This window comes from Lithobates pipiens, unplaced genomic scaffold, assembly GCF_037356315.1.
Source record: "Lithobates pipiens isolate NorthernLeopardFrog02 unplaced genomic scaffold, aLitPip1_a1.2 Scaffold_23, whole genome shotgun sequence".
Lineage (NCBI taxonomy): Eukaryota > Metazoa > Chordata > Amphibia > Anura > Ranidae > Lithobates > Lithobates pipiens.
Window position 1 is genome coordinate 173,492,346 of NW_027507785.1, and position 112,500 is coordinate 173,604,845.

General features: G+C 43.2%; 2 protein-coding genes across 3 annotated transcripts; one reads left to right on the plus strand and one right to left on the minus strand.

The window, feature by feature from the left end:
• The first annotated feature begins 20,911 nt into the window (after positions 1-20,911).
• Positions 20,912-61,707, plus strand: HSD17B7 (hydroxysteroid 17-beta dehydrogenase 7). The gene is made up of 9 exons (XM_077452623.1): positions 20,912-21,070; positions 33,074-33,277; positions 37,484-37,576; positions 42,695-42,809; positions 44,612-44,806; positions 51,580-51,684; positions 57,508-57,564; positions 60,778-60,876; positions 61,507-61,707. The coding sequence occupies exons 1-9, from the start codon at positions 21,036-21,038 to the stop codon at positions 61,600-61,602; spliced, it is 999 nt and encodes a 332-aa protein (XP_077308749.1). The 5' UTR covers positions 20,912-21,035; the 3' UTR covers positions 61,603-61,707.
• Positions 61,708-65,548: 3,841 nt separating this feature from the next.
• CCDC190 (coiled-coil domain containing 190) lies at positions 65,549-84,452 on the minus strand. Of its 2 annotated transcripts, none has more exons than XM_077452626.1 (4): positions 84,320-84,452; positions 75,233-75,434; positions 71,090-71,159; positions 65,549-68,933 (listed from the first exon to the last, which is right to left on the minus strand). In XM_077452626.1, exons 2-4 carry the CDS (start codon positions 75,420-75,422, stop codon positions 68,333-68,335), a joined length of 861 nt encoding a protein of 286 aa, XP_077308752.1. In that variant the 5' UTR covers positions 75,423-75,434; positions 84,320-84,452; the 3' UTR covers positions 65,549-68,332. The 2 variants fall into 2 exon arrangements, with proteins under 2 accessions (XP_077308752.1, XP_077308750.1); XM_077452624.1 differs by having other exon boundaries at positions 84,070-84,392.
• Between the last annotated feature and the right edge of the window lie 28,048 nt (positions 84,453-112,500).

A 112,500-nucleotide genomic window follows, 5' to 3' on the forward strand; every position in this document is an offset into this window, starting at 1 on the left:
CATGTGGCTTTGAGGGCAACATTAAAGATACACAAATATTTTAACTGCAGGCTTGTGACATGTCTTAAAAATGTATGTGATGTTACAGAACAGGATACCAAAGACTGTAAGCTCACATGAGCAGGGCCCTCCTAACCCTCTTGCCTTGTTTTGTAATGTAGCTGTACTCTATGCCTTCATATTGTAAAGCGCTGCACAAACTATAGGCGCTATATAAGTCCTGTATAATTTTAATAATCATAATGATATAGCTCATCACTGAAATTCACAGAGTGTAGTACAAGGTCCCTACCTACACAGAATTCTTAGCTCTCCCTAATAGTTCAACCACACGCTGACGATATGGGTGTTGTGAGTCCACCCGTAATAATAAGGGTGCTGGGTTATCCATTCCTATAAATTATTGACACCTTTGGTTTAGCTGACCAGGTGCAAAGGCTAAGCAGTACAATGTGGACTGTTTTCAATTCCTGGCGCAAGCTTGCAAACATAATGGTCAATAAATCTGGATTCATCCCAAAGCCGAATGCCAGGGATCTGCTTGGAACCCAAGAGTGAGGCAAACCCAAACCTTGCCCTTAAATACAAGCCACCAGTTTTTGCTGCAGGCATATAGAATGCATTTTACTATATTAAGAGAAAACCACCTCCTCTTGCATGCAGCTATGCAGGAAACTACAAGGAGGAAAATGTAAACATCACTATGACCATAATGTTCTAACATTTTAAACTGCAAAATAAGGACACAGACATTGTTTAACCCAAACTAAAGCCGCGTACACACGGGCGGACTGTCTGGCCAACTAAGTCCGTCAGACAATCCGACAGACAGTCCGTCCTACTTTTGAATGAACGGACTTGACCACACACGATGAACAGACAGTCCATTGAAAGCTTGCACGATGACGTGTACAGCACGTACGACGGGACTAGAAATACGACGTCCAATACACTGCAATGCAACCTTCGGCCGTGTAAATCCTTTCTGAGCATGCGCCATACTTAGTCCGTCCAACTTGCCTACTCACGAGCGGACTGTCCGCTGAAACCAAAGTTGGACGGACAATATTACGGAAATTCCGAAAGACTTCGTCCGCCAGACTGTCCGCTGAAAAAGTCCGCTGAATCCCACACACGAGCGGACTGTCCGCTGAAATGTGTTTCAGCGGACTTAGTTGGCCAGACAGTCCGCCCGTGTGTACGCGGCTTAACAGTGTATGTGTCAGCTAAGTCTCAAAAACATTAACCATACATTTAGTCAAAAACAATTAGTTTCCTCAACTCATAAAAATATACGCTAACTCAATAGATGAAACCTGCAACATAAATCTCACAAGCATACACAAACATATAAACAAACCAAAAAGTAATGCATATATTTTCCTAATGCACAAGTTGTTTCTGTTGTTGTAATATTTGGGATATGTAGATAGTGTGGAGGTGCAGTACTAAGGAACTGCCATACAGTTTAGTGATAGGACATTCTAACACATTTCATATCCATGTGCGAGGTCGATTTTGTGATGTTGCGTTGCTTTAAAAGCCATTAATGCACTTCAAGTAGAACTTGATCTCCCATCAAAACAAAATATGTGCTGTAGGACCTAAATATACTGTACTTGTATCTGCCTTTTATCGGTTGATCCTATAAGTCAGGTATATGCAATTAGTGGGCCTCCAGCTATTGCAAAACTACAAGTCCCATCATGCCTCTGGGTGTCATGCTTGTGGCTGTCAGTCTTGCTAAGCCTCATGGGACTTGTAGTTCTGCAACAGCTGGAGGTCCACTAATTGCATATCCTTGCTATAAGTGAATTCTTCCTAATGCAGATTTTTGTGATGGCGTGGCAAAAATGCTTCATGTAGGCTATAGTCTCCTTGCACTACAATAGGATGAAAAAATGTCGCATGGGGGGTTGACTGTCAGCATTGTCACTGCTGGTTGACTGAATAAGGATATTGCCACACCTAGTCCGGCCCATTGCTTTCTTAATTGACAGTACTACCTTTGTTACTGAAACCCTCTCACTGTGAGCTGCAGTGTCTGGGAGGGGTAGTATGTGAGAAGAAATTAAGGATCATTTGACTTAGGGATGATAAAGAAAGTTGTGTTTGCTGTAGGAGGCTTCATCATATAATGACCAGATTTGTTATACAGTATGTTTAGAATATCATATAGAGATGTTTAGTTGTGCTTTCAGTCGAAGAATAAAAGTACAGGATTTATGTATCAATATCTGTTCCCTTTTGTTATTTTTGCTTTTTGGACATTCATTTCCAATCAGCATCATTATTGTTAGGTAATTAATGTTCATTGTTTCTTGACATAAGGAAGACAGTGATAAGCTCACCAGCTTAGTGCAATATCAGGACTGAAGCACAGCAGGTGGTGCACAACAGAACCTTTTCTCCAAAGGCAAATATTACAAGTAAAAAATGTTAGCATCCAAACTTGATCCAATCTTTAAACTTTTATTCCATCATATCAGATAAAAAGGACATGATGTTAGCCATATTTGGGCCAGCCCCAGTCTTAGTTTTTACAGTCATGTCTTTGAACTGACTTCTTTTTATGAGTCCATTGTCATTCTACATTTTCTAAGGAATACAGCAAATTGGTTCAAATTGTATAATGAAACCTTCCTATTTTACATGGAAATCAGCAGTAATATATGATTTAACAGAGGAGCTGCAGTTTCTCAAGCAGTGGAGCTCCCACAGAAGGATTGCTGCTTTCTACAAAGTCATTTGGCAAGTAAAAAAAGTTTCCACTACCTGTTTTCAATGAAAACAGTTTATGCTGCCCACCCAATTGATAAATTAACCGGGGCAGGGTTTGCACTGATGGACATTTTGCAAGAATGAAACATGTACACCAAGTCTGAAGAACACAAGAGAGCAGAAGCCTCTATTCTGTATTCCTGATGAGAACTTAGGCCCTATTGACACCTGAGCGTTTAGTAGCTTGAAGCCTGAAGAATCAATTCTTCTCTTGGTTCACATCTCCACTTCAAAAGGCCTGAAGCCAGAAGCTCCAAAACGCCTGAAGCTCATACAAGTTCTGGAACTTTTTTTTAGGCAGATTTGGGTGTTTTTGGGTGTTTTTGACCTGTACAAAATTGCGGCAAAATGGCGACAACGCGTGTCAAAATCGCGGCAAAAAAAACGCTGAACAATTTGTAGCAAAATCGCGTGACTTTCTGCCTGAAAACGCTATGCTCAAATGTGAATGGGGCCTTAGGGCTCTTTCACACGTGGCAGATCAGTAATTATCTGCCCCGTGGACATCCGCTTCGACGGAGCGATCCACCCTGAGCTAGAAGATGACAGGTCCATTTCTGCACACTGCGCAGGGACGGACCTGTCAGAGCGCCGCTCTCCCCTATGACGACAGACTGTTGTCAACTGATCCGATCCGATGACGGATCCGATGACGGATGGAAAAGTAGGTTTTTCCTCCATCACACTTTTTTCGGAGCAGGTCGGATGTCAGCGGACCTGAACGGATCGGCTGTGTGAAAAGGTCTTAGTGTCAATGCCCTGCCAGTGACATAGTTTTATATTTCTTCCCTTTTAAAAGTTTTTTTTTAAAGTTTGGTATTTCAAATATATATAGTTAGACAACACTTCAACTCCAAGGTTACTTTTGTAGTACCTGGTACTGGTTTTTAGATACATTTTCATTTTTAAATAAAATGTAAAAGTAAGAATTGCCATAGTGTATGTTTATATTTTAAGATACTAAGGAAGATGTGTATAGTGGAATCTGTAAGGGTAACTGTATGCTGAGAAAAGAAGAGCATAATTGGTATCAGATAGACAAAAACTGATTGCAAACAATACCTAAAGCACCTCTTGTCCTCCACAATCTCACAGCATTACTACACAACCTGTGTGCATTGTTCATGGGCTCTAGCACTAGTAATCCAGAAGTGATGGCCTGTATTTGAACAGAGATTTGAACAGAGATTTTGTTATACCTGCTGATCATGTACAAAATTCTGAGTTTTCCTGTGCACATGCTGTGTTATCACAAGCAGTCCTTTGAGTCCTGTTTTGGACTACATTACAATTGCTAGTTATGCTTTAGAGATGAGAAGAGTGGGAGGGATTCAGTAGTTTCACAAAAGACAACTGGGCAGTGCTGGCACCAACCCCTTATAAATTTATATAAATTTATATTTATATACATTTCTATAAAAAGCATGTGTTGTCAGTTCACAACAGGAAATAATTTTCTGTATAGGCAGGGTATTTAAAAGGATAAAACATGGATAATTGTGCATGTATTGCAGAGATGTACTGCATATACGGTTTTTGTTTGCATCACAATATTGCTGTTGCAGAGAGAGCAAGCGACCCATTGCTATTGCTATAAACCATGTAAAATATTCTAAATACATTGGAAACTAAAAAATGTAAAAGTATGTTTGCATGTTTAGCAGAAGAAAAATAGACTACAATTTATTTTTAATTTAGTTGCCATTATAATTTCTGTGTATATTACCGCCGAGCTAGCCATACACTTTGAAATCTGTTTACTCACAAATGATCAGATCCTTGCACAATGCTTCATTCACCAACATGCATATTCACTGTTTCATGCATTGTGGGAAGTCTCCCTTATTATGGGTTGCACTGGAATATTTCTATTTATGGCCTTACAGAAGAACAGAAGATGGGTTTAAAAAATACCTTTCTAGTTGCTATGGCAGTACTGTTCTTACGAAATGGTTGTTCTTAAATCATACTTGGACTAATTATTGTGCAATCCACCATATCATTTAACGATAGCTATCCATGTATAGAACCCTTTTGTCATTATTCTCTATTTTGTATTTTGTTACTTTGTATTGTAAATAAAATAAAATATGAGTCAACTGGAAAATATACAATGCACATTAATAAAAGCTAACTGAAAACCCAGTATTGTTTACTGAGTTACTAGAAATAGTTACTAGAAATAATACCATTATTTTTCAGCACTGCCTTAACCCTCTTGGGCATAGAGTTCACCAGAGCTTCACAGGTTGCCACTGGAGTCCTCTTCCACTCCTCCATGATGACATCACAGAGTTGGCCAGTCCATTACCTTTACCCTCAGCTTCTTTAGCTAGCCAGTGGTCATCTTGGAGGTGTGTTTGGGGTCGTTATCATGTTGGAATACTGCCCTGCGGCCCAGTCTCCAAAGGCATTCATGGTTCCCTCAATGAACTGTAGCTCTGCAGTGCTGGCAGCACTCATGCAGCCCCAGACCATGACACTCCTACCACCATGCTTGACTGTAGCCAAGACACACTTGTCTTTGTACTCCTCATATGGTTGCCACCACAAATGCTTGGCACTATCTGAACCAAATAAGTTTATCTTGGTCTCATCAGACCACATGACATGGTTCCAGTAATATATGTCCTTAGTCTGCTCTTCTTCAGCAAACTTTTGCGGCCTTTCTTGTGCATCATCTTTAAAAGAGGCTTCCTTCTGGGCCGACTGCCATGCAGGCCAATTTGATGCAGTGTGCGACGTATGGTGTGAGCACTGACAGGCTGACCCCCCACCCCTTCAACCTCTGCAGCAATGCTGGCAGCACTCATACGTCTATGTCCTGTTAAACAGCTGTTTGGTCTTGGCTACCATGCTGCAGCTCAGTTTCAGGGTCTTTACAGTCTTCTTATAGCCTAGGCCATCTTTATGTAGAGCAATAAACCTTTTTTCAGATCCTCAGAGAGTTATTTGTCATGAGGTGCCATGTTGAACTTCCAGTGACCAGTATGAGAGAGGGAGAGCGATAACAGTAAATTTAACACACCTGCTCCCCATTCACACCTGACACTTTGTAACACTAATGAATCACATGACACCCGGGAGAAAAAATGGTCAATTGGACCCAATTTGGACATTTTCGTTTAGGAGTGTACTCACCTTTGTTGCCAGCGGTTTAGACATGGCTGTGTGTTGAGATATTTTGAAGGGGACAGCAAATTTAGACTGTTATTCAAGCTGTACGCTCACTACTTTACATTTTAGCAACGTGTCATTTCTTCAGCGTAGTCACATGAAAATATACAATAAAATATTTACAAAAATGTATCTTTGTGAGATAATGTATATCTTTTGTATGATACTGAATATATATATATATATATATATATATATATATATATATATATATATATATATATATATATATATATATATATATACAGTACAGACCAAAAGTTTGGACACACCTTCTCATTCAAAGAGTTTTCTTTATTTTCATGACTATGAAAATTGTACATTCACACTGAAGGCATCAAAACTACGAATTAACACATGTGGAATTATATACTGAACAAAAAAGTGTGAAACAACTGAAAATATGTCTTATATTCTAGGTTCTTCAAAGTAGCCACCTTTTGCTTTGATTACTGCTCCGCACACTCTTGGCATTCTGTTGATGAGCTTCAAGAGGTAGTCACCTGAAATGGCTTTCCAACAGTCTTGAAGGAGTTCCCAGAGATGCTTAGCACTTGTTGGCCCTTTTGCCTTCACTCTGTTGTCCAGCTCACCCCAAACCATCTCGATTGGGTTCAGGTCTGGTGACTGTGGACCCCACTCTCCTTCTTGGTCAAATAGCCCTTACACAGCTTGGAGGTGTGTTTGGGGTCATTGTCCTGTTGAAAAATAAATGATGGTCCAACTAAACGCAAACCGGATGGAATAGCATGCCGCTGCAAGATGCTGTGGTAGCCATGCTGGTTCAATATGCCTTAAATTTTGAATAAATCCCCAACAGTGTCACCAGCAAAGCACCCCCACACCATCACACCTCCTCCTCCATGCTTCACGGTGGGAACCAGGCATGTAGAGTCCATCCGTTCACCTCTTCTGCGTTGCACAAAGACACGGTGGTTGGAACCAAAGATCTCAAACTTGGACTCATCAGACCAAAGCACAGATTTCCACTGGTCTAATGTCCATTCCTTGTGTTCTTTAGCCCAAACAAGTCTCTTCTGCTTGTTGCCTGCCCTCAGCAGTGGTTTCCTAGCAGCTATTTTACCATGAAGGCCTGAATCACACAGTCTCCTCTTAAGAGTTGTTCTAGAGATGTGTCTGCTGCTAGAACTCTGTGTGACCTGTTCTCTAATCTGAGCTGCTGTTAACCTGCGATTTCTGAGGCTGGTGACTCGGATGAACTTATCGTCCGCAGCAGAGGTGACTGTTGGTCTTCCTTTCCTGGGGCGGTCCTCATATGAGCCAGTTTCTTTGTAGCACTTGATGGTTTTTGCCACTGCACTTGGGGACACTCTCAAAGTTTTCCCAATTGTTCGGACTGACTGGCCTTCATTTCTTAAAGTAATGATGGCCACTCGTTTTTCTTTACTTAGCTGCTTTTTTCTTGCCATAATACAAATTCTAACAGTCTATTCGGTAGCACTATCAACTGTGTACTGTATCCACCTCCTGCACAACACAACTGATGGTCTCAACCCCATTTATAAGGCTTGAAATCCCACTTACTAAACCTGACAGGGCATACCTGTGAAGTGAAAACCATTTCAGGTGACTACCTCTTGAAGCACAGCAACAGAATACCAAGAGTGTGCGGAGCAGTAATCAAAGTAAAGGGTGGCTACTTTGAAGAACTTAGAATATAAGACATATTTTCAGTTGTTTCACACTTTTTTGCTCAGTATATATTCCACATGTGTTAATTCATAGTTTTGATGCCTTCAGTGTGAATCTACAATTTTCATAGTCATGAAAATAAAGAAAACTCTTTGAATGAGAAGGTGTGTCCAAACTTTTGGTCTGTACTGTATATATATATATATATATATATATATATATATATATATTAATATATTACACTGCCTGCACTGTATATATTTTCTACACTGACTGCAATGTATATATATATATATATATATATATATATATTTTTTTTTTTTTTTTTTTACAGGACAGTGGCTGGGTCCTGGAAGGATGCTATGTTTCCCCTCTGTTTGGACTGTGGTCCCTTTATGGGAACAAAAAGGGTTAACTCACCTGTCAGAGGAAGTGGGTTTAAAACAAGACAGGAAGTTGTAGATGGGTGTGGAGGAGTGTAGTGGAGATTGTGGATGGTGCATGGTGTTTTTGTTTGCAGCCCCAAAAGTGAATAGTAGTGTCCTGCCTGGAAGCCTCCTGGCAGAGGAAACTACCTGAAACAGAAACCGAGGACTGTTTGACTGTGATAGCAATTCTGGACTTTGCAAGTTGGTGAGACTGAAATCTCTTTCTTCTGTTGTGGCTGCTGTAAAGCTATTTAAGTTCAATAAACCTCCTTTTGAGTGAAAAGCCTATGTCCTGCGATCTAGCTGGTTCCCCGAACTTTACAAGTGGTGGATAATGCGGGCAGGACAAAGTAACAGGCATTTTTCCTGCTATTTTTTTGCATTGGACTTAAAGGTGTTGTAAAGGTAAACATTTTTTCACCTTAATGCATTCTATGCATTAAGGTGAAAAAACATCTGACAGTGCCGGCCTCCCCAGCCCCTCCATTTTACTTACCTGACCCCTCGAAAGTCCTGTGCTCGCCTCCGACATCCTCTTCACCACTCAGCCTGGCCTCTGATTGGCTAGAGTGCATGGATTGAAAGCAGTGCAGCCACTGGCTCGCGCTGCAGTCAAACACATCCAATGATGTGGTGAACCGAGGGGCAGGGCCAAGTGATACAGTAAGCGGCTATAGCCGCTGGCTGTATCACGGGAGCGCACCCACAAGTACTTCTCACCATGCGAGGGAGCTCGCATGAACGTGAGAAGTACTTACGGGGGGAAGCCGAGACAGCCGCCGAGGGACCCCAGGATTAAAACAAGCTGCACAATGGAGGTAAGTATAAAATGTTTGTTATTTTAAAAAAAATCCCTTTACAACCACTTTAAACTGACATTTAAAGGGACAGTACAGTGGATTTATGTCCTGGGTTAAAGCCACACAAATGCTGAAAGCTGAAACAACGGAGGAGCTAATTAAACAGCTGTCCTTGGCTAATATGCAGTGCAGACTCGCCATGAGGAATCTAATCAGCACTTAGCAACCCAGCTGGAGGTACAACAAATGCACCACAAAGAGGCGCTGGCTCTGCAGTAAGAAAATACTCGCCTGTTTGTGGGCAGCCCTGCAAGCGACCCAGCAAGGAGCTATGTAGGCTCAGATGACTGCCTTAAAAGAAGCAGTGCAGCGGCCTTCGCAGGGCCATGAACAAGCGGCCGTTACCCCTGGCAACCAGGTGACCGTAAGGGCAAGCCATTTTCTGCAGAAGTTGTCCCTGAGTGACGATGAATCTGCATTTCTGCCTACATTTGAGATGATGGCAGAGAGAGAAGGGTGGCCCCAGGACCAGTGGGGCGGCCTAATGGCTCCTTTGGTCACTGGAGATCCTCAAAAAATATAAGTGGGTCAGTTCCACATACATCCAGATATGATTCCATGAGCACATACATGAAAGAATATATATATATATATATATAGGGTAACTTACAGCATCCATTTCAAATGATTACGCCGGGCTCACGTCCTGAACCTTCAGAGACTGAGCCCGGACTAAATAATGCCAGTGATTGAGGTAGGGCGGGTCTGGAGAATGGTCCCATGTGACGGAACAATCAGTGAAAAGAGAGGAGGGGCGGTACCAAGAGTCACGGCGCGAAGCAAAGATCAAGCCAGCCGTCGTTATAGTAACGCGCACAGCGTCAATAGATCAGGCGCACAGGCCCGCCATAGTTGTGGTGATACGTACGGCGTGGCACGCAAGCCTGCCATCGTCATGGAGATATGGAGATATGCCATCGTCATGGACATATGCGCGTGGGAACGAAACAAAAATGGGTGTGAAATGAAAATAAAAATAAAATTAAAATAAAATAAAATAAAATGATAAATGTGAAAAAAAAAAGGGTAAAAGAGGAATTTTTACTCATTTAGAGGCTCCCATTCACTCCCTCCTGAAGAAAAGCCCTCCAAAAATGGTCTAAATGATAGAGTGCCATTCAGGCCGGGAGGGAAGGTGGCCTTCAAACAAAAAATCCAACACTGTTCACGCTGGAGCAGCGTACGATTAGGGTCATCACCCGCATTTCGAAATGGACACGGTCCAGAATAACAAAGGAGACTTTGGGACATACTCCAGCGTGAACAGCGGTAACATGTCTCCCCAAAGGGAGGGTGGGAGTGCATGATTGTAGAGAAATCAAATGGCGATAACCCCTCTTCCAAAACTCCTGGATAGTTTTCCCTACATAAAAGCAGTTACAACTACATGGAAGGAGGTAAACAACACCTGCCATTTTACAATTGGCATAATGGCAAGGTCTATAACGCTCACCATTGGGAAGTATCAAGTTAGTGGTGGTGTTTAGGGATGGCCAAACGGTTCACCCGGTGGTCGGTTCGTGGCGAATTTCGGCTGTTCGCGGTCCGCCCGATCGGTGGACTATTGCTGCTGTTCAACACATCCATCATGGGGTACAGGACAGCCAATTGAGACATTACAGCACATGGACACTTGGACATTCCCCCTAACTTATAAATAGACCCGATCCGGCGGCCATTTTACATTCTTTCTACTGTCACTATAGGGAGAGGTTGCTGTGTGGAGCAGGGAGAGACTGCAGTGACCCAAATCGCTAGCTATTAGGTCCACAAAAGTCCTTTTAAGGACTGGTATGGTGTAGGTGTAGTTCAGGATTTGGGTTTGAGGCACTGCTATTCAAGTAATTGTTGCAGCAGATTGTCTTTTGTCAGTGCAGATAGGGACAGACAGGATGCTGTGTGCTGCAGAGAGGGACAGTCAGTTTAATCATTAGCTTTTACTATTAGGTACACAAAGGTCCTTTTCAGGACTGGTATGGTAATAGGGTTGTACATGTATAATATTCTTTCTTCTAAATATAGAAAGAATATTATACTTGACTGCTGCCCTTCTGCTGCAGTAGTCCTTTATGAGTATAGGGACTGAGGTACAGTCTGCTAATCACAACCTACTAGTTCCACAAAGGTCCTTATAAGGACTGGTAAGTTATAGTGTACTACAGTATATAGGGTTGAGAGAGGTACAGTCTGCTAATCACAACCTACTAGTTCCACAAAGGTCCTTCTAAGGACTGGTAAGGTATAGCGTACTACAGTATATAGGGTTGAGTGAGGTACAGTCTGCTAATCCTTAAGGACTGGTATAGGTCTACAATATATAGGGTTGAGGTGCACTACTGCTGACTGCTGCCCTATTCTGCAGCAGTCCTTTATCAGTATAGGGACTGAGGTACAGTCTGCTAATCACAACATACTAGTTCCACAAGGGTCCTTATAAGGACTGGTAAGGTATAGTGTACTACAGTATATAGGGTTGAGTGAGGTACAGTCTGCTAATCACAACCTACTAGTTCCACAAAGGTCCTTCTAAGGACTGGTAAGGTATAGCGTACTACAGTATATAGGGTTGAGTGAGGTACAGTCTGCTAATCCTTAAGGACTGGTATAGGTCTACAATATATAGGGTTGAGGTGCACTACTGATGACTGCTGCCCTATTCTGCAGCAGTCCTTTATCAGTATAAGGACTGAGGTACAGTCTGCTAATCACAACCTACTAGTTCCACAAAGGTCCTTAAGGACTGGTATAGGTGTACTATTTGGTGTGCAGTATAAAGTTGTGTAATACACGTATAAAATACTTGCACATATAGAAAGCATAGTATAGTGCGTTTCCACTGTGCAGCATTGTGACTGCTGAGCGGTTCTGCAGCGATACTACAAAGAGTGGCAAATGCAATCCAAAAGTATTGTAACTGGTGTGATAGACCAGTGGCCCCCAAAAACAACAGATTGAAGCGGGGTGTTATATACCTTCTTCCACATACATACTGCACTTCTGTAGAGAGTTTTGTCACAGGGTCATTTAAAAAATGACAGGCAGAGGAAGAGGCAGGCCCTTCCGCGGGGGTGGTAGGGGTAGGGCAGGAGCAACAGGCTTTAGCCAAAGTGGGAAATTGCAGAAGGTGCATACGATTACGTCAAAGGAAGCACCAGAATTGGTTGAGTGGCTCACTCAGCCTTACTCTTCTGCACCCTCCTCATCCTCTCGATCTGCACCCTCTTCTTCACTCTCTGCTATGCGCACCCCCAAAGACACTACCACCAACACCACCACCACCACCACATACCTTCCGCTTGAGTCACAGGAATTATTTTCCGATCCATATCAAGACATTTCTGATGCGCAGCCACTCTTGGCATTGGATCAGGAAGAGGAGGTAGCAACAACCGCCACTCAGCAGTCTGACGACAGTACCCAGATCAGCCCAAGGAGGAGGTTGGTCCCCGTTGTTGCTGCCTACTCCGAGATCTCTATTTATAGCAGTGGGGAAGGTGACGTCGATGATGACGTGTCTAGTGATGTCACGTGGGTGCCCACAAGAGAGGAAGAGGAGGGGAGTTCAGAAGGAGATAAGGACCAGCAGATAGGGAGGAGAAGCAGGAATAACTTACATTGCACAGAAGGGACAAAGCAGACTGCTAATGTATCAGGAGCGAGTCATCGACCATGTACGGTCACATCTTGCGCTCCCAGGACGCCGGCACATGGCTTCGCAGTGTGGGCTTTTTTTAACGTGTCCGCTGCTGACAATAGTGTTGCCATCTGCAATCTTTGCAGTCAACGCATTAGTCGCGGTAAACCCAACACTCACCTAGGGACGACCGCCTTAAGAAAGCACATGAGCAGCCATCACCGAGCCCAGTGGAAGCAACGGAACACACAAAGCCACACTGCAGGCTCTCAGCGTCCAGCCTCGTCTTCTACTTCTCTTTCGCCTCTCTCCTCACAATTGTCCTCCACTCCACCTTCCATCACGCCAAGCTTGCGTTTTTCTGCAAAAAGGCAGTCTTCCGTGGGCCTAATGTTCGAGCGTAAAAAAATGATGACGCCGGATAACCCTCTTGCTCAACGGTTGACGGCTGGCTTGTCAGAACTGATAGCCCGCCAACTACTGCCATATAAACTGGTGGACTCGGAGTCCTTTCGAAAATTTGTGGAACACCACAATGGAAGGTCCCAGGAAGGAAGTATTTCTCACATAAGGGCATCCCAGAGCTATATGGCCATATTCAGTGGCAAGTGAATGTATCTCTGGCACACAGTGTCTGTGTCAAGATACATCTGACCACAGACACGTGGTCTAGCAAACACGGGCAGGGAAGGTATATCACTTTTACTACCCACTGGGTGAACCTTCTGACGGCCGTCAAGCATGTAACCCGTGGCACCCGTGTAGATTTGGTTTTACCGCCACGGATTGCATGCAGGCCTGGCTCTTCTTCTCCTCCTCCTCCTACTCCATCCTCCTCGGCTGACTCCTCCTTTTCCACTGCTAGCGTCTCTTCCGCTGCGCCGCCCAAGCTCCCCAGAACCTATTCGACGTGCCTGGAAGCCAAGAGTCACACTGGCCCGGCACTCCTTTCAGCTTTGCGTTCACAGGCAGATCAGTGGCTAACACCGCTCAATTTTACAGTTGGTAAAGTGGTGTCAATCTGCTTAGCGCATTGAAACAGGGCAAAATTACGCACGTGCCATGCATGCCACATGTCTTAAACTTGGTCGTGCAGCGATTCGTTGTCAAATACCCTGGGGTCCAGAACATCTTGCGGCAGGCAAGGAAAATCTCGGCCCATTTCAGAAGATCTTACACGACCATGGCTCGCCTTGCTGACTTTCAGCGGCGACACAATCTGCCGGTCAGACGTCTTATTTGTGATTGCCCGACGCGATGGAACTCAACCTTCTATATGCTTTATAGGCTGCTCCAGCAGAAACGTGCAGTTAATGTCTACCTGTATGAACTCTGCGGCAGAACAGGTTCTGGGGAGCTGGGGTTTTTTTCACCGCGCCAGTGGCTGCTCATGCGCGACGCATGCAGACTTCTGCGGCCATTTGAGGAGATCACCAAACTGGTCAGTCGCAGCCATGGCGCCATCAGTGACATGGTGCCTTATGGAGCGTGCATTGCGTTGTGTCATTGATCAAGCTGTGGAGGAGCAGGAGTGGGAAGATGAGGAAGTCGCAATGCTGGATGAATTCCCAGGGGGGGCTACTCTATCTGAGACAAGTGAACAACAGGAGTCTGAAGAGGAGTCAGAGGAGGATGGTGCCGGGGCGGAGGAGGAGGAGCAAGAAGAGCATGCTTTAAACCTTTCTGGGATCCCTGTTGTTGTGTGTGGATGGGGAGAGGAGAATGAAGAGGACGACATTATCCTGGATGATGAGCAGGAGCCAGGCCACCACACCGCTTCCAGTTTAGTGCAAATGGGGCCTTCATGCTCCAGTGTTTTAATAGGGACCCCCGTATAAAAAGAATAAGGGTCAAGGACCAGTACTGGGTGGCAACGTACTTAGAACCCCAGTACAAACACAAAATGGCGGAAATGTTGCCGCCGTCACAGAGGGCTAGCAGAATGGAGCACTTCCAGGCCTTGCTTCGAGAAATGCTGCATTCTGCTTTTGCGTGCGCTGGCAGAGGAGCAATTCCCACTCCCAGAGAAGGAGATGCGGGTACTAATCCAACAGCGCCTGCAAGAAGAGGTGACCCATCGACAGGTGTCATCTGGATCCAGCATCAGGGAACACCTAGACTGTCAGGTGTCCGACTACATCGGGTTAACGGCCGATGTGGACGCTCTGAGGAGTGATGAACCCCTGGACTACTGGGTGGGCAGGCTTGACCTCTGGCCAGAGCTTGCCCAATTTGCAATCGAACTGTTGGCTTGCCCCTCATCCAGTGTCCTGTCCGAAAGGACGTTCAGCGCAGCAGGGGGGATCGTGACCGATATGCGTACTCGCCTAGCTCACGACAGTGTTAACTACCTCACATTTCTAAAAATGAATGAGGCATGGATCTCGGAGGAATTCAACACATGTGACCAGTAGACCATGTATATGTCTATAAACGATTTTTTTAATCGAGCACACAGACCTTCTTTCTTCATTTGGCTCACTTCCTTGTACAAAAAAAGCACACCGTACTATATGCCCGTACCCTCCTGTTTGAAGAGATTGAGCGGTTTCTTATTATGAGGGGCTGCTTATTATGAGGGGCTCCCACCATCCCTGTGCTGACTTCCTCCTGGGGCTGTACCTCTGCTGTGCATATTATGAGGGGCTCCCACCATCCCTGTGCTATACTCATTATGAGGGGCTCCCACCATCCCGGTGCTATGCTCATTATGAGGGGCTCCCACCATCCCTGTGCTGTGCTGACTTCCTCCTGGGTCTGTACCTCTGCTGTGCATATTATCAGGGGCTCCCACCATCCCTGTGCTATGCTCATTATGAGGGGCTCCCACCATCCCTGTGCTATGCTCATTAGGAGGGGCTCCCATCATCCCTGTGCTGTGCTGACTTCCTCCTGGGGCTGTACCTCTGCTGTGCATATTATGAGGGGCTCCCACCATCCCTGCGCTATGCTCATTATGAGGGGCTCCCACCATCCCTGTGCTATGCTGACTTCCTCCTGGGGCTGCTTATTATGAGGGGCTCCCACCATCCCTGTGCTATGCTCATTATGAGGGGCTCCCACCATCCCTGTGCTATGCTCATTATGAGGGGATCCCACCATCCCTGTCCCTGTGCTGTGCTGACTTCCTCCTGGGTCTGTACCTCTGCTGTGCATATTATGAGGGGCTCCCACCATCCCTGTGCTATGCTCATTATGAGGGGCTCCCACCATCCCTGTGCTATGATGACTTCCTCCTGTGGCTGCTTATTATGAGGGGCTCCCACCATCCCTGTGCTATGCTGACTTCCTCCTGGTGCTGCTTACGGTGCAGGTGTCAGTGCTGTATATCACGGTGCTGGTGTCAGTGCTTTATGTCACGCTGCTGATGTCAGTGCTCTCTATCACGGTGCTGGTGTCAGATCACTCTATCACGGTGCAGGTGCCAGTGCTGTATATCACGGTGCTGGTGTCAGTGCTTTATGTCACGCTGCTGATGTCAGTGCTCTCTATCAGGGTGCTGGTGTCAGATCACTCTATCACGGTGCAGGTGTCAGTGCTGTATATCACGGTGCTGGTGTCAGTGCTTTATGTCACGCTGCTGATGTCAGTGCTCTCTATCACGGTGCTGGTGTCAGATCACTCTATAACGGTGCAGGTGTCAGTGCTGTATATCACGGTGCTGGTGTCAGTGCTTTATGTCACGCTGCTGATGTCAGTGCTCTCTATCACGGTGTTGGTGTCAGATCACTCTATCACGGTGCAGGTGTCAGTGCTCTATATCACGGTGCTGGTGATCATCCCCTGCACCCTCTTCTTAGCCTACCCTGACCTTCCCTCTCCTCCATTGCCTTCTTGCGCTATGTGAGTTCTGAATTGTCAGAATTTCACATATAAAAAAAGAATGCTTGTAGTTGTCGATCCCAGATTCACCTCATACATGTGTTATGTCATTGGCCATGTGGTGGGACTATGTGTGCACAGCTAGTAATTATTTTGTGGCTGTAAATTTGACCTGTAGGTTTGTAAAGTTCGCCTCCCATTGAAGTCAATGGGGCCCGCCGCGAACGTTGCGGTTCGCGAACTATCGGCCGCGTTCGCGTTTCGCGAAACGTCCCGTCTGAAGTTTGTCCATCACTAGTGGTGTTCATAAAGCGGCAATAGCCGCAACCACCACATGTAAACGTGCCAAAGCGTCTACATTGGTCTTTATGATTCTCACCCTTGAATTCACTGGATATTAACTGATCACGTAAAGATCTGGCTTTCCTAAAGGTAAACGAAGGAGTTTTAGAAACAGATGGACCAATAATGGGGTCCATCGTCAGGACATGCCAGAACTTACGCACTATGACCTGAACTTTATGCGACTGGTTAGAGTAGGTTGTAACGATAGGAATTGGATTCACCTTCCTACTTTTCGAGGAAGGATTATACAGTAAGTCCTTTCTACTTCTACCGCAAGCTCTTCTAAAGGCCTTCTTAAGGCAGGTGTTTGAGTAACCACGCTCGAAGAGCCGTATTCTCAAAGAATCTGCCTCCTTCTTGAAGACGTGATCATCTGAGCAGTTCCTTCTAATTCTAAGATAATTCAAACAGATGGGTTGGTAGAACATTTTAATAAGACCCTTAAGTCTATGCTCAAGAGAGTGGTACAAAGGGATGGGAAAGATTGGGACTGCCTGTTACCAGCTCTCCTGTTTGCTATCCGGGAAGTGCCCCAAGCCTCCACTGGGTTTTTGCCCTTTGAATTGGTATATGGGCGGAGACTTCGCAGACTACTGGACTTTGTTAAAGAGGAATGGGAAAGTGAACCTATTCAGCATAAGAGTGTTCTTGAATATGTCTCCCAAATGCAGGAGAGGATCCGAACTGGGATGCCACTAGTTAAAGTGGAAGTAAACCAATCAATTTAAACAGTTAAAAAAAAAGGCATGCCGGGAATGCTAACTGCACATTGGCTGTGCTCTCAGCCAAACTATCAAACCATCCAATGGCTGGTGTCATAACGAATCACATGTGCAGCACCATAGCAATTGAAGATTAAACAGAGGCAAAGATGGCAGCTTCCTTGGCTGAAAACGATAGGGGAGTTTACTTCCACTTTAAGGAACATTTGCAAAAAGCCCAGGAGGCTCAACGTGTCCAATCACACCCGGTCACATGTAAACCCGCCTCCCACTGACAGAGTGTGAGGAGAGGAGAGCCGAACAGCGGCATCTCCTCACGGGGGACATCTAGGGATGTAATCAGGGCACTGATCATCAGGCATGCGCCATAGACAGCAGTGCCTGTCTTTTGCAAATATCTCCTAAACTGTGTAGGTCATGGGTCTTCAAACTACGGCCCTCCAGTTGTTCAGGAACTACAATTCTCATCATGCCTAGTCATGTCTGTGAATGTCAGCATTTTACAATGCCTCATGGGATGTGTAGTTCCACAACAGCTGGAGAGCCGTAGTTTGAAGATTCCTGGTGTAGGTTTAGGAGATATTTCTTGCACCTACAGGTAAGCCTTAATCTAGGCTTACCTGTAAGTAAAAGTGGTCTGTAATGCCCGTACACACGAGCGGACTTTTCAACATCCAAAGTCCGAAGGACCGAGTCCGTCAGACTATCCGATCGTGTGTGGGCTGCAACGGACTTTTGATTCGCCAAAGTCTGACGGACTTTAGAAATGAAGCATGCTTCAAATTTTCCCGAAGGAACTCCGCCGGACCCGGTCCCCTTCGAAAACTCCGCTCGTGTGTATGCTACTCCCACGGACTAAAACCGACGCTAGGGCAGCTATTGGCTACTGGCTATGAACTTCCTTATTCGAGTCAGGTCGTACGTCATCACGTTCGAATCCGTCGGAGTTTAGTGTGATCGTGTGTGGCCAAGTCCGTTCGGCCGAAAAGTCTGTCAGAACTCCGTCGGAACTCCGGCGGAACTCCTTTGGAAGTCTGTCGGACATAAGTCCTCTCGTGTGTACGGGGCATTAGGGCTTACAACCACTTTAAGGACCCATTTAGAGCATCTTTATGAGGTAAAACATGTTGCATTGCACTTTACTGCAACACACATCAAATGCAATTCATTCTAAATAGGATCTCAACACACCTGCCTATGGAAATGTGCTGCGCTACAATGCAGAAATGCGTGTTTATAGTGATTGTAAAGTCTAGTTTTTAAAAAATAACAAATATGTCATATTTACCTCCTCTGTTGGTTTTGAACAGAGCAGCCCGGTTCCTCCTCTTCTCAGGTCCCTCTTCACTGATCCTTGCCCCTCCCTCCTGTCGAGTGCCCCCACATTTAAATTTTTTCATTTGAACATAAAATCACGCAAAAACCTGTGAAAAAACACACAAATGCAAAAAGTTTCAATTAATTTCTATGGGAATAAAAATGCACAAATCTGCCTTATTTGAGCTGCAAAAAAAAAGCCCAGAACTTTTATGAGCTTCAGGCGTTTGTCTTCGGGTGACTTGGAGTGGAAATGTGAAATGTCTCCATGGAGAATAATTGATATGTTTCTACTCCTGCATTTCAGAGCTACAAGCTACAAAACGCTGAGGTATAAATGGGTCCTCAAAAAAGTTCAGGAGTTACTTTTGGGTGACATGCGTGTTTTCAAAATTTGCAGTGCAATATATTGCAGAACTGCGCCATGATTTTAGGTGCATTCAAATGAATGGCATCCCAAATGTGTGTTCTGTGATTTGTCATTCACACCTGGGTGCCTTGAAATTGCGGGCAGAATCGCAGCCAATCGGCCCACAATTCAAAACGCAGAGGTGTGAAAGCAGTCTGGAAATTGCCCGAAACGCGAAGCTCAAGTGTGAGACTCCATTCACACCTAGGCGATTTGAATCGCTTGTGATGCCATTATTTCTCTCCCACTGAGCTAGCTCCGAGAGAAGGTAACCTTAAAGCACCCAACCAGACTGTGGTTCCATGCTTGCCAGAAGAGACAGTGCCCCCTATGGCCAGGCTGAACACCCTATAGTCCAGTCAGACTGATGCTGAGGTCCAAATTTGGAATAATTATACCCAAACCAAACTGCAGTTTAGGTGTAACATTAACTTTCAAAAAAACATAGCGCGCGCTCTTCAGGAGCCGGCGCTACATAAACATAGCATGAAAATGTACATGGACACCTAGGAAACCATTGAGCTGCTTCTACAGGCAGAACACAAAACTCCTGTAGAAGTAACGTTTTTTAAAATGGTTGTAAACCCTTACAAACCACTTTGACCTACAGGTAAGCCTAGATTAAGGCTTACCTTTAGGTCCAATAAATATCTCCTATACCTACACGGTTTAGGAGATATTTACAAAAAGACAAGCACCGCTGTCTATGATGCATGCACCGTAGACAGCGGCATGCAGGTGCACTGAGCATGCCACTGCTAGCGGCGATGTGCCGTTAGTGTCGGCTCCCATGTGCATGCGTGACATCATCGCTGCTCCGGCGCTGTGAGTGGCCAGAGCAGCGATACCTGGAAGAAGATGGGTGCTCCGTGAAAGAGGGGACAGCGGTGACATCTCTGACCCCTGTGTCAGGTAAGTGACACATAATGGGCTACTATGCGATGCTTAGTAGTCCATTATGCTTTACCATTGCAGGGAGACAAAGAGGAAGTAAAACCATCAGGTTTACTTCCTCGTTAAGCCCAGTGTACATGAAGCATCAGTTGAAAAACGCCTGATAAAAGCTGCAAAAACGTGCAATTCTGCTCCAAACAAAGCCTGAAAAACACTAGAGAAAACGATTGAAAACACGACGCTCAGGTGTGAATGTATTCTACACCCGACAGTTCAGTATATGACTCCTTCCATAAGGAATCGAATGCTTCTCCTGCTCCAGACTATTCTACAGCAGGTGTCTTCAAACTACAGCCCCCAGTAGTTCAGGAACTACAATTCCCATCATGCCTAGTCATGTCTGTGATGGTCAGAGTTTTACAATGCCTCATGGGATTTGTAGTTCCGCAACAGCTAGAGAGCCGCAGTTTGAAGATTCCTGTTCTATAGCCTCCTGCAGACTGCGGTGAGTTCCCTTGTGCAGGGTTTGCTGTAAGTCCCCTCACACAGAGCTCTGCCCCTTGTGGAGGAGAGGGTATTACAGCATATAACTAGCCGCCTTCCATAGTTCACCTTACGACATACAACACAAACCACGCCCACATTTTCTGCGACTACAAATAAGGCAGTAGGCAACTGTAAAGCCACAGCTCTCCCGCCTTCACCCACAGAATCCTCCCACATCCGATTACCATACTAAACCACGCCCATCGTGCGATTCTCTCCTCATAAACGCGCTGGCGTGCAGCACCGGTCACGCCCACTGAAGCAGAGGCTTTCGCGATCTCATTCATCGTAAAGGAAGAGCCTCTTGTGAAATGGGAGGGACCCAGCCAGGGATTGGATGAGGCGCTTCTCGTACGGGTGATCCCGCCCATAGTCCCTCCCTTAGTCACAAAGGTGGGCTTACAAGTCATATTTGTATGTGACAGTGGGGAACGTGTTGTCACCGCGATGAGGAAGGTTGTTGTAGTCACCGGAGCCAACAGGTACGTGCTGCATGCAGATGGGAGCGGTGGGTGTTCTTTGTGATGTCACGATAGAAGCGATGGAGTTGATTAATATCACATTACAAGGGGATCAGTGGGCTGTTCTTATAGAAGACCCCTGACTGTGTGACTCGGGCTGGACTTTGCTGTGCCTATCAGATGGAGCTGTCATCACAGGACACAGTCTCCTTCCCATCCACCATCGTGTATGTAGTGAGGGCTCAGCCTGGCACACATTGACTAGTCTAGTAGGTCCTCATAGTCCAGAGTTCTGGCAGATCTAAGGATGATTGTACAGAGGTTGTATGGTCAGATTGGGATGTGTGTGATGAGCCTATACAGGAGAGTATAGTGTATGTTTACACATTAGTGGATTATTGCAATATTTACTTCAGCTCCACAAGATTTTGCCCCCTTCATGACCAGGCTATTTTTTGCTATTCAGCACTGTGCCACTTTAATCACTTGCTGACCACACTATAGCCAAATGACAGGTACAGCGCGGTCATCCAGTCACACAGCACCCTCCTGCGATCGCGGTCGGTGCGCTCTGTGAACGCTGTGTCCTTATGACATGGCTGATCACAGATTGAGGTAAAGAGCCAATCACAGTGGTCCTTTTCTATGTGATCAGCAGTGCTCAATGACAGGTGATCACAATGTAAACACAAGCTGGTTATCAGCATTCCTTTCTTCACCCTGACAGTGTGAGAAGAAGAGAGCTGATAACCGGCTGTTGTAAAAGGGACACCTACACTAATAATCAGGGCACTGAGCATAAGTGTCCTGATTATCAGTGCAGTCCCAACAGTGCCCATCAATACTGCCAATCAGTGCCCACCAATGTGGCCAATCAGTGCCCACCAGGGCTGCCAATCAGTACCCACCAATGTGGCCAATCAGTGCCCACCCGTGCTGCCAATCAGTGCCCACCAATGTGGCCAGTCAGTGCCTGCCAGTGATGCCAATCAGTGCCCACCAGTGCTGACAATCAGTGCCTACCAGTGATGCCAATTAGTGCCTGCCAGTGATGTCAATCAGTGCCCACCAGTGCTGCCAATCAGTGCCCACCAATGCTGCCAATCAGTGCTGCCAATCGGTGCCTTCTCATTAGTGTCACCTATCAGTGCTGCCTACCAGTGCCCATCAGTGCCGCCTCATCAGTGTCCATCAGTGCTGCCTCATCAGTGCCCATCAGTGAAGGAGAAAAATTACCCGTTTACAAAATGTTATAACAAACTATGAAAAACTATTTTTTTTTTTTTTTTTTTTTACATTTTTGGTCTATTTTCATTTATTTAGCAAAAAAATAAAAAACCCAGTGGTGATTAATCACCACCAAAAGAAAGTACTATTGGTGTGAAATAAATGGTAGCAATTTCATATGGGTACAGCGTTGCATGAAAGCGCAATTGTCATTCAAAATGTGACAACGCTGAAAGCTGAAAATTGGCTTGGCCAGGAAGGGGGTAAACGTGCCCAGCAGGCAAGTGGTTAACTGGCAATTGCACATTCATGCAGTGACTGCTCCAGTTGCACCAGAGCTTAGTAAATGAGGTAAAGCTTCACGTTACAAAGAATACCCAATCACATGCAAGGAAAAAAAAGCAGCATTTTTGCTTGCACATGATTGGATGGTGGAAGTCAGCAGATCTCCCCCTCATTTACTAAGCTCTGGAGCAACTTCCCTTGCAGAGTGCACAGTCGCTGTGCCTTTAGTAAATCCACCCCATTACATGTAGTAAAATCTATTTTTTCTTGTAATTTCCTCAGATTTTCAGAGACTTTTTTGTGTATAAACAATCATATACATCATTTGCTGCAAAACACCTCCCAATCACTCCAAACATAACACAGTGTACATGCATTTGGCAATGGTCCAATCACTTGTTAGAACATCTGCCATATGTAGTGGGGATACTTTACTTTTTCACAATTATTTTTAGAGATATCCTCCCACTGACACGTTCCCACTGATATTATTCATCTTTTTAGCTATCTATAAGGGGGGTAATTCATCCCAGTGACCACAAGTGTAGGGAGCATTCTTCCCACTGACCATCATTTTTAGCAGGGGTTTCTGAGACTGGAAAGTTATTTCAAGGGTTCCTCTGTGTTGAAAAGGGTTGAGAAAGGCTGCTTGAAAGTGTAGCTAAAGGCAAAACGTTATTTTTCCTGTTGGATAAAGTAATAGAGGGTTAGAACCCCATCAGGTTTTTTTTTTTTCCATCTGTGTCTCATTGGGGAGATTTACTTTCATTTCCTGTCCCATAGCCAAAACAGGAAGTGAGAGGAAATCCCTGCAAATTAAGAGAATCTCTTGGAGTCCCCCAGGTTACCAGAACTAGTGTCCCCATTGGAAAATGTCCTCTCTATTACTGTTCTGGGGACAGCCCAACATTTGGGATTTTCTTTTTTTCTTTCACTTTCAATGAGAATGGTAAACAGGACTAATAGAGAGGGGGAATTTAACGGGGACACAGACAGCAAAAAAAAAAAAAAAAAAAAAAAAATGAATGGGTGTTTTAATACCTCTCCAACCAATCCATAATTTAAAAAAAAGTTTTTCAGTTAGTTATACTTGTAAATACAAAATATCTTTATAAATGTCAAATACTGAAAGAAAATAGTGTAAATAATCACACACATATATATAAATATCCTTCTTCCACCAATAGAAAAAGACAACGTTGTAAAAGAACAGTATTTATTTATGTGTTTTTTTTATTTTTTAATAAAGATATTTTGTATTTACATTAACCGCTTCCCGACCGTTTCACGGTGATATACTGCAGCAGAAGGGCACGTTCAGGCAGATTAACATACCTGTACCTTGCGCTTTAAGGCCGGGTTCACACCGCTGCGATGCGGGAACGCCGCGAATCCGCAGCGTTTTCCCGCATCGCATTACTCCCGCCGGCAGTTCACACTGCCCTATGCGGACGGCTGGGAGTGTCAATGGTATGTTAATGACACCCCCAGATCCGTCCGCATATCGCAGTGCGATCTGCCGACTCGCACAGGAATCGGATCGCATGGTGTGAACCCCCATGCGATCCGATTCTGTTGCGGACCAAAAAAAGGGTCCCGTGCGAGTTTGCTGCGGGAGCGATGCGAATTCAGCCATGCTATCTGTATGGCTGAACTCGCATCGCTACGGAGATCGGATGTGATTTGCAGTGCGAATCACATCCGGATCTCCCCCCGCAGCAGTGTGAACCCAGCCTAAGTGGCGGATTGCAGGTGCGTGCCCACCCCCCGGGAACTCCATGAACATGATCGCGGCTCCCACGATCGTCTCACGGAAAGGAAGACAGGGAAAATACTGATGTAAACAAGCATTGCCCCGTTCTGCCTCATGACACTGACACTGATCGCAGTGTCGTGTCACGCACAGCCCCTCCCCCCACAGTTAGGACACACTTAACCCCTACAGCGCCCCCTAGTGGTTAACCCATTCACTGCCAGTCACATTTACACAGTAATCAATGCATTTTTAATTGCACTGATCGTTGTATAAATGTGAATGGTCCCAAAATCGCGCCAAAAGTGTCCAATGTGTCCATCATAATGTCGCAGTCCTGATAAAAATCACTGATCGCCGCCATTACTAGTAAAAAAAAATAATAATAATAATGAAAAATGCCATAAAACTATCCCCTATTTTGTAAACGCTATAACTTTTGTACAAAACAATCAATTAAGGCTTATTGTGATTTTATTTTTATTTTTTTACCAAAAATATGTAGAAGAATACATATCAGCCTAAACTGAGGAAAAAAAATGTTTTTTATATATTTTTTGGGGATATTTATTATCGCAAAAAGTAAAAAATAATGCGTTTTTTTTTTCAAAATTGTCGCTCTATTTTTGTTTATAGCGCAAAAAATAAATGCAGAGGTGATCAAATACCACTAAAAGAAAGCTCTATTTATAGGGAATAAAGGACATTAATTTTGTTTGGGAGCCACGTCACACGACCGTGCAATTGTCAGTTTTATGGCAATGCAGTGCCGAATCGCAAAAAGTGCTCTGGTCTTTGGCCAGCCAAATGGTCCAGGGCTTAAGTGGTTAACTGTTTTCCTGTGTGATTCACATGAAATCAGGTTGCAGTGTGGTTTCTGCCCATTCATTTGAATGAGGACACCAAAAGATCTGCATGTGCTACTTTAAAGAAATGCACAACAACCTGATTACATGGTGCTACTGTCCCGCTGACCTGGAGTCCTGCAATTGCCTGTTCTGACACATTGGATAGCCACCTTACCGGTCTGGGGATTTGAAATGGCACCGACCAATTAGAATGCCTCCTATACGCACCTTTACGAGGTACATTTAGGAGACTAACCAGAGGGGATTTCTAATCCCCAGACCAGTAAAGGAGCTATCTGATGTGTCAGAGTAGGTTATCCCCGGACTCCAGGTGAGCGGAGCCAGGGGGGATGGGGAGGGGGTCCAGTGTAAGTTCACATTACAGATTTTTCTGTAAAGGTGAACTTACCCTTTAAGTTAACACTGACATCCGCTGCAGGTCGCATAGTTGCATAGTTACATAGTAGGTGAGGTTGGAAAAAGACACAAGTCCTTCAAGTCCAACCCATGTGTGTGATTATATGTCACTATTACATTGTATAGCCCTGTATGTTGTGTCATTCAGGTGCTTATCTAATAGTTTCTTGAAACTATCAATGCCCCCCCGCTGAGACCACCGACTGTGGAAGGGAATTCCACATCCTTGCCGCTCTTACAGTAAAGAGCCCTCTACGTAGTTTAAGGTTAAACCTCTTTTCTTCTAATTTTAATGAGTGGCCACAAGTCTTGTTAAACTCCTTTCTGCCAAAAAGTTTTATCCCTATTGTGGGGTTACCAGTATGGTATTTGTATATTGAAATCATATCCCATTCTCAAGTGTCTCAAGCCAGAGAGAATAAGTTCAGTGCTCACAACCTTTCCTCATAACTAATATCCTCCAGACCCTTTATTAGCTATGTTGCCCTTCTTTGTACTCCATTTCCAGTACATCCTTCCTGAGGACTGGTGCCCAGAACTGGACAGCATACTCCAGGTGCGGCCGGACCAGAGTCTTGTAAGCAGGAGAATTATCATTTTATCTTTGGAATTGATCCCCTTTTTAATGCATGCCAATATTCTGTTTGCTTTATTAGCAGCAGCTTGGCATTGCCAGGTCCTTTTCCATCCTAGATTCCCCCAGAGGTTCTCACCCCAGTGTATAGAATACATTCATATTTTTGCCACCAAATGCATTATTTTACATTTTTTCTACATTGAACCTCATTTGCCATGTAGCCACCCCATTAATTTGTTCAGATCTTTTTGAAAGGTTTCCACATCCTGCGGAGAAGTTATTGCCCTGCTTAGCTTAGTATCATCCGCAAATACAGAGATTGAACTGTTTACCCCATCCTCCAGGTCGTTTATGAACAAATTAAATAGGATTGGCCCCAGCACAGAACCCTGGGGGACCCCACTACCCACCCCTGACCATTCCGAGTACTCCCCATTTATCACCATCCTCTGAACATGCCCTTGTAGCCAGTTTTCAATCCATATACTCCCCCTATGGTCCATGCCAATGGACCTTATTTTGTACAGTAAACGTTTATAGGGAACTTTTGCAAAGTCCAAATACACCACGTCTATGGGCCTTCCTTTATCTAGATGGCAACTCACCTCATAGAAGGTTAATAGATAGGTTTGGCAAGAACAATTCTTCATGAATCCACGCTGATTACTGCTGATGATACCATTCTCATTACTAAAATCTTGTATATGGTCCCTTATCATCCCCTCCAAGAGTTTACATACTATTGATATTAGGCTAACTGGTCTGTAATTCCCAGGGATGTATTTTGGGCCTTTTTTAAATATTGGTGCTACATTGGCTTTTCTCCAATCAGCTGGTACCATTCCAGTCAGTAGACTGTCAGTAAAAATTAGGAAAAATGGTCTGGCAATTACTTGACTGAGTTCCTTAAGTACCTTCAAATGCAAGCCATCTGGTCCCGGTGATTTAGTAATGTTAAGTTTCCTAAGTTTAACTGTAATTCTGTCCTCTTTTAACCATGGAGGTGCTTCCTGTGATATGTCATGGGGATAAACACTGCAGTTTTGGTTACTGAAGCCCCCTGATTCCCTCGTGAAGACTGAGGAGATGAATAAATTCAATACCTTCACCATCACCCCATCCTTTTTTAACCAGATGTCCTTCCTCATTCTTTATGGGGCAATATGGTCTGTCCTCCCTTTTTTACTGTTTACATACTTAAAGAATTTCTTGGGATTTTTTTTTTGCTCTCCTCCGCTATGTGTCTTTCATGTTCTATCTTAGCCATCCTTATTGCACCCTTACATTTCTTGTTGCATTCTTTATTTTTTGAAGGCCTTTTCTGCTTTTATATGCATTTTTACTTTGGATTTAAGTCATCCAGGATTTTTGTTCGCTTTTTTAAATTTATTACCCAATGGTATGCATTGGCTAATGCTCTTATTTAATATGCTCTTAAAGCAAACCCATCTCTCCTCCGTGTTCTTTGTTCCTAAGATTTTATCCCAATTTATGCCTTCTAGCAAGGCTTGTAGTTTAGGAAAGTTGGCTATTTTGAAATTCAGTGTCTTTGTATTCCCCTTATGTTTCCTATTTGTGTGATTTATACTGAAGCCAATTGACCTGTCATCGCCGTTACCTAAATTGCCCCGTATTTCCACATCCGTAATCAGGTCTGTATTGTTGGTAATCAGTAGATCCAGTAACGCTTTATTTCTAGTTGGTGCGTCTACCATCTGACCCATAAAATTGTCCTGCAAGACATTTAGAAACTGGCGAGCCTTAGATGAATGAGCGGTTCCCTCTGCCCAGTCTATGTCTGGATAGGTAAAATCCTCCGTTATAATAACACTTCCCATCCTTGTTGCTAATTCAAATTATGGAATGATAGGAGATCCGTCTCCCGTTCCTCCCTCAGGTTAGGGGGCCTATAGCATACTCCCAGTATTATTTTCCCCTTAGCTTCATCCCTTTGGAGCGCTACCCATAAGGATTCCACCTCCTCCCTAGCTTCCTTAGTGATCTCATCTCTCACATTCACTTGTACATTATTATTGCTATATAGGCATACCCCACCCCTTTTGTTACCCTCTCTATCCTTGCGATAAAGGGTATACCCTTGAATGTTTGCCAGCCAATCATGAGAGCTGTTGAACCAGATCTCTGAAATTCCCACAAAATCCAAATCCTCCTCGTACAACATTATCTCTAGTTCACCCATCTTGTCCACCAGGCTCTTGGCATTGGTGAACATGCCACGTAGTTTAGACCGGTCGCATATTATCCTCTTATTGAGTGTGCTGAGATTGCAACTAGGACTTGCTACTATACTTACCTTGGGTTTATGTGCTGTGGTCAACCTACCACTAATGCCCCCAATACTTCCCTTTGGAATATGGTCTGCGCTGACTATCTCTACCTCTGGACCCTCCCCCTCATCACCTTGTTTAAAAACCCCTCTAACTTTTTGGCTTTAACTATCTTCATTCCCAGCTGATCTGCACCCTCCTGATTTAGGTGCAGTCCGTCCCTTCTATAGTATCAGTTATCGACTGAGAATTTGGCCCAGTCCTCCTATAACCCAAACCCCTCCGTACTACACCAGCTTTCTGCCACTTATTTAATTCCCTAATCTCCCTCTGCCTTTCTGGTGTGGCTCAATTTACCGGTAGTATTCCTGAGAATACTACCTTGGAGGTCCTTTTCCTCAATTTAAGAGGAAGTAAACCCTAATAGGTTTACTTCCTCTTTGTTTCCCTTCGACTCAATGGGTCCCTTCGACTCGATGGGTCTTCAACTGGGGCATATCTCAGTTGAAGACTCATCGAGTCGAAATGCTTCGGGCCTGTGTATCTTGTGCCTTCCACATTGCTGTTCTTATGTTTCTAGTGATCACATTTTATCGTCGCATCTGTTGTTCATACAAGATGTGAATAAATTTTAAAATATTTTTTTGACCTGCACTATCGGAGTGTTTTTCGTTTTCCTTTTTGTATTTTTTCTTTACTCATTTGGATTCTTGCTGAGCCATCCCACTGTGATTGAAATTCGGATTGATGGTGCTTCGATGTAAGCTCATTGCATCACTAGGTCAATTACAAGGTCTTTTTCTAGCTTCATTGCTTGGATCCGGTCTGGTTCGGTCCCCTTAAGCGCAGAAGGTTAAGCGCTGTAAGCTCGCATGACACACCACCGTAGGGTTGATGTGTCCAACAAATCTGGTAAGAGTCTGATCTCTTCATTTGAATATCATCTGTGAAGCTTTTAGATCCATCTAGATCTTGTGGATGTCATATAAGCAACCTCAGATATTTATTCTCCTTTGGACTTTACGATTTGATCACTTATTGGACATTGCTATATTGTTTCAACATTATTGTTTTAATACTATCTTTTTACAGGACAATGTGACATTGTTTCAATCACTATTTCTTAATATTTATGTGTCTATGTATGCACATTTAAAGATTGTAGGTGTTCACTCACTAGGGGTGATATTTTGTTACCCCTCTTAATTTTTCTGTAATTATCACTCTTTGGTTTTACACTATCACAGAGTGCACAGATTTTAGCACTACACTATTTTTTGGTATTTTGTTTGGACTTTGTTTTGAGTGTTAGCAGCTGTTGTATTGTTTAGGTTTAGAGCAGTTTTCCCCCACTTTTTATCATTTTTGCTGCTGGCTCTTGATCTCTCAATGCAGTTTTGTGGTCTTCACAGGAAAGAGTTAAAGGGGTTGTAAAGGCATTAAGATAAAAAGCCTTCTGTGTGCAGCAGCCCCCCTGATACTTACCTGAGGTCCCTCTCTGTCCAGTGATGTCCACAAGTGTGTCAGCCATCCAGATTCTCCTTCCTGATTGGTTGTGACACAGCAGCGGCGCCATTGTCTCCCACTGCTGTCAGTCAAAGTCAGCTAGCCAATCAGAGGAGCGAGGGATGGGGTCAGGGCAGGGCTTCATTTCTGAATGGACACAGGGAGCTGTGTCTCAGCTTGGGTGCCCCACAGCAAGCTGCTTGCTGTGGGGGCATTCGACAGGAGGGAGGGGCCAAGAGAGCCGAAGAGGGACCCGAGAAGAGGAGGGTCTGGGCTGCTCTGTGCAAATCCACTGCAACAGAGCAGTAAGTATGACATGTTTGTTATTTTTATAGGGGAAAAAAATGATTTTACAATCACTTCAACAGTGGACAGTGCAATCTGGAGCCAGTCTCTTAGCTTGGAGAAGCTAAGTGTAGGGAGGCACAACTCTAGTCCCTGCATGCAAGGGTGGCTCCACAGGATGCTACAAGAGAAAAGAGCACCCCTGATACATGGAACCTGGGGCAGTGGTCATGGTACCAGCTTATACAGGGATATAGGGAAGGAATAAATCTAAAGAAGCTGCATACTCTGTAAGTGAATAAATCAACTGCTAAAAATGCTTAAACAAACTAAGGAATTAATATCACTTTAAACAATGGCCCTAAAATAATTTTTCCACCTGGGAGGATGCCTGATATGTGATGTGATATAGGGGTTTATGTACATATGTGTATACATTGGGCAGGGTTCCAGAGGGGAGCACTGGTGGGACCATGCTAGAACAGGGGTTGACAAATTTGCTTGGAATCTAGGAGCCAGCTAAAAAAGTTAGGAGCCAGATCCGTGACGGCGATCTGGACCTGTCCCTGGCCTGACATGGAAACGAGTGAGGGGAAGATAGCGCCCAGCCCCCCACCTGTCTCCAAGTCATTGCCCATAGCTCTTAGAGGGACATTTTATTTATTTTATTTTTTTTCAAATGACAAATTTTTTTTAAATTGCATTTTAGTGTAAATATGAGATGTGAGGTCTCTCTGACCCCGGATCTCATATATAAGAGGACCTGTCATGCTTTTTTTTCTATTACAAGGGATTTTTACATTTCTTGTAATAGGCATAAAAGTGACACACATTTTTTTTTTAAAAAGAACAGTGAAAAAAATAAAAGTTAAAATAAGAAAAAATAAATAATAATTTTAAACGCGCCCTGTCCCGCCAAGCTTGCGTGCAGAAGCGAACGCATATGAAAGCAGTGTTCAAACCACACATGTGAGGTATCGCTGCGATCGGAAGAGTGAGAGCAATAATTCTAGCCCATGACCTCCTCTGTAACTTAAAACGTTCAACCTGTAGAATTTTTTAAATGACGCCTATGGAGATTTTAAAGGGTAAAAGTTTGTCGCCATTCCATGAGCGGGCGAAATTTTGAAGCGTGACATGTTGGGTATCGATTTACTCAGCGTAACATTATCTTTCACAATATAAAAAAAAAGTTGGGCTAACTTTACTGTTGTCTTATTTTTTTATTAAATAAATTATTAATCCCCAAAAAAGCGCGCTTGTAAGTCCGCTGTGCAAATACGGTGTGACAGACAGTATTAGAACGACCACCATTTTATTCTCTAGGGTGTTAGAATAAAAAATATATATCATGTTTAGGAGTTCTAAGTAAAGGCAAGGAGATGAGCTTCCCCTGCCTACCAGCCTCATTAGCATTGCTGGTTGTCATTCCAACGGCCACCACAAGAGGGCGCCAGATTCCAGAAGGAACCATAGGATCGCAGAAGGCCTCAAAGCCGGGGGCTTAATTACCGGCCGCCGGCGCCGCGGCCCGAAGCGATCACGCCGGGGGGGTCGACGGTGACAGGATACCCCCGGCTTTGCTGCCCCAGGCACCAGGTCGCTAAATCTAGTCGCAAATGCGACCTGGCGCCCGGGTTTTATCGAGCCCTGTGCTAGAAGACACTATAAAACTGCAACAGGAAATATTAGTGTCGCCTTTCTTGCTACTCGTTGCAATGAGGGTGTTAAAACAACAGTGATTGAACAGAATTATAAATATTTGATGGGTTAAACAGTATTTTAATTGCCTGTGTAGACATTTGCTTGGAATTTTGTTTTTATGGCTAATTCACAATTTTTTTTTGCATTTTCTTATAAGCCTAGAGATAAACAATAAATCAGGTGTTTGTATTTCCTAAACTGTATGTAAACTCTAACAATATATTTTTCTTACTTGCTCCCTTTTGGTCTGCTTATTATATAAATGAATGTTCTTGATCATATCTGTTTGAAGAGTACAAAAAATGTCCATTCAGCCTGAAATTTTGTGAGCTGATACCAGTCCAGAGGTAGAGAGCACAGGATATTATCAGTTAGCATTGTTTCTTCCTACTTCTTTGGACTACAAAATACCTCCCTCTTTTGTGGAGAAGAGACAAAGGTAATATGTAGTCCTAACACGTTTCCATTCCTAAGGTGACAACTTTGCTCAGTATGGATGTCACCTTAGAATAAGAAGTATGTTAAAACTGAAGTATAGTTATAAAAAAAATAAACAAATATACTCATCTAGGTGGATGCAGTACCGATCCCAGCTACAGCTGTATCCTGTCGCCTGTAAGACCGAGAACTGTGCGATCAAGGAACGCTGATCGCTCAGTTCTCAGTCTTTAGTGAGGAGAAAGCCAGGGACTCTCTGCTCTGACCCTCCAGTGCTCACTGGCGCACCAAGCTGAGGGGGGCAGGGCTAGCTGCCTTAGTCTCCTAGTGGCTCATTGCATGGCTGAGACAGCTGCCGGTCCAGGCATATGGGTGGATCCCAAATGTAAAGTCAGGATCTTTCCTCAGCCTGGATCAGCTGAGTGACATCAGCTGACTGTAGGCTTTAGCTTGCTGTCGGCTGAAAACGGGTCACAGGAGCGCAGATCGAACTGCACCATAGAAGAAGTATAGCCACAAGAGCTTTGGCCATACTTCTCCCCTAATGGCAGGATTTTCAGGTTAAAATGAAGGAAAAAAATTGTGAAATTAAAAAATGAATGCAGCCATCACATCTAAGGACCGGTAAGTTGCAATACTATACATTTTTGTTCTTGGATTTAGATACACTTTAACTGTTCCATTGTTCTTTTGCAGTGGTATTGGTTTGGCTCTTTGTGAGAGGCTCCTCTCTCAAGATGATCAGATTCGCTTATGCTTGGCGTGCAGAAATATGCAGAGGGCTGAGGCGGCACGTTCCGCACTGCTGTCATCCCATCCATCAGCTGATGTAAGCATCCTGCAAGTTGATGTAGGCAAACTTAAGTCTGTGGTACAAGGAGCAAAAACACTGAGAGAAAGGCAAGTAACTTTATTATGAATGTGTTTTGTGTTTGGTAAAAAAAACAACAACTGTGTGCATAATCGTTAAAGCGGGTCTCCCTGAGAAAAAAAAAAAAGAAAAGTCAGTAGCTACCAATCCTGTAGCTGCTAACTTTTAATAGTAGGACACTTACCTGTCCAGGGATCCAGCAACGTCTTCAACAGGGCTAGTTCTTCACTAGCCTTCGGGTGCCCAACACTGACATCTTAACTGTGGGCAGTCAGCTGTGCTGCCTATGTACTTTGTGAATTGTCCCACAGTCCTCTGAGACCTGTGACATGTCCCAGAAGAATGTGGGGAGGGGGAGAGGTGAACCTCTGTTCGGATCACCTAGGTGATTTGAGCAGAAGTGGGAGCGGGTACCTGTCAAAATTAGTTACATGCTTAACCCACTGCCTCCCACCACCGAAAAAAAATTACCTGCCAAATGGTAGAGGAGGGGAGGAGGACCTAAATTGGAACTTCTTTTGGGTGAAGCTCCTTTTTAAAGTGTATGTTAACCCACTATTGTATAAGCATGCCACCCCCTCTGTTATATAGCTCTATGTATCCCTATGGTTGTGCTGTATAAAAAAGATGCCGATTATACCTTATATCAGAATGTCTTGTGACTCCTCGGCTCTCTCCTCTGCCCAGCTGACAGCTATAGCTGGTGGGGCCGAGCACTGCCGCTGGGGAGGAGAGAGAGCCAAGGAGTCACGTGAGCGTTGGGAGACGCTCTGATATAAGGTATAATCTGCATAATTTTTTATACAACACAGGGACACATAGCTTTTTATAACAGAGGGGATGGCATGCTTATACTATAGATATGATAGCAGCAGGAGTAGAGTATTGTGGAGTGGATGGAGCTGATAGGCAGGGAGGGGGGAGGAGGTCACAGGAGAGTAGAGAGTAGAGCTGTGGATGATGGAGGTACATAAGCTGACCACAGTGTCAGGACTCAGCAGCCATGATATACCGTGGCCAGTTTACAGAGGGGAGGACATTGCTAGGCAGGATCAGCCAGGGAATTTCAGGTGATACAGGGGGCCAAATTACACCACACAAGCACGGTGCTGTACAACATGTTTTAAGGGCAGGATCCAACCTGACTTGCACTCCACTATTAGTGGCTGTCGCTGATCCTTTAAAATTGTAAGCATATGGCTGTATGAAATGGTTGTGTGATAAACGCAAGATGAAGGTTCTTTTGTAATGACATTTTAATCTCTGTTTACTGTTTAAGGGGATAGATATTACTCGGGAGAGCTATTTTCATACTTGTCAGTAGATTAGTAATTATTTTCTGTTAATCTGTTGATCCAGGCACCCATGCTAGTCAGCATGACCAGGTTCAGGGTCTCCACTTCAGTGAAAGAGTATGCTGTACTTGGTACAAAATATGCTGGCAGTCTTTTACCCCATACACTGTACAACTTTTGTTGTCTGATTTCCTTTAGATTTACCAAAACCATGTAGTGCAAGGGCCTGCCTGATTGCATACAAATTGAAACGCTTAAGGTTTGACCTCATATTATATGGTTTTGGTAAATCTGAAGGGAAAAATTTACAGAAAATTGTATAGTTTGTATCCAGCTTTACAATCACACAATGGAGCAGCAGCATACTGAGCACTGCAGGGCAAACAACAGAGTTACTAACTGTTGACCCCCCACACATGTTTATGATAAAATCAAGTGACATCCCTTGTAACCTCCAGATATGAAGCTTATAGTGGTTGTTATGCCACTACTATAAAAACCTCCCATCTCCTCTGTTACATAACAATATGTGTCCCTGTGCCTGTGTTATATAAAAAATATGCTGATCTGTTCCTATATCAGAGCATCTCCCGGTGCCCACGTGGCTCCTCTGTTCTCTCCTTTGCCTGGCTGACAGGGCAGGGCCAAGCACTCCCGATGACATCAGCCGGGGTGGAGGGGAAGAGAGAGAGCCAAAGAGTCACATGAGTGCCAGGAGCCACTTTTATATAGGTAAGGTTTGGTATATTTTTTACATAACAGGCACAGAAACACATATTGTTATATTACAGAGGGGGGGATTTTATAGTAGTTATGAGAGCAGCAGTAGGGAAGGGGGCGGGCACTCACACGAGCAGACGGGCAGGGAGGGGGTAGAGAACGGAGGAGAGGACAGAGCAGGACAGAGTAGGGCTGTGGAAGATGGCGGTATTGTAGACTGACCACAGTGTCAAGGCTCAGCAGCCATGATAAACCGTGGTCAGTTTACAGGGGAGGGTATAGCCAGGCAGGATCAGCCTTTTTTTTTTTTAGGTGATAGCACTGTGCTGTATAACATGCTTTAAGGGAACAGGACCATTTTTTTTCATTTTTTTTTTTTATGTTAACAATCACTTTAACAAAGGAGAGAAAGATTTTGAAGACCGAGACAGCCAGATAAACAGCATTTTCAGAAAGAGGTCAGCAGTGGTGGCTGACAGATTTCTTTCAATACAGGTTTACTTTTTTTTGTGTACTTCTCTGTCCCATCCTTCTTTTTGTCTGTTGGAGACATGTCTCTGCCATGGAATTACAGAGTACAGGGGGCCCCCTACTTACAAACATCCGACTTACAAGCAACTCCTGCTTACAAACAGAGGTAGATAACAGGAAGTAAGAGGAAATCTACCTCTAGTAAGTGAAATTCTCTCCTGTAAGAGTTAATATGGGAAAAGGTGTCTCCACTGATGCTTTATCACCAATCCTTCTTTGCCTAACAGCCCAAAATTTTCAAAATCCAATTCTCATTGGGACAGAAAGTGAGGTGAAATCTTCTGTACAGGGGCACAGACTGCTAAACAAATGTTACAGGGGTGATAACCCTTCCCTATGTTATCCGAAAAGCTTAAAAATAGATTTTTTGGCTGGAGCTACACTTAAAAAATGTACCTGTTCCGACTTACAAACAGATTCAACTTAAGAACAAACCTACAGTCCCTATCTTGTTTGTAACCCGGGGACCCCCTGTACTGGAAACAGGAGTGCATGCATCAATACTTAGATTAGTTGAATCAGAATAATGAAATGATGGGAGTACATCACAGCTGTTCCTGGATTATCCCAGTTATTTCATCGCAGGTCCAAACGTGTACAGGGTTAGCCCTTTATCAGATGCTAAATATATTGCACAACTTTACACAGGTTTATTTGAGCATCTGGTGTACTACCACTAACTATTAATATCACAAGATACCCGATTATATTGTTAGATGGTACCTGCAGCACTTTATTCTTCCTCCATGCCCAGCAATTAGAGTTCCCTTTTTGAATTTGTAAAAAAGGGCTAACCCACCTGAAGAGGCAGGGTGCACAGAAGCAGTTAAAAGTCCCCATAAATATCCTCCTTGCACCATAATGGGGGTAGGTGCACGGAAGTGTCATGGGGACAAAGTAGCTGGTAGATGGAACCTCAATATGCGACCAGACCAGACGTTCCACGAACTTGGTAGTATGTAAATGCAGTTGATTCTTCGAGCACTATAGCTATTCAAAAAAGAAAAAATCTGAATCACCAGCCCCCTAGGGAGGTAAGTATCCTTGATCTTCATTTGCAGGATGTCTTTTAAAATGATTTTGTTATTATTTACCTGCATTTTGCTTTTATCAAGAAGAAAAAAAAAAGACTTATAAATTATTGCTACAGGAAATAGAAGAAGAAAGGTGGAACAAATCTGCAGTCCCCAACTGGACCCCAAGAATTACTGTTGAATTTCAGACACCAATCTCATACTGTTAGTATTAAAGTAAAGTTGCTGGCCCTCGTCTCTCTCAAATCAGTTATAAGAGGATTATGGTGGCATGTTAAGCTACGTTTTTTTTTAGAGGGAAGTGAACGTTATTTTCTTTATGTATATGATCGCACATAAAACTTGTGAATAGCGCTATTCATCATTTTAAAAAAAAGTACATTTCCTAGAGTCTTAAAAAAAAATCCGTCTTGCATCAGCTTACTTGCAGACAGGAAAAGCCATAGGTGAGAACTGTACCGCTGATAGAAATGGGACAGAACTATCCTTGTGCTTTAGGAGCAGTAAAACACACCTAAACCACATAGTAGTGATGGACTCTTACACAGGGTTATCACATACAAATGAGCGATCTCTACAAAACTCATTTTAACATTATGTCAGTGCTTGTATATTTCATTTTGAGTTTACAAAGTTGTGTTTGTTTTTTTGTCAGATATCAACATATAGACTACTTATATCTCAATGCTGGAATAATGCCTAATCCACGGATAAGTCTCGAAGCTTTCATCAAAGGTCTCTTCTCTAGGTAAAGTAATAGTATGCTTATGTCCAAATCGAAAGGTCATAAAGAAATGCATGAAAAATGTATACAGGCATACCCCACTTTTAAGTACACAATGGGGTTTATTTACTAAAGCTGAGAAGTGCAAAATCAGGCTCACTTCTGAAAGAAACCAATGAGCTTCCAGATTTTATAACCAAAGCTTAATTGAACGAGCTGGGGTTAGAAGCTCATTGGTTTCTATGCAGAAGTGAGCCTGATTTTGCACTTTCCAGCTTTAGTAAATAATATCCATTGTGTACTTAAAAGTGAGGTATGCCTGTAATAAGGTAAGGGTATTTTCACGTGACTGTAGCCTCATTGCTTTTCTGTATTCTGTTCCTGCAGCCCCTGCTGCATTTACCTGCTTTTTAATGCAGCTTTCAGTTTTACAGGTATACCCCATTTTTAAGTACGCAATGGGCTTTATTTACTAAAGCTAGAAGGTGCAAAATCAGGCTCATTTCTAAAATAGAAACCAATGAGCTTCCAGGTTTTATTACCAAAGTTTAATTGAACAAGCTGGGGTTAGAAGCTCATTGGTTTCTATGCAGAAGTGAACCTAATTTTGCACTTTCCAGCTTTAGTAAATAAACCCCATTGTGTACTTAAAAGTGGGCTATGCCTCTACTTCTCTATATACACATTAAATAATAAACACAATGCTACCAAATACTGAATATGTGCATTCTTCAACCTTGAAAAAATAGGTGCGATTACTGTTTTGAATCGCATGCAGTTTTCAGCACTGCTCCTGTGTGAACCCAGGCTGAAGTCACTATGACAAATCTGGGTTCTCACAGGAGCTGCGGGGGAAAACGCATGTGATTTGGACAGGAATCACACCGCATTCCTATTTATATCGCATGAGATTCTTTGCAGTGCGATTTGATCCCATTCCCCCAAAGCCAATTCCCCCCTTTTTGGGCCCAAAGGTATCAGTTGTAGGTATTGGAGCATTTGCACAAGTGCAAGTATTTGTGCAAATGCTTAGTATCCGCACCAGTATCAGTGCAACCCTAATTTACAGGATAAGTATACTTTCCCTTTCTCTATCAGATTTTCTCTGCAAATAATTTGGGTCAAGGTTCCTTTCCACCCTCTGTTATCCTCCTAAACTAGAACATGCAAACCCTCTTATGCCGCATACACACGTAGCCGTCTATCTGACAGACTTAGTCTGGCGGACTTCCCGCCAGACTGTCCGTCGGACTTTCCGAACGGGCTACTTGCCCACACACGGCACTTTTTCAGCGGACTAATACGGCGGACTAAGTCCGCCGTACTATCCGCCCTACTTTTGAAATGAACGGACTCGCCCACGCACGCGGAGGAAAGTCCGCTCATTTCGAGTGCGTCTCCAGGTAGGCGGGGCCCGCGAAGGAGACGTCGCTGGCCCCGCCGCCTGGTATGGACTTAAAGGGGAACCCCAACGCCGAAAAAAATCGGCGTGGGGGTCCCCCCAGGTCCACATCAGACCCTTGTCCGAGCACGCTACCCGGCCGGCCAAGAAAGGGGGGGGCGAACGAGCGCCCCCCCCCCCCTCCTGAGCCGTACCAGGCCGTGTGCCCTCAACATGGGGGGTGCCTTGGGGAAGGGGGGGCCGCGCGGCCCCCCCACCTCAAAGCACCTTGTCCCCATGTTGATGAGGACAAGGGCCTCTTCCCGACAACCCTGGCCGTTGGTTGTCGGGGTCTGCGGGCGAGGGGCTTATCGGAATAATAAGGGGGCCCCCGGATACCGGCCCCCCACCCTATGTGAATGAGTATGGGGTACAATGTACCCCTACCCATTCATCTGTAAAATAAAGTACAAAAAAAACAACAACACACAAGATAAAATAGTTTATTGCACAGCTCCGGGGGTCTTCCATCTTCGGGGGTCTTCTCGCCGGAATCCTCCGCTATCTTCTTCTAGCTCTTTTGCTAGCGGAGGAGCCCGGCTTTCTTCCTCGCCGCCGGCCTCTTCTTCCGACTTCGGGGGTCTTGTCCCCCTCTTCGATTCTTCTGCCGGGCCACCGCGCCTTCTTCTAGCTCTTTTACACGCGGTGGCCCGGTCTTCTGTTGCCGCTGTCGCCGCCGCTTTCTGTCCTTCTGTTCTTCTGTTCTCTTCTTCTTCTTCTTCAGATGTTGCCTCGCCGAGTCCTCCGCTCACAATGACAGGGACAAGGCACGCGGCGACTTATATAGGGACATCGCCGGATGATGTCCCCGCCTATTATGATGTCACAGTCCAAGAGGATGCTGGGACTGTGACATCATAATAGGCGGGGACATCATCCGGCGATGTCCCTATATAAGTCGCCGCGTGCCCTGTCCCCGTCATTGTGAGCAGAGGACTCGGCGAGGCAACATCTGAAGAAGAAGAGAATAGAAGGACAGAAAGCGGCAGCGGCGACAGAAGACCGGGCCACCGCCTGTAAAAGAGCTAGAAGAAGGCGCGGTGGCCCGGCAGAAGAACCGAAGAGGGGGACAAGACCCCCGAAGTCGGAAGAAGAGGCCGGCGGCGAGGAAGAAAGCCGGGCTCCTCCGCTAGCAAAAGCGCTAGAAGAAGATAGCAGAGGAGTCCAGCGAGAAGACCCCCGAAGACGGAAGACCCCCGGAGCTGTGCAATAAACTATTTTATCTTGTGTGTTGTGTTTTTTTTTTGTACTTTATTTTTCAGGTGAATGGGTAGGGGTACATTGTAGGGTGGGGTGCCGGTATCCGGGGGCCCCCTTATTAAAGGGGGCTCCCGGATTCCGATAAGCCCCTCGCCCGTAGACCCCGACAACCAACGACAAGGGTTGTCGGGAAGAGGCCCTTGTCCTCATCAACATGGGGACAAGGTGCTTTGGGGTGGGGGGCCGCGCGGCCCCCCCTTCCCCAAGGCACCCCCCATGTTGAGGGCACGCGGCCTGGTAACGCTCAGGAGGGGGGAGGGGCGCTCGCTCGTCCCCCCCTTTCCTGGCCGGCCGGGTAGCGTGCTTGGACAAGGGTCTGATGTGGACCTGGGGGAACCCCCACGCCGATTTTTTTCGGCGTTGGGGTTCCCCCTTTAAGTCCATACCAGGCGGCGGGGCCAGCGACGTCTCCTTCGCGGGCCCCGCCTACCTCTAGACCAGCTCGAAATGAGCGGACTTTTCTCCGGGCGGGAAAAGTCCGCTCATTTCAAAAGTACGGCGGACTAGCACACACACGGCCGGATTGTCCGCGGAAATGCGAGTCCGGCGGGAAGATTGGAGTGCAAAACTACTTTCTAAGTCCGCCGTACTTTCGGGTCAAAAAAGTATGCCGGAGGCTACACACGGGGGGATTGTCCAGCGGACTTGAGTTTGCCGGACTTTTCCACCCGCTTGTTTGATCGTGTGTACGCGGCATTAGTGGAATCAGCAAGCAGCCATAGTTTATAGTGATTTTAACTTCATTATGCACTTACACATTTGTACTACATCCACCTTTTCCCAACAATTGTTTTGGGCGTGTTAGCCCCTTCTGTGACAGCGCATGCAGTGCCAAAGAATTTCTAGATATGACACAAGATCAGTAGCTCTGGAAGTATAACCAGTGGCATATCAACGCTGTACACACATTTCCAACAATTTAGATCCCCGACAGCAAACCATCTCCATTCACACACATCCCCAGCAGATTAGCAGCAGCTTAGCTCCCTGCTGTACAAACGTCACCAGTTTCTCAGCCTCCCTGCCTCAGTTGAAGCTGGCCAGTGTTAATAAACATTGATATATAGTCGGGAGAGCAGTCTAAAGACAGTTGAAAATGTTAAATTACCGTAAATGTAGTTGCAAAGTTAACCACTTATAGACCAGAAGATTTGCCCCCTTAATGACCAGGCCATTTTTTGCGATACAGCACTGAGCTGCTTTAACTGACAATTGTGCAGTCATGCCATGCTGTACTCAAACAAAATTGACGTCCTTTTTTTTCCACAAATGGAGCGACAATATTTAAATTTTTTTTGCTATAATACATTTTTTTTTAAATGTAAAAAAAACAACTGTATTTATCAGTTTAGGCCGATATATATTCTTCTACATACTTTTGTTAAAAAAAAAATTGTAACTGTGTCTATTAAAAGTGTCTATTAAAATCGTAATAAGTGTCTATTGATTGGTTTGTGAAAAAGTTATAGTGTCTACAAAATAGGGGATAAATTTCTGCCATTTTGATTAGTCTTTATTTTTTTACTAGTAATGCCAGCGATCAGCGATTTTTAGCGGGATTGCGACATTGTGGCAGACAGATCGGACACTTTTGACACTTTTTTTGGGACCATTGACATTTATACAGAGATCAGTGCTATAAAAATGCACCGATTACTGTATAAATGTCACTGGCAGGGAAGGGGTTAACACTAGGGGGCGATCAAGCGGTTAAATGTGTTCCCTCGTTCTAACTGTGGGGGGGATGGGACTCACTGGAGGAGACTTATAGCTGTTCCTAATTACTAGGAACAGACAATCTGTCTTTCCTCTCCTGTCAGAATGTGGATTTGTGTGTTTACACACACACATCCCTGTTCTGGCTCTCGTGCCCACGATCGCAGGTGGCCAACGGTCATCGCAACTGCCAGCCACGTGCCAATTATCTCCCTTAAAGGTGCCAACATACACCTACGGCGATTCGTGGGATACGGCAGCTGGTCGGCAAGTGGTTAAAGAGAAGTACCCTGTAAGTAGATTTAACTGAATTTTTGGTAAAGTACACTTGTTCTTTTTTTTTTTTTCTTTTTTTGGGCTCTGTATTAAAAAAATAAACCATGGCCTCACCTTCCTTTTTTTTAGGGAGGCCCAGTTCTATAGAAGAAGCACCTCCGCGTGCTTGATCGCTTTATTTTTAGAGTGCCTTAGTGTCCCTCAAAATGGAAATATCAGCTACAATATTTGTGGTTTATATTTGGTCCACCCCCCACCATGTCAGTAGGCAAGTCGAAGATTTGGTGGAAACTGCTCTGTGGACCCCGTATAAGAATCATTTTTTCAACCAGAGTGTAGAGTAAGTTTTATGTTAGCCATTCTTATTTATCATTTGTTGCTTAGTATGTCAATTGGGTCATATAAGGCGGATTTCTGTGGCCTTTTAACAGTATATGTTTTTGTTGCAGGAATGTCATCAGTATGTTTGCAACAGGAGAAGGTCTTCTGACCCAGGAGGACAGGGTGACAGAGGATGGTTTACAGGAAGTTTTCGAGACCAATGTGTTTGGGCATTTTATACTGGTAACAGACTGTTTTTTTGGGCAATTAAAACACAGTCAGCCACTTAACAATTATTTTTCTGTGCTTTGTAGATGCAGATTCACTTTGCAAAATAAGTTTATTTTTCCATATCACCTAAAGAAGTAACATTCATTAGCAAAAATTTACTAAACTGGTGCACACAGAATCTGTTGCAACTGAGCATAGTAACCAATCAGCTGCTAGGTTTAATTGTCGATGCTTAAAGTGATTCTAAAGCCTTACGGTTTTTCACCTTAAATCTATATATTAAGGTAAAAAACCTGCAGAATCCCCCCAGCCCCCCTTATTCTTGCCTGAGCCCAATCCGATCCAGGCATGTGCACAAGAGCAGTGGCTCTTGCTGCTGTCTCCCTCCTACCTGGGCAGATTGATAAGCTCCCGCTGCTGTCCATCAAATGCTGTGCCGATCGTGCAGAGGGCTCCTGCCAAGTCGCCCACTGTGTGTCAATAGACACAGAAAGAGTGGCTAGGGAGCGAGCCCACATGGGTGCCCCCATATGGGAGCACTTGCCAAACATGAGGAGCCTGGAGCCCCAGCAGGGGACCCCAGAAGAAGAGGATTGGGGCTGCTGCTCTGTGCACAACCATTGCACAAAGCAGGTAAGTATAACATGTTTGCTATTTAAGTTTTTTTTTTTTTTAAATAAAGGTTTAACGTCACTTTAATTGAACAAGCTGGAGTTAGAAGCTGATGGGTTACTATACAAAATAATTTATTGATATGTAATTTTGATATCCAAATGTAGTGTTGTTCCAAGTAGTAAAAGGTTAAAGGATGTTTATTCACTTGACCCGAAAGAAAGGATTTATAAACTTGGACTATTCATGTTCTAAATATGTTTTAATAATGTATGTCCTATTTACACTTTTTCATTTTGGTGCATTGCATTAAAGTGGTTGTAGTCCTAAATCCTGTTCGTTTAAAGCAGGATATACAGCATAGTGCTTGTGCAGTGTCATTTGTCCCTCTCTATGCTGTAAAAAAATACCTGGCTGATTCCGCCTGTTCCTGTGTCCTCCGTGTGCTGACCATAGTAATCATGACTGTTGATCCATGATACCTTGGCCACTTTGCATGCCTCTATCATCCTGCAGTCTCTCCCCCTCCCTCCCTGCCTGTCAGCTCGGTAGTCTGTGTGTGAACCATGTCCTTTCGCCCCTCCTGCCACTATTCCGTTGTGGCTGCAAAATTACAAATCCTAAGAACCTCCTCTGTTGCAGCAAGATATACTGTGCAGTGCCTGTCTTTTAAAAAGTATGCTGCTAAATACCTTATTTCAGAGAGCCGCTGTGTGCTCACACGACCTCCTGCCAACTCTCCTCTTCTCTTCCTGGCTGACATTAGAAGAGAAACTCAGCCCTTCACGCTGTAGCCCTCAGATCAGGAAGTAGAGCGCAGGGAGGTCACGTGACCGCACAGCAACACTGTAAAATAAGGTATTTTGCTGCATAATTTTTAAAATACACATACACTGCACAGTATATCTTGCTGTAACAGGATTTCAGGATTTGTGATTAGTGACTTTACAACCACTTTAACTTACCAGAACAGACAATAATGGACATGTAGGATTTTTTTACATTTATTTTTTTATGTCGCAGCACACCACAACACACAATAAATAGTGCACTACAGTGTGTTTTGGTGCACTACAATTCGTGTGCATCAGGGGTAAGTTAGGTTAGTGCGCTGGGGTGCTGTTCAAAATTACTGCCAATGCACCAAATCTGGTAAGTGTAAATGTAAATAAATATTGTAATAATTTATATGTCTGTTTTAGATTAAAGAACTTGAGTCTCTGCTATGTCACACAGACCATCCTTCCCAGCTTATCTGGACTTCGTCTAGCAATGCAAGAAAATCTGCCTTCTCCTTCAGTGACTATCAGCACAGCCTAGGGAAAGAATCCTACAGCTCTTCAAAATATGCTACTGATTTATTGAGTGTTGCTTTAAATAAAAACTACAACCAAAAGGTAGGTCATTTAAATCTAGCATTCCTCAAGCATCTTCTACAGGGTAAAAAGGTGGAAAAGTATATACATGCATGCAAGTTTGCTAGGATTATCGCTATATGTGCATTGTTATTTATAGTTGTTCTTTTATTACAAGAGACATGTGAAAGACCTGTTTATAACCGTTAATAATTGATGTGCGCTATGAAATTGAAATTGTTATGACCGGTTTAGAATGATTTGGATCGGAGATACCCCATAATGTGAGTATCAGTCGCTGGGATTTTTTGTTTACAAGAGAGCCTGTCACATTTAATTATTCAGGGCTCTTGAACCTTGGTGCTTATATATCCCAAAAGGCCACCGAGCCGCAATACAAGGCCAAAATCAACAACATTTTGGCTTACATTAAAGTGGATGTAAACCCTCACATACACCCAGTGAAGTGAACAGCCTCAGATGATACATAGGGATGAAACAAATCCCCCTGCATAGGTTTTACATGGATATCTGCTGTCTTCAGCTTTCTAGACGCTTTAGAAAATGCTGATTGTGTTACAAATATTTCGTCCTTGTGCAGCAGTGGGAGGGTAGTCTTGACATACACTGTCTGAGAGCTGATTGGAGGAAAGGCACGACCCCCCCCCCCCCTCCACATAGGCAGAGGAACAAATAAACTTGAAGAGCTATGCTGTGAATAGACAACCTCTCTGCTTATCCATCTCTAAGCCCCCCCCCCTCCCAACACAAATATCCAGCTACTTTTATCTCCTGTGTCAGAGAACTTGTCAGAAGTTATCATGCTGATAACAGAGGAATGGAGCAGCAGAAAGGTAGCGCTTTAGAGAGAGATAAGCAATCACTACAGATATATGTGCCCAGGTCAGATTTCATGACTGGAGTTTACAAACACTTACAAACACTTCCATCTTTACTGCTTCTCTGACACACACCACAAAGGAAATGCTATGGGGGCTGTTTAAATTGGGTCTGCAATGATTGTTTAGTCTCCAGTGTCTACATAATCATTAAATAGGCAGCTATTTATACATTTGTTGGATGAAAGTCACACACATTCATGCAAGCTGCACAAATTGTGTTGACCATAATTTCTGTAGTAGGTTAAAGTAACACTAAACTCTGGTTTAAAAAATTTGATTCCAGTATGTATTCCTAAAGTGTCAATAACTGACAATTGCGCGGTTGTGAGACGCTGTACCCAAACAAAATTTGTCCTTTTATTTCCCACAAATATAGCTTTCTTTTGGTGGTATTTGGTCATCTCTGTGATTTTTTTTCTTTTTTGTGTGTGCTATAAGCGACAATTTTGAAAAAAACACAATATTTTGTGCTTTTTGCTTTTTGCTGTACTATCGAGATGACAGATCGCGGTTCCCAGCTCGTAGGAACTCAAAATCTCCCTCTTTTACAGAACTGGGATGTGTGTGTTTACACACAAACGTCCCTGTTCTGCCTCTTGTGCCCCTGATCACTTGTGCCTGGCAGTCATCGCAACCGCCGATCGGGCGCGCACGCACATGCTATCCTACTTAAAGGGACCGATGTATAGCTACAACAGTTCATGGGATCATGCTGACCTGCCACTGTATAATGACGGCGGCTGGTTGGCTAGTGGTTAAAAGCTTGTAATATACCTGTGTGCAGAAGCTTTTCATCATCCTTCAGTTTGTTTCTCGCAAATACCTGGTTGATCCTGCAGCTTTAATCCATTCTCTCCCTGCCAGTGGCAACTCTATTGCAGCCGTTCTTCTGGCTCCTCCATTGTCACACTTAGTGCGCATGCTCCATCTGTGTCTCATTTCTCCTATTGAAGCTGCCCTGCCTACTCTTTCCATAACTTGTGGAGTGGTTCCAAATGTTTGTCTAGCATTAGCTCCCTCCCTCTCCTATCTCTCACCTGCTCCTCACAAGCTTCTGTAATGTAATGTATGACAGCTAGCAGAGGAGAGGAATCCTCCATGCATTATCTCTGATGGATCTGCAGTGTAATTGACATGAACAATCATGTGGGGTGGCATCAATGATGATTGATGGAGGATTCCTCCCCTCTGCTAGCTGCCACTCATTACTCACATTTATTATTGTTATGCCGCAGCTCCCACAGCGGCCCCAGCTGTTATTTTATTATACAAACACAGAAGCAGTTTGATCCATAGAATCAGTTTTTGTGTATACACACATATTCATACATAAGTGACCGCAACAGTGCCAATCAGCCCACTGCGGCCACAGGAGGAGAAAGCCAACTTCCTGCAGTGACATCTGCCACCTGCATCACAGGACTTGTGCGTCCTCCGTCCACTGATCTCTAAGTAAGATGCAGAGCAAGTATCTGTGTCATAAGACCACAAGATAAAGCATCAGAAAAAAGGTATTCACACTAAATATTGAAACGTAATATATAGATACTATTGATTTTAGTGTCACCTTCCCAGCTGGAAAATTTTGCATAGTGTTAATGGGAAGCAGAAAAACACAATAAGAAAGGATTTTAAAAATGAAAAATAGATTACATTACATTAAGTAGTGAATGTGTGTGGACTATTGTATGACAATAAGGATATCATTTATTTTCACTTTAATCTCCATAATTGATCTCCATCTAAAGGCCAAAATGCAGTATGTTTTCTCACCGAGGTATTTCAGAACACTATACCACATTTTGGCCACTATATGGAGTGGGCAATCATAGGCATTAATATATTAGACCCCTTTCACACTGAGGCAGTTTTCAGGCGTTTTAGTGCTAGAAAAAGCACCTGTAAAGCCCTGAAAACTGCCTCCCATTCATTACAATGAGTGCTTTCACACCCGAGCGGTGTGCTTGTGGGATGTTCAGAAAAGTCCTGCAAGCAGTATCTTTGGGGCGATTTGGAATAACTGTATACAGCGCTCCAAAATGCCCATGCCCATTGCAATGAATGGGCAGCGCTTCCAAAGTGCCTGAAAAGCACTTCGGAAGTGCAGCAACACAGGAGTTTTTAACTCCTTTTTTGCTAGCGGCCGAAAAGCGGCTAAAACGAGCAGCGCTTTACCACTAACGGCCACCGCTTTTTTGTGGTGGTATTTGATCACCTCTGCAGTTTTATTTTTTGTGTTATAAACAAAAAAAGACAATTTTGGAAAAAAATATATATATTTTTTACTTAATGCTATAAAACAAACCCAATAAAAAAATTAAAAAAAAATCTAATTTATTCATCAATTTTGGCCAATATGTGTGCTGCTACATGTTTTTTGTAAAAAAAAAATCCCAATAGGCATATATTAATTGGTTTGCACAGAAGTTGTAATGTCTACAAACTACTGGATATATTTATAGATTTTTTTTATTATTGTTTTTACTAGTAATGACGGCAATCAGTGATTTTTAGCAGGACTGCGCCATTGACATTTTTTGAGGACCAGGGATACCAATACAGTGATCAGTGCTAGCAAAAATGCACTATCACTGTACTAATGACACTGGCAGGGAAGGGACTGACTTCAAGGGCGATCAAAGGGTTAAGTGTGCTCCTAGGGAGTGCTTTCTAACTGTGGGAAATGCTTTCACGGGGGGAAGACAGAGATCCGTGTTCCTGCTTAGCAGAAATGCAAGATCTCCATCTTCTCCTCTCACAGAACAGCGGTCCGCCTTGTTTACATAGGCAGATCGCCGTTCTGGCTCTCCTGAAAATTATCGCAAGGTGTCGGCGAACAGCGGGTCCGCTGGTAACCGCTGATTGGCTCCAGCTGTGTCCAATCACAGCAGGAGTGGGGCGGCGGCGGCACGCACGCACCCCAGACCCAGTGCACGAAATCACATACAGGTACGTGATTTCGCCCAGGGGTGCCGCCCTGCCGCTATATATTTGCATGGTGCGGTCCAGAAGGGGTTACAGTTTTTAGAAAAGGCCTTGCTGTATTTCTTAGAAAGCTTTATCACTTTCTGGTATGTAGATTTGGGACAGAGACACCAGTAAGGCACAGGAATGAGTTTACCATCTGACCGCATTAGCATACACATCCTGCACTGACCTCAGTAACACACACACACCCTTCACCCATAAACTAGGTTTGCACAGCATCCCCAAAAACTCTCCCGGTGTGCATTTGCCTGACTTGTCAATTTAGACTGCCACAGCTGCTATATTTGCTATGTCCATATTCTAAACTCTCTGGGGCCACATACAGCCAGTGGGTTGGCCACCGCTAATATAGTGCAAGGGCCTGCCTGATTGGAAAGATAGGTGTGTCCTCCTATCCATGTATATAATCAGGTGATATACAGAGATGAAACAAATCCTCCTACATAAGTTGTACCTGTGTATCTGCAGTCTTCACTCCTGTACATCCATTCAAAGTGCTGACATTGCACTCTGTAATGGAGCGGAGAGCCGACATTACACTCTGCAGAGCTCAGTGAGGAGAGGTCTGAGTGCTGATTGGATGGAAGGGACACACCCCCTCCACACAGCTCACAGGAACAGAGCTGAGGCTGTCAATCTACTGGAGCTCCCTCCCCGTCACCATTTTGTGTCAGGAAAAATTGTGAGAAGTGATTCATACCAATAGCAGCCAAAGACATACATACAAAGATAAAGCCAAGGACATACATGACACTTATGCACACGACTGGACTTTCCGGCAGAAAAGGTCAGACGGAATCATTTCATCGGATATTCCGATCGTGTGTGGGCTTCATCTGACTTTTTTTTCAAAAATTCTGACGGACCTAAAAATAGAACATGTTTAAAATCTTTCCGACAGAATCAATTCCTATGGGAAAAACCTTTCGTCTGTATGCTGTTCCGACGGACCAAAAACTACGCAAGTGAAGCTATTGGCTACTGGCTATTGAACTTCCTTTTTCTAGTCCCGCCATACGTCATCGCATTCTAAACGAACACATTCTAAACAAACAGACTTTGGTGTGATCGTGTGTAAACAAGTCCGTTTCAGCGGAACTCCGTTGGAAAGACCGTCAGAGTTTATTCTGACAGAAAAAACGGTCGTGTGTACTCGGCATTAGTACTCTTAATTGAGACAAGTACATGCTATAGAAGGATATGTTTTTCTCATATTTCTTGTGTAAGGTTTATAACCACTTTAAGGTAAAAAAATGTTCCAGTGTTTATATCACCCCTCTGTATACTTACCTAAGCCTGATCTCAATCCGCTACTGCGAATGTGTATGAAACAAATGTTTTTATAACTGGCCCCCTATGTAATGATTACATAGACATCGAAAACTGAATAATCATTGTAGGCTCTGAAAAAAGCCGTACCCAGACCCACACTGTAGGAACGGCCTGTAATATTGCTTCGTGCACTGGATCCTTCATTGGAACTCACCTTGATACTTGGAGCAAGCATTTAGTCAGCCACAGGATGCTATACAGGTCTAGGGCCAGTTCATCGCTATGGAACCCAGTCCCTGAAGACCCCTCAGGGGTTTTCCCACCATGATAGGCGAAGCCTGGATTTTTTATACAGTCTATTGTCATGGATAGGTATGAAAGGATCTCCCTGTAAATCTGACTGTTACTGTAGGCTATGTTATGAATGTAATCACTTTGTAGTGTAAACTTTTCAAATTTGGTGCAAAAACTTAACTACTCAGAGCCTTGGGTGGATGGCCAAATGTTACAACACACCTCTGGTCACACAGCTTATTGCCATTTCTGCCTAGAGCAGTTACAGTGTAATAATGTGGCCTATTACTGGGAGCAGTAGATCCCTGTCATGTTGCTAGGCAGAGCAGGAAAATGCCTTGTTTACATCTCCCCGTTCTGACTCTCTGTGCCACGAACACAGGCCACCGGCAGGTATAGAGCCAGCGGGATCCACGTGGTGGGTGTGCGTGCACTCGATAGCCACTGATAACGAACTGACATACGGATACGTCGTTTTGCGCACCCGTGCCACTTTGCTGATGTATATCGGCGTGAGTCGGTCGGCAAGTGGTTAATATAAGGACACTTACCTGTCCAGGGATCCCATGATGTGAGCACCCCAAGCTGATTCGTCCACTGGCCTTGTGTGCAGGCACTGGCATTGCAAGTAAGCGAAAGCGGCAGTAAAGCCTTCAGGCTTCACAGCCGGTTTCCTACTGCACATGTGCCTGTCACGCTGCACTTTCTGAATGGTCCTGCTGTCTTCCGGGACACCATAGGACCCAGAAGGCAGCGGGGGGAAGGAGCAGGGACCAGACATGACGTAGATTGCCCTGCGGTGATCTTACCAGGAAGCGGGAGCGGGTACCTGTCAAAACCAGGGGGAAGGGTGTGAACAAGTGGAGCTTTCCCTTTTGAGTGGAGCCCTGCTTTAATTGCTCCCTCTTTGCTCTGTTAAATACACCATTAAAGTTGTTTTGTTATATCTGTTCAATAAGTTGAAAAAAATACCTGTTGATCATGTTAGAAATTCAGAGCTGTCCTGTACAAATTTCCTGTTATCTCAAGAAGCCTAATTTGCCTTTCCAGTTCATGTCTTGGGACTAAAGAATAATTAGAAATTGTGTGTTGCATAGAATAAGATAGGGGAAGCATGAAGTAGTTTAGCAGAGGCCCAGGAGGCAGGGCTGACACCACAAATATGCTGTGTGCTGTCTGCCCAAAATAGGAATTATGAGTTGAGTTCATTTCTGGTAAATCAACAGGTAGTTTTCTGTATTTGCAGGATCTTTAAATGGATAAAATATAGGTAAATATTTTTTGTTCTGACATAAACTCTAATAATATATATATATTTTTTTTCCTTTTGCACCTGTTGCATGATAATCTTCCCTGCAGGGCATTTATTCTAGTGTGGTGTGTCCTGGACTTGTTATGACAAATCTTACATATGGGATCTTGCCTTCATTCTTCTGGACTTTAATCATGCCTATTATGTGGCTGGTGAGTAAAATAAACATACACGTTTATACTGTACATTTTATTGTGTTCCTTGGAAACAAACTAACAATACACACGCTCCTTACATCGTTTTAAAGGTGCAGTATTCCTGTATGATCTATGTATTCGGCACGTTGAACTGCGTAATAAAAGCTCTCTGGGATTAAGTGTGCAGATACCTGGAGGGACACTTTCAAGATGCCAAAAGAATTGCTTTAATCTGTGTAATGGCGATGATGATTGTGAGGTTGAAGTTTTGGTGGAACTGATTTGTTTTTTGTGTGCCTTAGGCTGCATTTGCACTGGCATTTAGTGATGCTGTAAGTGAATCCACTGATTCCTGTAGCTAGGATTGAAAGCTGCAAACAGATATCTGCGGTTTCCAAGCCTGTACAGTGCAACGGCAGGCTGTTGGGGGCCCCAGCTATCCATGACTGCACAACCGGTGAATACCTGCAGTGATCATTTTGTGTGTCAATCCCAGCCACAGAAGAATCCGTACATTCTTGTCACTGGGATTTGCAGCATGGCTAAATGTCTGTGCGAACGTTAGATATTTAACAAATAAAAGGTGCAATGCTCAGATACCTCAATATGACAATGTGTGGTCCTTAATAGACCAGAGGCAAACGTCAAGGAAGGAATAGGTGAGTCTGTCATTGCTGCCACCAAGGAGATATCCACTCACATGGAAAGAAGTAAAGTTGAGTTTGGCTGCATCCCTGGGCTGAGGAGTTGGGACTACAGGTCACCAGTGAGTCCACTTCTAATTTGAAAGATGCAGCACGTCATAAAACATAGAGAAGGTGAGGTGGGATCACAGAAAGTTCACTTTTCAGGGTGTAGATTCCAGGGAGGATAAGGGCAGTGAAGGGAGCATTGTACATTGTAATCATATCCCCTATTAAGTGCCTTTTCTCCAGAGTGAATAACTACAATCTATGTAATCAATCCTCATAGCCGAGTTCCTCCATCCTCCTTACTAATTTTGTTGCCCTTCGTTAAACTCTTTCTAATTCAACAACCTATTCCCTGAGGATTTGTGACCAAAACTGAACTGCATATTGAAGATGAGGCCGAAACCAGTGTTTTGTAGGAGTAGATTTACAGGATCTGTTGAATGTTTGCCCTTTTTAATGCATGACAGTATTTCGTTAGCTGTGGCTTGGCATCGCATGCTATTGACAAGTTACTCCCCAGGTCCTTTTCTATCACTGATACTTCTGGGGCAAGGATATGCAATTAGCGGACCTCCAGCTGTTGCACAACTACAAGTCCCATGAGGGATAGCAAGACTCTGACAGCCACAAGCATGACACCCAGAGGCAGAGGCATGATGAGACTTGTAGTTTTGCAACAGTTGGAGGTCCGCTAATTGCATATCCCTGTTCTAGGGGAACCTCTCCTATTGTGTATTTTGCATGTGTTTTTTGGCACCCATTAGCATAACTTTACATTTATTAATAATGAACCTCATCTGTCATGTAGCTGCACAACCTCCTATTTTGTCAAGGTCTTCTTGTAATGATGCTATATCCTGTGTCAAAGTTATTTCTCTGCATAGTTTGATATCATCAGTAAACACTGAAATCAAGCTCTTATTTTCAACCTCTGATGGATTCTTGCAGCATGTTCCGGTCCTGATCATCTCTTGTATCATGTCTGCAGTCTCTGGCCATCTCCTGTATTTTGTCCTCAGTCTGGCCATCTCTTGTATTTTATCTACAGTTTTTGAACATCTCTTGTATCACTTCCATAGTCTCTGACCATCTCTTGTATTGTGTCTGTTATCTCTGACAATGTTTACAGATTTGTATGTGTGGTTCTTTAGTGATGTTTATTGCTGGACTTGAGGCCATCCATATTGGGAAAGTTGACCACCACTGTTCTAAATCATTAATAGACCAACTGAACAACATTGTCCCCAAGACAGAACCCTGCGGGATACCACTCACAACTTTAGTCCATTTAAAGAATTTGTCATTCGTGAGACCTATTTGTGTAACCGGTTAACAATCTATGTACATACAATTTCATCAACTCCAACAAACCTTATTTTATAGAGTAAATGTTTATGAGATACAGTATCAAATGCTTTTGCAAAATCTAGATAAACTATATCCACTGGACTTCCACCATCCAATTTCTTACTTCCTCATAGAACGAAAAATTCATAAATCTGTTCTGGTCATCTTTTTAAATACCTTTTATCACTGACAAATTTCTTTATAGAGTACCTTACATACTATTGATGTTAGGGTTATTGGTCTGTGGATTCCTGATATACAACGCAATCCTTTTTTGAAAACTGGTACAATATTGGCTCTACGTCAATCAGTTGGTACTATTCCAGTCAGTAAGGTGTCATTAAAAATTACTGCTTGGCTATACCTGAGCTAAGTTCCTTAAAGTGGTAGTAAAGTCCTGAAATCTAAAATCCGCTGACAGGATTTGTTTAACAGAAGAGACCCTGAAGGTCTCTTCTGTCATAAATGTCCCCCCTGCATGTCAGCAGGTAATGTGATCTGAGCCACACATGCGTGGCTCGGACCACATTTTCTGCCCACTCTCTGTGCCATGGTAATGTGACTACCGCATGCATGCGCGTGAGTGATGTCACCTGCAGCCCGGCCATTCAAGGGGGTGAAGATAGGGAACCCCCGAAGGAAGACTGGGAAAAGATGGAAGCCGCCATAGGCCAGCGAGAGCTATGACAGTGCAGCGCTGGAGGGTTCTGTCTGCTAGGTAAGTCTGTCATAATGTACTGGTATGCAGTCCATACTAACACATTATCACCTAAACCTGCATGGGGGACAATTTTTTAAAATACTGAACAAGACTTTACTACTGCTATGTCTCTGATGATTTGTTCACATTAAAGTGGGTGTCAACCCACTCTCATCCTTTCTAAACTACTGCCATAGTGGTTATCTATAAGGATATATATGCCTCCTGCATGAATCCTTAAATGTCAAATGTCTCCCCCCTGTCTGTTATGAGACCCAAAAAACTGCAGATTCTGTGGGTGGGTCTGTTGTCCAGAGCTCGGTCGGTGGAGTCAGTAGACTCCCTGCCCACCTCTACACTCCCGTTGTCAACATGAATTTTCTCCTGTGTCTTTCTTACACTGAACTTCTGCTATGATCACTAACATCCAGTCAAAACCACATGACTTTAGCATGCCCAATCATGCTGAGGTGTGAAGCAGTCAATCCTGGGAGAGCTGGAGAAGAAAGGAGGAGGGGATGAGAATTACACATAATCCCTCTCTAAGACTTGTGCATGAGATATGTAAATCACCTGTCACAGTGGGGGGCTGACTGGTATTTCTCTGTCTGTTTTTATCTCACTGAAAAAAGCTAAGATTGCTCAGAGATTAGCTCTTAGTGGCAAGACTGGGCACAGATGATACGAAGTCCTATACTGTACAAGTTACAAGCCGAAATAAATAAATAAAATTTGGGTTTACATCCACATTAAGTTTCTCTAGTCTCGTTTGTACCTGGATTTCAGTCAACCACTGCAGTATCTGCACTGAAACATCAAACCCATATTTTTCTTCTGTAAAAACTGAAGAGAAAAAATTATTATTATTATTTTACAGGATTTATATATCACCAACATTTTGCTCTGCACTTCACAATATAAAAGAAATACAATACAGTAAAAAAAATACAATACATCTGCCTTTCCCTGTTTTGTGACCAGCTTCTCCTGTTCATCTGTTTATGGGGCTTATCTGTTCTTTCATAGCCTTTCTATTTATAGATTTGAAAAATGATTTTTACTTGTTGTAGCAATATTTTTTTGTACTCTATTTAAAGCCACCCTGATTGCTCCCTTGCAATTTTTTTTGTTGTATTCCTTGAAAATCTGGAGTGCCGAGGGTGTCCCTTCTACGAAGGATAAGTTCACATTTTGTAACATGTTACATGTTATACCCATATACAGGGTGTACCATGTAACATGTTACAAATGCACCAACTCCCGCTTGCTGTCACAACTAAAAAAAAATGTGGCCGTGTCATTCATTCACAGTGCTTTGTGAATCTGAGAACCTTTGCGGCGGTCAGTTTGTAGTTCTCAACTACCAGGGCACTCTTGAGTGCTCTAGGTCAATGTTTCTCAACTCCAGTCCTCATGTACCCCCAGCAGGTCATGTTTTCAGGCTTCCCATTATTTTGTACAGGTGATTTGATCAGTTTCACTGCCTTAGTAATTACCACAGCCGTTTTATCTGAGAGAAATCCTAAAAAGATTGCCTGTTGGGGGTACTTGAGGACTGGAGTTGAGAAACGCTGCTCTAGATATTTCATTGAGTCTTCCTGTCAGAGTGTAACTGCCTGCTCATATAAGGTACGAGCAAACAGCTTACACACACTGTCTGCAAGAACCCTGCATGGCACCCGCGATATTCTAATAGCGAGTTTAATGCTTTGTGGCCTCATAGTAAAAATAATAATAAATGGACTTTTTTTTTTACCTGCAAAAAGATGTGTATTTTTGATTTTTTTTTTACAAAGGTGAACTTATCCTTCAAAGGCCTGTTTCTTCATATATTTTTTTTTACACTAGTATTTAGCCAAATAGTTTTTATTTTGTTATTTTATGCTTGTTACCCAATGGAATACAATGACTAATGCACTTGTTTAATTCATCTTAAAGCACTTGAACTTGCCTTGTGTCCTCCTTTTTGCAAATATTTGGTCCCACTGAGCGTTGTCCAGTAAGGTTCACCGCTTATTGAAGTTTTCTTTTTTGAAATTGTAATTTCCTTTCATATCAACATGCTATTCTTTCCTGTAGTTTATGGCAAATGTTATTACACCATGATCACCATTACGCAAGTTTTCTTTAACTTGCACATTTGTTATAAGGGCTGTGTTGTTTGAAATGATTAAATCCAACAGTGCATTTTTCCACATTGGGGCTTCCACCCTCTGTTCCATGAAATTGTCCTGCAATATGTTTAAGAAATGACAAGCCTTTGTTGACAGTGCAGTTCTGTTTGGCCAATCAAGTTGCAATAGTCTAGGCAAGAGATAACGAGGAAGTGAATTAGTAGATTGGTGGTGTCATTGGTTAAGAAGGGGCATATTTTGGAAATGTTACGGAGGTAAAATGGCAAGATTAGAAAAGTGATTGTATTTGAGGCTGAAAGAAGAATTCAAAATTGAGGATTACACCGTGTACCCTTAAATGAGTGAGGGGGATACAGTTGTGCCATTGATCTTGATAGAAAAGTCTGAGGAGGGGGAACCAGGGAAGAAAATATTATGAGATCAGTTTTGGGAAGTCTTGTGAGATCCATACTGATATGTCAGTTAGTAAAATAATGATGCACATGATGATGACTGAAGGGTTGAGCTGAGGAGCAGGGAGATAGATTTTGGTGTCATCAGCATAGAGATGGTATTGGAGGCATTGGGAGGTTATTAACTGACCAAGGGAGGAGGTGTAAAGAATAGAGGGTGTCTGAGGACATACCAATCAAGTTTTTCCAGAGACCCTTTCCTTGCTAATCCATATATTTCCACCTGGTGACATACTTAGACCCCTGTTTATTTACTTATTGGAAATAGATTTAAATTAGTATTGTCTGTATATTAGGGCTAAGGGCTGTTGACTCTTTCTGCATTGTATAGAACTACTATTAGCCTCTGTAATTATGCACGGTAGTTGAGTAATTGCAATAGTAACAGAACCCATCATAGCCTAGACTCATTCAGGATAATTGTTTCTATTATAGCAAAACATCATGAGTGTGTAGGAATCGAACTGAAAGCATTGTATCATCTAATAGAACTGTATTTTTTATTTATGCAGATCCGCGTGTTTACAAATTCGTTCACTATTTCACCATATAATGGAGCAGAGGCTCTGGTAAGTAAAACAAGGATATAAATACTATGGGGGTTATTTACAAAAGGCAAATCCACTTTGCACTGGAAGTGCACTTGGAAATTCAGTGCTGTAAATCTGAGTGCAAAGTGGATTTGCCTTTCGTAAATAACCTATCTTTCGTCTGCTCTAATGGTAAAACAAATGACATAAAATCTGCAACAGAATTCCCTATATGTACAAATATGCTTGTTTATGTATATATATCCTCCCGCTGTAAATAATTTGTATATTAACCCTTTTACTTCCAGACCCTATGCTCCTCTTTTATACTCAGCTGGCAAGACCATTTTTTGCAATTTTTCCAATTTTTTTACCACTTTACATGGTAATGAGAACACAAGATAACATACAAGGTTTAGGGGGTTATTTACGAAAGGCAAATCCACTTTGCACTTCAAGTGCACTTGGAAGTTCAGTCGCTGTAAATCTGAGGGGTAGATCTGAAATGAAGGCAAGCTCTGCTTTTTTTTTATCATCCAATCATGTGCAAGCTAAAATGCCACAGCCACAGGTCCTGATTTGCCAGGCATTTGGGGCAGCACACCTTTCAAATTAGGACCTGGATGCTGTACTTTAGGGTGGAGCCACAGATGCTCCGAAGAGTGAACAGAAAGCACTGTAAGTTCATAAGCTTATAGCAGAAGATGGAATTCAACCAATGTAAGGTTTACTGACCTGACCAGCTGGAAGCTGTTCTGTGCCATCCTATACCTTTCATTGGTGACAGCGAAAGGGTTCAGCAATAATTATGTACTCCTAGTTGAGCAAATATTTATTTAATTTTGTATTCTTATACATTATTAGAAAATAAAGAGGCTAATGACATTGTCATTGGGAACTGAGTTAGGATCTTCATAGACAACAAAGTTTCCAGCTTTCTTCTCAGTGTGTAATATCAGTTATTATAATATTTATCATATTAGTTATTACAGAGGGATGACTGGCAAGGTTTAACAATTAACCCCCCTGACGGTATTCCCGAGTCTGACTCGGGGTGGATTTTTTATACCAAGAGCAGTATCCCCGAGTCAGACTCGGGACTGCATCGCTGGATCCAGGAGGAGGTTTACTTACCTTCTCCCTCGGATCCAGCGTTGTCTCCCCGCTGTACGAGCGAGCCGTGTCTCGCTCGATGCATTACATCGCCGATCTCCGTGCCCTGCGAGCGTTGCGACGCACGGGGACGGAGATCGGCGCCAAATTCAAAAAGTGAAACAAACAGTAAACATACAGTATAATGTAATCTTACAGATTACATTGCTGTATGTAAATATTTCACATCCCCGTTGTCCCTAGTGGTCTGCCCAGTGTCCTGCATGCAGTTTTATATAATAAAAACTGTTCTTTATGCCTGGAAACTGGAGATTGCCCATAGCAACCAAAACTGTCACTGTACATCAAAAATGATTTTAGACCAGCTAGAAAACAGCGATAATAAATTAGAATCACTCGCAGAATTGAGCGATAGCGATTTGTGGGGAGATCCGTCATCAAATACTGAAAAGTAATGACAGTGACAATTCTGCAACTGAGCAAATTTCAGTGTTTTTGATTTGATTACATTATTGAATAATTTTTATTATTGTTATATTATTATTTGGTACAATTATTTATAATTATTTATTATATTATAATTTATGATTTAATTTTTCAAACTTTATCATACCCGGGATGTCTGCTAGACTCTGGTTTGGACAGATTTAAGAGAGTTATTCCTAAGAATTGCAGGACTACAATATAAAACGCCAAATTTTCATGCAAAATAATGGTACCGCTTTTAGCACCTAAAATCCGAAATAATCGTACCGCCAGGGAGGTTAAGGGAACCTGTGGCTGCTTCTGAATGCATTTCATGCATGATTGTGCAGACACCTCTAAACAATTCAATTTACAAATGCACTGATTGACATTTGTTTATAGAAATGTTCTCTACATTGGCCATTCCCAAAATCCCCCCCCCCCCCAAAAAAACAATTCCAAACTAGCTGTTTAAAGAATGAGCACCCTTTGCTAGTTTAAGGTTAATTCCAACTTTTACAGTATGTGTTATGTTATACCCATATTTAGGGTGTAACATGCAAATGGTGCCATTTCGCAACCCTTACCACCCCCCCCAATTACCTGAATTGTGGGGTGCTATCTTGCAGGAAACCCAAGGGAAGAGACATTCTGTGTAATTTTGAGACTACAAGTCCCATTTTCCACTGGAACAGAGGGACTAGTAAATCTCAATGGACCAAAAGTGTGGTGACATCACCTCATTTGTCGTCCATTGACACTTTCTCCAGCTCCACAACTGAAAGTGCAGGTGAAATATTCTGCAAGAGCCTGTGCATTGCACGTGTGTTCCATTGATCGGGGTTACAGTGTTTTGCAGGCTCAAACACAGAAAAATTTACCAATGCAAGTTTTTCCTTTTTTTCAATGTGAGTGCATTTATTAAAACGTAAGTTTAGTTTCAAATAAAAAGCATAATAGACATTAATATCAGTTTAACGTGTCCTTTATTCTACTGTGTCCTGGTTTAGTTGAAATCTTCCCCCACTTATAAGCCCCCACAATAATCTTTCAGTGCTGCAGGGGTTAATGAGGGAGCTGTATCAAGTCTACCTGACTATGCCCCCCCTTTCCACCCACCTCATTTATTCATCAAAGCTGTGTTATAGCTTCTGTGGATGAAAAACAAATGGATCTGCCTGTCCTCCATTCATATTCCTTTCACTCTGGCTAGTTCAGGGATACCCAATATGTGTTCCACAATCAATGTTTACATATGTAAACGTGTCCTACATTTGCATATGTGTTGGATGGGAGGATTTTCCATTTTTTTTTTTTTAATTACTTATATTTTAGATGCATTCATTTTTAGACCCCTAATTCCTTCCTAAATTTAGCTCAAGCAAATTGTGGGAGAGAGAATCCCTGATCTGCTCTTACCCTACCACAGTCATTGTAATCTGACAGCTCTAAACTTGAAGATGTCCTTAGCTGTGAACTTTTTGGTTCACATTTTGCAGAGGAGAACAAGGAACGGAAGCTCCGAAGATGTTTTTGGATGTCTTGTACTCCCAAACACCCACCTGTGGTGGTGGGGTCCACCTTTACTGCCTCATAAAAATGATCACTTCTACAAGAATGTGAATTTTGCCATGTTCCCTGTTCAATAGTATTGTTTTGTATATATTTTTTCAGTTGTGGTTATTCAACCAAAGACCAGAATCTCTCAACTCCCTGGAGAAATATCACAGCTGCACATCTGGATTAGGCAACAGTTATGTTAAACCTTTTAAGGTTAGTATTTTACATTTCTCTAAGGAAAGTTAAATCCTTATTTACCGTAGAAAATGGAAATCTATATTTCAGGTGAAAAAAGGCTTGTATTTATAATAATTGAATATTCAATTAAAGGATAAGTTCCCCTTTGAAACATTTTACTTGTATTTAGGATGTAACATATAAAATGTAACATGTTCCATTACCTGCAGCCGTCACCATCCCTCCCCCTGTGACAGTGGGTGGTGTATCCTCTCTCCGCACACCGCTGTCAGTTTACAGATTCGGAGTGCCTGTGCAGGGCTCTGTGGAAACTACATGCGGCCTCCACTTGTCCCTTCATCAAAAATGTAAATTGTCATACACATTTAAGATACAGACCCAACTAGAATTGCACTGCCACAGTTGTGTTCAGTGTTTGTGGGCTTACTAAGATATGGGTACTTTGGCTGTAGTGTTTATAAGCAAGCACCAAGCCATAGAAAGTAATGGTATACTCGGTTGCCTTCAGGAACCTGTTTAATTCAGCACTTTAAATGTTTTAAATTGCAGGACAAAAAGATTTCTTAAAAAAGAGTGTGTAAATGTCAGAATGAATGACAGCACTCCTTTCCATATTCTAACAGCTGCATTTCTTTTCTAACTCAGATGGATCTTGATGAGGAAAGCAGTGACTTGTTTTACAAGAAGCTTGTAGAGTTGGAAAAGGACGTTCGAAACAAAGTTATACTGGAAAATCGGTAAAAAGTAAAAACGATCAAGAATCCCCATACATTAAATTTGTATTTTATGCTTGATTCACTATCTAATCATGTCCAAAATCTTGTAAAATAAATGATATTCTTAAAACATGGGCCTCTCACTATTACTCCTAACTCTTCTATTAAAAAGTAACTTGTATTTTTTGGGATTTTACTTCGTAATAATGTGACAATCAGCAAAGTGTTATTTTTACAGTGATCTGGCTTATTTGTATAATAGCAGAATGTCCATTGGCTGATTGCTCTCAAAGGAGAGATCACTCATCCCAGACCCCTAGAGACTTTCCGTGCTGTTACCAAGCTTGACTGGTCAAACCTAAGGAGCCCTACTAAGTAATAGTCCATAACATGGGGGCCTCTTTAGAAATGGTGAAGCCAATCCTGACAGAATATCTCAGGATCCCCAAAAAACAGGAATTAGTGTGAAAAAAGCAGACTGAGATGTGAATCAGACACTTGTAAAAACTCCCAAAAGGGAACATGAAAACTTAGAAATATAAGCAATGCTATTGTCGATTTGATTTTTTTTAATGGTGCAGACTCCTGTAATGCTGATCTTGGCCTCACTCTCCTTTTGAGTTGGAAAAACAGAAAGATTGGCATTGGAACTCCAGGGTTATTCCACTGGTATAGGGATTTGTGGTGGTATTTGGACAGGGTGTCTGAATTATGGGCTAGCAGCTTCCCCATGCCAAAGGATAGCCACAGTTTTCTTGGCTTGTGCCTGAATGGATCTGAGATTAGAGCCCCACATCAAGAATCAATTATCCAGGTACTTATTCCAATATGAATTTGGATAAAATATTCTGAATTCGTAATGGAAGAAATATTTGCTTGGACCAGAAGTTGTAGGTGTGGCACTTTAATCTCAAATAACTACCCATTTGATTCTCCGATCTGAAATAAGTATGCAGGAGGTCCACGTTTTCAAAATGTTCTGGCTGATAATGGCCCTCACCTAGTGGTACATGCAAGATAAAAATGATATGGAGAGTAGGGTACGCTTCTCCCTCCTTAGCCCATGCATACAGGCAACTGGAGAGCAGGTTATAATAATGTGTGTCTGACCATGAGGGTTCTATACGTTATACTACTAATTAGCCTAAAATAAACATTCATTACACATCTACAAAATCAAACTAGTAAAATGCATCAATTATATTATGACAGTTTGGTATTAAACTCTTTTCAAACTTATTAGACATAATAAAAAATAAACTTTAAATGCAAGCATATTGCAAACAATCAGTAAAGGCAAAAGGTGACCTCGCAAGGAAAATAAAAAACTGCATTTTAGCTTGCACATGATTGGATGATAAAATCAGCAGAGCTTCCCCTCATTTCAGATCTCTCCCTCAGATTTACAGTGCAGTTGTAGTGCAAAGTGGATTTGACTTTTTTAAATAACCCCCATAGCGTTAGTGAAAGAAGCACAATGAAAAAGGCACGGGTTTATGAGAAAACTAAGACTATATCTAAAGTAAAGCAAAAAAATTGTCCTCAGAATAACAAAAGGGCAAATTAAAAATATTATTACCAGTTAAACAAAAGCCTAGGAAATTGAAAAGCTATGGGAATTGGATTAGCCAAGGTGAAATAGACACACCAGTCTTCCAAAAATGTAAACAAACTAAAGGCTGAATTCAGACCCAGGATTACCATGTGTAGAAGCAGGTAATCCTCTACCAGATCTAAGTGATTTATTAAACATGTACGCTGAATCTTACATTGATCTCTAGAATAAACACAAATATAGTACAGTCGATGGAAATTATGATATCACTCCAAGAATCCAGCAGAACTATAGTAAAGATAAAGAAACGTTATTGGAAGTATAAAAATGCATGTAGCTGAGAACTAGCTAAAAGCACTAAGATGAGCTCATGGAGCAGTTGGTGAAATACTACATATTCTCTTTAAATGTTTTAGGATAAATTTTTACCTGAAATGTATTATTAAACAAAATTTAACTATATACATTTTCTATTTCAATAATTTTTTTATTTTCAACAAATAGAAAGGAATACAATACCATAGTACATTCCAATAGTTAAAATTGTACAAAAAACTAGGAAAGAAGTAAGTACAAACTGCTCAGTAACATACAATATGCAGTGTTTATGGGGAGCAAATTAAGTTCCAGGTATTGTACATAAAAGCGCCCCATCTGGAGCCGATCAAATGAGAGAGAACAAAGAGAATTGTGGGGAAAAGTATCAACATAACCAAGTTCTGGGGTAATACTCAGGGTTATGTCCGCTCATGATGCTGATAATGAGTCCACCTTTCATCCTGCAGACAATCTACCACTATTCAACTGGTATGTGTATTTGTAGATAAGAGGTTCCAAACCTTTTCAAACATTGATTGCTCATCTTGGAGCATATTAATTGTTTTCTCCGTAAGCATAATCCAATTTTTTATGTTTCAGCAAGGAAAAGTTGATTACAAGGCTGTTCTAGGGCATAGCAATCTTGGCTGCTAAAAATTATCAAGGCTGCTAAAAAATATAATTGATTAGAGTCACGATCAGGAGTCAGGCGTGAAGACCAGTTGCTAAAGCAGTAGAGGAAATACCACTGACTAGCAGGATAGGTTTACAAGCAGTCACCCTGGTGAATGAGGCAAGTTCACCTGAGGTGCGGAGTCTAAGTATTAACCGGTGTTCATCAGAGCTCCTGATGGTGGAGATGGATTTTGCTGCGTGTTAGCGCTAGGTCGCAATCCTTAGGATCGCCCCACCAGGAGGCGAACAAGCTGGGGTCCAGTAGCAGGTAGGGATCAAACAGAAGTGTAATCAGTAAACAAGCCAAAAGGTCAGTAACAAATAATTGCAGGTTGGGATCTGGCAGAAGCATAGTCCAGGAACAATCCAAGGGTCGATAACGAGTTGTGGCAAAATATGGATGGCAACAGGGGAGACAGGAGTGGTTCAAGACCGGATCATTAAAGGAATTGTCCAGGGAGCTGTCCAACATTCCGGCTGGGTTCACACCTATGCGAATTGGATGCAGGTTTCCCCGCACCCAATTTGCATAGCAGGAGATTGTGACCGACTCTCTATGGAGACAACCAATTAGTATTTAAGTTTTCTTAAGGTTATTTTCAAGTGGCTCATTTAGAAGGGCAACCTGAGCATTCTTTGTAATGTTTACCATGGTAACTGGATTTATCAGGTAATGAACTCCAGAATCACTTAACCTTAGGGCAGGGAACACCAAACTACGGCCCTCCAGCTGTTACCAAACTATATGCCCCATGAGGCATTGCAAAACTCTGACATTCACAGACATGACAAGGCATGGTGGGAATTGTAGTTCCTGAACAACTGGAGGGCTGTAGTTTGAAGACGCCTGCCTTAGGGCATGTCCACCACCACACATGAAAAACTGTTCCCACTTAACCACATCTCCGGGAGCACAGAGAAAAGGATCCAGAGTACGTTTTTCAGTAAAGACAGTAATGCCCTGTACACACGACTGGTTTTCCCATCGGAATAAACTCTGAAGGTTTTTCCGACGGAATTCCGCTGAAACTGTCTTGCGTACACACGATCACACCAAAGTCCAATGAGACATACACCTGATCAGAATATACTATGAAAAGCTTCCGTCTGACTTTTTCTGTCGGACATTCCGCTCGTGTTTACGGGGCATTACTCTGCGAACATGTACGATCATGAATATATTTTATATGTGGTCTCAACTAAGGCAAAAACGATATAAATTTGAATTATCCACTTCAGCTCTGGAAGGTTTTTTTGCTATTTAGCACTGCTCTAATTTAACAGGTAATTGTGTGGTCATGCAATGCTATACCCAAATTCAATTTATATAATTTTTTCACACAAAGAGAGTTGTCTTTTGGTGGTATTTGATCACCACTGAGTTTTTTTATATTTTATTATATAAATGAAAATAGACAAAAAATTATGGAAAAAAAATATATATTTTTTACTTTCTGCTATACAACATATCCAATAAAAAATAAATCAAATTATTTCATAAATTTAGGCCAAAATGTATTCTGCTACGTTTTTATAAAAACAAAACAAAAAAACGATACGTGTATATTAATTGGTTTGCATGCAAGTTATAGTGTCTACAAACTATGTTTTTTTTTTTTATACTACTAATCGGGGACTGCGATTGGCAAGTGCAGTGGGCAATCTGACACTGAGTGGGGACTGACTGACTGCCACTGACATTAGCATTGATAACTGCATTAGTGTCACTGATAATACTGACACTGGCTGGGAAGGGGTTAACATCTAGGGTAATCAAGGGAATAAATGTTTGCCTAACAATGTGTGTATTATGTGATGATTTTTACTAAAGCGGATTGTTCCCTCTATACAGAGCCCTGTGTTGTTTGTCAACTCTGGGCTGTGATTGGACACAGCCGATCAGCAGGTCCCAGCCATGAATCATTGGCTGGGACCTGTTGACAGACTCCCTCTGTATACAATCACAGCAGGTGTCAGACAGGTACATGAATCTTTTGGAGCTTAGCATTGAAGTTGGAGTGTCCATATTACTCACTCCTTACTAATGTGCTCCCTCTGGCCACTGCGTCCTTCACACTGATAGGTGCGTGGGCAAGGAATTTTGTAGGGTGGTGGGGGCCTTATGAGGAAATGAGACACTAGTTCCCCATTAGGTTCACCTTGCTGTTGGGCGGCACAGTGGTGTAGAGGTTAGCACTCTCACCTAGCAGTAAAGCAGGTCGCTGGTTCAAATCCCAACCATGACACTATCTGCCTGTAGTTTGCATGTTCTCCCTGTGCCTACGTGGGTTTCCTCCCACACTCCAAAGACATGCTGGTAGGTTAATTGTCCCTAGTGTATGAATGTAGGTTGAGGACCTTGGATTGTGGGCTCCTTGAGGGTAGGGACTAATGTGAGTGTGTGATGTATGTGTAAATTGATGGAGCTATATGGGTACCTTAAATACATCATAATACAATAGATGAGCATCTTAATAAGAAGCAGTGTATAGGGATAATTGTAGACATGCACACTTGAATAAAGACACCAGTTGGACTGGTGTCTTTATTCAACCTTACTAACTATGTAGCTTATGGCAGTGCTAGGATCCATAGGCTGTATTTAGTCTAATAGCATCTTTCTAATTCACCCACTGTTAATCAAAAGTAAAATGAAACTGATGCAGGAATTAGTCTCTCAAGTCTGTGGGCAGCACAGTGGTGTAATGGTTAGCACTCTCACCTAGCTGTAAGAAGGGTCACTGGTTCAAATCCCAACCACAACACCACCTGCCTGGAGTCTCTCCCACTGAACCACTGTGTTCTGACAGGGGGACACCCTGGTCAGTGCTCTCAGCCATTGTCTTAGAGCACTGACTGATCAGTGAACCAGTCGCTCACTGGCTTTCCAGCATGCAAGTCTGACAGAATGTCAGCAGGTTTGTATTGAACTGGCCGATGTCACCCAACATTCAGCCCATGTCTACTAGGCTTAAAGAGTAAGTTCACCTTTACAGAAAATCTGTAAGGTGAACTTACACTGGATCCCCACCCCATCGCACCTGGTCCCCCCCAACCTGGAGTCCAGCGATCACCCATTCTGACAGATTGTATAGCCACCTTACCAGTCTGGGGATTTGAAATCCCCACTGCCCTCCCCCCTCCTCACTCGCGACGACAGGACGGACCATGTGGGCTCTGATTGGTCGGCACTGCCCATGTGACGGCACCAACCAACTAGAATGATCCTATACGTAACTCCTTATGAGACAGGGATTTTTCTGTAAAGGTGAACTTACCCTTTAAGTGCCAAGTTCCCAGGCAGAAGTTACAAAGGGCCAAGGACATACTACCAACTAATCTAAAAACGAATATATTAATAATGCAGAAGCTGTGCAAATAATCTCAAATAATACAGAATAGATAATCATGAATAATGCTTAATTTTCATTACTTTGGATAAATCGTGATTCAAATCAAATAATGTATATGATATACCGTAAGTAGCTTAAAGTGCATGTAAAGGCAACATTTTCCTTAGTTTTGAAAAGAATAGGAAAGGGTTAGATCCTTTTGCTTTCATGCACTCTAAATGATATAACAACAACAAGGATGTTGCTGCTTTTCTTTATAGGAGCAGCTTTTGTTACTATTATCTTGTGTTAAATATACTGACAGTGGAGAATAGCATTGCTTATTAAATGATACAAACATGTTTAAGTATAGCCTAGCACAAGGGATCATTTCATTTAAATATGCATATACAAAAGTTTGAGATTAAAAGTAAAACTTGTTTACAAAAGTATGAGGAGTTAACATTTTAAAATACCAAGGCTTCAGGCTGTAGTAATAGTTTATTAAAAATAAATTGAATCTCATTTTATATCAGTTTGTAATATTATAATGTAGGATTATTTTGCAAGGTATAAGCCTGTATCTTTCAATATATGTAGTTTTTTAACATATTTTTACAATATTTAATAGTATGCATTTGTGAATTTCCTTATAGGTTATACCCATACATTTCTTGGAGAATCAAATTGTTTTCTTTAGATTAGATTAATGGATTGAAAATAAAATGAAAATTTAAAAAAATAAATTCAATTACACCAAAATGAAATGAACTAATATAACCATCTTGCTTTAGGAATTATTTTCAAAGATTATTAATGCTACATCTTTGGTTGAGTCTTTATGTGTTATGACCCCATATTGTGATTAATGCTTGTTAAAGTTTATTTGTGTCATTGTTATTCCTTTGGAAAATTTCTGCCAAGCTCAGCTCTTTTTCTGACTCGGGTTTATCTTTATGGCGAATATATCTGGCACGTTGTGCTTCTTCAAAAGACTCCATAAAGTCAGGCATTGTGTGGCGGGTGCGAAGTACTCCATCTGGAGCATAGATTTCCTCATCAAATAAAGGCTTGTCCTTAAAAAGAGAACTTCTTCTCCTCATAAATTGTGGACCTAAGACTGGTGGTTTTATTTGCACCTCTTCATTTGAAGACTTCACCATTGAGGGAAGTGTTTTATTGCCTGAATCTATGGGAAGCTCAGAAGATATGCCTCGCATGCTACCATTTTTGCTGGTAGTGCCTTCCTTTACAGAGGATATGCTCAGTCTCCTTGCAGAGGAAACCTTTGAATCTGTTGTACTGGTATCAGAAACTGTAGATGCAGCTTCGTTTTGCTGGGTAACTTCAGAACCTGCCTTAGCCTTTCTGGTGCTAACACCATCCATGAAGTCATTAATACGCATTTGAAGAGTCATTGATGAGCCGGATGCGACGACCTGGCCTTCTGGATGAGCTGCCGGCTGGTTTCTTGTACTTAAATAGAGAATATTGAATAAGATGTTTTAATATATTAAATATAGATTTTTATATCATAGACGCATATCTTCTGACAATATAGAACAATATTTGTATTTATAAACGTTAGAAGATACTAGCAAAAGTGAGCCATTTTCTAAGAAGTAGAACTATAGAAGGGATGCAATGCTATGCTTTAGTGTACACACGGGAAAGCAAAATATAATGACAGGATTTCCTCTGTTTGATAGCCTAATAAATATCTTTCAAACTAAAATATTTACATTTTAAAATATGTGTGAATGATATATATACTTTATATACTTGAATTCTGTCATGGGAAAATGGAGCCAAGAAATGTGCGCTCCCACTACGCTAGGTGTGAATGGGGCCTCAAAGTAAAATTGATGTGTTTACACAAGAACAATGAGGCTTCATTCACATCTGTGCATTTCCAAACGCATGGCAAATCACACAGAAAAATGCAATCTTTACCATACATTTCAAAAACACATTGAAAACGCACCAAAAAGCATGGTAAAAAAAAAAAAAAAAAAAATCGCACCACACTCTGCGCTAAAAAAAAGTTCTAGAGTGTCTTTGGGGCAATTGTTGAGCATGAGGCAGCCCATTTAAGTGAACAGGCTTCCCTATGCGTATCAAGTAGAAATTCTCCAATTGTAGTCCTGTAATTCTTAGGAATAACTCACTTAAATCTGTCCAAACCAGAGTCTAGCAGACATCCCGGGTATGATAAAGTTTGAAAATTAAATCATAAATTATAATATAATAAATAACTATAAATAATTATACCAAATAATAATATAACAATAATAAAAAATATTCAATAATGTAATCAAATCAAAAACCCTGAAATTTGCTTAGTTGCAGAATTGTCGCTGTCATTACTTTTCAGTATTTGATGACGGATCTCCCCACAAATCGCTATCACTCAATTCTGCGAGTGATTCCAATTTATTATCGCTGTTTTCTAGCTGGTCTAAAACCATTTTTGATGTAAAGGGACAGTTTTGGTTGCTATGGACAATCTCCATTTTCCAGGTATAAAGAACAGTTTTTATATTATAAAACTGCATGCAGGACACTGGGCAGACCACTAGGGACAAAGGGGATGTGAAATAATTACATACAGCAATGTAATCTGTAAGATTACATTATACTGTATGTAATGTGTGTGTTTTACTTTTTAAATTTGGCGCCTTTCTCCGTCCCTGTGCGTCGCAACACTCGCAGGGAACGGAGCCCGGCGATGTGATAGATCGAGCGGAGGACAGCTCGCTCGTACAGCGGGGGGGACATCGCTGGATCCACGGAACAAGATAAGCACACTCATCCTGGATCCAGCAATGCGGTCCCAAGTCTGGCTCGGGGTTATCGCTAATGGTAAAAAAAATTCCCCCGAGCCAGACTTGAGAATACCGTCAGGGAGGTTAATGTGAAAGATGATGTTACGCCGCGAGAATCGTGATCTATCTTCTAAGCAAAAAAATTGTGATTCTCATTTTAGCCAGAATCATGCAGCTCTAGTAACTGGTCAGTGTTGACCAAATGGTATTGCCACACTCAGGAAGATCTGTAGAATCCAGTATTAATTGGGGTGGAGGGGGGTGCAGAAGGCAAAGCCTGTTTTACTCACAAGAAGTAATTTGAAGAAAAAAACCTCATACCCCCTTCATCTTGTAGGGATGCGGTAAGTTCTGCTTGGAAGCTAAAAACATACCTTCTACTGTACTTAACTATGCATTTTTTAAATGTAAGCTTCAGGGGATGTTTTTTCTTCTTACAGCAGAATTCAATTTTATTAGTTTTAAATGAACACATATTGTGTCAGTGTATACAGTAAATTTTTTTTTTTTTAATACACTTAGAGCCGATTCACACAGAGGCGACTTGTCAGGCGACACAGTTCTAATAGGAGCGACTCAAGTCACTCAAAAAGGTTCCTGTACTACGACTTCAGGCGACTTGCATTGATTTCTATACAGAAGTCATTTTGCAAGCCGCCGCTGAAGTCGTGTGCAGTTCGCCTGAGGCAGTCGCGCTGCAAGTTGTGCTGCCTCTGTGTGAACCGGCTCTCAAGCAAACTTTGTAGATCTTATACCTTTAATCTTCAATAGACAGGCACACTTCTGCTGATAAAATATTCTCCTTACCTTTCATTTTGAAATGAACTTTTATGGTTTTCTTTAGCAGTTGTAGGGCTTGTGGTTTTCCTAAGAGTAGCTGAAAATACATATAGAGCCGTTCAGTATTGGTACATAACTACAGGATTAATGATAACCGCCCTTTAAAATTTTAACAATAATGAGACTGTTCTGTAAAAAAAAAAAAAGGTTTGCTTTTATACAGCAGCAAATTGGATTCTAGTTATAATTATGCGGTTCAGTTATACCAACTAGCTCTTGTCAGCAGCACATCCAATTATTCTTCCCTTCTGAATAAATATGTAAAGCCCAACATTTTCCCAATGGCCTTTCTATGGAAGTATTAAAGGTTCTTTCCAATTAAACAAAAAATAGCACTTTCATTGCATGGTATAGAAGATTGTATTCACTATTTTTAATGAGCATTATATTCTATTTGCAAATTTAATGCATACTATTCTATTGCTTTCATTTTCATTCCTATAATTTTACATACTGTATGTCATGAAAGCTTATGTCAACATATTGTTTATATAACTTAAGTTCAAGTGACAAAAAATGCAACTAATTCTTTAGACAGAGAAACAAGTGTCCCTGTCTGGCTGTGCTTTTTTTTAACAGTAATCTTTATTAAAAGTTTTCCAAAAATAACATTTATATAGCATAGATATACAGTATTTCCTTAAGAGTGAAACATACAGAGTTCTCAAAGGGTGTGATACAGTATTCGTTTTGAAAAGTTAGTCATTGCCAATGACTGATTTACAACAATATTATTCAATATTATAGGGTATATAATATATATAGGGGAGGGTATATAGAGACAGTAGCTACTGTATGTATACAAAGGCATCTTGCTGTATAGAAAAGTTTGTAAAGGGGAGAGAGAAGGGTCAGGGTGGGTGGGAGGGACGTAGGTTCAGGTGGAGCATAACCATGCAAACCAAATTTTGTCATACTTGGCAGACCAGCCTCTGTTCAGTTGGTACATTGGGAACACATTTTAAATGGCCAAACACCAGTTACTATAAGATGGGGGAAGGAAGTTTAGATTTGAGGAGCATTCCCCATTGGCATAGTAGGATGCATATAAGTGGAATCTTTCAACATGCTTGTAGGTGGCCAGACTTGAATCCATGGCAAAAATAAAATGGGTATAATGTCAGAGTTTGGCAACAGCCTGGCTCTGTTTATCTTATCTCTTGTGCTTGGTCATGAGTTATAGTGACATAATTAATAAGTTAAGCTGGCCATGAACACTTAAAGAGGAAGTAAACACTGATGGGTTTACTTCCTCTTTGATTCCCTGCAAAGGTAAAGCATAATGGACTACTATGCATCGCATAGTAGTTCATTATGTGTCACTTACCTGACACAGGAGCCAGCGATGTCACCGCTGTCCCCTTGTGTACGGAGCCTCCATCTTCTCGGTGAGTCTCGCTGCTCCGGCGCTGTCATTCGATGAAACCGCGATGATGTCGCTCCTGTGCTTGCGCACGGGAGCCGCCACTCGCGGCATATCGCCATTGACAGCAGTGCCTGTGTTTTGGCAAATATCTCCTAAACCGTGTAGGTTTAGGAGATATTTCTTGGATCTACAGGTAAGCCTTAATCTAGGCTTACCTGTAGGTCAAAGTGGTTTGTAAGGGTTTACAACCACTTTAAGCCTCGTACACACGATCAGATTTCGGTATGACTGTTCATCCGTTTTTTGTTGCATGTTAGTCTCGTCAAAAGTGAAGAGGTTACTCACCATACAAAATTTTTCGTATGACAGAATTCAACTTCGTAAGTGATGTAATGTGTTGAATTGTTTTGTATGTATTCTTTTGTTTCTGAGCATGCATAGACTTGCTCTTATGATTTTTTTCAGATGGAAACCGTGCTAATTATACGAAAATCGGATGTTGTGTTCACATACGATTAAAATTTTATAGTCTGCACATCCAGCTTTTGTTGTACGAAAAATCACAATCAGCTGTTGAAAGCACCATACTAACAATCAGAAAATCGTCAGATCGTTTATCGGATGAAGTTTTACTTCCTGTTTTCGCATCGTTTGTATGGAGCTTTAGAGTTTCATTTGAAATATTTTGTTTTGTTATTGTTATTGGAATCACATTGACATTTGCTTTTGACTGTAGTGACAAGATAATTTGAAAAACAGGATGAAACATTTTTCTTGAATGAAATTCTAACTGTAAATCTGGTTTTAGTTTGGGAAAAATTATACATTTTTCAATAAAACCTGCTTAGTACCCCTGAGAGGTACTACAAAGAATGGGACTGGATACAATTTTAAGAGCTTTCCAACTAAATTAGTTGATTCAATGATGGCAAGAAATAATGTACTGCCAAACTATTATTAAGCATTTCCATGCAATCATTTGATTGAAAATCAAACTGTGTGGTCTTAGGCCGTCCATACACATTAAGATTTCCTCCTAAAGCCCTGCAGTCTTAAGGATTTCCCTCTATAACCTCATCTATGCTAAACAGTATGAATGAAGGAATCTTCCCTGATGGCTGTTGTATTCTCCGCTTGGTTAAAGGGAAAAAAATGCACAATATATGGCCTGCCTAAGCCTTCTTTAATGAGAAATTCTGGCTTCTGCTGTATATCGCTCTGCAATGGGTTGTTAGGCTTTGCAGAGTGTTTTTACAACTCTTCTAACACTGTCTATCATAAGTATCTTGTCTAGCCTGAGGGGACTTGTCATTTCAGAATAGGTTTCACGTGGCTTTTATTTTGGAATGTGTGACATCACTGATCTCCAATGTTGAGTGCCTTTTTCTCAAGGTAACAGCACTACTGTTGACCTCCTTTTGAGAAATGGGCTATCATTAGGGGTGTAGTATACATTGTCTGAGTTTGTGCCTATGTCATTTCATGACTTGACTGCTAAAGAATCCTCCTGTTAAGTCATCCCCTAACTAGACTCTAAGCTCTACAATCTATCATGAATTACATAGTTACATAGTTGCATAGTTAGTCTGGTTGAAAAAATACACAAGTCCCTCTAGTTCTGCTACGTGATTTCTTCTTCTTACTATTCTTGTTATGTATCTCTCTGGCAAACCTTCTGTGTGGTTCCTCTCAACCTAGCAAACTTCAAGTTAGAATGATTTGGTTTCAAGTGCACCCCTTCACGTACTCCACCATTTTCACTTCATGAAAAATGTCTCCCTCTTTCCCATTCATGGCTCCAAGATGTATTCCAGACAGACCTGATTCACATTCTTATTCCTATTAGATTTTTTACTATCCTTTATATACTTTAGGAGAACCCAACTCTTCTTTAATAAGTAAACAGCTGCCACCACCTGCAGCCATTGCCAACTCCTTTACATATGATATCAAGTATTTTCCTGTAAACTCTTTCAGGTAGGGACCCACTTTTCCCTTGTCATCTTAATAAAAACACTGCTTTGTCAGGTGATCATGCTGGGTTCACACCTTTGCGTATTTGGTGCGTGTTTACCTGAATTTAATTCGCATGACAGGAGATTGTGACCGGCTCTCTATGGACCTGGTTCACATATCTCCTTTGTAGCTGCAGAGCGGCTTGAACAGGGGTCATGTGTGTCTTTGGCTCCATTTCAGGGCTGAATTTAGGCAAAAATTTGTCTCTGATTCGTCCCTGAAATGGTAAACAGGGACACACCGCTTGCTGGGAGCCACATCCGTCGGAGGTCCTAATCCAGCCTAAATGACTGTGATCAGCAGCTGAGAATTGATGTGTTAGCTTTCGCCAAAATACAACTGAACACTTTAGCACAGGTTCCAACAGATATGTGCACATGTACATGTAGTTAAAAAATACCCAAAATATGCCTGTATTCTGGGGCATGTCTACCCAACAGAGCAGAAGGTAGCTTTATATTTGCTGCTCATATCATCATTTTGGTTATTTTTGGTTGATCCTACAAGACTACATTGTAGTTAATCCTGGCCCATACCCAATTTACCTTCTAGGTGCTGTAACACAAAGCTCCAGAAAGCAGCTTTGCTATCATGGTTGTAGCCAGTTCCAGAAACAGCGTGGAGGATGCTGCAAAAAGTACTCACCACAAATGTTTTGGCCTTTGTTGCTTTTTTGTACAGCACATACGTACTTTACATTTCCAAACGCAATGATCTGTAGATCTTACCTTGCTTGATTCTGATGAGATCCTTTTGCAGTCGTTTTTGTTCTTTAGTCATGCTATTTATGTGATAATTTTGAGCTTCCTTAATTTCCTGGATCCCATTGCTAAGTCTGGCCTCTGCCCTTTTAGCGCCACGTCTTTCTGCTTCCCATTGCTTATCTGCAGTGTTCCCAAGTAACCTGGAACGATTCATATCTGCAAGTACCTGAGAGAAATATACACAAGAGGGCATTGATGGGTGGACTTTTTGTACCAATATAAGAGCAATTACATCATATAAAAATAAGTGAGACCGCCAAATTCTCAGAACTGAGAAAAACAACTTTTCTTATCTTCTCCTCCCAAAATCTTCTTTTAACACAGGATATCAAACCCTTTGCTTTATGACAGATAGACCTTCTTTTGTACATGGCAACCAGTAACTTTTCCATTTCATTTTCCAGTCTTAAAGTTGAACTAAACTCTTTCAATCAACATTGCCTATTTGTAATCCTTATGCTGCTAGCATTAGTTAGCCTTGGGAAATATATTATATTTACTTGTTTTAACCTTTTTTGTTTTTACAGTTATTCAGTTGCTTCCTGGTTTCTGGCCTAGGCCAAAATCATGTCATACATCCCAGGGACTTTATTTGCTAAGCACTTACTTCTGTCTGCAGGCCTGAGCTAAGGGTAGATGGATTCCAGGAAGTAAATGCTGCATGAATCATCTGCCTTTACTCGGGGTGGCTGCAGCTAGAAATGCTAGGGGGTGATTTCTCAACAAAATAAAGAGTGGAGACATGACTAGATGGGTGAGTTTGCGTTGAATAATAAAAATGATGTGAATAGCGTTTTCAGTTTGTGTTGCAATGCGACTTTGAGAAAGGGTCCTTTGCGATTTACAGTGCAATTTAGCTTCATAGACTATGCAAGCCACATCCAAAATCCAACCAAAGTCGTACTACATAATCACACTGCAAATTGAGCCAAAATCACATCTCAGTAGTATGAACCAAGCCTTATGCTGCGTAAACACGATCGGAATTCTTGTCAGAAAAAGCTCTGATGGTTTTCCTGTTGGAATTCCGACGGAATTTCACTCAAACTGTCTTGCCTACACACGGTCACACCAAATTCCGATGGTCAATAACACCGCAACATACAACATGTTCAACGGCACTATAAAAGGGAAGTTTAATGCTTCCGAGCATGCGTCGGAATTTTGAGTGTCGGAATTGCATACACATGATCGAAAAATCCGATAGAAAGGTTTTCCGTCGGAAAAATTAAGAACAGGCTCTCAATCTAAAGACCGTCGGAAATGCCGACAGAAAAAGACTGTTGGGCATGCACACCGTCGGAAAATCAGAATGAAAAGCTCCCATCGGACTGCTTACATCGGAAATTCTGGCCATGTGTACGTGGCATTAGAGTGTGTGAATTCTGTATGAGGGAGTAAAGCAGACACTTTTGGATAGCAGCATTGTCAGTATGGGGAGAGGGTAGTGTTGTTTCAGCAACAGTTACTTTTCCTCTTGGGACATAAATAAAAGCCGATCATTGTCAGTATTAAACAGTTTGTCTCAACCCTCTAACTGCTACTGTGCCTGGACAGCTTGATCTGTTAAAATAAGTTGAAAAATAACAGACTTACTGGCTGGATCACCAGGTCAAAATAATGGAAAAAAAGCTTAAAAAAAGGAATACTAATGCAGTCACTAAATCTAAGAATTAGCTGTGATTTAATACAATTAAAACTATGGGTTTAATACCGCATTACAATAACAAAATAGTGTAAAGTGGCATTTTCGTCCTGGTAGATGACTTCATGCTGGCCTCTATTGCAGGTATAGCAATGTAAGACATTGAAAATAAGTGTCTATACTGTTTAAAATCCAGAAATACACTGTCTCACTCTGCTCTGTGCATGCCCAATTGCTCTCTCTTTTTTGTCACCGTCCCATCTGCTCACAGACTAAGGATTTACTGCTGCTCAGGGGCTCTGGGTTTCAGCAAAAAAGGCAGCCTCCAGCAAAAAAAACAGGAACAATGCTGGAGGCAAGTCACAGCACACACTAATTTTGGTATCCCATAATTATTTTTGTGGAATTTATGTTCCAATATAATTTTTTTAATGCAAATTTCTAATTTGTTTAATATGACACAAAAAAATGAATTTAAAAAAAAAATATATATAAAAATGAAACAATAAACATTAATGGTCAATAAAATAAACGAAAAAAGTCAGCAAGAGAAAAATAGATCAAAGGAAAGAGAAGAAGAGTCAATTAAGGCCTTAGGGTAAACTAAGGGTTAAAAAAATTAAAATAGAGAAAAATGTTATTTAAAAAAACTAATTGTATTTCCTTTTTAAAGTTTTATTAAACCCAGGACCTAGTATTCACTATATCTGGTCTCCCACAGAACATGGAAATAGTAAATAAAAACTGCTAAATACCTTAACTCATCAGAAGGTAGAGCAGTCTTGTGACCTCTATCAAGTGTCTGACTGAGCACTTGTTTAATTTTGTAGGAGGAGTTTTCATTCTGCTCTGACTGTCCTATGAGGCTGCAGGACCCCTGACTTTCTGTCTGGACAGTGCTGATTGGCCCTGTGCTGATCACCCTCCCAAGAAAGAAAATTCTCTAGTAATACACACCAAACTGAGCATGTGCAGCTTGCCCCCAAGGTTCTGTTCTATCAGCAGATGGATTTGGGACTGTGGAAGAAGATGCAGATCAGAGAAGACAGGATCAAACAGCCTTTTTATACAATGCAGAGGATTAACCCTATAGGTTCTGCTTTACTGCATTTACACACTGATGTGAGTTTAGTAACACTTTATGGTTGCTTCATCTTTCGATTGAAGCTGATCCCTCTTGTCTGCAGAATAATGAAATTGAATGTTACTTTGTATCTCTCTATTTTGCATCTGAACGGCATTCGTAAAATATATATATATATATTTTTTTGTTTATTTCAGCAGCTGCAAGTGCTGCTGTAGTCACACAGCAACTCATGGCTTTACAGATTAAAATGTAAACTCTGCGCACTGACACTCCTAATTATATCACTGCCTGCACATTGATTACACCTTTACTTTATTGTTTAGTAGGAATAAGTGTGTAATTTGGGATTGCAAAGAATCACAGCAAGCATAATATTGGTATAATTTAGTAGCACCACACCTGATTAAACTTCATGGCTTTGACTTAAAGTGGTTGTAAACCCTTACAAACCACTTTGACCTACAGGTAAGCCTAGATTAAGGCTTACCTGTAGGTCCAAGAAATATCTCTTAAACCTACACGATTTTGGAGATATTTGCCAAAAGACAGGCACCGTTGTCTACGGCGCATGCGCCATAGACAGCGGCGTGCAGGCGCACTGAGCGCGCCACAGTTAACAGCGATATGCCGCGAGTGGCGGCTCCCGTGCGCGGGAGTGGCGTCATTGCGGCTCTGTCGAATGACAGCGGTGGAGCAGTGAGACCCACCAAGAAGATGGAGGCTCTGTACACAAGGGGATATTTGGCTGGCTCCTGTGTCAGGTAAGTGACACATAATGGACTACTATGCGATGCATAGTAGTCCATTATGCTTTACCTTTGCAGGGAATCAAAGCGGAAGTAAACTCATCAGGGTTTACTTCCTCTTTAAGGAGCGGAGAGTTGCCAGGAAGTGGGAGGTGTGAGCAGCAGCAGGGCAGGACAAGGCAGACACAACCTGTGTACTTTCAATACATTTTTTTGGACATGTGTACTATGTCCAGTATCCTCAACTAATTAAAAAAAATCCCACAATGTAAATCCATCATCAATCCCATTGCTCAGAAATGTAGGTCCTCGTCAATCACCATGAACTAAAAGAAAAAAAACAATCAATACAACTGATTTGTTGCTCACGAACCTGAAAATGACAGCTCCTGGACCCTGCAGTAAAATTCAAACAAAATGGACCGTCTTCCAGCTGACATCTTTAATCAAATATGAATATGACCAGTTTTGGTCAAAAATGTCATGGTGAATTTAGAGTGACAAAATGCCTTTTTTTTTATTTTTGCATGGGGTCCCCCTTGGCATCCATAACTAATTCTCATTAAGTAAAAGGGTTTGGTATGTACTGGTATTTTTTAAAGGGAACCTCACAGTGTTTTTGTTTTTAGTGTGAGGTCCCCCATTAACATATATACTAAATCCTCATGTAGGATAAGGGTCTGGTATAGATGAAGGTAATTCCCAGCTGCTTTGTTAACAAGCAGAACAAAGAGGCTGGGAGCTGTCATTTACCGGCAATTAAAACTGCATTTTAACTGCATTGTAATTTCTTGGTTAACATCAGTTTTACTCCAGTAGATTGTATACGTCATGCAGATGAACCATTTCATAGGCAGGTCCAGGGCAACCTCCAGGCATGTTATTTAAAAAATTTTTTTTGCTTTGTTAATGTTTTATTTTAAGTATGCTTTCTCTTTGGTACATGCTCTTCAAGGCAATGCCCAGCCCCCCATTCCATTTGCTTGACAATCCCTTGCCTAGGAAGAGCGATGTTAGCTCACCAAGCAAGGAAATGTAGTGACATTCAGGCCGCGTACACACGCGGGGACTGTTCGCCCAACTTTGTCCGTCAAACAGTTTCGGCAAACAGTCCGCTCAAAATTAGCATGGACGGACATGGCCACACACGACGGACGAACAGTTTGCTGAAACCGTGCGCGATGACGTGAACGGCACGTACGACGGGACGAAAAATACGACGTCCTATACACTGCATTATAACTTTCGGCGTGAAAATCCTTTCTGAGCATGCGCGCAACTTTGTTTGACGAACAAGCCTACACACGCGGGGACTGTCCGCTGAAACAAGGTTTCAGCGGACAGTTTTTCGGAATTTCCGAAAAACCTTGTTCAGCGGACTGTTCGCTGAAACTGTCCGCTGAAAGCCCACACACGAGCGGACTGTCCGCTGAAACTTGGTTTCAGCGGACAGTTTCAGCGAACAGTCCCCACGTGTGTACGCGGCCTCAGAGGTAACAGATGTATTATCACAAGAGGAAGCCACATACTAGTTAAAAGAATAATCACCGATGAACTGTATCAGCTGACTTGATGTGGTTCACAATCTCAAAGAGGATCAAAAAGATCAGCATGCCAGTGGCATAAAAAAGGACCCATGTAGTCAAATGCTGAAGTGTACAAGTTGTGTAAAAGCAAAATTGCCAAGAAAACTTTTCCCAAATGTAGCAACAGGAGAGCCCAACAGCCCCTGGACCAAATTCACTCAGTCCTATGAAAGCACAGACTCCAGGAAAGAAAATGTATTTTTATCATCTCATTCATTGATGACTACTCAAGGTATATTGTATACAACACAAGCTATTCTGAGGAAGCATGGAATTATGTTTCAGGCTTCGGTATGATATAATCATACAATTCAGTGATTTACCCTTTGAAAATGAAGAAGCTGGACTCACTCAGGCAAACTAATCAACCAAGGAAATATAGTGACATTCAGAGGTAACAGATGTATTAGATGTATTATCACAAAGGAAGCCACATACTAGCTGGTTTTAACAAACAAGGAGGCGGCTAGTGATAGGCACATCTGCTTGGGATCAGTTTGCTTAGGGGTTTGGCAACTCCCATTAAAAGTATATTGAAGGGTGGTAAATCTTGGCAAATTTAGGCTATCTTTAGGACAAAATACTGTCAAAAAAGTATACGTGAAAAAATCTGTGCTGTGTTATAAAGAAATATAGATGAGGCTGCTAGCACTAAAAGGTAGTATATCCAACCTTAAACAATAAATAGAAAACAATAGTGTAGCGCCAATATACAAAACATATAAACTTGTTGTGCAATAATAAAAAGTCCAAAAGGGACAAAGAATAAGTTCCACCATGTTTATAAGTGATGAAGAATACACTTGGCACAGCAACACCAATATACGTGAAGATACTTCTTAAAGTGCTCAGATGTTCAGCCAGTGCCACCAACATCAAGTGAATTCAAAACTCACCAGAGAAAATGGCTACCAATACAGCAGCTTATATGCCTGTGTAAGGATGGAAATCCCTCACTTTTTTCGACTTTTTGCTTTTTTTATTATTGCACAAAAGGTTTATATGTTTTGTTATTATTGCACAATAAGTTTATATGTTTTGTGACACCCTAGAGCAGTGATGGCGAACCTTGGCACCCCAGATGTTTTGGAACTTCATTTCCCATGATGCTCCTGCACTCTGCAGTGTAGTAGAGCATCATGGGAAATGTAGTTCCAAAACATCTGGGGTGCCAAGGTTCGCCATTACTGCCCTAGAGTATAGAGCAGTGTAAAGCATGCCAGCAGCAGCACATCCTAATGAGGGAGAATTGACTGGGATGTACTATAGAAAATGAGTATAGGCAAAGAGTTTCCTGAAAGCATTAAACATAAATGGCCATTAACAGAGCACCTAGGCTATATTTACATAGGCATGCCCACTTATTTAGGGGAAGCTTTTCAGAAAACAAACAAACAAAAGAAAAACAGTTTAACCTAAAAGCCTTATAAACATAAAATAAAAAAAACAATATACCTCCAAAATAAATGAAAATCACCACCTACTTCTGAAACAAAAGCAATTTTTTTAGATGGAGGCCTTGCAGCAAAGGGTAAAAAATTGCTATGGATGGCTAAGGGTCCACCATAAAATAAAATGAAAGACAAAAAACATAATAAGAAAAAAAAAGTCAGCAAATGGGGTTGGTTGCCCAAAGAGCTGGTCAGCATTAAAGTATTGTTTTCTAACTGACCCCAGTTTATCGCTGTTACGTTAGCCAGATTTTCCTAAAACGGCTTCCAATTCACTTACACTATGGGGTTTATTTACTAAAGGCAAATCAACTCTGCACTACAAGTGCACTGCAAGTGCACTTGGAAGTGCAGTCGCTGTAAATCAAAGGGGTAGATCTGAAATCATGGTAAGCTCTGCTGATTTTATCATTCAATCATGTACAAACAAAAATTATGTTTTTTTAATTTTCCTTGCATGCCCCCCTCAGATCTACAGCGACTGCACTTCCAAATGCACTTCCAAGTGCACTTGCATTACAAAGTGGATTTGCCTTTAGTAAATAAACCCCTATGTCTAATCTGTGCCCCTCTTTTAATAACGAGGAGCTGGGTTAATCAAATAGATCTTGTAAGCCTGCTGACCAAAGTTTAGAGGCCCTGCAGTGCGTTTTGGTTTGCAAAAATTCTCCTGAGTGCATCTACACATAAATATGCCTGGACTGTGACTTTTGAACCCATAAGCAAATCCAAACTTCATCCCCACCTAGGTTTAGAGGGTACACCCATCTTGGTATAACGATGATAGTGAAGAATGACAGCACACCAATGATGAATAAAACCTGATTCTCTTTATGGGTTAAATAAAAACATCTCATTGTGGGGCTGTGTTGTTTTTTGGTTTTTTTTGCAAAATGTTTTTAATTACCTAATAAAGATGTTGAAATTGTATGTATCATCAGTGTGCTATTGTTTATCCCTCTCATTGCTATATCAAGGTTAGAAGCAGAAACTGCATTAGGGGCATAGAAGTGGTGCACCCACCTAGAGGGGCATTTATTTATCAGTTTGATAAGTCAGGCCATGCAAACCTATAGGATTCTGCTACAGCCATCAGGCTCAAATATCTTACTTTCAGGGCTATGGCCACCAAAAGACATCCTGCATGATGCTTCTGCGTGCTGTGACCCACCCACCCTAGCCCAAGAAGTTGTGTGAGTTTTGAGTATTTCACCTCCAATGTCCCCCTGTCCTATCTAGACACCCACTCAGCAGAGGCTCAAGATCCCTTGTTGCCTATGTAATGGGTTTAGCATCAGGATATAAAGCTGACCCCCCCCCCCCCCACACACACACACACACACACACACACATACACACTTCCTAAAACACTTACTTATAATTCATTTTTTCCCCAAATGGGAATGCTTCCTAAATCAAATCCTGGGTTAAACACACACAAGAACGAATAGACTCTGTCCAGCATTTGTAACCTAACAATGAGAACACACCCCAGCACTCACATTATCTGTCACTAATCACATAAAGCGAGTTAAACAACTTACTGTATGTCTTCCCTTTAAATATCCTAGTGCACACTAGCTCTGCTAAGTAGCCACACATTTGTTCCTAATTGGTGGATTCTTGTGTTGTACACATATAAATCATACGCAGGAGTGTGTTGTGTGCTATCTCTGTTCTAAGCACATTCAATAGGCAAGAACAGAGAAAGACAAAAATTGTAGCAGAAGAGGGAGAAATTATTTTTTTTTAGCCTCAGAGGCTACAAAGGATAGATGATAAGACTGTAAAAACTGACCTGGAAATCATTGGATTGAGGAGCAAAATTATAGAGTTCTATTGTATATGACAATTTTATTATTTAATTTCCCAAGAAAATATTGCTATTAAATTATATACAGATTGTTTTAGGTGTTTAAAAATATTTCTAATTTATTTAATTACTTAGCAATATTTATGAAAAACATTTAAGGAAATTAGTGATTGCATAGACTTTACAAATGACACAAGAACCTTAAGAAAATATGGCATTACCAAATCAAAGGAAAGATTATACAAACATTGAAAAATAAAGAAAAGGAAAAACCAGGCTGTGCAAACTGCAAAGGGCAGTACTGGTCCAAATACAGTAAACCATAGCAGCCAGATTTATTTTTACTCAACTTAAACTGGTATATTTAATTTTTGATCGATTTTTAAATTGAATGACTGTGAATGTCTTGAGTAAATATATCCTAAATGACAAATTACATACAATTAAAATATAAAATATAAAATTGTTCTTACCAAATACCAGGTGCTTGAGGAAAAAAAAAAAAAAAGTCCTTCTTTAAAGGAAATGAAACAAAAATACAAGCGAATTGTAGTGTTTCATGTATAATTTGTTAAAGCATGGTGAGCTGCATTTTCAGGGGTTCACTCAGTCTGAACTAATCAGCATTTCTATAGATACCATGGTATAATTCCTAAAGTTGAAGTATATGCAGGAGGTGAAAAGCAGTGGCTTTAAGTTGTGATTAAAGCATTACCAACTTACTGCGTGACGATGCTAATAACAACCAAGACAATAAGGCTTCTTTATGTCCCTTGTATTTATGCGAGAGGTTGCTTCTCCTAGGTATGGTATCACTGATTGGAGGTTGGATTCCATAGTTACCCCACTGGAAACAAAGATGTGCAAATAACTTTGTAGACAGTGTGGATTTCACAATGCATTGTTATCAGTACAGGTAGAACAAGGTTATAAAGTAGAAGCCAGTACAGACTAACAACATTATTTCTGCCTCATCTGTCCCAATCACCAACTAAGCATAACTAGTTCATGGCAAATGTTAAGGTAATAATACAAAGGCTTGGCAGATTTGATTCCAAGAAAAATATTATTAGCACTCGCATTCAATTTGTGCTGTTAAATTTGGTAGTTTAAAAAGGAATCAAACTATATTCTACAGTAGACCAAGTAGTGTTCAGAACTGGAGCTTGAAGCTCTTGCACATGGGTGGTGTGGTAACCAATTTTATCTAGTCTTTGAACTAGAACATCAAAACAATTATACTATGGAGTGACACGACTTGCTTCTACATTTATACAGCTAGAATGCCAAGATGGCTGTCAGTATATGAAGGTTTTGATTCACCAAGGTCATTGTATAGCTTTAGTAGTGACATTCAACTGGACATGTTCTGTAATGTTGAAGACATTTCTTAGCTTATCCAAGCCATTTTTTCAATTCATGAACTAAGGAATTGGTTTGGATACGCTTCAAAACATCTTTAGCAAAACAGAAAAAGTCCAGTTGAAGTGCCTAACTACTACTAGCTATGGCAGTCAATGTGTAGCTAGATTTGGGGATTAGGGTTGGGAGAACGTTTTGGGCAGAGCAAAAGTTCGGCCCGAACATTACCCGTTCAAGGAAAATCTGAATTTGTAGGGTGTTTGGCGGGTGTTCAATCCGCCGAATGCCCTGCAATGCACTACGCACTGCATAGTGCATGCTAAGCCCTGATTGGGCAAAGCTTTGGCCAGTCAGGGCGCAGTGAATAGCTGGTTGTTAAGCGGCTTCTTTAACAACCGATGAGTCATCAGCTGTCAATGAGCTCAATAAAAAATAAAACATTGCTGGCAATAAAAAGGGCAAAAAAAATGATGTGGCCTTCCCCCAGTCCCTACGAGGCCCTTTGGGTCTGGTATGGATTTTAAGGGGAACCCCATGCCAAAATTGAAAAAAAAAACAACAATGTGGGGTTCCCCCCAAAATCCATACCAGACTTTTATCCAAGCATGCAGCCTAGCAGGCCAGGAAAGGGGTGGAACGAGCGAGTGTCCCCCTCCTGAACCATACCAGGCCACATGCCCTCAACATGGGAGGGTGAGTGCTCTGGGGTGGGGGGGACTCTGCCCCTCCACCCCAAAGCAGCTTGCCCCCATGTCCGCTGTCAGTCATCTAAGGCAAACCGCCAAATGCCTGGCTTGCTGTTTGACAGTTCTTATATAGGTATGGGCGGAGTCAGTTGGCAATGTAACCTGGTGGCACTGCCGCCTTGTGATGCCACTGACCGGTGCATGCTGGGTCGGTGACACCAGCCTAAGTTGACAGCGGAGTGTGTTTGTTTGTTTTTTCTTTTTCGGTGGTTAGGCGGCATCGTGATTGACGATGGATTTTCATGGGGGGATTTTTTTTAATTTTTAATAAAGGAATTGTCAAAAACTGCCTCCTGTTTTTATCTATTTTTACACTTTTTGTACCCTTAACTCATTCACATAGGGGGGCCAGGATCTTGGGGCTCCCTTGTGAAAGGGGGTTTCCAGATTCCGATAAGCCCCCTGCCTGCAGACCCCCACAACCACAGCCCAGGGTTGTGGGGATGAGGCAATTGTCCCCATCAACATGAGGACAAGGGGCTTTGGGGTGGAGAGGGGCAGATTCCCTCTGCCTTAAAGCACTTACCCTCCCATGCTGAGAGCATGTGGGCTGGTATGGTTCGGGGGGGGGGGGTCGCTTGTACCCCACCTTTTTGTGACTTGCCAGGCTGCATGCTTGGAGAGGGGTCTGTTAGTGATTTTGGGGGGACATTTTTATTTTGGGGTGGGGTTCTCCTTAAAAACCACACCAGACCCATAGGGCCTGGTATGGATTGGGGGGGGGGGGGGGCTTTATGCAGCTTCTTTTTAAAACTTTTCTATTGCCAGCAATAGCATTGTATTGCTGGCAATTTAAATGTCATTTAACCACTTCAGCCCCAGAAGATTTGGCTGCTGAATGACCGGGCCATTTTTTGTGATTTGGCACTGCATTGCTTTAACTGACAATTACGTGGTCGTGCAACGCTGCACCCAAACATAAATAGAGCTTTCTTTTGGTGGTATTTGATCGCGATTTTTATTTTTTGCTATAATAAATATCCCCATTTTTTTTTAAAAAAGCACATTTTTCTCAGTTTAGGCCGATATGTATTCTTCTACATATTTTTGGTAAAAAAAAAAAATCGCAATAAGCATATATTGATTGGTTTGCGCAAACGTTATAGTGGCTACAAAATAGGGATAGATTTATAGCATTTTTATTATAATTTTTTTCTACTAGTAATGACGATGATCTGTGATTTGTATTGGGACTGCGACATTATGACACTCCATTGTCTGTTGGACACTTTTGACACATTTTTTGGGACCTTTGCATTTATACAGCGATCAGTGCTATAAAAATGCACTGATTACTGTAAAAATTTCACTGGCAGGGAAGGGGTTACCACTAGGGGGCAATGAAGGGGTTAACTGTGTTCCCTGCTAAGCATTTAAAACTGAAGGGGGGCTAGCTAATAGGAACATACGATCTGTCACTCCTCTCAGAACAAAACAGGGATTTGTGCATTTTCACACACACTTCCGTGTTCTGTCTCTCGTTCTCATGATTGCTCGTGGCCGGCAGTCATCACGACTGTCAGCTAAAAGCATCAGCACCCCCGTAGCGCAGTGGCGCTGGCCTGATATTCCGATCCCGCAAGCCGACGTATAGTTATGACGGTTCACAAAATCATGCCGACCTGCTGCAGTAAAATGACAGCGGCTGGTCGGCAAGCGGTTAATTCATTTTTTTCTTAAGAAATGTCAGTTTTGCTGCAGTAGGTTCTATCCACAGTACAGATGCGCCACTTTATAAGCAGACTACGGAGACCTCCCCAGGCACTATATTTAAAGACATTTTTCATTTTTATTGTTGCACTTTAGGCATCAATAAAATCACTGGTCCTGTAAAAACAATCCTTTTTAAAAAAAAAAATGTTTTGCATTGGTACATGTCCCCCAAGGCAGTACCCAGACCCCACACCCTTGTTCGGCAAATCACTTGCATATAAGCCTTCAAAATGGGAACTTTTGATTTTCCAAGTTTGGGGTCCCATACACTTTATTAAGGTTCGCCGCACGGGTGAGATCTTTTTCTCTGTTCGGGAGTTCTGGTGCGGACCGAACAGGGACGGGCACGGGGGGGCTGTTGTTCGTCCCATGTTTATTGGATGGATGGCTGGACTTTGGATCGGGATGGATTTTGGCTTTGATAAGCTGAAGTTGGTCACCACCAGTCAGATTTTCTTTACAATTAATCTGTTAAACCAGCAAAGTTTACCAGCACATACCGTGCCTTGAAAAAGTATTCACACCCCTTGAAATTTTCTACATTTTGTCATGTTACAACCAAAAACGTAAGCTTATTTTATTGGAATTTTATGTGATAGACCAACACAAAGTGGCACATAATTGTGAAGCGGAAGGAAAATTATAAATGGTTTTCAATTTTTTTTTACAAACAAATATCTGAAAAGTGTGGGGTGCAATTGTATTGGAACTGATTGCCTTCAGAAGTCATCCAATTAGTAAATAGAGTACACCTGTGTGTAATTTAATCAGAGTATAAATACAGCTGTTCTGTGAAGCCCTCAGAGGTTTGTTAGAGAACCTTAGTGAGCAAACAGCATCATGAAGGCCAAGGAACATACCAGGCAAGTCAGGGATAACGTTGTTGAGAAGTTTAATGTAGGGTTAGGTTATAAAAAAATATCCCAAGCTTTGAACATCTTACAGAGCACTGTTCAATACATCATCCAAAAATGGAAAGAGTATGGCACAACTGCAAACCTACCAAGACATGGCCGCCCACCTAAACTGACAGGCCTTGTGGCAAGGAGAGCATTAATCAGAAAAGCAGCCAAGAGGCCCATGGTAACTCTGGAGTAGCAGCAGAGATCCACAACTTAGGTCAGAGAATCTGTCCACAGGACTGTAATGGTCATGCGTACTGGGCTAGCGCATAGTTGTGTGGTTAGTAGCCATTTTGTCATAGTGCAGCTCATCTGAGCCATATTGTCCAGTGAAGGGCATACCACCGTGACCTTGCCTCCACCTTTTTTTTCATTTAATTATCCAATACACAAACTGGGCCAGGACCTTATCAGTCCAGTGATCAAATACACAGATGATTCCATTACCCAATCCACAATTTAAGGCTGGAACCCCCAATAAAACTGTCACACTCTCAATACAGAGAACCAACATATACCTGCCGTAAATACCTGGATCCACATAGAGTGCAGACAGTTTAGTATAGTTCTGAAACTTCACCATGTTTTATACCTTCCAAATTATTAATAGCATAATATGGACATATTTAGTTTCCTCAGATAATTTGTAACGTGTCAATTGCAGACACCCTTATGTCAGATCATATGGGAAACCACTAGTACCCCTTATTCCTCCTAGGTAAGCTAGACATTGGAAACCTGCCATGTTTATATTTGTTTTGAAGCAAAGGTCAAGCTGGACCATAATATGGATGTTAGCATTCTGTAAACAGTGGAGATGCAGAGATATGAATATTTATCACAAACTGTACCTGGGACATGGTCATGAATGTAGGGACCTCCCAGCAACCAACCCCTAAACAAGATGGCCAGACGATTGGTCATTGGTTGCTATATAAAACAATCAGCGCAGACAGCTATAAAACAGGAATATTGCAAGCTGAACAATTTAGGCTAATCACAACACCTCATGAAATATACAAAATAAAATAAGTGCATTAATAAAATGATAAGTCCGTAAACACAGTGTTCATAGAGCAACTAAAAGTCCTAGGTTAAATCCATCAAACAAATGTTCGTAATTGATACGAAAAGTTAACAAACCTAACGAAAATTAGTATTTCGTACGAATCCAAATTGAATTTTGGACACAAATTAACGGCTAGTACAAAACGGAACGGAATGAAACTAAACACATTTTTGATGGTGCACATGTCTAGAAGAAACCTGATGAATGAATGAATTTCAATCCACTACTTTCTGTGTGACACAACCTCCACCAGCTGATAAAAATGTAGTGCTTACCAGATCAGATGGACCTCTGAACTAACAGATGGTCAGAATCAAGAGAGGAAGGAGTCTGCACCCAGGGCAGATGGGACTTTACATGAAGCACATGACAGCAAAGAAATGTAATGGGGTGATCATAAAGGAATTTTATTGATGTATAAGTTACAATCTCTACATGTGTAAAATACATACATAATTAAGTAATACGGTATATATATACATAATAATGCTCATATCAGATATACAATCAGAAACAAAGCAAAAAATCAATCATAACTCGAGGTATAACTTCAATAAAATTCCAAGATTCACCACAATGCGGGTTGGATAAAACAATAATAAAATGGTGATGCCTGCGGGACCTAAAGCCTCACTAAACCTGTAAAAGTAGGTGTATAATGATAATAATAATAAAGTCTGGATCAGGAAAATATAAACACGGCGAATGGTGGCTCTACGCATTTCGTGGCTTCCACGCCACTCATCAGGAGTGAGCACGTGTGATATCTGAAAGGATATTATTGTAAGCAAGAGCAGAAGGGGCAAAAATAAATAAGTAAGTATAATTAGGGGTGGGGTAAGAAAACCCAACACTACTGTAAGTGTACTTACTAGGGTATCGTATAGTGATGGTGTGATGGCGGGACACCGCAAGCCCTCCAGGGTAACACCCCCGGGAGCCACGGCGGGGTGCCCCCCGGAGACCAAACAGGCGTCAAACAAAGGCAGGCTCGGTAACCGAGGCATATCTGTGGATGAAGTTCTGGAAGTTCTGGAAAAAGTGAAGAGCGTGGAACTAGTGCTAGGGGATAAAGAGCAAAACCACTGTAAAGGAGGAGGAGGGAAGGGAATGGGGGGGGGGGGGTGGGCAAGAGTGATTGAGGGTGGAAACAAAGACCCCACAAGAATCAGTGGGGTACTGGGAAGTGAAGGTGAGGAACAAGCGGCAGGTGATGTTTAGCACAGTGAAGAGAAATAGGTGGATCAAAAAATTAACAGTGGTGGTGCGTAAAGAAATAATAACACAGCAAGGAACAAAAACAATGAAGAAAATGTGCTGATGAAAGTGAAGTTGTATTACCAATGGAAATAACCAGAAGAGTGAGGGGAGTTCCAAAGTGTTACACTTCCCAGTACCCCACTGATTCTTGTGGGGTCTTTGTTTCCACCCTCAATTACTCTTGCCCACCCCCCATTCCTTTCCCTTTCCCTCCCCCTCCTTTACAGTGGTTTTGCTCTTTATCCCCTAGCACTAGTTCCACGCCCTTCACTTTTTCCGGAACTCAATTATATTCCACGGATCTAATCTTCACTTCATCCACAGATATGTCTCAGTTCCCAGGCCTGCCTTTGTTTGATGCCTGTTTGGTCTCCGGGGGGCACCCCGCCGCGGCTTCCGGGGGTGATACCCTGGAGGGCTTGCGGTGTCCCGTCATCACACCATCACTATACAGTACCCTAGTAAGTACACTTACAGTAGTTGTGGGTTTTCTTACCCCACCCCTAATTATACTTGCTTATTTATTTTTGCCCTTTCTGCTCTTGCTTACAATAATGTCCTTTCAGATATCACACGTGCTCGCTCCTGATGAGTGGCCTGGAAGCCACGAAACGCGTAGAGCCACCATTTGCCGCGTTTATATTTTCCTGATCCAGACTTTATTATTATTATCATTATACACCTACTTTTACAGGTTTAGTGAGGCTTTAGGTCCCGCAGGCAACACCATTTTATTATTGTTTTATCCAACCCGCATTGTGCTGAACCTTGGAATTTTATTGAGGTTATACCTCGAGTTATGATTGATTTTTTGCTTTGTTTCTGATTGTATATCTGATATGAGTATTATTATGTATGTATATACCGTATTACTTACTTATGTATGTATTTTACACATGTAGAGACTGTAACTTATACATCAATAAAATTCCTGATGATCACCCCATTACATTTCTTTGCTGTCATGTGCTTCATGTAAAGTCCCATCTGCACTGGATGCAGACCCCTTCCTCTCTTGATTCAGACCGGAATGGAAATTTATGACCTTACCAGGCCATTATTTCATTTAAAGTCCCTAAGGATCGAAATGTGTGACCATGCACCAGGTCATGCTTTCCGTAAAGTCCCTAATAAACCTTCCTTTTTGTTTTGATCTAACAGATGGTCAAACGAGCTTGTATCCACAAATAGGATCAAGAAAACCAGCACTCCAATGGACCGGGTCAACCACAGACAGTGTGAGAAAAAAAGAACCCGATCTAAGCGGTCTCTGTCAGAAAAAAGTAATTTATTCTCAAGCCGTGATTAAAGGCTAAGTACAGCGGTAACAGGTTACTATAAAAATCAATGACATCCAGAGTGGACATCCAGTAATAGCAGCATGGATAGTACGATGGCAGCGAGAGACATCCGTAAGGTAGCTCCTCCCCATACACATTACGTCCTACGGGAATTCGTCAGCAAGGGCAGGGCTACCACATCACCCATGAATCTAAATAGGCAGCTCGTGTCCATGGATCAGTTCCTGCTCAAATCTGTGATCGCTAATACCTATGGGGACACTTATCTCACCCAACGATAATCAAAAAAGGCGGGTGGCACAAAAAACCCTCAAACTTTCCAGAAAGGTCCTACTTCTATTAAACATTATCAAATCAATATTAAGGACGTTATATACCCGTAGCCATCGCATTACAATTACAACTCCGCAAATACAATATGTCATATACAAAAGGAGTTTAAAATTAAGCCATTAGTATATAAAACCTATAAAACACATACATAAAATCTCTATTTATCAGATATAAAGCAGTTCAAATCAAATTCAATGTTTAACCCTTCTGGAGATGAAACTTTTGTCTCATACTCTATATCCAGAAGGATTCACTCAGACTATGATCTCATATAAAATTCCCTCCCCTCCAGTGTTTAACCACTTTAACCCCAAATTTTTAAACACCTAGGGTCCCTATTGTGAACAAGCCTAAAATGTTTTAATACACTATGCGTTCCTAAACCCTTTTTAATACTGTTCACGTGCTTGGCAATGCGGGCCCCCTGCATGCTCGGCAATGTGGACCCCCATCTGTGTCCCTCCTTACATCAGGTGTCCCCAGTGGAGCCCCTCCTTATATCAGGTGTCCCCAGTGGAGCTCCTCCTTACATCAGTGTCCCCAGTGGAGACCCTTCTTACATCAGGTGTCCCCCAGCAATGTCATCCTTACATCAGCTGTTCCCCAGTGGAGCCCCTCCTTACATCAGGTGTCCCCAGTGTTGCCCGTCCTTACATTAGGTGTCCCTCAGCAGTGTCCCCCATCAGGTGTGCTCCCCTTACATCAGGTGTCCCCCAGTGGAACTCCTCCCTACATAAGGTGTCCCCTAGCAGTGTCCCGCTTACATCAGGTATCCCCAGTTGTGTGAACATTACTTTAGGTGTCCCCCAGTAGAGCCCCTCCTTACAGCAGGTGTCCCCTTGTCCCCCAGTGGTGTCCACCTTACATCAGGTGTCCCCCAGCAGAGCCCATCCTTACATCAGGTGTCCCCAAGCAGTGTCCCCTTACATCAGGTGTCTCACCAGTGGTGTCCCCCAGTGGAGCCCCTCTTACATCTGGTGTCCCCCAGTGGAGCCTGCTTATATTAGGTGTCCCCCAGTGGAGCCCCCCTTACATCAGGTGTCCCCAGTGGAGCCCCCCCTTACATCAGGTGTTCCAGCAGCGGAGTCTCCACCGCCATTACAGTAGACCAGCTCTTGTGTAACACTGGTCACTTGCCAAGGGGAACAGACAAGAGGCAGAGCCAGCCGGGTGGCTGCCAATAGAAATTGAGCTGCTGCCAACCCCTCTGCCCCACGGCCTTTCCCAGAAACAGGCTCAATTCCTCTTGCTTGTTCCCCTCGGCGAGTGACCAAGCTATACACTAACTGGTCTTCTGTAAAATGGCGGCCGGCAGAGACATTTCACTGCCGGCCGTGGACCGATAAAAACTGGAAAACACAGATTTCCCGGGAAACGCTAAAAGCGAGACAAAGGTCTAAATCCCGAGAATGTCCCAGGAAATTCAGGACAGTTGGTAACTATGCTTTTGTTGATAAGTACCCACTTCCACTTTGTCTTTTCTGACTTGCGCTTAGGCATGCCCATGCTCCCTGCCACAGCCTCCAGTCCCACAGCGCAGTGCAGAACTGGGCACCAGGCACTGGTAAATACCTGATTTTTCCATTTATACATTGTAGCTGCTGACTTTTGATTTGGAGCTGGCTGCAGAGTTGCTGATGTAACTGCCTAGGATGCTATTTATGCAGCTAAAAATCACTTGTGTACTATTAAAGATTGACACTGTCAAGCTGGGGTTTAGCAGCAGTGTGGGAGCAGCGCAATGTACCTGCAGTTTTCGTGTTGGTCGCTCGCATTTTCCCATAGACTTTGTCCAAACCACCCCCTATATGGTTAATGGATAGATTCATGCATAGCATGAATCTATCCAGGGCAGCCACCACCCCCTTTCAGGACGCCGGGTGCATGAATTACAGCAGCTGAGGTGGTTTTTTTCAAGCACCTGATTAGAGCCATAGGCTCTAATAGGCTTCAAAATGGGGTGGACCCGGAGTGCAGAGCATTGCGCTCAGAGCCCACCCAGGCGTGTTAGAAAATCAAATGAATATTTGCTTTTCTAACACTGAATCCCATTTCCCGATTGGCTGAAAGGTCAGGCGATTCTATTGGATACCTAGAAGGAGGAGGGGGATGCATGGTGGAAAGCATCATGATCCACACCACAGGAGGAGGGAAAAAAAAGCCGGACACGCTGCCCCGCTTCCTAGATGAAGTGGTGTCCCGGAAGGGGGGGCTTGCCGTCGTCGACTGACAGACATAATAGAAAGTCTATGGCAGACTGCAGGTAGTGTTAATTTTGTCTACTAAAAGGACAAAAACATTTTAGTCGACTAAATGAATACTATTTTAGTAAATAAAATACGACTAAAACTAAAATGGCATTTTAGTCAAAAGACTAAGAATAAAACTAAATTGAAATTTTACTTCAAAATTAACACTGGTCTGTAGTGCATTTTCATACCTCAATACCATAAATAATAACATTATATTTTTCACTCCAGCAGTATATAATGAGTTTTGAATTTGTAAAGAAATGTTTAACTAATGCATTACAATTTAATTGCACCCATTAAAAAATTAGTTTTAGTTAACTAAATTACTGTGCTGGAGATTTTAGTCGACTAAAACATAGGACATTTTAGTCGACTAAAATGTATTGGAGATTTGGTTGACTAAATACGACTAACAAAATCAATTGCAGAAGACTAAAATGGGGCTAAAACTAAAATGCCATTTTAGTCCTAAGACTTATGCCCTGTACACACTGTCGGAAATTCCAGCGGAAACGGTCCGATCGGATTATGTTGTCGGAAAATCCGATCGTGTGTTGGCTCTATCGGACTTGAGAGCAGGATCATCAGACTTTTTCCGATCGTTTGTAGAGAATTCTGATCGGACAAAGTGCCACGCATGCTCAGATCAAATTACGAGACCAAAGCTATTGGCTACAAGCCTCAACATAGTCCCATTGTAACAAACGAATGTCATTACGTTCCGAATGATCGGATTTTCCGACAACTTTGTCCGACCGCGTGTATGCAACACAAGTTTTGGAAAAAATCCGTTGGAAAAAATCGTGTGTACAGGGGCCAAGACTAAAACTGAATTGAAATTTGCTGCCAAAATTAACACTGACTGCAGGTAAAAGCGGGTACACTGCGCTTCACCCATGATGCGCCCAAATCACAGCACGTCAGTGTGAAAGTGGCCTAACATTAGCAGCTACATTGAATAACATGAGTAGCTTTTGAAGCTAAAAATTCTCTAGCTGGCTATAAACACTGCAAAATGTAAACCAATCAGAAAATAAGCTACCAGTTGCTTAGAATTCCAGCAACACTGACCTTCCATCGGCTGCATTTTATTACCCTGGAACTGTTGCTTCAAAATCACCAGTATGACATGAACCTATGATTGAAAAGATAGATGACTATGAAAAAAAAAGTTTGGATTACGAATGGTAAAAAAATTGCAAAAACCTAATGACTAAAGGGAGAAAGTTAAAGTGGTTCTAAAGGCTCAAAGTTTTTGCAGCAGTCCCCCAGCCCCCCCTAATACTTACCTGAGCCCCATCGAGATCCAACGATGTGCACGAGAGCCTTGGATCTCTGGGGACTCTCCCTCCTCATTAGCTGAGAGAGCAGCGGGGGCCATTGGCTCCCGCTGCTGTCAATCACAGCCAGTAAGCCAGTGAGCCAATCATGAGAGAGAGGTTGCGGGGCCATCAGAACTTTAGGTCACTGGAACATGGGGGTACAGAGGCTGCAGGGACTGGTCTAGCCCCTGGGAGGAGCAGAGGATGAAGCAAGTAACAATTGCAGTGCAGGCACAGTCCCATTACATTAAATACATTTTTTATTGTTCAAAGTTGGGCTTTAAACTTCAGATTTGACTACCACAATACAAATCTTAAGGCGGCTCAGAAACAATGCCATTTCAGTTCAGTAAAAGTACTTCAGAGCACACTTGTAATCTTAGAAGAGAGTTGCCTTGGCTGCAGGGCTTATAGACATTTCCTGGTCTGTATAGACATGTTTAGACAAGCTTTTCCAGTTAATGAACATGATGAGGAACCCTTCTATTATGGGCAATGGTGGTCATCTATTTCCATGGGTAACGAGCTAAACAATACTTAAAGCTTTAGTTCCAATTTTTCTTTGTCACTTACATTTTCAAAAATCTTTCATTGCATTTTATATACTGAAGACCTGATAATATTGTTGTTATTTTGTTATGAACTACTGAGATTAAACATTATAAACCAGCTGCCACTAAATGGCAGCCTGTGGTCTGGATATGGACCGAGCGATGCTCCTGTCCAGACCATCAGGCCGGCAGTGTACAGCGCTACAGCCCCACTGTTCCGCTCAGCAGTCATTGGTTGCTAGGACTGCGGGTGCCCTGCAACCAATGACATTGCATGTGTACCCCGCCCCCCGCTGCTTACTATCTTGCGGCTCCCAGGCGGCCCCGCAAGGTAAGCCATAATGTCACGTGCCCAGTTTGTTATCACAGGGGTGATTGCCGAGTGAGACCAGGGAGCCATGAGATATGATGTACTTTGCATGCCCCTTCAGCAAGACTCCCGGAGCAGCTCTCGTCCCCTGCAGCTTGTTGCCTCCTGATTCCTGCCTGCCACAAGGTATATGGGGTGTTTACAGGAGCACTCTGATGTGCACATTTTATTATAAGGGGCACACTGATGGGCCCAACAAAATGAGCCCATCAGAGTGCCCCTTAACATTAACCACTTCAGCCCGAGAAGGATTTACCCCCTTTAATGACCAGGCCATTTTTTGCGATACGGCATTGAGTCGCTTTAACTGACAATCGCGCGGTCGTGCGACACTGTACCCAAACAAAATTGACGTCCTTTTTTCCCCACAAATAGAGCTTTATTTTGGTGGTATTTGATTAACTCTGCGGATTTTATTTTTGCGCTATAAACAACGAATGACAATTTTGATAAAATAAACATTTTTTTTACTTTTTGCTATAATACAGATCCAAAAAATATTTATAAAAAAAGCTTAGGCCAATATATATTCTTCTACATATTTTTGGTAATAGGTGTAAATTGATGGGTTTGCGCAAAAGGTAGAGCATCTACAAAATAGGAGATAGATTTATGCCATTTTTATTATTATTTCTTTTTTTACTAGTAGTGGCAGCAATCTGCAATTATTAGCGGGACTGCGTCATTGCAGCACTCTGATGGGCATGTTTAATGTTAAGGGGCACGCTGATGAGCATATTTTATGTTAAAATGTGCCCATCAGTGTGCCGCTTAATATAAAATGTGCTTATCGGAGTGCCCCTTAACATTAAATATGCCCATCAGAGTGCCCCATAACATAAAATGTGCCCATCAATGTGCCCCTTAACATAAAATAAGGGACATACCGATGGGCACATTTTATGTTAAGGGGCACTCTGATGGGGATATTTTATGTTAATCTTGTGATAAAGGCCAAGCGACTCCTTAGCCACATTGGTGTTATCACATGAAAGCTGACTGTCCTCTCTAAAAAACAGTAGTGGGGTGATGCCTCTGGCTGCAGACATCACACCGGTATGACCACTTCAGTAAAATGACATACAAGTATGTGATTTTGCAGGAAATGGTTAAGGTAAAAAACTTAAAGAGTTCCCCCGATTCTCACATTTTCAGTGGGAGGTACAAAGGAGGGGCACCTTGGAGTGGGGCTTAGATTACCCCTATGTCCCAGCCCAGACCATGAACGTCAGAGGACTCACGGGGACAGTTGGAGGACCACATGGTTTGGAACTTTTTGCACGTCCCCAAGCCACTCCGGATACCAGAGAATGATGCCTGGACCCAGTTCAAGGACATCAAGCAAGAATGGAATGTGGGCCAGGCAATTCACAAAGACCAAGTCCTGGTTGTAAAGGCGGGTCTGCCTACCAGGAGCCACTCGGCCTCAGTCAGAGGAGAAGGGGATAGCCAGAGGAGATTGCCGGATCCATGGTTTTATGTGTGAAAAAGGACTGCTGTGCTGTGCAGTCCACATAGAACTGGCCACAAGGACTGCAATGACAGGGCAGGGTAGGGCGTGTGTGGTTTTCTCTAAAGACAATTTCAAAAGTTCCGCAGGGACAGCGTTTACCTGCCACCCAGGGTGTCTGATAGGAGGACAAGTGATCATGGTCACTAGGGTGCACTGTCCCTGCCAAACCTTTTTGCTACCTGACTTTTGGGAGGGGCCCCTCCAACCAGGAGTAATCAGAAAGTTTATTGGTCGCTGGCATATCTGTTTTGATTGTACTCAGTAGGGGGTTCCCTTAGATCCCTCTTTCAGGTGTGACAGTGAAACAGAGGACAGTATGCCACTCCCTTGTAAAATCTGTAAAATTTTCTTTTCTTTTACCAGGTAGAGGATTATAACCCCCTCGACCTGGTGAACTGTTGTATAGATAGTTGTGTAGATAGACTGTGTGTTATTTTGTCTTCTTTTAGGAATGCCAGGGATGTGATGGCTGTCCATCTCCACCGCAGGAACAGATGAAGACCTGTGGTAGGCAAAGTATTCCTCCTAAGGGAGTAATGCTCTTACTCCACTTGTATGTATTTAGCTGCAGGGACCTGTAGTTAGGATGTGTGTATAAAATATGCACTGTAAATATATGATCAGAGTGTATATATTCTATTTTTGTACTTTTATACAAAAACCCTTTCCCCTTCCAACCAAATGATATGGGATGCCTTTAGTCCTGGGCTCAGGAGTTATTTTTGGAAATGTATTTTCCACAGCCGTGATTTTGGTGGGGGGGGGGGGGGGGGGGTGAATGCAGCACCCTCTACCAATAGGTAGGTGTTAGTAATAGGATTTTACTAGGAGACTGTCAGCACAGGCAAATTTAGGCAGGCCTATGCTGCAAGCTAGGCCCGTTTGTTTTGATCTGGGGACTGGGAGTGGCCAGAGTAGCAGTGGGTGTGGCCACCTGTGCTCTAGTTCTGAAGCGCCTCCCCTGCTTCCAGGGAGAATGTTCTGGAAGAGGGGCAGGTCCTATAACTGGAGTGGCAGGAAGCACATGTGAGAGCCCTGACCAATCCCCCAACTGGTATTGGCAGGGGGCGAGACTCCTATATAAGCTATGGTAACATGCCACTGGGGGGTTGTCGGCTGAGTGGAGTGGAGGATGGAATACTAGACAGCAGCAGGAGGGCACCCCCATCTGGGGGAGGGGGTGCGCCGACCGCAGGAGGAAGCCCAGGAAGATCTGTGAAGGAACTTTGCCTCTACAATGTCATTGGCAATTTCTTTATCATCACACAGTGCGTGTACCACAGGGGGGGGCTGGATGTGCCAGGAAGTCTGTGAGGGAACACGGTCATTAGCAAAGTCTTCATCATTACACAGTCAATGATGGGGAGTCCCGGATCAGAGGAGAGACTGTGGTGTCAAATCGATGTGGCCTGAGGGCACAGGATTTGCAAGCAGGGCTAGCTGGGAACAGTAGTGCATCGCCCAGCATGTGCTTCTAAACTACTGGGCCTCCGGGGAGAGGTACTGCAGGTCTCTGGCCTAGTAGTACTGAGCAACCAGAGCCAATCAGAGGAACTATTCAGAGTGGGTCCTTCTAACATACAGAAGAAGAGGTGATATATTACTTCACTAACAATTTAATGATAAGTTTGTGAAGGAGGAGAGGATCTCTAGGAACATCACTTTTACACGGACAAGAGTGATGTCCTCACCCTTACACGGTCATGGGTGGGGAATGCCTGGAACAATAGCCTGCGGGAGTTAAGCAGAGGGGGAACAATAGTCGGCATGGTGATGCAGGAGGAAGATCATAGCTACCACATATGCATATCATTTCTTTAGGATCAAATATATACTAACTTTTAAAACCTTTAAATATGATGGCAGAAATTAACTATTCTATGGGCATCTCATATACCCTTTTACCCAACCACTGTATCACCCAATAAACAAAAACAAAACCATCAAAAGACTGTTCATTGTCTCTGCAAGTGCATAGTTGCCAACGTTGTAAAAAAAAAATTCGGGACACTTTTTTGGCAGTAGGCGGAGTCGTGGTATAATTACGGGGCGGGGTATGCAGCGAAATATGGGCGTGGTTTACGTAAAATAGTGGGCATGGCTTACATGGGGCGTTGCTCAAAGGGGTGTGGTTAGAGTCTGAGATGAATGCGGGATGGAGAGAGGGAAAGGGGGGGGATGGAGAGAGGGAAAGGAGGGACAGCAGCCCCCCACTCCTACACCACAATAGCAATATGAGTTTTCCAGAGTTTGACAATCAGCAGATAAAGATACTCCAAATACCTGATGTTGGCGCTTCAATCATCCCGGCGCCATGATTGTTATGGTGTCAGGATGATTGAAGCGCATTATTTCTATCATTACATTGTAATATGAAATGAAATCATTCAACTCACCATAATGCAGAATCAGTGGGAGCCCTGAGCGCGTCACTAGCCACGTTGCCTGCCACCAGGTGCCATCAGGTGTCCCCAGCGGAGTCTGTCCTTACATCAGGTGCCCCATCAGAGGTACCTTCCTCACATCTGTGTCCATCAGCGGAGCCCCTCCTTACATCTGGTGCCCCTCTGACATTCACAGACCGCCACCCCACGTACTCCACAGACCTGCCCCCACATACTCCACAGACTGGCCCCCGACATCCACAGATTGGCCCCCCGACAGCCACAGACTGGCCCCCCGACATACCACTGACCCCCACATCCACAGACTGGCCCCCCGACAGCCACAGACTGGCCCCCCGACAGCCACAGACTGGCCCCCCGACAGCCACAGACTGGACCCCCGACATACCACTGGCCCCCACATCCACAGACTGGCCCCCGACATCCACAGACTGGCCCCCGTCAGCCACAGACTGGCCCCCCGACAGCCACAGACTGGCCCCCGACATACCACTGGCCCCCGACATCCACAGACTGGCCCCCGACATCCACCTGGCCCCCGACATCCACAGACTGGCCCACGACATACCACTGGCCCTCACATTCACAGACTGGCCCCCGTGATCCGACGACTGGCCCCCGCCCCGACATCCACAGTGACAGACATCCACAGACTGGCCCCCGACATCCACAGACTGGCCCCCGACAGCCACAGACTGGCCCCCCGACAGCCACAGACTGGCCCCCCGACAGCCACAGACTGGCCCCCGACATACCACTGGCCCCCGACATCCACAGACTGGCCCCCGACATCCACCTGGCCCCCGACATCCACAGACTGGCCCACGACATACCACTGGCCCTCACATTCACAGACTGGCCCCCGTGATCCGACGACTGGCCCCCGCCCCGACATCCACAGTGACAGACACTGGCCCCCGATATGCCGCGCGGAGAGTCATTTAACTGTGGCGCCGCCCCTACTGCACATTACACATATACACACACTGGCAGCGGGGGTGGGCGGCGCCACAGGTACTCTATATTGTAGACCAACTTCTGGTCTTCTTAAAAATGGCCGACCTCTAGCGGCCAGCGGCAAAAAAAGGGAAATTCAATTTCCCGGGACAAACCGAATTTCCCGGGACAAAATTAATTCGGGACAAATGTCCTAATCCCGTGAATGTCCCGGGAAATTCGGGACAGTTGGCAACTATGAGTAAGCCCTGAAGGATTTTACTTCCTCTTTGTTTCCCTGCAAAGGTAAAGCATAATGGGCTACTATGCATCGCATAGTAGCACATTATGTGACACTTACCTGCAGGAGAAGCCCGCGATGTCCCCGTTTTTGTCGGTAGCAGCGAGCATCCATTCTTCACCCTTCTTCTTTCCGGGGCCACAAACTTCGGCTCTGTGACTGGCCGGAGTCGCGTGGCGTCACTTTAGTGCACGCGCGTGGGAGCCGCCAGTCACAGCATGACCCGAGCTAGAAACGGCACAGCATGCCCTTTCTAACTCCGGCCAGAAGAAATCGCCGTACAGTGATTTGCAAATATCTCCTAGACCGTGTAGGTCTAGGAGATATTTCAAGTACCTACAGGTAAGCGTTGTAAGGGTTTACAACCACTTTAAATGGTTATTTGTAAAACAATTGTTTTAAATAAATATAATAAAATATGAAAAATTAAGAAGGTAAAGAAATTGTTCACAAAACATCTATAGTTTCTCTTGAAATACATTTATAAATCAAAATAAATACAGGGGAACAAAAAAGGTATAAGATGTCACAGGATACAGGCACAAAGCCGCTGGGCACAAAGTAGGTGTTTTGGTCAGTAAGACTTGGAGGATCACTTGACAGCTATTGGTAGGCATACTTTCACATTAGAACCTGCAGGACAGAAGAACATGCTAAAATGACTTTCAACTACAAAGTAAAAAAAAGCTAGCAGGTGATTAGTATACACCCAGAATAGCACAATAGGTAAGGTAACACCTAGAGCATGGATATGTAATTAGCAGACCTTCAGCTCTGTTGCAAAACTACAAGTCCCAGCTTGTGGCTGTCTGGCTCTTTCTATACTTATGGGACTTGTAGTTCTGCAACAGTTGGAGGTCCGCTAATTGCATATCAGTGACCTAGAGCCTCAGAAGATCCTGGACCACACCAATCCTTTGAAAACGATAATGATTTGGAGTAGCATGTTGGAGCAGTCAGTCACTTCTTTACATGGAGCAAATGATAATGCATTTCAAATTAGAATCACTGTTGAAGATCAGCACTAGTGATGGATGAACTTCCGATGGGACATTTCGCAAGTGCGAACCGCGAACGCGGCCAAAAGTTTGCGAACCGCAAAGTTTGCGGCGGACCCCATTGGCTTTAATGGCAGGCGAATCTTAAAAACCTCCAGGTCATATTTTTAGCCACAAAATACTTACTAGCTGTGCACACATAGTCCCACAACATGGACACTGACATAACATAAGTATTAAGTGAATCTGGGATCGACAACGACAAGCATTCTTTTTTTATCTGTGAAATTTTGACAATTCAGGACTCAGGAGCGCATGAAGGCTATGGAGGAGAGGCAAGGTCAGGGCAGGCTATGAAGGGGGTGCAGGAGATGATCAGTGCCACAGTCAGGGCAGCGCAGTCCTGTGCCAGTGTCCCAGTGTGCCAACCTGTGCTTGAGCCCCTCCCTCTGCCCTGCCCTTACCCCTACCTATGCAGGGTTCCACTGCGGTGGTCCAGAAGTGCCAGTCCAGTGCTGATCCTCAGCCATGGTGCTGGCACTGCTGCTGATTGGCTTCTCCGCTGCTATCTCCCTCACTGTATGAAACCAGCACCGCGATAGAGACTGAGCACTGACACCAGCACCGTGATAGAGAGCACTGACACCAGCACCGTGATAGAGAGCACTGACACCAGCACCAAGATAGAGAGCACTGACATAAGCACCGAGATAGAGAGCACTGACACCAGAACTGTGATAGAGAGCACTGACACCAGCACCGTGATAGAGAGCACTGACACCAGCACCGTGATAGAGAGCACTGACACTAGCACCGAGATAGAGAGCACTGACAACACACCAGCACCATGATAGAGAGCACTGACACCAGCACCATGATAGAGAGCACTGACACCAGCACCGTGATAGAGAGCACTGAGACCACACCAGCACCGAGATAGAGAGCACTGACACCACACCAGCACCATGATAGAGAGCACTGACTGACACCAGCACCGTGATAGAGAGCACTGAGACTCCACCAGCACCAAGATAGAGGGCACTGAGACCACACCAGCACTGAGATAGAGAGCACTGAGACCACACCAGCACTGAGATAGAGAGCACTGAGACCACACCAGCACCGAGATAGAGAGCACTGAGACCACACCAGCACCGAGATAGAGAGCACTGACACCACACCAGCACCGTGATAGAGAGCACTGACACCAGCACCGTGATAGAGAGCACTGAGACCATACCAGCACTGAGATAGAGAGCACTGAGACCACACCAGCACTGAGATAGAGAGCACTGAGACCACACCAGCACCGAGATAGAGAGCACTGAGACCACACTAGCACTTAAATAGAGAGCACTGAGACCACACCAGCACCGAGATAGAGAGCACTAACACCACACCAGCACCATGATAGAGAGCACTGACACCAGCACCGAGATAGAGAGCACTGACAGCAGCACTGATACCAGCAACTCGCTGCGTGACCCAAAAATATGACACCGCTCAACCTCTTCAAACAGGAGGGTACGGGCATTTTTGTACAAGGAAGTAAGCCAAATGTAGAAAAAAGGTCTGTGTGCTTGATTAAATAAATTGTTTAGAGAGTTATGCATATACATGGTCTACTGGTTACATGTGTTGAATTCCTCCGAGATCCATGCCTCATTCATTTTTATAAATGTCAGGTAGTCAACACTGTTGTGAGCTAGGCGAGTGCGTTTATCGGTCATGATCCCCCCTGCTGCGCTGAACGTCCTTTCGGACAGGACACTGGATGAGGGGCAAGCCAACAGTTCCATTGCAAATTGGGCAAGCTCTGGCCAGAGGTCAAGCCTGCCCACCCAGTAGTCCAGGGGTTCATCACTCCTCAGAGCATCCACATCTGCCTTTAACCCGATGTAGTCAGACACCTGTCGGTCTAGGCGTTCCCTGATGCTGGATCTGGATGAGACCTGTCGATGGGTCGGCTGAAAGAATGACCCTATATCAGAAGTCACCAACACATCTTCAAACCGCCCTCTTCTTGCAGGCGCTGTTGGATTGGTACCCGCAAATCTTTTTCTGGGAGTGGGAATTCCTCCTCTGCCAGCGCACGCAAAAGCAGAATGCAGCATTTCTCGAAGCAAGGCCTGGAAATGCTCCATTCTAACAGCCCTCTGTGACGGTGGTAACATTTCCGCCATTTTGTGTTTGTACCGGGGGTCTAAGTACGTTGCCACCCAGTACTGGTCCTTGACCCTTATGCTTTTTATACGGGGGTCCCTATTAAAACACTGGAGCATGAAGGCCCCCATTTGCACTAAACTTGAAGTGGTGTGGTGGCCTGGCTCCTGCTCATCATCCAGGATAATGTTGTCCTCCTCGTTCTCCTCTCCCCATCCACGCACAACAACAGGGATCCCAGAAAGGTTTAACACATGCTCTTCTTGCTCCTCCTCATCTGCCCCGGCACCATCCTCCTCTGACTTCTCTTCAGATTCCTGTTGTTGACTTGTCTCAGAGTAGCCCCCTGGGAATTCATCCAGCATTGCGACTTCCTCATCTTCCTGCTCCTGCTCCTCCCCAGCTTGATCAATGACACAACGCATTGCATGCTCCATAAAGAAGGCATAAGGTACCCTGTCACTGATGGTGCCATGGCTGCACGTTTCTGCTGGAGCAGCCTATCAAGCATATAGAAGGTTGAGTTCCATCGCGTCGGGCAATCGCAAATAAGACGTCTGACTGGCAGATTGTGTCGCCGCTGAATGTCAGCAATGCGAGCCATGGCCGTGTAAGATCTTCTGAAATGGGCCGAGATTTTCCTTGTCTGCCGCAAGATGTCCTGGACCCCAGGGTATTGGACAACGAATCGCTGCACAACCAAGTTTAAGATGTGTGCCATGCATGGCACGTGTGTAATTTTGCCCTGTTTCAATGCGTTAAGCAGATTGGCACCGTTTTCACACACCACTCTACCAACTGCCAAATTGAGGGGTGTTAGCCACTGATCTGCCTGTGAACGCAAGGCTGAAAGGAGTGCAGGGCCAGTGTGGCTCTTGGCTTCCAGGCATAACAGATGCAGCACAGCATGGCAACGTCTCACCTGGCATGTCAAATAGGTTCTGGGGAGCTTGGGCGGCGCAGCGGAAGAGACGCTAGCAGCGGAAAAGGAGGAGTCAGCCGAGGAGGAGAGGGAGGAGGTTGGAGTAGGAGGAGAAGAAGAGGCAGGCCTGCATGCAATCCGTGGCAGTAAAACCAAATCTACACGGGTGCCACGGGTTACATGCTTGACGGCCGTCAGAAGGTTCACCCAGTGGGCAGTAAAAGTGATATAACTTCCCTGCCCGTGTTTGCTAGACCACGTGTCTGTGGTCAGATGTATCTTGGCACCGATACTGTGTGCCAGAGATACATTCACTTACCGCTGAATATGGCCATATAGCTCTGGGATGCCCTTCTGTGAGAAATACTTAATTCCTGGGACCTTCCATTGTGGTGTTCCAATGGCCACAAATTTTCTAAAGGCCTCCAAGTCCAAAAGTTTATATGGCAGTAGTTGGCGGGCTATCAGTTCTGACAAGCCAGTCGTCAACCTTGGGGCAAGAGGGTTATCTGGCGTTATCATTTTTTTACGCTCGAACATTTGGCCCACGGAAGCCTGCCTTTTTGCAGAAAAACGTGAGGACGGCATGATGGAAGGTGGAGTGGAGGACAATTGTGAGAAAAGAGGAGAAGGAGAAGTAGAAGACAAGGCTGGACGGTGAGAGCCTGGAGTGTGGCTTTGTGGGTTCCGTTGCTCCCACTGGGCTCGGTGATGGCAGCTCATGTGCCTTCTTAAAGGCGGTTGTCCCTAGGTGAGTGTTGGGCTTATCACGACTTATACGTTGATTGCAAAGATTGCAGATGGCAACACTATTGTCAGCAGTGGACACGTTAAAAAAAAGCCCACACTGCAGAGCCATGTGCTGGCGTCCTGGGAGCACCAGATGTGATTGTACATGGTTGATGCCTTGCTCCTGATACATTAGCAGTCTGCTTTGTCCCTCCTGTGCAATCTAAGTTCCGCCTGCTTCTCCTCCTTATCTGCTGGTCCATATCTCCCTCTGAACTCCCCTCCTCTTCCTCTCTTGTGGGCACCCACGTGACATCACTAGACACATCATCATCGACGTCACCTTCCCCACTGCTATAAATAGAGATCTTGGAGTAGGCAGCAACAGCGGGGACCAACCTCCTCCTTGGGCTGATCTGGGTACTGTCATCAGACTGCTGAGTAGCGGTTGTTGCTACCTCCTCTTCCTGATCCAATGCCAAGAATGGCTGCGCATCGGAAATGTCTTGTAATGGATTGGAAAATAATTCCTGTGACTCAAGCGGAAGGTATATGGTGGTGTTGGTAGTAGTGTCTTTGGGGGTGCACACAGCAGAGAGTGAAGAGGGTGCAGATCGAGAGGATGAGGAGGGTGCAGAAGAGTAAGGCTGAGTGAGCCACTCAACTAAGTCTGGTGCATCCTTTGACGTAATCGCACACACTTTCTGCAATTTGCCACTTTGGCTCAAGTCTGTTGCTCCTGCCCTACCACCCCTGCGGAAGGGCCTGCCTCTTCCTCTGCCTTTGATTTTTTTAATTACCCTGTGACAAAAGTTTCTAGAGAAGTGCAGTATGTATGTTGAAGAAGGTATTTAACACCCCGCTTCAATCTGTCGTTTTTGGGGGCCACTGGTCTATCACACCAGTTATAATACTTTTTTTTTAATTGCGCTTGTCACTCTTTGTAGTATCGCTGCAGAACCGCTCAGCAGTCACAATGCTGCACAGTGGAAATGCACTATACCTTGCTTTCCATATGTGCAAGTATTTTATACGTGTATTACACCCCTATATACTGCACACCAAATAGTACACCTATACCAGTACTTACAAGGACCTTTGTGGAGCGAGTAGCTAGTGATTTGCAGACTGTCCCTCAGTCCCTACACTGATAAAAGACAGCTGCAGAATCGGTCAGCAGTCAAGTATAATAGGCTTTCTATATTTGAAAGAAAGTATATTATATGTGTACAACCCTATATACTGTACACCTACACCAGTGCTTAATAGGACCTTTGTGGACCTAATAGTAATAGCTAGTGATTAAACTGACTGTCCCTGCTCCACACAGCGTCCTGTCCCTACACTGACAAAAGACAGCTGCAGAATCGGTCAGCAGTGTACTCAGAAATCAACAGCACAGCAGTCAGCAGCAGTGCACCAGAACCCTATATACTGTACACCTATACCAATCCTTAAAAGGACCTTTGTGGACCTAATAGTAATAGCTAGTGATTACACTAACTGTCCCTGCTCCACACAGCGTCCTGTCCCTACACTGACAAAAGACAGCTGCAGAATCGGTCAGTAGTGCACTCAGCAATCACCAGCACAGCAGTCAGCAAGAGTGCACCAGAACCCTATATACTGTACACCTATACCAGTCCTTAAAAGGACTTTTGTGGACCTAATAGCTAGTGATTTGTGTCACTACAGTCTGTCCCTGCTCCACACAGCAACCTCTCCCTACACGGACAAAAGACAGAATGTAAAATGGCCGCCAGATCAGGTCTATTTATAAGGTAGGGCGAATGTCCAATTGTCCATGTGCTGAAATGTCTCAATTGGCTGTCCTGTACCCCATGATGGATGTGTCATCATGGGTCAAAGTTCTTTCACAATGTAAACGCATGCGCCAGAAGTCCGCCGGTTTGGCGAATCACGAACACGCCAAATTCGCCGCCGGGCGAACCGCAAGGCCATCCCTAATCAGCACCACATAATCATTTATTAAGATTAGAGCTTTGTAACAAATAAGATAATCAGTACAATTGAATACGGATGAGCCTAGCACCCTCGGTTCGGTTCACGGCAGAACACGCGAACCGAACAGGCAAAAAATTTGAGCGAACACCGTTAAAGTCTATGGGACACGAATGTGAAAAATCAAAAGTGCTAATTTTAAAGGCTAATATGCAAGTTATTGTCATAAAAAGTGTTTGGGGACCCGGGTCCTGCCCCAAAAATGAAATGAAAAAATGAAAAAAAAAGTTTAAAAAAACTGACTTTTTTTATGGAGCAGTGATTTTAATAATGCTTAAAGTGAAACAATAAAAGTGAAATATTCCTTTAAATATTGTGCCTGGGGGGTGTCTATAATATGCCTGTAAAATAGCAAATTTTTCCCGTGTTTAGAACAGTCCCTGCACAAAATGAAATTTCTAAAGGAATAAAAGTAATTTAAAACTGCTTGTGGCTGTAATGTAATGCCGGCAATATAGATGAAAATCATTGATAAAAACGGCATGGGCCTCCCCCCCAGCCCATTACCAGGCCCTTTGGGTCTGGTATGGATATTAAAGGGAACCCCGCACCCACATTTTAAAAAAAAGGGTGTGGGGCCCTCAGACCCTATATACAGCCAGTCCTCGGGTTACAAAGAAGATAGGGACTGTAGGTTTGTTCTTAAGTTGAATCTGCTTGTAATTTGGAACAGGTACATTTTTTATGTGTAGCTCCAGCCAAAACATCAATTTTTAAGCTTTTTGTATAACATAGGGAAGGTTTATCACCCCTGTAAAATTTGTTTTGCTGTCTGTGCCCCTGTTCAGAAGATTTCACCTCACTTTCTGTCCCTTGATAATTGAATTTAGAAAAATTTGGGTTATTAGAGAAACAAGGATTTGTGATAAAACATCAGTGGAGAGGAGAGATACTTTTGTTGAGCGCGGGAACGGGGCCTGTTGTGAAATATTAGATCAAAAATTTTAATTACGCGGGAGAAAAATTGGGCCTTAGGCAGTGGTAGTGGTGCCCTGAATCAAAAATATTCTTAGAAGCTATCATCATGAAGATTGAGGAGGAATAGGATAGGCACTCTGCATATGCGGAGTGACTATCCTATTATGCTGTCTTGAAGGGATCCCACATCCATAGAAAAATCTATTGGTTACATCAGCATCAGGTGCTTGGTAGCTGGTGATCCAAGACTGATTCATTTTTATAAATGTGAGCCGATCAACAGAGTCTGTGGACAGGCACACTCTGTGATCGGTTACAAAGCCTCCAGCATCACTAATTGTCGTTCAGAAAGAACATTGGATGCAGGACAGGCCCTTAGCTCAATTGCATATTGAGCAAGCTCTGGCCAGTGGTCCATCCTCAAGACCCAGTAACCCAGTGGATGCTCTGTTGGAAAGGTCTCCAAGTATGATCTTGCCCCTAGATATTCCTGCACCATGTAATTCAGATGCTGGCGATGGTTGCTGGAACTAATCAGACCTTGGCGCTTAGGACTGAAGACTTGTCTGAAGGCATTGGTCAGCTGGCCACCTTCTCCACCACTCTGTGACTGAACGAAGCCTCAGCAACATGTTGTCCAGCACCAGGTTGGAACCTCCCAGGCTCTGGAAACGCATTGCACAAACCTTTCTGCAAGGCCTCCCGAAGATTTTTCATCCTCTGCTCCCTCTGCGAAGGCTGGACAATTACTGTAAACTTACCCTTGTATCGTGGATCAAGGGTTGCCAGCCAGTAATGATCCCTCTCCTTGATACCGTGAATCCTAGGGTCCTTTTGCAGGCTTTGCCGGAGCAGGGAGGACATGCAACTTAAGTATGCAGAAGCATTCGATCCTGAGTCCTCTGGGTAACTAAGGATCGCATGATCCTCAACCACCTCCTCCCAGCCACGTACCACTCCATGGGTTTCTGGGGACTGAAAATTATCCTTGAAGAATGCTGCTGATGCTGAGTGTTATCCTCCACCTCCATGCTGATACAATTCTCCTCCTCCTCCACTTCTTCTTCCTGTGTGATTGGTGGGCCTGCAGGAATACTATCTGGATCTGGGCCCTGAGAGGTAAGGAAGTCCTCCTCTTCCTCCCGCTGTTCTGCCCCAAGTACCATGTCCATTATTCCACGAAGCATGTGCTCCAACAGGGAGACAAGAGGTACAGTATCACTGATGCATGCACTGTCCCTGCTCACCATCCTTGTGGCCTCCTCAAATGGTGACAGGACAGTACATGTATCCTTGATCAGTAGCCAATGACGTGGTGAAAAAAAAAGGCCAAGCTCCCCTGACCCTGTCCTGGTGCCATATTCACACAGGTACTCATTGATGGCCCTCTGCTGCATGTGCAGCTGCTGCAGCATTGTCAACGTTGTGTTCCACCTGGTGGGCATGTCACAAATGAGGCGGTCCTTGGGCAGGTTGCATTCCCTCTGAAGTTCAGCCAGCCGAGCACTGGCATTATATGGCTGGCAGATATGACCACAGACTTTCCTGGTCTTCCTCAGGAGATCCTGTAAGCCCGGGTACCTGCTCAAGAACCACTGCACCACCAAATTCAGGACGTGAGCCAAACAGGGAACGTGGGTCAAGTGTCCCTATCGGAGGCCGGAGAGGAGGTGCCATTGTCGCATACATCCATTCCTGGCTGAAGCTGGCATGGCATCAACCACCTCTGAGCCTGCCCCTGCAGAGCTAACAGAATCTCTGCCCCAGTGTGGCTCCTGTCCCCTAAGCAGACCAACTCAAGCACCTTATGGCATCTTTTTGCCTGAGTGCTTGCATGGCCCCTTGAATGCCTACGGAGCAATAGTCTACCAGCTGAAAAGGAAGCATTTGCAGTGCTAGCAAGTTGGCCAAGCTAGCATTCAGACGCTGAGCATGTGGATGGCTGAGACCAAAATTTCTTTTGATGGTTTAGCAACTGAGTTAGGGAAATTTGCCTGCTAAAGTCGGATGTCATTGCACCGCTAGTAGATTGGCTGTAAGTACTTGGAACACCTATTTCTATACCTTTATTCCTCTCAGTGCAGTTTTCTGAGAGGACTGGAGGTATAATGGGATTGGAGATCCCAGCTGATGAGGAGCAAGGAGAGGTCCGCCATGTTCTTTGATGTGGGTCTTTTAAGTGCTGTTGCCAACAACCTACATGGGAGGTCGTCATATGTCTGGTCAAGCATGTGGTGCCCAAGCGGCTGCTGTTTTGGCCACGCTTGATATGCTTCAGACATATGTTGCAAACAGCAATGGTGCAATCTGCTGCACATGTGTCAAAAAAGGCCCACACCAAAGAACTTTTCAAAATATGTGGGGAGTCAGCAGTGCTCTGCACCTGCTTAGCTCTGTGGTGTGATGCAATAGGATAGCTGCCCTTAAGCTGCCCCCTGGGGGGGTAATCCTGCCTCATTGGAGATGTGCCTCCTCCTCTTCTCTTCTATCAGGCACCCAAGTAGAGTCAGTGACCTCATCATTCTCTCCCTCCTCGTCACTGGAGAAAACTTTGCAGTATGCTGCAGCTGGGGGAACATGACTGCCAGTTTTCTGTCCTTCTTGGGCACCCCCTCTCTCTAGGCTCACGTTACTCCCTTCCTCAACCTGGGTACCATCATTGGAGCCTTCAAATCGCTGAGCATCCTCCTGCAGCATGTACCCGACACTGTGGTCGAATAGTTTGGGTGACTCCTCCATGCATAATGGTGGGGCTAGGGAAGGAGTGACTGTTGACATGGAGCCAATGGAATAGGCTGCTTTGGCAGCTACATTGG

Bases quoted from the DNA above. Each gene is read 5' to 3' on its own strand.
- HSD17B7 (XM_077452623.1), top strand. From the start codon at position 21,036: ATGAGGAAGGTTGTTGTAGTCACCGGAGCCAACAG. The intron at 21,071-33,073 runs GTACGTGCTGCA...GTTCTTTTGCAG, and splicing joins GTAGTCACCGGAGCCAACAG to TGGTATTGGTTTGGCTCTTT. The intron at 37,577-42,694 runs GTAAAGTAATAG...TTTTTGTTGCAG, and splicing joins ATCAAAGGTCTCTTCTCTAG to GAATGTCATCAGTATGTTTG.
- CCDC190 (XM_077452626.1), bottom strand. From the start codon at position 75,422: ATGAATCGTTCCAGGTTACTTGGGAACACTGCAGATAAGCAATGGGAA. The intron at 71,160-75,232 runs GTAAGATCTACA...ATGTATTTTCAG, and splicing joins TCTCATCAGAATCAAGCAAG to CTACTCTTAGGAAAACCACA. The intron at 68,934-71,089 runs GTAAGGAGAATA...TCTCTATTTAAG, and splicing joins AGTTCATTTCAAAATGAAAG to TACAAGAAACCAGCCGGCAG.